This window comes from Epinephelus fuscoguttatus, linkage group LG3 (assembly GCF_011397635.1).
Source record: "Epinephelus fuscoguttatus linkage group LG3, E.fuscoguttatus.final_Chr_v1".
In the NCBI taxonomy this organism is placed as follows: Eukaryota; Metazoa; Chordata; class Actinopteri; order Perciformes; family Serranidae; genus Epinephelus; species Epinephelus fuscoguttatus.
This window is the reverse complement of record NC_064754.1, coordinates 19,134,616-19,250,509: the sequence shown is the minus strand read 5'-3', so window position 1 is coordinate 19,250,509 and position 115,894 is coordinate 19,134,616. Positions and strand designations below refer to the sequence as shown.

Here is a 115,894-nt window from a genome sequence, read left to right as displayed (position 1 = left end):
CGAGTGTCATTCATAGAAATAGAATAGATATGGAACAATCTTCAAAAAGATAAAAAATTAGAAACATTTATTATCCATCGATGAATTTAAGGGCATCATAAAGGATGTGGTGACATAGACATGTGCTTATTTTTCTTAGGAGGCCACTATGTTTAAATAGCTGTTGTTTTGTTGTGTATTTTTGTGTTATATGTTGTATTTGTTGCATTTTAAATGTGTTTAGATTTGCTGCTACCTTGGCCAGGTCTCACTTGTAAAAGAGATTTTCAATTTCAGTAGGACTTCCTGGTTAAATAAAGGTTTAATAAATAAATAAATAAATAAATAAATAAATAAATAAATAAAAAATAAAATGTATGACAGTCCAGTGACCCCGTAGGTCATAAGATAAATACCTTCAAAGTGAAATTACAAAATTAGAAGAAAATACTGGGAACATTTATATGTTGCTTGTAGTTCTTTTTTATGTCCACCAGAGGGCGCCATTACACCAGAACTCAGCACCTGAGAGCTAAAACTCACTCTGTGAACTGTAAACGTTGTTTTTATTCTATTAATTATTAAAACATTTTGGTCTTTACCACATCTCAGGCGGAAATATTATACTTTGATCTCATCTATTATGCCTGGAATCAATTGATTTAAAGAGTCTAATGTCATAGAAAAAGTATAGTAGCCCCTCTGAGATGTGGTGAAGAACAAAATGTTGATCAGATTTGATTGATTAGATAATAAATAGAGAATTAAAAAAACGTGCACCTCCACCACAGACTGAGGGTGCCTGAACCCCCCTTACCACTGCTTACTGTTTTGAATTTGGCAATTTAACTACTTCTTTCTGTTGGCTTTTTGCGGCTATATTTATGTATTTATTTTTTAATTTACCTCATTAAAGAGCTTTAATGATCAAGGTCTGATACACAGACTATATGGCAGGGGTGTCAAACATATGGCTCATGGGCCAGAACCAGCCTGCCAAAGGGTCCAACTGGCCCACTGGATGGCTGGACTAAGAGGTGCCAGGTTTCAGGAGCAAACTAAACAATAGGTTGCCTACTTCATGTAAAATTCTGCCTCAGAGGCTTGTCCACCCTGACCACAATACAGTTTTCTGATGAACAGTGAATATTTACTGTGACCGGATGAACATCTACAGAACGTACTTGTAATTCTTTACACAAAAAAATGAACATTTTGGAGCTGATGGTACTCATAGATTATTGTGTGATGGTTTTATTGACCTGGCCCATCTGAGATCAAATTGGGCTGGATGTGGCCCATGGAATAAAATTAGTTTGACACCCCTTGTCTATGGTTTTGACTTGTACACGCTGCACCAGGTGGCAGCAGTGTGCATAACGCACTAGTTTTCCAACCAGTAAAAATTAAAAGAAGAAGAAGAAAACTTCATAGCGTAGAAGAAGAACACGGAGGCCAACTGGAAATTTAACGAGCAAAAGAAATAACGCCAATATTTGGAAGTATTATCCAACTATGAGGTAAAAGAAAGAGACAAGAATGAAACATTTATCGTGTATTTGTCAGTTAAATATATTTATCCTGATGTGGCCAACTGTTGCCAACGTTAATTACTAATTAGCGTTAGCTAGCTAGCAAGATGCTAACTGTCGCACAGATGCGGAAGCTAACGTTACATTTGTTATTATTATATTAGCTGTGTGAAACAAGTAAATGTAAAAGTCCAAGCAAGCTAACAACACATTGCTGTTGTCAATTGCTTACTAGCGAAGTTAAGCGACAAGACAAACAGGGTGCAATACACAAATAGCTCGACATTAATCTGTGAGTATGTTTCCTTCTTCGGCAGGTTGTGAACTCATCCGTGTTTGGGACAATATGCAGTACAGTAGCAATATCATTAAGTAGAGTATCATGGTGAGATACTCTGATACTGTCATACTACCTGACAGATGCTAACAGACATGCCGTGGTGCCTAAACACAAAGTGGACATATCATTTGTAACCATCACACAGTGGAAGCCAAACTGCATTTTTATATCAAAGAGTAGTTTCTTGTTAAACAGGCTCTAAACGAGCTATTGGTCATCATGGTAGATAACCGCTATGCCACAGCTCTTGTCATTGGCTCAGTGCTTAGTCTGCTGGCCACAGTCTACCTCTCTGTGGCTGTGGGAACTCAGCACTGGTACCAGTACAGCTGCCCACCAGTTAAAAATGAGGGGAGCAACGCCACTGAGCTCAGAGACGACTTCATCAATGGAGAGTTCAATGAGAAGACCTTCAGCCAGACCATGTTCCGTCTGAACGGCACCCTGGGACTGTGGTGGAGGTGCATACAGGTGCCCAGCGAGAGCCGGTCATACTGGTTCAAAGAGCCAGGTATGACCTCCCGTTCAAAATATGACCTCTCCACACAGCTGTCACAGTGTTCCTATTTTGATTTCACATCTTTAATTTCACACTGTTAGGTAGATCTCTCTTTATACACGTTATGAAAGCAAGATTGTGCTTGCCATGATTTATTAGAGTTATACAACTATATTAATTGTAGTCAAGGTGACACATTTCCAAGACACCAAATATTCTTGGCTGCATTACAGGAAAATGTGATCAAAAATGATTGAGAATATGTGGTGGTGAAAAGGCCTAGAAATACTTGACCCTTAAGGTCAAGACTTCAAATACTTCTCCCCAGAGTGACATCATTCAGGGTTGCTCAATTTCAGTAAACATGTTTTGCTTCTAACTTGACCTTAAGGGTCAAGTATTTCTCATTTTCGGAACCCATCGGCTGTATTCGGCGTCTGACATCCGGCAGATGGAGATACAGCCTCTGGGGGCAGACCCCCGATTTTTTTTTCGTTCCGGTTTGATTTGGGCGGAGGAGGCAAATTTCCGTTTCTGACTTCTGTTTATATATAAGTAAATATGCTGAACCATTGCGATGGATTCAGAGTTTGCAGTGACGCCAATTATGTTCCGCCTCGTTAGTTCACCGCACGGACCGTTGAACCTGGCAACAACTGCAGCCGGCTCAAACGTGATTGGTCAATATCACGCGGACTACACACAGCCTAGCACCGGAAACCAGGGCTCTTCCGCTCTTCCTCTGGAGGCAAGATCTCCGGGGTTTGCCTGCAGACTCTATATTCACTGAATGTAGAGTCTGTATATAGAGACTAAGTATTTCTAGGCCTTTTCGCCACCACAAAAACATCCAGAAGTTTTCATTAAAAAAAAAAATGTGGATGCAATAAAAAAAAATGGTGTCTTGAATTTTAGTAAAACACTACATCAAGCTGATGTTTTAATACAGAAAAGAAAAAAAATGTTTTGTCAAACTTTAAAAGTTACTTGATGGTTAAAGTTAAAAAGAAGCATTAGCCTAAATCGCAGCATCCCTACCTGTGAGTCCAGTGTTGGTATATATCATTAAAGCACATAGACAACCACTGACAGTAAGAGGTATAGCTACCTCAGTATTAAAGAGGAGAAATTAGACATTCCTGTTGTTTAATGGTGTACTGTATATCCTCATGATGCCCATCCCTACATCACACTCTGTGTCTCGGTAAGGGTTGACTGCTGTGTTGAATTTTTCGCTCTCTGATTGTGACTTTAGATCCAAAGATGGAGACGCAGTGTGTGAGCTTCACTCTTCCTCAGCAGTTTAGTCCAAAGTACAAATATTCTGGAAACATCAATGGCGAAGAAGATATGCTCAGAACATGTGAGTCTACCCTGTCTGTTTCCCTTGTGTCTGTCGATTTACATGAGGTTGTGTTTAAGGTTTTTGGTTTTCCTGCTTCCATTTGAACCCAGTTTCACCACACATGAAGGCCACTGCCAACGATTGTGAACGTTTTGTAACAATATCATTTACAGATAATTATTTGATAATGCCAAATGGGCTATTTTATGTATGAAATATTTGAAATCAGGAAATACGTAGCAGTAAAAATTACATGGCATTAACATATCCAATGTCACGGTAATTCCCCAGACAATTTAGAAAATAGAGCCTCTCTTGTGAAGTGATGTTTAGCTGAACTATATTGTTTTTCTGCTATAGATACTAGCTTTGGCTATCGGCTCATGCTGATCTGCATCAGAAAAATTTGTCAAAGAAATTTTTTTAATTTACTGTCCAACAAATGCCTTTATGCCTCAAATTGTCTGTCAAATTGTGATAATCTTACTGTTTCCATCCCTTTATTGTCTAGAATTTTTTTTTTTAGTAAACCCTTTTTATTACCCTTTATGCAGACTTGTGGAGGTGCCAGTTTCTCCTGCCCTTGGTGTCTCTGGCTTTGGTGTTCCTTGGTGGCCTTGTTGGGGTCTGTGCCTGCCTGTGCCGCAGCTTCACCCCCACCTTGGGCGTGGGAGTGCTCCATCTACTTGCAGGTGAGTTAAGAGCATGCATATTCCCCCTTTCCTGCCATAAACCCCAGAAAAAATGGACATGACATAAAATCTGTGATGTTAATACCCACAGACTTCAGAAGGGGGGATATGGGTTTAAGTTTCTCTTCCTCTTACTATGCCATTATGTAAACAAGAAAACACAAATGGAGGGCAAGGGGTGGTGGCAAGTACTGTAGCAGCCACCATGATTGATTGTGATAGGCAGACACTCGTCGGTGAAACAAAAATCCTTTCAGATGAACAGTATATGGAGGAGCAGAGAGGCAGAGCTGCTGCCATGCTCTTCTTTAACATAAATAGTAATTGAAAAAGATCAACTGATATTAAAGTACATGTCTGGCTTGTACTAACTTCAACTCAGTGCAGAGTTTGAGCACACCAGTAAGTTAAGGTGTTGTAGTTTGTATGTGCCAGTGAATATAAGGTTTATCTGTTTTGTTTTGTTTTGTTTTGTTTTGTTTTGTTTTGTTTTGTTTATTAAATCAAAACTTTAACAGATAATCAATCAGTAAGAGAGATGACCTTTATACTGAAAAAGAAAACAGTAAAGGCTGTATTAAGGACTCACCTTACAGTCTGTGTGTGTCTTGTTCTGCTAATAGACACATCCGAGTGATGCTGTCTGAAGTGAAGTGTTAGCAGCCATCCTGAGAGTTCCACCTGGTAACATTATGACAGCTCAACAGGCTGCACTTGTAGCAGTCGTGGTGGCAGATATTTTTAGAAATAAAGTCACCAGAGAGTCTGAAAAGTTGCCAGCGAGAAAGTTGGCAACACTGAGCACACTATTGTTATTGAAAGTGGTGTGCTGAATTTATAACACAAGACAAAACGAGAGCATCCCTTTAAAACAGACTGCAGCACAATATTCGTTTTATCTAGATTATCTTGTTCCATAATCGCTGGAAGCCAAATTGTATTTGAAAATACAATATGATTAATCGCCCAGCCCATCTTGTGACCGTCTTCTTGTAAGGTGAGTTCTTCCTCATACATTCCCACCAGTCTGCTTTTACTTTCCTGAACGTAGAAACCTCAAAGTTTTCTTTTGCTTTGATTCATTACCATGTAGCAAACATATAATGTGATAAATCACGTCACTTATCCTGTGTTGTTTTCACTATTGTCACCCTTTAAATACTTAGGCGTTGCTACATTGTGTGATATACGCAGTTACCCTTAAAGGTTAATGTTATATTTCAGAAAGATTTAGTAAATTCTTCTGATGTTAGCAGGGTTGGTTTTTATTTCTGTATTTATTCCTCTGATATTATGCGCTGTATTAACAAAATCCTGATTGTGGTAAATTCATACATTTGTATTTTTATTGAAGATGTGTGTGACTGCAGTTCATGCCCAGTTCAGACCAAAGATTCACAACAAGGCGAGTTGAAACAGACAACGACTTGCAATGCACTGTTCGGCAACATTCTAAAAACCAGCTGGTTCACACCAATGCAACTAGATGAGACGGTGTATCATCTCTATGCAACAACTCTCTGTACTTTCGCTCTGATTTCCAGCTTGTCAGGCTTATTTTGTGGCTGAATACAATTTGTAGCTTCTTAAAATATGAATGAGGATAGTGATAGTGAGATACTGGCTACAGCTGCATTTGTAGTAGTGATGAAACTGTGAAAAACAGAAACAAAACAAGCTTCAGAAGGACTGTATTCATGATAAATACGCCACAATAATGTAAATAACTAGTGCCAATTAATCAGCCAACAAGAATATGTGTGTGGGCGGGTGGCATAAGTACATACAGCCAGCAGCAGCAGCGACCCACTGTCCAACACTGGGACACAGTGAGGACAGAAACAGAGGTCTCGGTGAGGATGAAGTACGTGATGCAGCAAGCGAACACGCTGTCTGTGGTCATTTGTAGTTGATCAGCAGACTTCACTGCAAGCTGATTGGCTGTTGAAACAGGTGCTTTACATGCTAAAACCAGCCACCTGCGATTTGACCAGCTGAGTTGCAGGTGACATCATCAGCCTTCACACCACTGCAGCTTTCCTCTGTAAAGTTCTAAAGCGGTTTTGTCTGGTTGCAAATCTTTTGTCTGAGCTGGGCTTTAGATTTTATTGGCTTCAGTATTGACCTTCGGTTGTCGTTGTTTAGTTTGGGCTAACGTGACATTTAAATTCCCACTGTTTCTTTTATCTTACTGTGCAGTGCTTCAAATTTCACTTTAAACCATCTTTCTCCTCTGACTTACCAGGTCTTTGCACTCTGGGTACCGTCTGCTGTTTCCTGGCTGGGGTGGATTTGCTTAAACAGTACTCCCCACCACCAGAAGGGTTGGAGGGCTCGCTGGGCTGGTCCCTCTACCTCGCCCTCATCTCCTTCCCTCTGCAGATGATGGCAGCTGCTTTGTTCCTGTGGGCGGCCAGGAGTCACCGCAAAAACTACACCCGTATGACTGCTTACAGGGTAGCTTAAAGAGAGACTACCACAACAACAACTTACCTTAAAACAGCCTACTTGTCTCTGCATTTTCTAAAAAAAAAAATGGTTTCTAGTTAGAAAAGGACTGTACTAAAACAACAACACTATCACAAACCTTGGCAGGAATACACCGATTTGCAGCTAATCATCGTAAGTGCTCATAAAAAAGAGTGTTATACCTCTGAGTTGTTACATCACCTTTGTTGTCAAGCATCTTTAACTTGTATCTTATCGAAAGCATGTTCTTTGATGTTTTTTTTTAACACCCAGATGTTGTGGATCAGTTGTTATTTCTGGTGTTAACTGTTGGTGTGCCGTACTTTAATGCCTTTTTTTTCAGTTGCCATTGTTTCTAAAGCTGCTTCACCACATTGCCCTTAAATCATTTAGTTTATAGATTACAAACTTGCACACAAATTTCAGACTTGCAGTTATCAAAGACAGGGTAACCTTATCTATTAGTGCATGGATAATACTATGAAAGCCTTTATTTGTCTTTGTTTTTAATGTTTATTTGTGCTATTTTGTTTGCCTAATACTAAATATCAAGCATTTTCTGTGCATGCCTTTTAAGATGACATTTCTGTCATCTGTGTTAATTGTTGATTTGAGTCTGTGGTATATGTTGACTCGGTGTCAATCACTAAAACTGAAACCACTCATCTCCCATTATCACCTGTGTTTATAGATGTAATACGTTTTGACGCGGTTCATTTGAATGTTAAAAAACTGAATTGATTCGATGCCACTTGAGCACACCTGTGACCTCTATGTAACATTTATATTCTAATGTTTCATCCCCACATTATACATTGCCATTTTAAATTTGTTGTAGCGAAGTTTCACTATTTTAAGTTGCTTTACAGCTCAGTTTCATCAGTTGTTAACTGACTGGTTTGCCAGCAAAATATCAGTTCTTACATTAGTTGTAGCTTTTCAAATGTTTGTTGGTGATACTCTAAAATGAAAGGGATTGGTATACTGAATAACAATTGAATTTGCAAACTCGTATTTTGCAAGTGAAAACCTCATGAATCTGTTATGTCTTTACACTCAACATTTGTGTGGAAAGGTAATGAATTTGTTTATTTTTTGTGTGTCAAATTCCAAAATAACTAATTTCTTAGCACCAGAATACAAATTGTGATGTTTTTGTGTCACAATGTTTTGTTACCTGTCTGACGTGTTCACACTCTGGCTTTTTGTAAATGTTTTTATGTATTCTGAAGCACACTGTCCTCATTTCTGTATTGATAAATTTGGCATTTGCTCACTTCTGACTACTTGCTTTTGTGTGATCCAATGTCATCATCAATCCTCACTGGCGTTATCGTATAAAGATTACAGAAATGTTTGGCTATTGCTATTTATAGCCACGTTAGCAACATGGTTCTGATAGCTGTGCAGTACTTTGGTCTATGATCAAACACCTGCAAAACAAATGACCTTCCCATCAGCCTCAGGTGGACTTGTGTTAAAGCATCTCTTACCTTTCTTGCATTTCACACAGCACATAAAATTCGAACATCCACAACTCCCGCCTCCCTCCATAGTCCCATCCCCCTCCTCCTGCAACTCCATCTCCCTCCAAAGGCCTACTCCCCCCTCCTCCATTACGTCTTCATTACGTAGACATAGGCGTTGGCAAGGTAACTTTAGATACACTGAAGAGGAGAGCGAGTGTAACGTTACAACCAAGACAGTCAAACGCAACCCCGGAGTTTTAAAACTCAACCGGAGTCAGTGATGACTGATGAGTTTTAGAATAAGGTTACAGTGCTAACGTTAGATACTAATGTTAACGTTACTAGTAAGTGGAAACACACAAGGAAGATAACAATGTTTCAGAGGCTACGCTACAGTACGCTAACGTTAGGGATGTTAGGCGAGCGGTTACGTCTGTCGGAGGCCTCCACATGGGGAAGACAGACAGGACGCTCGGCCAATCATTGCATTTGGTCCGAATGCAACAGTTGGTCAGAGTTTTCTTAGAACCATATGAGGATGATATAATTATGAGTTTTTATCTCTGGTGGAATTCACTTACATTTTAGTGTGCCATCAGCTTATTAATAGCATTTTAACCTAAACAAAGAAAAGCGTAAAATTTCCAGAAAGGTAAGTGTCGCTTTAAGTGCTAAATACCGAATGTTAGCATGCTAACATGCTAAACTACATTAAATATTAACACACACTAGTTGTTTAAAGTGATCCATGTTTTAATTTATTCAAATACAGTGTTTTGCATCATTGCTACAGCGTAAAAAAGATCCAAGTCTAGTTAATATACAATAGTTGGAGGATTATAAATTCAGCACCTGTGCAGTGATTGATTTAAACATGATTGCACACAAAGGTTACACATTATTTTTTTCTTTGATTATAACAAAGTGTCTGTGTATATGTTGGTCTCATTCTGTCTCTGTACTCTTAGTCCTTCTTCACACTTATAGACGGTATGGTCACAGTGACCTTCGTAGCTAAATGGAAAGCGATCTTCTTCTCATAGTAGGCACACTCATTGACAAAGAAAGGGTAGAGTTCCTCTCCCTCGTGCTTCACCGTCTCCCCAGAAAATGACAGGAACGTAGGGTCGCCTGGTCGGAGGAGCTTGAAGTCATTATCCTGGAGAAAAACAGAGAACACTCACACATTAGTCATCATGCACCAGGGCAGCTTTTAAATGCAAATATGGCATTTACTGTTCCTGTCATAGCTTCCTAAAACAGGGCTTTATTGATTCATGAATGTAAATATAACTGCAAATGGGACTGACGTATGCAGCATTGTTGAGGACTAGTTCAATGTTTTGGGAAATAGGCTTGGTCACTTTCTTGCCAAGAGCTTCACCTGCAATAACCAACCCATTCGCCACAGAAAATGTTTGTATTGTACCACGGATAAGTTAAATTTGCACATTATTTGGTAGTGGATATTCTGAAGCATAACATTTCTCAACAGTGTGGTGAAGGTACAGTTAGGTTTAGGCACAAAAATCACTTGGTTATAGTTACGGAGAGATTATATTTTGGGACAAAACACCCACATTTGGTGGCACAGAAGCTGCAGGAAAAGTCGGGATGGCTCAGTCCTAACCATTACTGGGAAACGCCACAATGTGCTGCTAAAACACTGCTACTGGTCACCAAAAAAGGACTGGTGTTGTTGGTTTTGGTCAGTGGTCTGTGCCTTGGTGGCCATTTCACATACAGCTGGAGACTCACCATCTAGGGGGCTGGAGCCTATCCCAGCTGACATTGGGCAAGAGGCAGGGTACACCCTGGACAGGTCACCAGACTGTCACAGGCCTGACACATATGGTGCGTTCGTTTTGTACTCAGAGGTCGGAAGTCGGAATGACATCACCTCCGAGTTGACAACAGTTTTTGCATTCTAGTTGACAACGGTGGACAAGTCGGAAAAAAACACGGATGCCCGCAAGACAGCCTTTGATGCCCTTGCACTTTGGAGTATAGACAGCTTCAAAACCATCATGCACTCCAACTGATGAACGCCGCAGATGAGGCTGACCTAATGTAAAACAAATAAGATAAAATTGCTATAAACAGTACTTTAGCAGAGTGTTTACTCACTACGTATGTGACCGGCAGCCATCTTGAATTTGTAAGTCGGGGTCGATGCAGTTGCTCCGAGTTGGAAATCCGATCTCAGGGTGCGTTCGAGTTTAAACTTCTGACTGGGAACTGGGAATTTCCGACCTCCGAGTACAAAATGAACACACCAATAGAGACAGACAACCATTCTCGCTCATATTGAATATAGAGTCACCAATTAACCCAGCCAGCATGTCTTTGGATTGTGGGAGGAAGCCGGAGCACCCGGAGAAAACCCACACTAACACGGGGAGAACATCCAAAGTCCACACAGAAGGGCTTCACCATCCTGGTTTCGAACCCCTCACACTGGGCTCATACCAGGAATCCTCTTGCAGTGAGGTGACAGTGTTAACCACTGTGCCGCCATATTTGTTTGTTAAAAAGTACAATACCAAAATTTTCCTCTGGTGACTGGGGTGCAGTGACTGATTTTGTGGCCATCTGGGGGCAAAGGAAACTGTTTTACCACTTAGATCACTGACATATTACCACCTTTTTAAGGCGATACAGAAAATGAACTTGTTGGCAAACAGTTGATTATGTACGCATGTAGTCGATACAGAGAAACATTGGTGTTAATTTGGGGGCTTTAGCCACTAAATGCTCCACCATGTTCACCAGCTAACTGTGTCCTCAGGTAGTGTAAAGTGGATTTTTAGCGCTTTGTTGCAGGAGGTAGTTGCGTGCTGCATCCGAAAATGACAATATGACAGCTTAACAATGAGCCGAAGCTTGCTTTAAAGCTCCAAAGTTGAGAGGAGCTGCACATTCTGGGGGTAACTCTCTGTAGAGTCCTCACTCAGGGTAACCCTGTGCATGTCTCCAAGATCTCTTCTTGTCTGTTACCTGCAGATCAGGATGAATGGCAGCAGTAATCTCATTGGTTGTAGGATCCCTTGGGTAGTCTACACTCTTCACGTAGCAGTATGCCTCCACGTCACCCCCTTCAAAAGTACTTCCTGTTGGCAAAGGACAGTAATAAGTAGTAATGAGCATTTTTTTACTTGCAAAAAAGACGGTAACAATCAGTTGATTAAATATCTGAATTAAAGAAAAGAGAAAATATTAAAGTGGGCCATCACAAGTTTTGAACATTAAGTCAGAAAACCTGTTTAAATAATCTGACCAGAGGTTGTTTCTTACCAGAATTGAATTTCTGGAGCCAGTCAATCATGAGATCCACTCCCTCTTTCACTATGTTAAAGATATCAGCTCTGAGCACGCCGTGTGGTTGAGGACCGACCTCTATCGCTGCAGAGAACAAGAGAAACATCAGCATCTTACCTTTTTATTAATCCAATTATTCAAATGCAGGCAGAAAAATTCACACACTTACAAAAGCCATGTTTGCCCACTGAATCCAGGGAATATGTTTCAGGATGTGATAGAGCCAACTGGATTGCTCTCACAGGCACAGAGATCATCTTACTCTGAAAACCAGACAGGTCAAATATTTACAGCCCTGCATGCTTCAGTTCAGTCTTTAGAGCTTTACCATACAATACAAATACAGATATATCCTGGAAGATGACCACACCTTCAGCTTCGTATTGACTTGACACCATGATTACTATAGGTTGCAAACTATATATACTGTGCAATAATACTGGTGCAGGGCAGGAATTTTTAAAACCTAAACAAAGATTACTTGAACGGGGGCAAAAACAAAAACAGCTGGTCAGAAGTGAAATATCTGAACAACTACTGGGTGGCCTTTTTGTACAGACATTTGTGGTCCACAAAGTACTTAGGCAGCTGTGGCTCAGGACGGAGAGCCGGTTATCCACTATCTTGCCCAAGGATACTTGGACATGCGGACTGGAGGACTTATGTGTGATTGCGTTTGATGGTTTAACTAAGTAGCAGGTTGCACTTTGTGTCAAATCCTCGGCCACCAGTGTATGAAGGTGTGTGTGAATGCAGTGTTAAAATGCTTTGAGAGGTTAAGAGGCAGAAAGGCTCTATGCACTCGCAAGTGCACTTACCGTTTATTGCTCCTCTTGTGCCACCATTTCTATTTTCACAATACTTTAATTTATAACTAAACACCTACAACGCTAACCTCAAATCTACTTTATTTGTGCTAATTAGAAAATGTTAGCTTGCTAATACAAGATGGCGAGCATGGTAAGCATTATACCTGCTTAACACCGGCATGTATTTTGTGTATTGTATGTCAATAAAATGCAGTATTTGCAGTCAAATTAAAGTTCATTGGGTTCAACATTTGGGCGGCACAGTGGTGCAGTGGTTAGCATTGTCACCTCACAGCAAGAGGGTGTGGCGCAGCCCCTCTGCGCGGAGTTTGCATGTTCTCCCTGTGTCAGTGTGGGTTTTCTTTCCAGCTTCCTCCCACAGTCTAAAGCAGTGGTTCTCAACTGGTGGGTCGTGACACCCAAAAGTGGGTCGCGGGGTCATTTTGAGTGGGTCGCGGATTCGCATATCTTTTGTGAAATATTGTAACTTTTTTCCTCAAATTTTATGATCTTTTTCTCAAACTCTTTTTTTTTTTCTAAAAAATTTTATGACCTTTTCTTAAAGTTTTACAATTTTTGTCTCAAAATTTAATGATTTCTTTCTCAAAATTTTACGACTTTTTTTCAAACAATTCTTGACTTTTTTTGTAAAATTTTACAACTTTTTTGCAAAAAATTGCAACTTTTTTTCTAGAAATGTTTTCTAGAAATTCTCAAAATGTTAGTCTGTATATTACATACAATAGTCAATGCAAAGATGATTAACAGGCATGAATACATGCCAAAAGACTATTGTATTTCATGAAGGAAGTGTCTATGAAATAGATTTGAGAGGAGAGTAAAAAATTTGGGTCACAACTTAATGACTGAGGAAAAATGTGGGTCCTGAGGATAGACCAGTTGAGAACCACTGGTCAAAAGACAGGTTAATAGATAGATAGGTTAATTGCCCGTAGGTGTGAATGTAAGAGTGAATGGTTTTCTGTCACTATGTGTCAGCCCTGTGATGGTCTGGCAGCCTGTCCAGGGTGTACCCCACCTCCCACCAAGTGTCAGAAAGGATAGGACAGGAAGGAACAAGATAAGCAGTTATGGAAAATAATGAATGAATGACTCCAACATTATGAGATCTGCAGTTTTAGTGCTCTGTGCTCTAATTTGTTGAAGTCAAATTATATGCCTTAAAATATTTGTCTGGATGACTCCTTGAAGCTCTTACCTGTATGTATTTGTAAATGTGCAGTAGGATCGGGTCTGAGGAGTCCATGAGCATGCACATGCCCATGTTGGCAGTGGTGTTATGGAGGTCGCAAAGCAGATCCACAGCCTCTTGGCTTCCTTTGGGCCCAAGCTGAGCATTCAGCTCTTGGGCTCGCCTCAGGTCATAGGGTGTAGAGTCTGTTATGGGAGAGCTGGAAGCCAGAACATGGCTAATGAGTTTCCAATACATGGATCCTCTTGTCTGGCTGTTTTTAGTTTTGTACTACAAGGCAGTTTGCAACTTTTTCTTTTTCAAACTTACCTCAGCAGGGCAGCTGTGAAACAGCGATTGAGATCTTTTTCTACATATCTCCTGCAAGCATCCACAGCCCGTGGATTCGATAGGACGGTAGTTAGAGAAACAGATCCAGTCTGATCTACCTTCTGTTTCTGCATTTCTCTCACCAAATACACCCCTGTCATCTCATTTCCATGGGTGCCACCGCAAATGGCAACGCGGGACAGCGGCGAGAAAGAGACGTGCTCCATCTGTTGGCAGGAAAAAAAGAGGTTGTTTTAAGTTTTCTCATGTCTTTAGTTCATCCTGATTCTTTATGACCTGAGTCTAACCTGGGACCAGATGGTGAAATCAGGTTCAGTCTCTGGTCAGAAACTGCAATTGCAAGAGTATTCCTTAAAGGGTCACTCAGTCATTTAATTTAATAAGTGACTAATCTAGTTGTAGACACATTAGAGAAGACACCAAGTCTGTTAAAGTCTAGATAAACATTTGGTAAAGATTAGAATACAACATGAGAGGCTGTTAAAACAGTATTTCAGTCTGTTGCTTGAATGTTCTATGAATGATTGCAGACGTCTTCCTTTACACAACAAACTGTGGTTGTCCATTTACTTTGTGTATTTGTTTTAGCTTCAGGTCCACTAGCCCTGACTTACTGTAGGGTTAGGTTTAGTGGAAGTTGAAAACCTAAAAGTGTTAACTCATGGTTCCGTCACAAGATACTCACTGAGGGGTGAATGTCTGTAGTTTGTTGCTCTTAGGTCACTGCAGCCTAATGTGTGACTGAGAGTCAAACAGCTGGATCTGCATTTTACAACATCAGCAGCACATACATCATTTTAGTATTCAGTTATTCTTGTCAGGGCTGTTCTGAGGGATAGTTAGGTTTTATTAATTTCAAATACTGTGTTTGCATTTACTTAATGATTCATTTGCGAAATTCTCAGTATTAGTTCTCAAGTTGAATTCGCTTTTGAATTGAAGCAATAAATAGAAAACTGCAGAGCCCCTAAAGTCCTTAAAAGTGATTTTTTTTTATCTTATGTGCACAGGAGAAATCTATTACAAGGTAGGCTAATTATCTTAGTTAGCTTTGTGCATATGGCCCCAGGGGTCACACATCTGCTGCCAGAGGCCCCACCTCATGGAGGGAAAACTTGTTCACTCACCTCGTTTAAAACTCCCTTTATCCAACTTAAATGATATTTAATATATACATATTTTCTTTTCAATAATAAATGATAAACATGATTATCTGACTTTAAGCACATCAGTTATTAATCCAACAACAAGCTATGCAGGGATGCTGCTTCAGTGACCGCCAGTACACTCCAGTCTTGTCCCTGTTTACTCTGACATGATGCCAAGCAAACAGCTGGATCTGCATTTTACAACATCAGCAGCAAGCAAAAGAAAAAAGAAGAAGCTGCATAACTTAATTTTAACTCTCCCATTTAACATTTAAAAACTTTTGATACATACATACGCACACACACTATAATGTAGCTATAAGCAGATATAAGTGTTTAGTCATGTAGCTGGCAACAACTGTAACGCCTCTGGTCCACATAAGTGGAGGCAGATAATGATTCACAATGTGGAAACGCAGCTGTAAATATCTAAAATATGTCATATAGGAGAAGTGATAATTGTGGAGAGATATTGTACATTAAAGGTCCAGTGTGTAGGATTTAGGGGGGATATACTGGCAGAAATGGAATATAATATAATAAGTATGTTTTCTTTAGTGTATTATTTTACGCCTGAAAATATGACTTATGTTTTTGTTACCTTAGAATGAGCTGTTTATATCTACATAGGGAGCAGGTCCTCGTCTACGGAGATTGCCACGGTGCTCTGTTATGTTTCTACCCTCATCCAGAATGGATAAGCAAACATTGGCATTAGGAAGAGCCATTCAGGTATTCGCAATTTTGCATTGGCCACTGTGGAGCTGTGTCAGAGAAACATACTTTTTAATGTTTAAGGTCTAAGAATCTGTGAATAACTTTTATCTTTACAAGAACCTAGTCTTAACTTTAAGGGGAAATTCTGAGAAAGCATCGCAATTCTAAGAATTTTCTTTGAATTTCATCTCTAGGAGCAACACTTAGCACTCGGAAGCTTTATAAGTAAGGCCCCGATTTTTCCTGGGTTTAAACAGCTAGTTCATTTCTTTTTGGAGAGGAGGAGACCTCTGTGGATAATTGGGCTCATTGTAAACACCTCCTCAGTGAACACTGAAGGAATTCTTACCCAGAGAAGTGTCAGCTGGTTGCAACTCAGCAAATAAATCCTCCTTAATCTTTCACACTGGACCTTAAATAAATTCTTTAAAGTGCGCTGACACAACATTTCTGACATGTGAAATACTTTCTGTTGCATGACACACCCCTCATCTGGATGTTTTTTAGACAAGACTTTAGAATTCAAAGTGTGGAGCGCTTGAGTGTATCCTCATCAAGAAGTCATGCAAAACAGGCACATTTGGGGAAATGAAACATCCAAAAATTGGCTGACTCAGATACAGCAGTGGCCTTATTAGATTTGATAATATCCAGTAAATACACAAGCGTTGATGAACAAAGTACAACTGACTGACTGTTTATATCTTAGGGGCAAAGTGCTGTTTTGCAGGGTTCAGGTTACATGATCAGCCCAGAGAGAAAAACATGAACATATAAATCAATCCCTCCAACAAAATGTGCATGAAATATAGTATGCCAGGAAGCTGTGCGTCTTACCTTTCTTTTAAAGTTCAGCACCCACTGGACTTCAGCAACCTTCGAACTCAGAGGGACTTTGTATCAGGATATTATTGCAGTATTTCATAATCTGCCGGCAAAGCTATACAGGCACTCTGCAAGCTACATTCCAGTCAGAGCGGTTCACCGTTGACATACACAGACAGCAATAAAGGCAGAGTCAAACACAAACCAGTCCACATCATTATATACAGACTTTCAAAACCGGCTCTCCTTCTGCCTTGCGTGTGTTCCTTCTGCGGCCCTCCTCTTTATGTTCTTCAGCTCATATTTCAAGCAGTTGGACATTGTGTGCTGTAGCAGGAAGTTGCTCTGTTATTTTCTACCAAACCAGCAGGAGCCGCTCTGAGTGCCCTGTGGGCTGGGTGTAACTTTAAGGTGCCATAACAGCAACAGCAACAAGACTACAGTACATGCCATGTTTAAGCATCTTCACTAGTGCTAAGCAGGAGCCACAGAGGTTCACAGCAGCTGAGGAGTGTTTCATAAGGGAACTTGATTTATTGAGAAGACCCTGTTTCGAATTAACCCTAACAGGCTGACAGTGGTGGAGGAAGCCCTCAAATTCTTTTCTTAAACACTAGGCTTTTAAAAAACAGCTGAAAAAAAAATGGATGCTGATAGTGAAACATTCTTTCTAGGACACGCCTATGTTTCTGGTCTGGTTTCTGGGTTTGGCTGTTTTTTGTTGTTTTTTATGCCTGTATAAGATTAATGTTTTATATCGTTTTTTAGGAAGTGTAAAAGTGGGATATTAGTAGCATACAGCCTAGACCTCAGGACCACAATGGAAATAAATCATGTGACTTTGTTGCAATATCTTGATTAATTTTAGTGCTGTATGCACATTTGTGTAATGTATTTTAATTTATCAAATAAAATCAACCAATCAATCAATTAAATAGAAATACTAATACCCAACACAGTTGCCAAATGAAATTGTTAATTTCGTACATTTTTACAGATATGTTGCATTTGTGCAGTATTTCTTTAGCTGATCCACTGAAACTTCAAATTGCTCAACAATGCTGTGATGAACCTGTGGTTAGGTTTAGGCACAGAAATCACACGGATATGTTTGGCAAAAGATCATGTCTTCAGAAAGATCTAAAATTAGAAACACCTATATCCATTGTTGAATTTAAGAACATCATAGAGGATGTGGTGACAGAGACATGTGCTTGTTTTTCTCGAGAGGCCACTATGTTTGACTAGTTGTTGTTTTATTGTGGATTTTTGTATTATATTTTGTATTTGTTGCATTTGAAATGTGTTTTGATTGGCTGTTGCCTTGGCCAAGTGTCTCTTGTAAAAGATATTTTGGTAACACTTTACTTGAAGGTATCTCCATAAGAGTGACATGACACTGTCATAACCATGACATTACACTGTCATGAACTTGTCATAACCATTATGTACATGTCATAAATGTTTATGACTGCTTGTTAAGTGTCATTCGGTTTTTGTAATGACAAGTTCACATTGTTTGGGTTGTCTTGATTATGACAACTTGACATTAATCAAAGAGACATTACCAGAAGTTGTCTTTGTCATGACAAGTTGACATTGAATTTGTTTGGGATGTCCTTATAATGACAACTTGACATTAATTAAAGTGACATTGCCAGAAGTTTTCTTTGTCATGACAAGTTGACATTAAATTTGTTTGGGATGTCCTTATAATGACAACTTGACATTAATTAAAGTGACATTACCAGAAGTTGTCTTTGTCATGACAAGTTGACATTGAATTTGTTTGGGATGTCCTTATAATGACAACTTGACATTAATCAAAGTGACATTACCAGAAGTTGTCTTTGTCATGACAAGTTGACATTGAATTTGTTTGGGATGTCCTTATAATGACAACTTGACATTAATCAAAGAGACATTACCAGAAGTTGTCTTTGTCATGACAAGTTGACATTGAATTTGTTTGGGATGTCCTTATAATGACAACTTGACATTAATCAAAGAGACATTACCAGAAGTTGTCTTTGTCATGACAAGTTGACATTGAATTTGTTTGGGATGTCCTTATTATGACAACTTGACATTAATTAAAGTGACATTGCCAGAAGTTTTCTTTGTCATGACAAGTTGACATTAAATTTGTTCGGGATGTCCTTATTATGACAACTTGACATTAATTAAAGTGACATTACCAGAAGTTGTCTTTGTCATGACAAGTTGACATTAAATTTGTTTGGGATGTCCTTATAATGACAACTTGACATTAACCAGGATGACATTACCAGAAGTTGTCTTTGTCATGACAAGTTGACATTAAATTTGTTTGGGATGTCCTTATAATGACAACTACTAAATCTACTATCTACTAAATGTTAAAATGTTGATTACCTCACATATTTCATGTCTCTCCCCTCCACATAACCCTTCCAGTCTCTTCCATTTCTCTCACTCTCTCCCTCTGAAGGGAAGTCCTAAGCTCCATTTAGACATGTAATCCTGTCGGATCAGTCACTTGATCATAAGCTGCTTCCTCTCACTCATTCACTCTCTCTCTATCAGTCTCTCATTCTCCTGTTCTTTCTGCCCGTTCAGTTAAATCCAGTGCATTTAATATCACTTCAATTTCAATTTTAGTTCAACCTAACAAGCTCTGACTGAATGAAAATCATGAAAAATATACTGCTAAATTTAACAATGAATTCCTGCTGGCAGAGCAGATTTCTGTCTTTGTTGAGCTCTTTTGACCTTTAACCTGTTGACATCTGACCTTTGACTCAGTATCATAATATCATATCTATGACAAAGCCGTACTGTTACAATTTAATTCAAAACACAGGCTACAATTTGTTAAAAAAATTTTTGGAGGACCAATTAACAGCATGTTTTAAAGTTTTGTGTTCACATACATGTATTTGTGATAGTCACAGTATACATAAAGCATGCACTCACATTTTGCTCTCATGTTTGCCACCTGAAAATGTCAAAAAAGCTCTCAAGCCCAACATTAAGGCCTAGTCCACACGAGCACGGGTATTTTTAAAACCGAACTTTTTTGGCCTCCAGTTTTGAAAAGCTCTGCGTCCATACGAGCAGTGTAATAAAAATACCTCCGTCCACATGACACCGCAAATTCCACTATCAAGCAATGTAATACACATGCCAAAGCAGTAGGTGGCAATATAACTGTAAGGCCATTGTAGCCAATCAGAAGGCAGTAAAAGGTCATTACCAGAAAAACAACAAGCGCGAAAAATCAATATGCTGCTAAATAGCAGCAGTATTTTGTTTAGGTCCATCCTCAAATTGTCTCTCGCACACACTGGATCAGGTAATAACACAGCTGTTTTCTGTTTACGTCGCACACTGTGACGTCATACAATGGAGACAAGACAAAATAACTGTGGTTTTCCTGTCCACACATGACTGCTGACACCAGACTTTTCCAAAAAGTTCACCCTGGACTGGTTACAAATAACTCTGGTTACAGGGGCCCAAAACTGCGGTTACGTGTGGATGAAAGGCCAAACCGTGAGCAAAGAGTCATGGTTTTATAAATACCCGCGTTGATGTGGACAGCCCCTAAGTGTGTAAGTGTTTTCCCCAGTGGATGAATGACAATTACTGCTCCCCAGTGGACAACATAACTAACTACATTTACTCAAGCACAAAGGTATTTGTCCTGTACTTGAGTATTTCCATTTTCTGCTACTTTATACTTCTACTTCACCACATTTCAGATGGTAATGTTGTACTTTTTTCTTCAATACGTTCATCTGACATGAATAATTACAAGTTACAGTTCAGATTAAGAGATAACATGCAAAAGCATATGGCTTATAAAGTACAATGCATAGTGAAAGATGAAACCATTAAACCTTTTAGCCTGTTACACCTCATAAATAGATTGCGTGTTACACTTTTTTGTATATTTTTATATTTGAATGCATGGGCGGATTATGAGACAATGGGCCCCTGGGTACAGACATGCAAAAGGGTCGTTTTGCATCTCTTTGTGGTAATTTTGTCTCTTTGTGGTCATGCTGTGTGTCTTTAGAGTTGTTTTGTGTCTCTTTGAGATAATTCTGTGTCTTTTTGGTTCGTATTCTGTCTCGTACTTGTTTTAATCCTTTTTGTAGTTATTTTGTTGGTCCTTGTGGTTGTTTTGTGTCTCTTTGTGGTCATTTTGTCTCTTTGTGGTCATATTGTGTCTCTTTTCGGGTCATTTTGTGTCATTTTTTTTATGTCCCTTTGTGGTTGTTTTGATCCTTTTTGTAGTTTTCTGCATCTCTCTGTAGTTGTTCTGTGTCTCTTTGAAGTCATTCTGTGTCTTTTGGGTTGTTTTCTGTCTCTTTGTAGTTGTTTTGATACTTTTTATCACTATTTTATGTCTCTTTGAGGTTGTTGTATTCTTGTAGATATTTTGTTGGTCCTTGTGGTTGTTTTCTGTCTCTCTGTGGTCATGTTGTGACTCTGTAGTTTTTTTGTACCTCTATTAGGTCATTTTAGTTATTTTGTGTCTCTTCATGGCTATCGTGATCCTTTTTGTAGTTATTTCGTGTGTCCTTTTGGTTGTTGTGTGTTTCTTTATGGTCACATTGTCTCTTTGTGGTCGTGTTGCATCTCCTTGTAATTGTTTTGTGTCTCTTTTTGGGTCATTTTATGTCTTTGAGTCATTTGATGTCTCTGTGATTGTTTGATCCTACTTACTTATTTTGTTGGTCCTTGTGGTTGTTTTCTGTCTCTTTGTGGTCATGTTGTGTCTCTTCGTAGTTTTTTTGTGTGTCTCTTATAGGTCATTTTCTGTCTCTTTGTAGTTGTTTTGATCCTTTTTTTAGTTATTTTGTGTCTCTTTGTGGCTATTGTGATCCCCTTTGTAGACAATCCGTGTGTCCTTGCGGTTGCTTTGTGTCTCTTCATGGTCACTTTGTCTCTTTATGGTCATGTTGTGTTTCTTTGAGGTTGTTTTGTGTCTCTTTGAAGTCCTTTGGGGTCATTTTCTGTCTCTTTGTAGTTGTTTTAATCCTTTGTGTTTTTTGGGGTTTTTTGTTTTCTTTTTGTAGTTATTTTGTTGGTCCTTGTGGTTGTTTTGTGTCTCTTTATTGTCACGTTGTTTGTCTTCGTGGTCATGTCGCATCTCTTTGTAATTGTTTTGTGTCTCTTTTAGGTCACTTTGTCTCTTTGTGGTCATGTTGTGTTTCTTTGAAGTTGTTTTATGTCTTTTTGAAGTCCTTTGGGGTCATTTTATGTCTTTATGTAGTTGTTTTGATCGGTTTTCTAGTCATTTTGTGTCTCTTTGCAGTTCCTTTGCATCTCTACGTGGTCTCTCTGTGTGTCTTCCTGGTTGCTACGTGCTAATTTGAGTGACATTTTGCAGGTGAAGGTCACGGGGTTCCCTGGGCTTGTGCCTGAAAGGCCCATTCATAATTCTATCCATGCTTGTATGCCTCACAGTACTCCATTCAGTACTTAATGAACTACAATTCCCAAGAGGTGGGTGGTTGTGCACAAGTGTGTTGCATACTGCCTGATTAGAATTATGCGAATTGTTGCTGATTCATGTATGCACTGATGGCAGTCTGATAGACTGAAAACTCAAAGTAAAGTGAAATGCTGCAAGGATATTAGTGTGCAGGAATCATGCCTATCACATGTCAATAAATTGTTAGCAGTTCCACAGTTTTGTTGCACTTCTACTTTTATAAATTATCTGAGTACGACTTCCACCACTCTCACAAGCTGTCTATGAGTTGGACATTTTAGGATTTTCTACTTTACACAGCAGCGTGCCATAAGTAGTTGCATGCCAGTTTGTGCTGTATCTCACAGGGAAAAAAGGTTTTGACATGCAACAATAGACTGCATGCCTGTAGTGTTCTCAGTTAAACAGCATGGGGGCCCTAGGGAGTGTTTTTTTTTCCTAGTTCATTCACAACTACTGTACATTTCCCTGAACAAATATAATGCTGCTGGGTCACAGGACAGAATCTGAATAGTCACATCTCGTGTCTCATCTAAGGAACAGTATAGCCTCTCCTCCGACATGCAAGCAGCCAACCTTGACGACTGCCAGAGGTGTATGTGTTGCTATAGAAGCACTGAAAGGACTGATTGAATGTCGTCCACATTTATACACAGCTGGTGATGTCTTTAAATACATGAAACATCTTTCCAAGTTTGCTTTTCTCCACAGGATTGTGTTGACTGTATCTAACTCTTCACGTCAGTCAGTTTCACTGTAATTTGCTTTACACGAATCAGACTTCATCCCGTTACGTACAGATCAGACACCAGACAAAGAGCTGCTCTCATCCTCCCTGCTGGTCCCTCCCTAGTGATTAAATGATGCTTGAATTATTCATATGAAACAGAGGAAAAAGAATTTTTGATGCAGCTAATGATATTATCAAGCGTTACCTAATAGCTTGCGACCTTTTTAGTATGGGGGAACAGGGCGTGTGTGGGAGAGGTTTGAACAGTGACATTTGAGACAGGGAGTGGCCCAAAAGAGGTGGCCTCTGGGTAATGAGGTCTTGCTGAGAGGAAACAGACTGTCTGACCTTCTTGTGGTCTGTTTTTTTTTTTTTTCAAGTGTGCAAATCTTTGTATGTGTTTGTGTGCACTGAAGAGACTGAGCCATGAACTCAGAATCAATCAGTCTATTTCCATGTCCTATTTTTTGTGGGGGATGCCGAACTATTAAAGCCAGACCAGACAATGTAGACATGAAACAGCACATTACACAGTACAACTCATAAAAACAGGCACAGCAGGTGAACTTTAATCCAATTGGCAGTTGAACCCAGCAGCAGAAACAGATGCTAACTGGATATTTTCTCTGAGAGGAAGGAGATACCTTCACTGCCCTTTAGTTTAGTTTACAACACAGTGTAACCACTATTTTGACAAATTAATTTTAATTTTGGTCCTCTTTAATTTGCAGTCAAAAACAATCTGGATGTTCTGGATAAAATATGTGGATGATTTTGGAGATGAAACAAAGAGATGTCTTTGAATTGAATGTTCTTTGCCTAAACCAGGAGAGTCATATCATTACAAGCCATTTCCTTATGTCTGTCACTTAATGGCCTTTACACTGATCTGTTTTGAGCTTATGGTTACATAATAGAGACCAACCTACATAAAATTCTGGAGCTTTTTTTTTTCTGATGGCACGGCTATGAAGGATTAACCATATACTCACAGTCATCCAAGGCTTCACACAGCTCTAATGCATGACCCTTTGGAATGAAACGGTTTGGACATTTACCAGAGTTTTGAACTCGGGCTGTAAGAAATGACTACAGCATGAACCTGTTGATCAGATTTGTATCAGCGTCAGAGGAGGTTGAATGCACTTAATGTAACTTGTTTGGATAAAAATGGCAATTTCTGCTGGGAAGCCTTGGGTCCTGGCCAGTGGCGTGCATAGACTTTTTGAAGGGCAGGGGCAAAAAGAAAAAAAAAGGGCACTTTAGCGCACGTTTTGGCTCCCAGGATGGCACTTTAGCGCACGTTTTTCAACAACTGGGCCACGCAGGGGGGGGCGACGTGCTCCACCTACCCGAACACCGCTGCAGACAACGGCACTTATCGATGGCAGTGGCCCCCCAGCAGGACAGCTCACCTTGTCACATCACAAAAACTGCTCAGACATGACCCGTAGAGTGGGACAAAGAGCTCAAGGCATCGACCTGGCCTCCAAATACCCCAGATCCCAACCTGATCGAAAATTTCAGGGACGTGCTGGTACCCCAGAGGCACCCTCGATCCACATTGGGTGCTCCTTGGACCGGACTTGGCTCTGACATGTCCAGACATGGACACAGGACCTCTGGAGGGTGTCTGGCACCAGGATGTTAGCTTCAGATCTTTTGAGTCCTGTATGATGTGAGGTGCTGCACCAGCATGTCCCACAGATGTTTGAGCAGATTGGGATCTGGGGAATTTGCAGGCCAGGTTAATGCCTTGAGCTCTTTGTCACGTTTTGTGGTGTGGCATGGTGCATTGTCCTGCTGGGGGGCCACTGCTACTGAGGGGTGCCGTTGCCATAATGGTGGGTACCCGGTCTGCACTGGTGTTTCAGTGGGTGGAGCGTGTCAGGTGGCAACCACAGGAATGTCAATGTCAATGTTGTTCACTTCAACTGTCAGTGGTTTTGATGTCTTGGCTGATCTGTGTATAGTCTCACAAAGAAACAAACAAGCAAATACAGACCAAAGTGAATAAAAGAAAAGACGTATAAAAATTGGTAGGATAAAATCAATAATTCAGATGATTAAGCTGATAGTGCCAGTACTAAAAAACAACCACTGAAGCAATTTTTTCCCAATTTCATGTTATGTAGTGCTACTTTATGATTATTTGTAGCAACAAATTTTTCCATAAGATACTGACATTTACCAGAGTTTTGAAGTTGAAGTCCTGACTTGAAGACTAGCAGTAGAGTCTCATGAGCTGTAAGAAATGACTACAGCACAATCCTGCTGATAAGATTTGTATCAGCATCAGGGTGGAGGAGGTTGAATTAACTTGTTATGACTTGTTTGGATAAAATTGGTCATGTGAATTGGTGAAATGTAGTTAATTACATTTACTTAAGCACTGTATTCAAATACAAATGTGAGGTACTTGCACTTTTCTTGGGTACTGTCTTCACATGGCACCTTGTACTTTTTACTTTACTACAATTTTTTTGACAGATTCTGTTATTTTACAAATTATTTTTTATATATAGTTCAACTATGTTGTTTTATAATAGCCTGCATGTCATGCTCATATCAGTTTGACATCCTTTGATAGATTTATCTGATTAGGGATTGTGCCAGGCTATAAGACTCAATCTACCCACCACAGCATCTCTGAGTGATAACAGACTGTCTGCATCAGCACCACTCTCTCTCTGTCTCCGTCTCTCTGGTCACATGTTAACCAGGCGCGTATGTTGCGCATCAGAGGTGCCACAGTGACTTATGTCGCCTGCCAGCAGCCCGGCTAAAGCAGATCGGACTGAGGACACTTGAGGAATGGCCTCTGGACGGGATGAATCCAACATAACCAGGAATCTGACCAACCAGTTCGTGCAGCCGGCGTGGCGCGTGGCGCTGTGGTCGGTGGCGTACAGCACGGTGCTGGCGGTGGCGGTGTTCGGAAACTTGATTGTGATGTGGATTATTCTGGCGCACAAGCGGATGAGAACCGTCACCAACTATTTCCTGCTGAACTTGGCTTTTGCTGATGTGTCGATGGCTGCGTTCAACACGCTCGTCAACTTCATCTACGCGACGCACGGAGAGTGGTACTTTGGAGAGGTGTACTGCAGGTTTCACAACTTCTTCCCGGTCACCGCTGTGTTCGCCAGCATCTACTCCATGACCGCGATAGCCCTCGACAGGTATGAGGAAGATGATACCATACATTAAGTGTCATCATTGAACATTTGAGTTATGCAGTGATATATGTAATGATCAGAAAAGTAAACGAAATGTCTTTTCAACACAAGGAAACCATGCCATCGTCGTTTTCATGGACTCAATGCTGCACAGACGCCATGAAAATTAAATTATTTGTCTTTTTTCCAACAATTTTTTTTTCGGTTCTTATTTATAATAGAGATTTAAAAATATGGAGAAGCAATAATATGATATTATTTATTCAGTATGTTACACTTCAGGCCCTGGCTACAATCTTTTGGCAATCACTTTTTCAACAGTTGGATTTTAAAAGTATTTGTTTACATAATGAACATCCAGTTATCTGTACTCAGAAGTCAAACATGATCTGAAAAATCTACTGAGAAGTCTGGAAGTAGTACAGAAAGTATGGAAATTTGAAATGGAAAATGTGTAGAAACCCTATCTAAGGTATTTTACAATTTACGTTTCACAGTAATTTGGTTAATGAATGCATTAACTTGAGTCAGTTTACCTATGTAAGAGTTGCCTACATTAAAAGTCTTGATTATTTAAAGGTCCAGTGTGTAAAATGTAGGGGGATATATCGGCAGAAATTAAATATAATATAAGACTTATGTTTTCTTTAGTGTATAACCACCTGAAAATAAGAACTGTGTTTTTGTTACCTTGTCATGTTGCACCACCATGTTTCTACAGTAGCCCAGAATGGACAAACTAAACACTGCCTCCAGATTCAGCCATTCACACTTTCGCCAACCTGGTCTCACTCTGAAGTTGTCAAAATCCGGTGCTTGGTCAGTGACTTGCCGCGTCAGACACTGGCGAAAAATCCATCCGTTAACGTTGGCATGATACATGGCTGGTCACTGTTATAGTTTAACAGAGCGGGACGGTGTTTCCTGGGGGACACGCTGCAGGACAAGAGTGAAAGTTAAAGCAGCAAATGTGGGGTGTGTAGGAGGGAAGAAATTCTACATGGGAGAAGTTTTAGCTGGTTGCAAAATGCATTCCTCACCACTAGGTGCCACTAAATTCCCCTATATCTTACACACTGAAGCTTTCAGCTATCTTTAAAATTAAGAGTGCTACAGTGCTGCATATACAGTACATGTGATGACCCTAATTATTTCAGAAAGTTTTAGTTTTTTCTGTGTTTTAATGTTCAGTTGTAACAATAGAAAACCAAATGCAAATGCATAGCTTTAGAATACAATCATTTGTGATTGTAAGAAGGTTGACTTTAACTACAACTTTCATGTATTTCAGAGCATATATGTCTGAGATGGTTGAATTTGTGATGACCAATAGTATCATTCATCACTAATACCTTACCTGATTGCATGTTCATTTACACTCTATATAGTTACACCTTTTCTCTTAAGTTGTGTCAACAGGTGTATTTGCAGATTATATATGGATATACATTATGTTTCACTGCAAATGTAAAAGATTATTTTTAACAGTTTTCATGAAAGGAGAGCAAAATGGCGGATTACTGGCAGCTATGATTATACCTTTACACTCACCTGGTTTCCACCAAGACACTTTTGACTTGTCTGGTAAGGACAGCTCATACACTACTGTGAGTGAGTATTTCAGTGTTATAAAACATGCAGGGAGGTGAAGGACTTTGTTGGAAAGAATATCAACATTATAAGCCTTTATTTGACAAGGAAAAGTTTGCAAAAATGTTACAGAAAAGACAAACTTCAGCAGACTGGATGTAACAAATTTATACTAAATAAAATGTTTGATGATCTTGTCTTCAGACAAATATTCATCAGAGCAGCATAGTGAATAAATCAACCTTTTTTGCATAATGCTAGCTGTGTTCAGGTTTGCATGATGTGCTGAAACTGTTATGTTTTGCATGTTTGAAATCTTAAATAAAGTTATAGCCCAGGCTAATGTTGTGACCTCTGACCTGTAGGTACATGGCCATCATCCACCCCCTGAAGCCTCGTCTGTCGGCGAAGGCCACTATGGGAGTTATCGTCTGTATATGGAGTCTAGCTGTAGTTCTGGCTTTCCCTCTCTGCTACTACTCCACCACCCGCGCTCTGCCCCGGAGGACCCTGTGCTACGTGGCCTGGCCCCGAATGGCTGGTGACCCCCTCATGTGAGAACACTGATGAACCCCTTTCCTTTAGCTTATGTCAGGCTTCATCATCATGGCAAAGCTTGGCTGTAATCTAGTCTCTTATATGTGTATTTCTCAGTGTGTCATCTGGTTGTGTCTGTCTTTAACTCCAGATAGGTCATTGTTCATCATTGTCCCACCAATTAAAATATATGCTGGTGATGAGTTTCTCCACTTTCACAGGTATCATATCATAGTTACAGTTCTGGTCTACGTGCTGCCCCTAGTGGTGATGGGCATCACTTACACCATCGTGGGCATCACTCTGTGGGGAGGAGAGATCCCAGGAGACTCATCTGATAACTATCATGGACAGCTCAGGGCTAAAAGGAAGGTAAACTCACATTTATTTAATGCATTAACATTTTTTTATTTGCACTATGTTTGTGTGTCTTTGGAGGGGAAGCAAACAGGTGTGTTTATGTACATTAGGTTTTGCCTCATTAAGCCCAGGTCAGACTAATGATTTGCGACAAGACGAAATGTTGCAGAACAGCGCATCACCAGTAGCTGCCTGTTTCAACTCGTCTTGATGAGAATCATTGGTCTAAACTGGGGTTTAAATGTAAAGTTAAGAGCGTTCTTTAACGGTTTTCATGAGTGGACAACAAAATGATGTGTAACTGGCAGCTATGATTATACATTTCTACTCAACTAGTAGTCTACCAAGACAGTTTTAACTTGTCTAAGGACAGCTGATAGGCTGCTGTGAGAACATGTTACAGAAAAGAGACAGGCTAAATGTTATAAGGGCTTAATGACAAAAAAATGTTTTAAAGATTGGCTCCCTTATTGTAGAAAATAAAGACAACAAAGAAATGACAACCTTAACCCTAACCAAAAAACAAAAAGAAAGACTTTTATGTGTTTTTGTTTTTTATTATTGCATTACAGTCCCCCAGGAGGAAGGACACAGGTTTCCAACAGCATTAACAATCCACATGTTTAAAAGTCCTCTGCTGATTGGGTAGGAAGTGAAACAGAGGCACCAAAACAAATGTAATCAGGTCTGCAGTGAGACAGAACACTGTGAACCAGTTACAGCTTTGATCAGTTATATGTAACATGTAAAGCTGTTGTGACTGCAATGCAGGTATTAAAGGCATTCACTTAATCATCTTTTTCATCTTCTTTTTTTTGCACATTTATTATCTAATTCAATCAAAAGTATCATATAACCATGGACGAACAAACATAATGCGTTGCATAACAAATGTAGCTTCACATCAGCCTGTTATGTTTAACCAGACACTGACATGCTAGTTGGAAAACTCTAGAAGGTAAAGACAGGACAGTCAGGGAAATCTCAAGTAGTTTTTCACCGTACCACCACTGCACATGCGGCCAAACAAAAATCATTTGTATATGAATTACTCGCCCCATGTCACATTGAATGGATGAGGAAAACTTTAATTTTCTTGCATGCCACGTTGGTGAACGAAGAATCCAAAAACTGAGAAAGCTGGCGAGGAGCGTTACAGTTATGGGAAAATCAAGACACATATTGGACCATAAATCACTATATAGTCTACTGCTCACTCGTTTTGCCATAGCTTAATCACGGTGTGGAGGTCTGGGGTAACACCTGTAAAAACAATTTATATAGCTACATTACATTTATTACAAAAAAAGCCATTAGGACTGTACCTAATGTTGGATATAGGGAGCACAGGAACTAGGGTTGGGACTCGTTAGGATTTTAACGATTCCGATTCCTTACCGATTCCTCTTACCGATTCCTACATTATATTCATTATACTTGCTATACTTAAACAAGTATTTAATAAACGCAAATGCAATCATACAAATACAAAAACTTTATTCTAACTGTTGCACAGTACAATTAGATGAAAATACACATTTGTGTGTGGTGTGTATTTCAGATTTAGAGCTTGTATTATCTCCCTGAGAATATATAACAACAAAAAGTGATTCTCTGATTTCTACAGTAACACTATTACCTCAAATTAACCACAGCAATGTAACAAAAAAATACTTATATGCATTCATGCTTGGGCACTGTTATTTACGTGACAACACCTGAACAGAACACACACACACACACGCACACACTGGCTGTTTGTTTCTACCGCTCCCCTCAGCTGAGCACCGACGGCACACGCCCGGGTTGTTAAATAGCCTGTAACCATGACAACTGTGTGACACAAACACAGTGCTTTAGTGATTAGATAATGTCAGGCTCGGTCGGGTTTGGACAGAAATATGCGGCCCATGCCGCGCTCTAATGGAAATGCATGTGACGTGGGTTTTTTTTGTTTTGTCTTGGTTTTTTTTTTAACAATCTAGGAACCATTTGCAGGAACCGTTACGCCAAATGTGATGGAACCGGTTCCGGAACCAGAACTTTGGACTCGGTTCCAAAAAGGAACTGGATCTGGATCCCAACCCTAACAGGAACACATCGTTTTTAAAGTCACATACATTGAAATTTATGGAACGTAAAACAGTACAAATAATGTACAAAGCAAGAAATAATCTACTTCAAAAAAATGTTTTGTGACAGGGAGGGGGATATTATTCAAGAGGATGTCGAGCATGGCTGTTGATGTTTTGTTTTTATTCTTCTACAAATTGCAGTAAAAGGCCGACTACATGTAACAACAGCAAAACTATATCAAAATATATCAATCCATTTGCAAACTCTCACACAACTGTAGTATGCAGTATAATCCAACTCTCATTTATCTATTCGTACGCTCAGTACTTTCCAAACACATTCATTCCTGCTAAAACCTCACTATTTATAACACTCCCACATGTGAAATTCTTTGCGATTGAACTCTGATCGTGCATTCCATTGAGTAGAGCTCAAACACACATGCTTGCAGGCTACTCCTCCGGATGAGAGACTTTTTATGCAGAAGTAGTAAGATTTTAGTGAAAATTCATGTTTGGTAAATACTGAGCATACAACTGTTTAAATGAGACTTGGATTATACTGCACAAGTTCTATAAAAGTTTGCAAATGGATGTTTCAATAGTTTTGTTGTTCTTAAACATGGCCTCCTTTTACTCCAAGTCAGTAAGAGTTTTCTCAGTTTCTTAGTTTTCTCAGTCTTCACATTTGTGCGTTAAGTATAAAGACCTCTGCAAACATGAGTTGCAGAGGCACTTGTTCCACTGTAGTTAGACATCATCAGCCAGACTGTGCAGTGTGATTTGCCGCAGCGACTGTGAGGGTTGGTTTAAAGAGGGATTAAGGTCATCACAACTGTCATGACGTGCATCTATCAAGACAGCCCCCGGGATTAACACTAAAGAGTACAATTTATTGATAAACGGTTAACATGACAGATTATTCAAAGAGACGGACAAAGGTTAAGCTGCGGAAGTATCCGGTGATTAAGGGTGATTGGGATTTTTTTAAATGTTTTTTTTTTTTGTTTAGCATATATTGCAACTTTTTTTTTTTTTTGAAAATGGCCAAATTGCACTCATTAATTTCATTTTAATTAAACTCAATTTATTCTGCAAAACTAGTTTAATGAAGTGAGCATCAATGTAAACTAAAAAACAAAAGCTTGAAAATAGGCGTAGCTACACCACAAACGCACACGCATTCAGTATACAGAAATAGAGGCAGCAACAGGTGCAGCTTTGCCATTGACAGGCCTTCCTTTATAGGAAAAGAAATCATCAGAGGCTCTGATTGCTGGCAAAATTGAACCTTGAGAGATGAAAGAGATTTATAAATGTCAGGACAATGTCACACTTGATTCAAAGGCCCACATTGACAAGATGCCATTTGGGCCGGAGATTTGACAAAGGCGCTTTCATCTCCATCCAGCAGATGAGCCTTCGCTGATGATATAATAGCCTCCTACTCCTTTTAATGCCCCACAGCTCTGCATTGTGCTGCAATGCACTGATGAGTTCTATGCTGCTCTCTCATCCGTCTTACCTGGAACCTGCTGGTTCTGATGTGTCATTCCTGTCCTTTCCGTCTCTTCGTATGGCAGCCATCTTTGGCTCTTTGAATGGAAACTTCATTTTGATCAGAATGAAGGAAAACAATATACGCCCTACTTCAGAGATAATATGCCGCCATGGCTTCAAACACGGTTTGCCTTCTTAATTTGATGTTTCTATAGTTGAAGAGCATGGACATGTTGGTTTTCTGTCAATGTGGAAAAAAGCTGAATTATTCGAAGTTCCACTAAACCAAATGTTTATGTTAGCAATGTATCAAATTAATATGTATGTGAAAAGCATGTATCCCTTGTAGTGACAAACCCGTAGAGAATTACCTCAGCTCTGCAGTTCTTCCCAGCCCTAAGTAGTCTTACTATCTTTCATTGTTGTGGTTCTACAGCCTGCAAATTTGATGTTCAGATTATGTCCACACTAAGCCTCTTTTCCTCTCTGTTACAACCCCCTTTTTAGATAACAAAAGCCTTTTTCCTTACAAAAATTGAGCTTTCCCAGAACGGCCTGTAGAATATATAAATCTTAAAATGCTTGCTTCCTGTTATAGTGTATATGGGGTATGCCATGTTTTCATGTTGTGATCTCCTACTACTAGGGATGAGCAGATTGATCCTGTGGGAGGGATGTCTTGATATTGACAAACTTCTCATTTGGTATTGATTCCTTTAAAAAAGTATCGATAATATAATTGTACAAATACAACTCATCAGTATGATCAGTATCGGTATTGTTAAAATTGTGACAAAAGATATTGGCATCATATTAGGTTTAAAAAGTCTAATAACGCCTATTCCTACTACATTCTTTGTTTTTATTATTGTTATCTTAGGTATGACATCCGTATTGGTTACAGTGTTGCACTTTGTTATGGTCAACAGTACACCTGTGCTTGATAGCAGCACTGTTGCAGTTTGTATGCTGAGGAAAGGTTTCTAATACAATGGCTGTCGTGCTAATATTATTAGTATTGTTCCTCTTGCAGGTGGTGAAGATGATGATCATCGTGGTGGTGACCTTTGCCCTCTGCTGGCTCCCCTATCATGTCTACTTCATTGTGACAGGTCTAAATAAGCGTCTGAGCAGATGGAAGTACATCCAGCAGGTCTACCTGTCAGTGCTGTGGCTGGCAATGAGCTCCACCATGTACAACCCCATCATCTACTGCTGCCTCAACAGCAGGTGGGTACAAATAAGTTTTCCCTACATCCCTAAAACACACATGTACTGTATGTGTACACAGCAGCATGATTACATGTCAGGGGTTTATTTGGGCGCAGGTTCCGGGCCGGCTTTAAGCGGGCTTTCCGCTGGTGTCCCTTTGTCCAGGTGTCAAGCTACGATGAGATGGAGCTCCGAAACACAAGACATAGACCGGGTCACCAGAGCAGCATGTGCACTCTCTCTCGGGTCGACACCAGCATCCTCAGCAAGGACAAGAGCATTTGTTCTCGTGGACGTAGGTCAAGACTTAACTCTGAGCTCAATAATAAAGACAGTTAGTTGTCTTGACTGGACGCAGTCCAGCTCTAGGATTATTTTAACAGATTATATTGAGCTGAGAAATGCTGATTGGACTGTTGATAGTGTTAATTAACTCTGATGGGTGTGGTAAATGTTTTGAAGTCTGGGCATAGTGTCTCTGATGATGTGACACAGCTTACGGAGGCAGTTCAGGTACTTTAAACCAACAAACAGACATGACACACATAGTTTTAGATACAGTGTGACTTACACTTTCCAAGGACATTATTATCTCACATGTTCATCACGAATAATGTTCATAAACCCTTGTTAACCCTTAAATATCATAGAAATAAGATGTTATTTATAACTGCAGAACTTGCCTGGGAATCATCAAGTTTTTGAGTTTTATTCAATACTAGTCCATACCCGGGGATGTGTTATGTATAGAGGAATAAGAAATCAAAAACAGTGTATTAGAGGAAATGAAAAATCAGAGCACTGTAAATGCACTGTGTAATAAATGTTACTGTAAGACAAACAATGCACACTGTATTTAGAAACATGCTTTATGGCAAAATACATGGAGCACAGTTTTGGCTGACGGCATGGAGGCACGCGCCTGCGCGGGGCCGTGCACGGGCACACAGGTACACACATACACATGCAACACCGAGAAAGAATGAAAGAAATAGTGCAAAGTGCACAGCGCAATGTTTAGTTTGTAATATTTGTAGGCTAATGCCAGTAAAGTGAATATACGTAATGGCTGGCTCGCGCACACAGACACAGACGCGCGTTCGTTCAGTAAAATAATTACCTTAGTCTTCAGCAAGTGTTGGTGCTTGAAATTGCATGTCCCAGCCATAAACTGTGGTCCGAGTGCAGGTGTTTTCCAAGTGGTTTCGATCCATAAGTGTTGGAGATAAAGGCTTCCCAGCCAAACTGTGGTCCCAGTGCAGGTGTTTTCCAAGTGATCTCCGTGCATGCGTAGCTTGCGCTGCTAATGGTGCTCACAGTATGAATGGGTAGTGGGAAAAAATCGTGAATATAAACAGTAGAAATGTGGGAAAAATGCAAAAATGGCATCGTGGCTGTCTGCACATGACCGAGATGAAAGCTTATGTGCAAGTTCAGAGAAATAGGTCAAAGCAGTGAGGAGGAAAACGGATGATGACAGACGGACGGACGGAGGGACAGAGGTTTCTCCATTTAATAGTAGGAGGACAAAAGTACTCCAGTTATAGTTGTCTTTACATCCATGGGTACACTGCAAACTGTAACTGTTTATCTCTATATCAGCATAATTTCAATGGTGCCAATTTGCCAAAATGTTAAAACAAATCTATTGGTAAAATATCCCACTGAGCTCAAATTCATCCAGCTGTCATACATCTTTTTATACTTATTATTATTTTTTAGATATCGCCAAATACTTTGTCAGCATCACAAACAACTTTGAGCTGCTTTGAAAATTTTATTATCACATTGGTTTAATGTTACACTAAGTGTGATGTGATCATAGACTGTATAAAATAAGGATGTGATGTAATATGGTGGTATACACATTTGATTAAATGCTCTATTCATGGTGTATTTAATGCCATCAGACCACCACTCAGTGGATTTCAGCAGCTGCAGCATCAGTATTAATGCTGCTCTTCCAACATTAAATCTATTATAGTGACTCTCCGAAATTAAGCAACCCTTGATTCACAAGTGCTTGCTGCTGTCATTTTTGTTAGTTGGAGAAAGCATGTGCCATTTTAAAATGAACTTGTTTGGGACTGTTGTTAGTTACTATTATTTAATTTTGTTTTATGTTTGTTTGTTTGCATATAAGTGTTGTATGTGTTATAATATTATGATGTTTTGATGCAGACACAAACACATAAACTCAAATTATATAGCCATTACAGTGAATTTGTGTTTTATTGTTTTGTTATGATGTAGATTAAGTTTGAAAATGTAAAGCCAGTTCAGTTAAGTTCACTGAACTTGAGATAACAAGTTTAGTAGAGTTAAGATTTTACGTTCAATCGATACTTGTATGGTTACACTTATATATACCATTTACAGAGTTAGGAGTCCGTTCTTCAGTCTACACTAGAATCTTTACGTCTCTGTAGCTGCGGCTGCTCTTATTGAAGCCACTTTGCCCAGAGTATCAGCATGACACCTGCTCCACCTGCTCCATCTGTCAATGTCTATCTTGGGCACTAGAGTAAGGACTGAATTTAATACCCACCTTCATCATGGTTTTCATTGTTTGCGTAAACAACCATGACTTCATTTAACATGTATTAAAGACAAACATGTTTTCATCATGTCTCTTTCCTTCAAACCTTTAAAAAGAGGCATCTCCTAAGAGTTTTAACTCTGAAACAATGTATGTTGGGATGTCTGCTAAAAACTTATGTATTTGCTACTGTTGAAACAATAGGTGATAGCATTAAATCTCCGTATCAGGTTTTACAGTCTATTAGGTGTATTAGTGACTATGGAAAAGTGGCATTAATCTCATGTACCTTAACTCAGCAACTCAACCAAATTGCATGTGCAGTTTCAGTGTAGTGTCGGTCTATTGATGTGCTGAAAAGCATGTCTTATAAATTATAAATTACCACTGTAATATAGAATGTGTCAACAGCATTTTACAACCATTGTTTAAAGATCTGCTGAGCAGGGTTTATCTAAATCTTTGGACTTGTGTCCTCCTCAGGTAGTTGTCTGGACTGCAGACATATTTATCTCTAAAGAAATTAACTTGCAGTGAAAGTTAAGAAAAAAGCTGTTATATATTTATGGTGGGATCCAGCCTGTATTTGATGACTTTGTAAAGTGCTTCAATTGTCATGAAAATTTGCTCACAGCTCAGTCCTGGAACACAAATGAGGTAAGACAAGGCATGATCAACCAGTTTATTTGTTTATGTAAAGCTCAACTCCCATATTTAAAAGCTGACTAAAAAGCTGAAGCTGCATGCCACCTTTGTTGCACTTCCCCTTATCTTACTGATATAAGTATAATTCTGCTGATAGGCAGGAAGCAATTGTTGTTGCAGTAATTACAAAAAAAAAGCAATATGATGATGATGATGATTTTTGCAGCGGACCTACAAAAGCCTGTCACACCTTAATTGCAGACATCACAGCAAATCAATTTGTACATGACCATAAATTTGTACAAACAAAGCAGAGTTTTTTGTTGCAACAACTCTCAGTGCAGTTGGAGCTGCTCATTATTTCTCACATGTTCTCAGCAGTCAAAGAAAAAAAAGAGATGAAGCCACAAGCACCAACACCAGCCACTGGGTGGAGACATAAGCCCGGGACCTAAAGAAGAGAGAGCGAGACAAAAAGAGAGATAAATATCTTACAGTTAGAGAAATTATACTATGGTCTATGGTCAGGTTTGTCTCTTTCAATGAGATATACAATTTCCATCCATTTGAGTCAAGTAGTTTTTAAATCAAATAAAACTAAGATCAATAGAGTATGGCGACATTTCTAACCATAGCTCACAGAATTGACTTTAATGAAGCAAACCGCCCGCAGCAAACCGACCCACAGCAGAAGGGCGAGGCGCGCCACTAGGGTGCACGGACGACAAGCCCCACCCACGAGGACGAGGAGACCCCGCCCCCCCCCAGGCACACAGGGCGAGCAGTCCAGACGCATCCGCTCCCAGGGGAAACCGCCCGGCCCCGCGATGCCCCACAGAGCTAGGGAGCAGGCCCAGATTCAAAGGGAAGAAGGTGCACCTGACACATGCTTAAGACCTTGAATTCTGATGAACCGCTGTGGTATATTGTGGTGAGAGAGATAGAGGGATTAGGGGTTACATCATTAACAGAAACCCGTTACATACTACACAACAGTCTTTCTTGAGTTGTAATATTTATATGTACAGGTGGCATATGCTCACAGGCTGAGTGGCACTATACAGACACGTTTAGTGAGTGAATAAATGGTGACCATTTTTCTGTAAAGTATGTTAATTGGTTTCTGTGGCCAGCAGATATTTTCTCCAGTGAAATATGTTCTGCAAGGAGATTCAGCCAGTGGTTGATGTTGAGGGTCTGTTTATCTTTCCAATTGACTAGGATTGTTTTCTTGGCGATGGCGAGAGCTACAAGAAGAGAGTTGCAGAGGCTGTTTGGGAGGTAGATTGTCATCAGGTCACCAATTAAGCACAGGTTGGGAGATAATGGGATCCTGCAGTCCAAAATGGAGGAGAGTTTTTGAGTGACTGTTGACCAGAAGTGCTGGACAGGTGAACATAACCAGAGTGCATGAAAGTAGGTGTCTGCAGTGTTCTGAGTACACTGAGTGCATGTGTCAGATTGACTAAAGCCCATTCTATTCATCTTTTGTTGGGTGATGTGTGTTCTGTGGAGTACTTTAAATTGGATAAGTTGCATATTAGTGTGTCTTGTCATCTTAAATGTATTTTTGCATATCTGAGTCCAGAAGTCAGGGTCCGGTGATACACCCAGCTCCTTTTCCCATTTTAAAATTGGTAAATGTATAGAACTGGACTCTGACAGTAATTTATAAATCTTAGAAGGGTTCTTCTTATTTCTCGGAGAAAGCTTTGTAATATGTTTGGCAAATTCTGGTGGCTGCAAAGTGTCCTGAGGCGCTAACCCTAACCCGTAATGGCAGTTCTTAAACTCTGTGTATTTCAGATATACAGAATTATGGATTTACTTATATTACATTTCTGATTTTTGATTGAATCAACAGTAATTACACAAACTTTATTAAAGTAAGCTGAATGGAAATTTTATATGTAAATTAAATGAATAAACCTGACAGAATAGACCTAATAACCTGCTAACTATGGCAGCCATCTCAAAAATGTAAATGGCCATATCTAGAGCCAGCGTTGTGTTTGTCCTTTCTGGGCTAATGTAGAAACATGGAGGCGCAACATGGTGATCTCCATATGTGAGGACCCACTTCCTATGTAGATTTAAATGGCTCATTCTAAGGTCACGAAAACACAACAATTCGTATTTATGGGTGATTATACGCTCAAAAAACATACTGATTATATTAAATTCCATTTCCTACACACTGGACCTTTAAGAAACTTTTACATTAAGTCAGGTAAAACCGTGTGATCTTTGTATCTATTTAAAATATCTGATGCCAAACAATTCTTCACTAGTTATTAATGATTATAAAACATTCAAAGATCACACTCACTTTTTAGATAGAGGAATCACAAGTTAATATATCATTTAATAATCATAGAGTTAAGTAGTTTGTTTTGATCAAGAAAATGTCTTACCGTGAAGAAATGTAACAGTTGTGCGTGCTGTTCTGTGCTGAGTTGTTCAGAACGATCACAGTGTATTGAGAGTCATTAATGTTGTCATACAGTTTAGCTACTTTCTGCACAGTGAACACCTCAGCTGGAGATATGAGTGCCATGTCCTGGTCTTCACTGCAAATGTCCGCTCCCAGGTGGACAAAGAAGCAAGTAGTGATATTAAAGATGACTTGCCCGTCCCAATCTTCCAGTTCCTTTAGCGTAGTATAGCTTGAATGGACTTTAATGAATCTTCCAAATCTCACCTTTGAGCCCTCTTGTGCTGTGTAACCTTCGTGAATAAAATACAGAGTCTCGCATTTCTTTGGCTTCAGCAGCGACATTGAGTCCATGAGCAGGAAGTGAAGGGACTTGAAATGGAAATGGTTTTCATAGGTGCTTGCATTTCCGCCCATTGTCTCTACGGCAGCATCAAAGATCTTTATCAAACCCGCATCTGCATTGGCATATGTCAGAAGTGCTGCAGTATGGTCTTTTGTTCCTCCAGGGATCAGCTTTGGACAGTGGTTATTTGCACTCCATGCTTGATGGAATCCCGCACTGGCGTTCAGCTCTTGTCCTAACAGGCCTGAATTGATAAACTTCTCCATGGCCTCTTGACGGCATCCATTGTACAGGTCATCCACAGCATCTGGGGCCATGTCCAGCAGTTTTAAATTTGTCACCTTTAATTAGATTGAAGTTTCAAGACAAGAGAATATCACTTTTTTTTTTTCCAAAAATAACAACACAACACGTTTTAAGCAGCCATCTGTAAGAGAAATACTCACCTTGTGGAAAAGACCAGTGACAACGATTGCAGCAATGAGCAGTTTTCCTCCGTCCCACATTTTAATAGGCTCTTCTTATCTTCTATCTGCACAGTCTGCTGAAACAAAAAATCCAAGAGAAGAACTGCAAGACCAAACGTGAATAAAAAGTTGTACACAGGCCAGCAATGGGATGATGTAGTGTGTTGCTCCAAGACTTTGTTTAGACAAGCCCTTAGTTGTCTTATATGAGAGCACAGCACCCACACTCCCATCCGTTAAACATAAATGATTAAACACTGAAATGAAAAGCAAATGTCGAAAGGCACATACCAGCAGGGAAAAGTAAGTTTCTTGGGAGCAAAAATCAAGTCTGTGTACATCAAATGGCAGGACAGTGATAATTTTCTGCAGAACACTGTCAGCGGGAAGTAAGAGCTTATCACACCAAGCAACGCCCTTTTCTTTCCTGTGGAAGGAAACAGTGTGCCATTGGGAGCCTTGAGGTCGAGGTATTTGTTCCACTAGAGCTACTGAGTTACTGTAGTAAGCTCTTGCTGATGCGTCAGAGATGTTTTTTGTAGCCTACACGGTCCAGCCCAGTGATAAATTGTCTTTATAACCCAGTTTATCCTAAATACTTTCTTCTTTATCCTTTCTTCCTTTCTGTTTCTTTCTTCCTCTCCATATTCTGGATGATTTTCTTAGCTCTTAGATAGATTTGCGTTTATTCATTAAACACTCACATGCTCATATTGAAACATGCTTACTATAATAATGCATACTTCCCATTAAAAGAACCCTGTCTAATATTTTTGCAGTGTAAGTGATGGAGGACAAAGTCCATGTTTCTCACTTTGTCCGACGACGTGCATCTGAAGTTAATATGAGGCTTCAGCAGTCTGGCTTCAACAAATCAAGTGTCTTCCAAAGTTACATGAAATTAAATGCACCAAAATCTACAGAGGTCTCACCCAGTGCACACTTACTGTTGAGGAATGAGGAAACTGAAGAGAAACTTTTATGAAACACATTGAATTTTTTTGCTTTGTGAGAAATGTGATAATCCACCACAGCTTAACTTTTATTTCTTTTAGTTTAATAGTCACTTTGTTGCTGCTTGCTTCTATAATAATACTTTCATATCAGACCTATTGCATTTGGATTGAAAGGAATGCACCAAATACTCTTTAGTGTAAAAGTGGTGCAGAACATTTTAATCAATCTGTAAAAAGCAGTAAAACAAGTCCTTAAGAATCCTCTGATGCCCACTCCATATTCCTCTGTTGAGTGATATACCACATCCTACAGCATAAATACTTACCTGATGACTAAATACTGTTAATGTTGTTTTTGTTGGTGCTCCATAGGGATTACGCTAGTGAACAGCAACTTCCTCGTCTTCCTCCTCTCACTTCCTTTCTTTCTTGCTGGTAAAACAGACTGCTGAATTTAAGCTTCGCAAAGCACCTACTCAACCACAACGCTTTTTTTTTAAATTCTAACCGTTGAGTTTTAGTATGAGGAGCAGAAGGGGAAGTGATAGTTTGGCCACAGCCCATCCTCTTGACCAGGGTCAGTGCAGGATGAACATTTTTAGTTGTTAATTACTTGTCAGAGCTCTGGCAGAAGGGGTGTGATGCCCTGTGAGAACTTGCCATGGGAGGCCGTTATTGCTGACATGCAGAGACAAACCACAAACTCCAGCTGTAATTGTGCAATAAAACTTATCTTGAACTTGCATTTCATTTGTGTGTCATAAAATTGCTTAATATGGTGATGAAGCAGCACAAAAATCAGATAATGGAGTGCAAGTATGGGTGTTGTCTCTGTACAACATCTCAACAGCGTAGCTAAACAGTAGGCCTATATGCACAACATTTAACACACGCAACAGCATTATGCAAAACTTCAACAATTCATCCAACCCACAGAACTGCGCACAACTTTCAAAAAGTGCCAACAACAATTTTTACCATTATAATTATCACCTTCACATGAAGCCAAACAAAGTAACAATTTTTAGGAAGTTGTTTTCTGACAGTCTGTTGGCACATTTAATGTGGTAACACTAAGAAATATTCCATCTTTAAATCAAAAACCCTACAGTGTGCCTTGGATTGTTTTTGATGGAGACTTGCATTTTAGATTTCTTAACTGAGAGTATACTTTACTCATGCAGTGAGTCCCTCACAAGATGGAATAAACACAGTAAACCCGATGTATCCAAAGAGCGCACATGTGACTACACTCTAAAAACGTTTTACTTTATTTATTTTTTTGCATTAAAAGATTATATTTGTTGTATGAGTGTGTTTTAGTCAGTTGACAACTTACTTTAAGATGGTCAAAATCAAAAACATTTTTGACTAGCATGAAATTCTAATAAATAAGTTAGAATATCTTAAATAAAATAATTTGTCTACAAAATATCACAACTTTTGCATAAATATTAAGTTGATTCAACTTAATTAAGTTTTCTTTTTACGGTTAAAGCAAATCATGTTGGTTGTACTAAACTAATGAAGTTTGTTGGATTATATAAAACTCAAAGGACTGACTCATTAATGGCAGAGTTGGAACTACTTATAAAGATGCATGCAAACTGTTACCCTAATTTTTTAAAGTTGAACCATTATTTTTTTTAGAGTGTGCTTCTAAGAGCCAGTAGCTCATCTATTCCGGGTGCCAGCCAATAACAGTCAAGGTAATTTAACCCCTCTTTAACCTCCAAAGTTTATTCTTTAGGACTTTAGTAACTCATTTGTCAGTGATCGTCAGTATTTGTAATCCTCACACAACCATCTGAATCAGTCTGAATCAGAGACCAATAAACAGTCTAGAGGATGAAAACTTTTAAATCTAATTCAAAATATGACATTAAAAAAACCCAAAACTCTGATATGAAATTTGTGAGGAGTTTCTGTCAGAGTCCAAACATCACATGACACTCAGCTGACCCATATTGCACTAGTTTATTTGACAGCAGAAGCAGACGACACACAGTGGATTCAGATTCTGCAGTGGCTGTTTGCAGTAACAGGAAGTTTCATCACGTCTGCATCAGGAGGAACATGGAAGTTGCTGACCTTTGACCCTTTCAGGTTGGCTTTACATCGAAAACAGACAAACAAACAAAGTGAGATAGTTCATCAGTGTAGAGAAGAAAAATAATCTCTTTGAGTCTCTTCAAGGTGCAGATGGCTTCGTCTGTTTGTCTTTGTTTTCCCCCAGAAGGCCTCAGTGGTTGAGGATCTGCAGGTTTCCTGAAATGATCTTGTTCTCCAGCATTGCTCCGGCAGGGATGTCGATCCTGTCGCCATGATTGGCTATGATAATGACAGTTCCCTGGTGAGGGTAGAAAGGTTTTATTAATAAACACAGTGATGTCATTTTACTGGTTTATTGTTTGTGTGGAGTGGAGGAAGTGCTCAGATCCTTTACTTCAGTAGAAGTACTGACACCACACTGTGGCCCAAATCACTCACCACTCACTCTGTAGTCCACTATATAGTTTTTATTTCATTTCATTTATTTCCTTTTGACCTCTCCCCAGGGTATAAGGGACAGACAAAAATAACATTAACAAATCAGAGCAGGCGGCAACCAATGCACAACAAAATAAATAGAGCAGAATTAGTGTACATACATACAAGTCAAAGCAAATCAAGAGAAACTATTCAGGATTTTCTTTAAAAGTTTCAACAAATTTGACAAGACCTTTACTTTTCGAGATGACATTAACTTTTGAAACTTATAAATATTTGGATTTACTCTATAGAACTGTCCACCCAACTCTCTTCTCTCTTTGTTAAAAAAGGAGCACACAAGTACATAATGATATTCGTCTCCTTGATTGCCAGTCAAATAAAGAGTACATTGCCGAGGGACATTTTCACAATCATACCTGCACTCAGAGATAGGTAACTTATAATTTCCACACTGAAACTTAGACAAACAAATCCTTTTGGCAGGTCTTAACATAATCAAATAAGGTTCAAAAGTGAAATCCGTTTTGAACAATTTATTACTATCACAAAAAGGGTTGCTTTGTAATTTCTCATGCCGTCTCTGTAGTTCCATGTCAGATAATCTACGTTCAATCATTAATTTTAAATACTTAGGGTTCATCCGTCCAGTGTCATGCCATAAGTACGATAAACCACAATCATCAAGAATATTTTTAACGTTGAAAATCCATTTACACTTAAAAATATTGTCATCATACAAAATCTTGAAAACAATAAACACAGTCAAAGAGATTTTTGCATTATTATGACTAATTAAATGTACCCAAAAGTTAATCATTCTCATGTTTACCTTTAAATCTAGACTATTTCGACCAAACTCTCCATAAATAATACAATTTGCTGTGCGTTTATTAACATTAAGTAAACGTTTCAAAAAAGATCTGTGAAGCATTTCAATTTGGTCAAGTTTATGAAATCCCCAGACTTCACTTCCATATAAAAGAATAGGCACTATAAGCTGGTCAAATAACTCACACTGTATATCAACAGGTAACTGTAATCTAGTAACTCTGTTTTCCAAGGAGAATAAAGCTGTTTTAGCTAGTTTAACTTGCTTAGCAATTGTCCATTAAAATTAAATAACGTTCCAAGATAGTCATACTCAAAAGTAACTTCTAATTTATTTGAACCAAACTTAAATTCTGGGAGTATCCGTAATTTCCCCGTAGAGAAAATAACAACCTTTGTTTTGTCTGTGTTAACAGTTAAATACCAGTTTTTACAATAGGAAGCAACTGCATTTAATGCGGTCTGTAATTCTGAAGGAGTCTCTGCCAGTACAATCGTATCATCCGTGTAAAGTAGGACATATAATTTCAGATATATCCCTATTTCACCATTCATCACATTGCGTCATTCAGTTGAGAAAAGTTGAAGTCCTTTGTACCATTGACCCACGTATTTTTCAAAGTCATTTAAATATAGTGCAAACAATAGTGGTGATAAATTATCCCCCTGACGCACTCCTACATTACATACAAATTGTTCAGACAAATCATAACCAGCTCTAACACAAGATTTAGCATCCTCATAAATATTATGTATCACATTTAATACCCTTCCATTTATACCAAGTGCAACTAATTTAAACCATAGTGATGACCTATCTACCAAATCAAATGCTTTTTTATAATCAACAAAAGCACAATATAGTCTTTTTTTCTTATGCAGGTACCATTCAACCAGTGAGTGAAGAACAAAAATATGGTCAAGGGTTGAAAAGCCTTTCCTAAACCCTGCCTGCTCTTCTCCAAGAATTCTTTCAGACTCTATACAAGCAGTTAGTCTGTAATTTATAACAGCCGTAAAAAGCTTACCAATACAACTAAGTAAAGTAATACCTCTGTAATTTTCAGGATCATCTACTGGTCCCTTATTTTTGTATAGTGGTTTTATTACTCCTAACACCAGTCAGTGGGGACTATACCTATTATCAGTACCAAATTAAAGATTTTTACTATAATGTTCAACACTTCCAAAGGGGAGTTCTTTATATATTCATTTATAACACCGTTTGGTTTTTTATTTTTTAATTTTTTTTTACCATTCGCTATATTTCTTCCAAAGTAAACAAATCATTTATGTATTCATTTGTAGGAGAGGTGACTTGTCTGAGGTCAAGAGTTTTTTAAAATATTGAGCAAAAGTTTCTATAGATACATTTCCTAATGTTCCAGATGGTTTACCTGCATTTAAAATAGACCAATATTCATTACTATTAGATTTTTTAAGTGTACGAAGTTTCCTATGTAAAGAATCATAGTACTGCCTTGAACATTTCCTTATGATGGATTTATACTTTCTAGCTATACATTTTATTTCAACTTTAGATTGGACAGAGCGGTTAAATTTGAATATGTTCATGGATTTAAAATATTTTCTACGAGTCTCAATACATTCAGCATTAAACCAGGGTTTTCTCTTCTGTAGTTTTTTTGACATTCTACCAAATTTGTACAGATCCTGACCATATGCCTTACATAAACCCAAACCTTTAGCTTGATCTACCATAATGTCACATATACCTTTACTAATGTTATTTATTTCAACCAGATTTGTATTGGAAATATTAATCGCATCAATCATTGAATCATACATTTTTTATAACCTCTAAATTAAAGGTTTCTTGGTATGTGGCTTTTAGCTCAGATTTCCATCGGTGTTTAAATATTAAATGGGTCATGTGTCTATAATCTTTTTCAGGATCATAATAAGCAGTATCTGTACGAGTTTCACACTTATGAGAACCAAGGTTATTGGCTCTTATAGTTACACTAATAGGGCAGTGGACATCTGACAAGCATTTATCCAAAGGTTCAACACAAAAATAAATAATCTGTGCTAACAAACAAGCTGACACTATGGCATAGTCAATAACGCTGTTTCCATTATAATTAAAACAGGTGTAGCGTCCAATGCCTTTATCAGACCCAAATCTTCCATTTACAATCTTCAACTCTGAACTTTGACATAATTCAATTAGACTGTGACCATTATTATTAGTCGTTAGATCTTCACTGACCCTCTGTAGATCCATCAAAGAAAAATCATTTATTTCACTATTTAAAAACATTTCGCCATCAAAAGACAGCCCATTTCTAATATTCGTTCCTACGTCACCAACATTTAAAGAGTCACTCAGAATACCAGTTCTTGAATTGAAATCACCCAACATCACTATTGGTAAACTGTATTTACTGTTCATAAATGAAATATCTTGGGAGACATTTCCAAAATAGTCCTTGTTGAAAAAAACAGATCCTTCATGTGGCACATAAACTGTTCCCAAGATGAATTCAAACCCAAAAGCTGCTTTGGCCACTTTAGTCCACAGGATGGCGTCAGAAGTAGTGTCTTTTATCTCATGAACATAATTTGCAAACTCATTTTTAACTAATAGACAAACCCCATGTATACCACCATGTTTATAACTTGATTTCTTCTTCTCTAGCACGAAAGGAGTAAATTCATCACAGTCTGATTTACAGATATTATCTGTTTTGGTTTCTGTTAAACAAACAAAGTCAGTCTTTAATGTATTCTGTAATCCCAAATTGAAATTTAGCACGTAATCCCCACACATTTAGTCCGAGGAATTTAATATCTGTCTCCTGTTTAGTCTTAAATCAACCGGTAGAATTTTTACAAGTTACATCCTTGATACAAGTTGCATGTAGTGAGGGGTCAGCGCTGGCCTAGGGGAGGTCTACATAGATCCCGACGCTTTGAGCTTTTTCTGCAGGCCATCCCAGTTTGGACATCAGCTCATCACTGGAGTAGATGATTTTCTTCACTTCCCGATAGTTGTCCTTAATGATGCAACTGATGTTACCGTCCATTGTCCAGGCTCTTTTTATCTCTGGATCCATCCTCACTTGTCTCAGGATCCTTCCTCTCAAAGGTGTAAGCTCTTCCTCAATAAAGACTCTGTTTTTCCCATCAATGCTCCTTAGATGTTTTTTTTTTCTCATAATTTCAAGTTTGGTTTCATACCTGACAAACTTGACAAAAATGTTTCTGCTGCGGTGTTGATCAGCCTCGTGCACTCTTCCATCCTTCCCTGGCAGACGGTAGCTTACGCTGATGTCCTACTCTTTCATCTCTACTCCCATCTCGGCTGCCAGATCAACTACTACTTTCTTTGTGTTCTCACCGTTTGTTGACGGGATTCCTCTAATGATGATGTTTGTTTTGCGAGTAGTTTGCTCAACTTTGTCACACTCAAACTTCAGTTTATTCATCTCCATAGCAGCTTTTGTCGCTGCTTTCACAGCTGACTCTTGACCTCTTTTGATCATGTCCATGTGTTTTCCCCATTCTTGGAGCAAGAGTTTAGTGGATTCAATTACAGCCGCCGTCACTACGGAACTTATTAACGGAGTCAGCGCATCTATAACTTTTGGGACCATTTCTTTAATTAAGTCGCCCACGCTCAGGTCCTTACCAGCACCCTCCTTTGACACTGACTGCCTCGTGTTGTGAGCGCCGCATGTAGTCGGCTTCTTCTTGCTCAATCCGTCAGCCAAAGCACTCGTTCCGTCGGCAACTGCCTTGGTAACTGCACCAGCTATCGATTCTTGAATACTTTCGTTGATATCATCTGTGTTTTCTTCAGTTTCTCCAGACTCTCTCAGAGCAGCAAACCTGTTGTCACTCGGTGCCACCACCTTGCCAGGTGCAAAGCAGCCTGTGAGGTCGCCATTTTGTAGTGCTGGCGATTAATACACCCAATATAGTGGACTCAAAATATCCCACAATGCACCATGAAAAGTAGTGTACAACCAATGGTCACTAACCAAGCAATATATCCCATCATGCATTGCGCCAAAGGAACGGACGGACACGGAGATTGACGAGAGGAGAGAATGCAACTCGATTAAAACCTGCTGTACATGTTTAACTTATAACAACATGTTGAAGTTCTTTAATGTGAGCAGAGCAGCATCACAACACAAAGAGCCGCAAAGAATTTTGTAACCTTATAAATCAACTTGGGGAAAATACGCACGTCAGAATTTGTTATGGATGGTTCTCCAGGTGACTTTGATACAACATGTTTTAATTGTGCGACAGCAATGACGTAATAAACGGTGCAGACAGTATTGTCAGAAAGTGTTCTTTCATGTTTTTATAGTCCTCTACGTAGAGCTCCCTGTATAGTGAGTATGGAAGAGTGAATGAGTGAATGATTTCAGACACAGCCTGTGATAATACTCCACTACAAGTAAAAGTCCTGTACTGAAAGTGCTACTTAAGTTAAAGTATGTAAATATAATCAGAAAATGTACGTAAAGTATCAAACATGTAAATATTCTTTTGTGATTTAATTTTTTTATTGTGTTTTCTTTTTATAGGGTATACATTTTACATTTATTGCAGTAATGCATAGATTTCAGTTATGTTGCTACCCACTGAAATAATATTATGAAAACCAAGAATTAAATTAAAAAAAAAAAAACATTACAAAACACAGGTGGGAAAAAAAGAGGGTGAAAAAAGAGCAGATAACAAAAATGTACTACAACCAATAAGAACAAAAATAAATAAATTAATTAAAAAACAAACAAAAAAAACAGGTTAGTGCTGAGTTGTGCAGAGTACATAGTAAATTATTTCGCAGCAGTATCATACATGTATACATTTTAAAAGTTTACACCATAGAATATACAATTAATTATTTATGAGCTGGACACACTCTCAGACCCCAACGTATAGGTGTGGTACTTTCCCCATTTCAAATCATATTTCCCCACCTTATCCAACAATCTGTATGATAGGCGCTCAAAAGCAGCCAACTGCCCAAGAGATGTATACCACAAGGATGGCGCAGGTGCAGCAGATGCTTTCCAGTCTTTAACCAGCAGTCTCGTTCCTAAGGTCAACTGGAAATGGTTTGTTGTGTGTTCCAAGAACAAGAACCAAGCACGGTGAGGCAGCATTCAGTTATTATGCTCCTCACCTGTGGAACAAACTTCCTGTAGATCTGAGGTCTGCTCAAACTGTCAGCTCCTTTAAATCAGGGCCAATAACACTATTGTTTACTGAAGCGTACTCTTAGATTAAATACTTACCTGCTGTATTCTACTGCCCGTACTTTTTAACTACACACTGCTGATTTATGCCTTTTATTATTCTACTTCTTACTGCTCTTAGATGCAATGTATTAAGCCTGTTTTTATTTTATGTTCCTGTATTTTATTATCACTATCATTCTCAATTTCTATTTCCCTTTTTAATTGACTGTTTTAATTGTTTTAAATTGTGTCTTGTTGCTTTTAATGTCTCTGTAAAACACTTTGAATTACCTTGTGTTGAACTGTGCTATACAAATAAACTTGCCTTACTTTGCCTTGCCTAACATAAAGGCAGTTTGGATCCACTCCACTAAGGGAGGATTCAAATCTTTTAGTAAGGAAGGATCTCCCAAAATAAATAACTTGGGAGAAAATGGAATATTGACGCCAGTAATGTTTTCCACTGTAGTGTGTATTACAGACCAATATTTCTGAACTTTTTAACAGTTCCAGAGCATGTGCACTAAACTGCCATCCTTGTCATGACACCTCCAACACTCAGGACTATCAGCCAAACCCGCACTATGGAGCTTGGCTGGTGTCCAATAAGTTCTATTTAAAATTTTGAATTGAATCAATCTTGTTCGTAACTCCCTTGATAATTTCTTCCCGTTGCTGAGAATTTTCAACCATTCCTCCTCTGTATAAGATACCTTTAAATCAGTTTCCCAACATAATTTTAATGCAACTATTTTAGAATCAGAAGCCTTGAGAATCATTGCATAATAAGAGGAGGCTTCATGACCCAGACCAGAGATGTTCAAAATCCTCTCTAGAGTTGCGACACTATGTGGTGCTGATGAGGGGGAGCCAAAGACTTTCCCTAGCAGGTGTCTTAACTGTAGATAATGCCAGTATTGATTCTGTGGTAGGTTGAATTCTTTTTGAAGTGTTTCAAAGGATTTTAGTGTGTCCTCCTGGTATAAGTCCCCTAGAGAAAAGGTTTTTTGTCTATAAAGCTTGGGATTTAGCCAGATCCCAGCAGACCTGTGAAGATAGTGGTCAAATTTAAATATCTTTGCTATTTTATTCCACACTCATTGGATATGAGAAATAATGGGATGTAAACAACTTTGCGGGGCCAGCCCAGCTAAGATAGTTTATAGATTCAAGAGGTGCACAGATGGTGCTCTCAAGATGAAACCATGGTGGGGCTCTTTCTGGGGGCAAAGCCCATTGTGCCATATGTTTAATAGTAAATGCATAATGGTAAAGTAATAGATTAGGCACACCAAGGCCACCTCTTTCTACTGGTCTCTGTAGTTTTTTCATGCTCAACCTGGGGCGTTTATTATTCCATATAAATTTATTACAGATTTGATCAAATTGTTTAAAATAATGAAGTGGGATTCTGACTGGAAGAGCCTGCAGCAGATAGTTAAATCTTGGAGCACAGGTCATTTTAATGATATTTGCTTTCCCCCACATAGGTGGAGTCCACCTCTGAACATCAGACCACATTCTGTCCAAGAGTGGTTCAAAATTGATTTTGATTAAATCAGACAGTTGTGGGGTAAATGTTATACCTAAGTATTCGGTACCTCTCTTAGGCCAGTCAAAGTTACCAGATTGGAAGAGGAATCTGGGACAGTATGAGGTAAGGGGGAGGGCCTCAGACTTTGTCCAATTCAATTTGTAGCCTGAAATAGAGGAGAATGTACCAATAATTTTAAATAGGGAAGGAAGTGAGTGTTCAGGGTCGGAGACCAGCAAAAGAATGTCGTCCGCATATAACATCAATTTATGACATTTTTCACCAACTTGAATGCCTGAAAATGTTTGCTCCCTACGGATGGCAGCCACCAGAGGTTCAAGTGCAATGGCGAAGAGTAATGGTGATATCGGATCGCCCTGTCTTGTCCCTCTACCCAAGCCAAATGATGATGATATAATTAGGGATGTCGTATCGGCCGCCGTTATTAACAAAAAACGTGCATCGGCATCAGATCGGACTGCATGGAAAAATGCCGATCCAAGAACTCCGATCCAGTTTTTCAAGTAGTCCAATCCAGGTTTTCTGGCCAGCCCAGCGCTCCGCGATTCAAACAGTCCATTCCAGTGATCTGCTCCAGCACTTACTATCAATCCACCAGGCCAGCATGCAGACGGCAGACACACACGGAGGGAAGGGTAGGAAGAGTAGCGGTCAACTTAGTTAACTGACTATTTGTTTTCTGCTCTGGTTTTTTTGAGAGTGATATTTTTATTTGGTTTACACTCTTACTGTTTAAGTAAAGAGCACTGATGGCATTGTTTTGAGCAAAATTAGTGAAACTGGAGCCATGGATGGACTATTGCTGGTTTAAACAGTTGTACAATATTGTGTGCCTGTGCACCAGGCTGGCACTGACACTTGTTAAATGTCAACAATGTCTTGTGGTGTTAATCTTTTTTTTATTTATTAGGGGGCCAAAGCACAAGTGTGTGGAGTCTTGCTGCTACTTTAAAGATTTCTTGTGTTGATTTATTTTCTATTTATTAAGGGGCCAAAGCAGCCAAAGTAAACCAGCTATATTTTTTATTTAATGTTAATGTTCAAGTTTAAAGTTTGTTTATTTAACCCTGTTCACAATAAATGGGTCAGTTTCTCATACCAACTGTTGTGGATCATTCTAACTAACCCGATTAAGTAGTTGTTCTTGTTAGAGTAATATTGCTTGATCAAACCTTTTCTAACATGACTGACAACAAAATAAGTGAATATGTATAATACACGCTTGGATCGGATCGGTATCGGCCAAAACTCAAGGCTGTAATATCGGTATCGGATCGGAAGTGAAAAAGCTGGATCGGGACATCCCTAGATATAATGCTATTAGTTAACACAGATGCTGTAGGATGTGCATAAGGCTAATCCATTGCATAAATTTCTTACTAAAACCAAAGCTTTGCAAAGTGGAGAGCAGATACTGCCATTCCACCCTGTCAAACGCCTTTTCAGCGTCTAGTTAGATTGCAGCCATAGGAGAAGTTTCATTCTGAGCTGCCCACATAATATTTATGAATCTTCTAATGTTATCTACATATGAACGAGACCTTATAAAACCAACCTGATCTGGATGGATCAGAGAGGTTATAACCTTGTTCAGGCGGTTAGCTAAAATTTTAGATAAAATCTTACTATCGCATGAGGTTAAACTAATAGGTCTGTAATTTTTGCAGTCCAATAGGTCCTTTCCTTCTTTTGGAATGAGAGTAATAACGGCCTCAGTTAGAGAGGGAGGGAGCTTTTTCTCCACAAACGTCTCATTATAGGTATCTAGAAGCAATGGTGCCAACTCCGGAGCAAAGGCCTTAAAAAATTCTGCCGTAAACCCATCTAAGCCAGAGGCCTCATTCAAGGGAAGTTGTTTAATGGTCTCAGCTATCTCCCATATAGTAATGGGTGAATCCAGGCATTCAAATTGGTCTACAACTTAGGAAAATTAAGATCAGACAAAAAAGCAGAAATGTCACTCCTGTCCACCTTTCATTCAGAAGTATAAAGATTAACGTAGTAGTTTCTAAAGGCTAGATTTATCTCCCGGGTCCATGTCATTGGTTCGACAGCCCATTGGTTCGACATCCCATTAGTTCGACTGTCCGCGGTGCTGAACGGCTCGCGGCGGGCATTTGGTGTGCCGCGACCGGCTTGAGGCGGAGCAGGCTCACGGCTTATGTTTGTCACTTTCTTTTTCATTTTAACCCACACCATCATCTTTTCCTGACCCTAACCAAGTGGTTTTTGTGCCTAAACCTAACCAGACCTTAACCACAGGGCATCATGATGATTTCAGAACGCACTTCAGAACAATGAGTTTAATATGGTTGGAACAATGGGATGTCAAACCAATGGGCAGTTCCCTATCTCCCTGGGGTCAGTCAAGAGATGTCCATCATCTCTTCTAATTACAGAGATAGCACTCATAGCTTCTTTTTGCCTGATGTAATTAGCAAGTAATCTCCCCGCCTTCTCACCTTCCTCAAAATATTTTGTCTTGCACGGAAGAGAGAAAACTCCACCTTCCGAGTCATAATTAAATTATACTCATATTTCAACCTTGTCAGCCTAGTGAGAATTTCAGAGGACGTGCTCTTTCTAAGATTTGATTCTGCAATTTCGATCTGCTTCTCAAGCTCCTGCATTTTAGCATGATTTTCTCTTTTTTTATATGAAGAGTACTGTATTATGTGGCCTCTTAAAAAGGCTTTCAAAGCCTCCCAGGCCACCCCTGCTGAGGGAGCTGTAGCCCAGTTAGTTTCAATATATAGATTGATTTGTGTTTTAATAAATTCCTCGAAGGCCACGTTTAGCAAGAGGCTAGAATTAAGTCTCCATCTAGTGGACTTTTCTGGCTTACTAGATAACCCCATTTGGAGAAATACAGGACTATGATCTAAGAGAATTCTATTACCAATGCCACTAGTATGAATAGCAGGTATGAGGGAGTGAGAAACTAAAAAAAAGTCTATCCTGGAAAATGAACTATGGGGTGAAAAAAAAAGTATAGTCCTTTAATGTTGGATTTTGTATACGCCATATATCCACTAGTCCGACTGCTTTGGACATGTCTTTTAGCACCATTTGTGCTCTTGAAGTGCGGGCTGAGGCAGAGCTACGTGTCTAGTACACTGTCCATGACCTCATTAAAATCCCCCCCAAAATAACAGGATGATTCCCCATCTCATTTAATTTCTTTTCAAGTAAACCAAAAAAGGTAGGGTCATCTATATTTGGGGCATATATATTGGCTAGAATAATGCTGCTACCCTGAATCTCACATAACATGATTAAAATTCTCCCCTCTTCATCAGTACTCTTCCTTAGACATTTAAATTGCAGGTGTTTATTGATTAGATTAAAATAAAATTGAATTAGAGTTGCTACTCCTCTGCTTTTGTTACTGCCACATGAAGCCTCCACAAACCCGACCCAATCTCTGCGTAGTTTATAGGAATCTGAAATAGTATAAACTGAGTACTATGTAAGTCTTGGTGCACCCTGCATATTGACCCAATATTGCACAACAACCACCCATAAGAAACATAATCACAAACATAAACAAACAAGAGACTCCAAAAAAATAAAATAAAAACTACAAACATGCGTCCAATAAACCAGACGACTAAACAAGCCTCAACTTGGTTCATGACTCTCTAACTTGAAGCTGCGGAGAACAGAGTTCCACCATCCGCTCACCCACCCCTCTAGCTAATGCCTAACGCACGGGAGTGCATGTGGTGTCACAGCTGGCTCCCGGCATAGGCATAGAAAATGCAATTAGCCTACAGAGAAACCCCCATTTTTAAGAATATAACATGTTGGCATTTAAGTGAATAAACTATACCAGATTGTGAGCAAATTTGTTAGTCCACAATTTATGTGGCGAGAGAAAAAAAAAGGAAGATGAGGAGAAAACAAACAAACACCCTTAATATCATCCAAACAAAAAACATTAGGTTCCCCAGAATATATACCGTAAGTTTGTATAGGTTTACTCCTTAGTCTATAATATATGCGAGGAGAAAACTGAGTTAACAGTAGCTTATTAAAACAAGACTTAAAAATAATCATCTCATACAATAAGCAGGTTTGTCCGTTAGATAATCAACTATCCTGAGCAAGATTAAAAGAAAAAAAAGGGAAAAAAGAAGAATTGGAATGTTTTACGACTTTCCAAAAATAGCTACTTATAAGGTGGGGATGCCAAAAATTAAAAAGCAGCTTGCCCCTCCTCATCCAAAACACCAACATCAAAATAAAGTAGTGCCTTATAGCCTTACACCGAATGAAAAGTCAAATAATGTAGGCTAAGTCAGTGTCTCTTCACAGTCATCAAAGAGGTGGGGACCTTGCGACGATCTTATGGTGAGCACTGCTGGATAGTCCAAGGAGAATTTAATGCGCTTTTTGTGGAGCATCTTTTTGCATGCATTGAACTCAGTGCGTTTATCAGTCACCAGTTTGGAGTAATCTGCAAAAACCATGATGCGGTGATCCTTCCAGGTGACTTTGTCCATTTTGCGTGCCGCTCCTGCGATGCGGTTCCGATCCTGGAATCTCAGGAATCTAGCGATGATTGGTCTCGTTGATGGAGAGTCAGGACCTGAACTTTTACGCGCTGCTCCAATCCTATGCGCCCTTTCCAGTTCCAGACCCATTGAGAAGTCTAGGTTCAGAATCTCCAGCAGAATTGTGCTCAGAAACGCCAGGGTGTCGCCGCCTTCACAGGACTCTGGAAACCCAATGAAGCAGAGGTTGTTCTGTCTGTTTCGGTTCTCCAGATCATCCAGCTTCTGTCGGAGGGCCTCCACTTCAGAAGCTGTGGCTGCGGTATTCGCTTGTTGCAGCTCGTTGGCGTCCTCCAGAAATTCCAGGCGACTCTCAACTTGTGTTATACGGTAAGCAATATCAGCTAATTTGCTGTCTGTGGCCCTTGTTGTCACCCCTATAGCCTCTAATTTCTTATCGTGGGCCTCTGACTTCTCTAGAATCAGTGCCGTGAGTTTTGCAAATTCTTTAGCCACTTCACCAGAGATACTGCCATTAGCGGGTTCACCGAGAGCAGGCACTTCAGATGGCAGTGAGTCGCACTGATTTGTTTGGCTCGTGGTCGCCGGTTCATTAGTCCTCAGTCCACTTGGTCCCGTCACGTGACTCACCCAAAAATATAAATATTTTATACAAAAAAAAGAAAGAAAATTGTGTGTATATGATTTTTTCACAGATCATCTGTCTCATGTACTGCTGCGTGAATATTGTGACACTTTCAGCAAATATAAAAAATGTTATTTTTTGTAAAAGTTACCAACTACAGCTTTAATGCTCATTAATCAAGACTAAACATGTTTTAAAAACAGACTGTTAGTATGTATTTTTACATCTCCACTGACCAGAAGTGCTAGGCTTACTGATGAATGGACAAGTCGGACTAATTTTAGTTGGCCCAAGGTCAAGTTAAATGTGTCAGAGCACCATTTTAGGTAATAGTATGCGTGCCACCGTCCTATATAAGCTTTGTCTCTCTCTGTTCACAATCATCACATAGCTTCTGCATGTAGCCATGTTGATCTGAGCTCGTAATTAAACGTGCATTAACAAAGAACTCCGTGATCAGCCTCATCCTTGAATTCTCCAGATCACCACAGAAGCACCTACTCTCACAGACTTAACAAATTGTGAGCTTATCCTTTTGTTTGAATCGCTCCTCTAAGAAAACTCAACTTTCTATGACATGTAGAATTATTATAGTTTTTAGTTTATAGTTTTTTATAGTCAGCAGTGCAGCATCAATGAAAAGTGTAAAAGGCCACCGAAACGTTTACCTTCAGAGAGATGTTCTTTCCGAAGGTGACATCTCCAGACACAGTGAGGCAGTCGAGCTCCAACATGTCCGGGATGCTCTCAAACCTGGTCAGGAAATCCTGAACCTGCACAACAAACTACATCAGAATCATCACTGGATATTCTTCCTCTTACTGATTTCTGATCTACGACAAAAACAGTGTCGGCCCTTTGACAGTGACGATACTTCGAGCGTTAAAGTATATGTGAAACGTTTGTGGTTAATTTAATAAAGGCTGAAGGAACTGACATTTTATTTTTCCAGATAACGAGAAAATGATTGTGATCTCACAAAAAATGACTTCATCAAATTCATTATGTTGAGCTCAGTTTATCTCTTTATCCCAAGATGACAAAGAAAACTTTTTTGTTACCTGCAAAAAAAAAAAAATGTTTATTTCTTTAGATAAATATCCTGTTATCTTACAGAATAATTAGGGTCCTACACTATTGTAAACCTACATTCTTCTTCTTCTTCTTCCGAGGAAATCATACTTCCCATGGGTGAAAACTCACCAAACTTTGCACAAAGGTCCAGTCTCATACCAGATATCCTGAGCTGTAAACTCAAGCCAATAGTCCTGATGGTGGCGCTACGGCAAGCGTCTAAAGTTCAAACTTTGAAAATTCATAACAAATCAACCATACGTGCTACAACTTCACAACTTTCATCAAACTGTAGCCCCAATACTGAAGAAACTTTTGTACATTTAAACCTATTAAAAATTATGAAGTGCATCACTCTTTTTTCAAAAACTGTAAAACTTCTTAAACCTATCTCCTCCCACAATTTTTGCTCAATTGACACCAAACTTGCTACAGAGCATCTTCAGACTGTCCTACAAAAGCTACATTTCTCAGATTTTTGATTTATGAAAAATTGAGCCTACAGTGCATCAAAATGTTTGACTGTAAACAATACTGTAAACATATACATGCAAGTTCTTGCTAAATAAATCTTCAGTTTTCATGTGGCAAATTTCAGAATTTTATCTCAAAAACTGAATTTTTGACAGCATTTTGAATTTTGCTCTAATGTGAACAATTGGAGTCAGTGTAAAAATGGCAATTTTAAACATCAGTTTTTCACTTATGGAGCAAATTAATCATTGTTACAAACAAATTACCAACATTTCCATGCTGTCTAGATGCAATATGTATATTTTCAGATTTTTGTTTCGATAACTGAATTATTTTACAGTGGTTTGAAATCTGCTTTTCCATGCATGGACAGCTGCTAAACCTGCATGTCTGGCTTAGTCAGTTTGTGAAGCTACACATGAATTGTCACTGACTAATTAGCTCAGTGAGATAGAAATTGATTCTTAGTCTCAGAGGTTGTGAGGTCAAGCCTCAGCTGATGCAAAAGGCAGATTGTGTTGCTAAATTCCTAAATGTCTTCCAATTCTTCTGCTTGTTGCTCAGAATTGCCTAAATATGCCCGGACCTGACCCATTGCTGCACAGCAGCTATAATAATTATGTTGTTATTTCGACATTAAACTATGGTTTTAATGTTGTTGTTTTTTTTCTCAAAATATCACTAAAAAATAACTTTGCTTCCCTAAAATAATGAGACAATTATCATTCACCATTATCACAAGAAAACAAACATTTCTACGTCAAGATGACGATGATAATTATCAAGTATGAGATATTTATCTCAAAGAAATATTTTTAACTACTTTTAGATGATAAGATTTATTATGTTATCATTAAAAGATGACTGTTATCTTATTATCCAGAATTCAGATAATTAAATAACACAATAATTTTCTCCTGGAAAAAAACCCCAACTATATATATATATATATATATAGTTGTTTTGTTTTTTTTTTCCAGGAGAAAAAAATTATTAATATATATACACACACACACACACACACACACATATATATATATATACAGTACAGGCCAAAAGTTTGGACACACCTTCTCATTCAATGCGTTTTCTTTATTTTCATGACTATTTACATTGTAGATTCTCACTGAAGGCATCAAAACTATGAATGAACACATGTGGAGTTATGTACTTAACAAAAAAAGGTGAAATAACTGAAAACACGTTTTATATTCTAGTTTCTTCAAAATAGCCACCCTTTGTTAAACTGTTAAACTGTTAAAATTCATATTATGGCAAGAACCAATCAGCTAACTAAAGAAAAACGAGTGGCCATCATTACTTTAAGAAATGAAGGTCAGTCAGTCCGGAAAATTGCAAAAACTTTGAATGTGTCCCCAAGTGGAGTCGCAAAAACCATCAAGCGCTACAACGAAACTGGCACACATGAGGACCGACCCAGGAAAGGAAGACCAAGAGTCACCTCTGCTTCTGAGGATAAGTTCATCCAAGTCACCAGCCTCAGAAATCGCAAGTTAACAGCAGCTCAGATCAGAGACCAGATGAATGCCACACAGAGTTCTAGCAGCAGACCCATCTCTAGAACAACTGTTAAGAGGAGACTGCGCGAATCAGGCCTTCATGGTCAAATAGCTGCTAGGAAACCACTGCTAAGGAGAGGCAACAAGCAGAAGAGATTTGTTTGGGCCAAGAAACACAAGGAATGGACATTAGACCAGTGGAAATCTGTGCTTTGGTCTGATGAGTCCAAATTTGAGATCTTTGGTTCCAACCGCGTGTCTTTGTGAGACGCAGAAAAGGTGAGCGGATGGATTCCACATGCCTGGTTCCCACTGTGAAGCATGGAGGAGGAGGTGTGATGGTGTGGGGGTGTTTTGCTGGTGACACTGTTGGGGATTTATTCAAAATTGAAGGCACACTGAACCAGCATGGCTACCACAGCATCCTGCAGCGACATGCCATCCCATCCGCTTTGCGTTTAGTTGGATGATCATTTATTTTTCAACAGGACAATGACCCCAAACACACCTCCAGGCTGTGTAAAGGCTATTTGACCAAGAAGGAGAGTGATGGAGTGCTGCGGCAGATGACCTGGCCTCCACAGTCACCGGACCTGAACCCAATCGAGATGGTTTGGGGTGAGCTGGACCGCAGAGTGAAGGCAAAGGGGCCAACAAGTGCTAAACACTAAGACTGTTGGAAAACCATTTCAGGTGACTACCTCTTGAAGCTCATGTGTGCTCACGTGTGTTCATTCATAGTTTTGATGCCGTCAGTGAGAATCTACAATGTAAATAGTCATGAAAATAAAGAAAACGCATTGAATGAGAAGGTGTGTCCAAACTTTTGGCCTGTACTGTATATATATATATATATATATATATAGACACACACACACACACACACACACAATTTTTATAATGCATCATCATTTTTAAAGTTCATAAGTTGTGTTTGTAAAATAATTACCAAAGCTGGCAAATAATTAGCGGAATTAAATGTACAGTGACCCTCTTTCAAATATTATGTAGAAATATGAAGCGTCTACTAATACTCAAGTGAAGTACAGATATCTCAAATATGACGTGTATTCAGAAAATGTTTTCCAGTCTTTACCAATACTTTATATCATCATACGTTTATTTGTTCATCAGTGTCTGGAGCCGGACAAAGCTTTATCAAAGCACAGTCAAAAACTGTTTGTCTCCTTCCATCAGCAGCACCTGTGTTACTGGCATGAACTTAACTCTACGCTGGCTGGCCTCAGCCAGTACCATAACCCCCCCTTGTGGCCTGGTGGGATATTACATTTAAACATGACTAATTTATGGCTCTTAAGCCTGATTCATGGTCCTGCGTTAAATCAATGACGTACCTACGTCATAGGGTACGTGGCTACGCAGGAGGCTCGCTGTAGCCCCCGGCGTAGCCTGATGTGCACCTCCCAAAAAATGTAATTACACGTCGAGGCGACGCAGACCCAGCGCAGACTGAGAGGGCTGTGATTGGTTTGCTTGGTAGCAACGCATTTCCGGTTCCGTATTTCCAGATCACGCCATCCCCGCCATCTCTAAACATCTTCTGCTGCGATGTAGATGTTGCAGTATTAACATACTTTCTTCGACATCCAACAACTCCAGCTCCAGCAAGATTCTCTCTCTCTTGGTCGCCATTGTTCACTGTGACCGGAAAAGCTGGAAGCTAAACAAAGGATCAACTAGAGACGACGATAACCATTCAGGAAAGGAACACAGCCCCCTACCGCTCTGGCGGTGAATTGCACCGCGACGAAACGGAGTGACGGACAAGTTCAAAGGGTTCACAACGGCGTCACGGCAACGACATAGGTACTTCGTTGATTTAACGCAGGACCATAAATCGGGCTTTACAGCTCCTTCCTACTGTTTTTTCTCTCAACCAAAGAAACTTAAAACAGAGAATTAAAATTAGCCATGTTAAAAAAAAATTAGATTTCAAGAATGAAGTCCAAATATTACCAGAATAAAGTTGGAACTTCAAGACAAAAAAGTTGTATTATTACCTGATTAAAGCATAAATTGAAAACAACACACCGTTGAGCGCCCTTTCATAAATCATGCTTCATTTTGTGTTAACTGACCGTACTAGAACTATTTGCTGATGTCACTGTCATGCTGTACACGCATGATTGACAAGATGTTCACTGATGAGTGAAATGTTGTCTTGTCAAGGCTACATCACCTCTGCAATTATTAATTTAATAATAATTAATACTTATTTAATTATTAATCACAGTTCAGAGTTCCGGGGCGGCACGGTGGTGTGGTGGTTAGCACTCTCGCCTCACAGCAAGAGGGTTGCCGGTTCGATCCCGGGCATGGGAGCCCTTCTGTGCGGAGTTTGCATGTTCTCTCCGTGTCAGCGTGGGTTCTCTCTGGGTACTCCGGCTTCCTCCCACAGTCCAAAGACATGCAGATTGGGGACTAGGTTAATTGATAACTCTAAATTGTCCGTAGGTGTGAATGTGAGCATGAATGGTTGTTTGTCTCTATGTGTCAGCCCTGCGATAGTCTGGCGACCTGTCCAGGGTGTACCCTGCCTCTCGCCCGATGTCAGCTGGGATAGACTCCAGCCCCCCCGCGACCCTCAAGAGGATGAAGCGGTTAGAAGATGAATGAATGAATGAGTTCAGAGTTCCAGATTGACAGTTGAGTGACTTCATTAACTGACAATCATTTTCCCTTTTTCAGGAACGCAGCCCCACGAGGTGATTCAATGTAAATTAAGTCAAACTAACATAATTAACAATTATTATTAATAATTATACATTATTTCTGAACCACGAGTTCCCAACAAATGGTGACCTGTTGTGAGGCAGAGTCCAAATACATTGATTAATGTAACGGTTTCCAGTTTTACATGTCAGTGTTTGTTGGGGATTAAGTGTTTGAATGCATTAAGGCCTTTATCAGAGGTGTCACACTCAGTTTAGTTCATGGGCAACATACAGCCCAGTGTGCTCTCAAGTGGGCAGCACCTGGAAAACCACTGCAGATTTAACCTATAAATAATAACTCTGCTTTAGTGTGAAGAAGTAAAAGTACATTTTTAAAACCTTCACCCTGTTATAAAAAAGAGACAATGAACAGTCTAAGATATCTTCAGAAAAATAAGTGCCAAATTAGGTGTGCAAAGTCATCCAGTGGGCCAGACTGGACCCTCTGGTGGACCAGATCTGACCCCGTGGGCCATATGTTTGACACCCCTGACTTAAGGTTTAAATATCTCACTAAAATACACTTACTCTGTGATGGTGGTTAATTTAACCAGCTGACATGATGTAAATATTTTGAGGGTTTGTGAAAAATTAGAGCATTAACAGAAGTATCTGAGACAGTGTCGAACAATCCTAAAATTGCATTTGACAACAAACACAAAATGGTAAAAATAGGAAGTCTTACTTATAGCACAACAGATGGCAGAGAAAGAACAGAGACAAAATGAATAGAATATATTTATGTACATATATAATTTATATAAATATATATAATTTATGTATGTATATATATTTATATAATTTATTTATCTATTTAATTATATATTTACATGTTTGGGAAAAACCGGAGCACCCGGAGTAAACCCAATAAGTTGACATTGCTGCTCGAGCCTCAGTGAAAACAGATGAATTTTGTTCCTCTGCTAAGAGGCCCTGGTGACTGCGGGTCAGGTGTTTCAATATTTCCTCAGGGTCTCTTATCTACTTTTCTTGGTGTGTTTTCTCTTTTCTTTCTTCTTGAGGGTCTCGCTGCCCAAAATACAACTACGCTCAGAGTCTGTTTGGGCTCCTGATGGCACAAACTCTTCTGGGGTCAATACATTCAGCTCAGGTTCTGCTGCATTAACCAGGGGTGAAATGGAGCGATAACGTCTCCCACCACAACTGAAAAGTCTACCCAGACGCAGCAACCTGAGTTTACTTTTCTTTCTGATCCCCAGGTCTGTTTGAGCTGCTGGTATCAGTGCAGATTCAACGTCAAATTAATCATTTTGCTCAGGTTCTGCTGTGTTTACCAGGGGTGAATTGGAGAGATTACATCTCCCACCACACCTACAGAGTCTACCCGGATGCAGCAACCTGAGATTACTTTTCTGTCTGATCCCCAGGTCTGTTTGAGCTGCTGGGATCAGTGCAGATTCATCTAAGGATAATTCACTGAGCTCAGGTTCTTCTTGGGAAACAGCAATGTCTTCTTTACCAGATACAAGATCTGGTGACCCTGGGTCAAGTGTTTCAGTGTTTTCCCAGGGTCTCTCATTGGCACAGCAGGGATGGCATGGGGATCCAGTGACTGGTGGTTGGGTAGATTCATCTAAAGATGATTCATTGGACTCAGGTTTGGCTGCATTAACCAAGAGTGAACTGGGGCAAATACGTTCCACATTATACCTGATGAGTCCATCCAGATACAGAAACCTGAGATTACTGTGGTTTCTGAACTCCAGGTGTGTTTGAGCTGCTAGTGGTTCAGATTCATCTGAACGGGATTCACTGAGCTCTGGTCCGTATTGGATAACAGCTTCTTCGCTGCAAGGAAAAAGATCAGGTGACTCTGGCTCAAGAGACTGAGTCTTTTAAAAAAAAAACAAACAAAACAAAAAAAACAAAAAAAGAAAAGAAAAATAAAACAAAAAAAAGTATTCCTGATTCTGAATTTCCCAGAGTCCCTGACTGGTTGTACAAGGACGGCATGAAGATCCAGTCACTCGTGATGGTGCCGTCTTGACTAAGGCTGACTCATCAAGCTCAGGTCCTTCTTGTGTAGCAGTTTCTTCCTTGCAAGGAAAAAGATCAGGTGACTCTGGGTCAAGAGACTCAGTCTTTTCCCAGGGTCCCTTAATGGCTGTACAAAGACGACATGAATATCTAGTCACTGGTGATAGTGCTATCTTGACTAAGGCTGACTCATAGAGCTCAGGTCCTTCTTGTGCAACAGCTTCTTCGCTGCAAGGAAAAAGATCAGGAGACTCTGGGTCAAGAGACTCAGTCTTTTCCTGTGTAGCAGTTTCTTCCTTGCAAGGAAAATGATCAGGTGACTCTGGGTCAAGTGACTCAGTCTTTTCCCAGGGTCCCTCATTGGCTGGACGATGGCATGGGGATCCAGTCACTGGTGATGGTGCAGATTCGTCTGAGGATGATTCATCAAGCTCAGGTTCTGCTGCATTCTCCAGGGGTGACATGGGGCGAATAATGTCTACATTATTCCTGTTGTGTCCACCACACACGGAACGCAGAAGCCTAAAATTATTGTTGTTTCTGGCTATATCCCAGCTGTGAATCTCAGCGCTGGTCCATATAGAGATGCTGTCCAGCTCTCGTGTCCTGTGCTGAGTGTCATCACCCAGACAGTCCAGATCAAAGCTACTGACGGCACGCTGATGCAGCAACCTCACATTATCAAAGCTTCTGAACTCTGAGTCTGTTTGAGCTGCTGCCTCCACTACAGGTTCATCTGAGGACAATTCACCGCGCTCAGGTTCCCCTGTGTTAACAGGGAGTGGACTGGGGTGGAAAAGTCCCGCACCAAACCTGATGAGTCCTCCCTGACGCTGTAACCTGAGGTTACTGTAGGTTCTGGCTAAATTCCAGCTGTGAATGATCGGCATGTCGGCGGTTGAAGTGAACTGAAAAGTAGAATTTCAGTATCTTCTGATATCTAATAAGTGTCATCAAGTTTCACAAGAGTCTACACGAATGTGAGATAATGTAACTCAGTAGGTAACTCAGTAGGTTGGACAGGGTGTACTTACGAACTTTTTCATCAAAGCCGTGACGTCACGCGTGACATCACGTTACAATTTACCTTTCGCTCCGACCCCTTAGTTACTGTTGCCACGTCCGTCAAGCTTTCGCTCCTAGCATAAGAAATATGGAGTTTTCAGCGATGTCAGAGAGTAACAGCGTCAACTAACGTCGGCGCGTTAACGTTAAACCGTCGTGTTAAACATGCCTCGAGTTGTTTAACACGACGGAGAAGTTGCTGTGACAACAACGTAAAAAACGGCGTTTCACCGGACCACCGGATAGAAATACTAGCTAGCGTTAGCTAACGTTAGCTAGTACCATTAGCCCGACAGCGAGTTCAAATGTAAAAGACAGTTATTGTCAGACATATTTACTCACCTGGGGAAAAACAAGATGGCGCAGAGAGTCCACTGGATCCTTGTAGGCTTTTATTGGCTGGCTGTGTAACAACAGGAGGTCATTTGTAACGACGACCGTGTTCGCTGTGGGCACATCACACGGCACTGAAGTTCGCTTCCGATGGGAACTGCCCATTGGTTCGACAGCCCATTGTTCCGACCATATTAAACTCATTGATCCGAAGTTCGTTCCGAAATCATCATGATGTCTTGTGGTTAAGGTCTGGTTAGGTTTAGGCACAAAAACCACTTGGTTAGGGTCAGGAAAAGATGATGGTGTGGGTTAAAATGAAAAAGAAAGTGACAAACACATAAGCCGTGAGCCTGCTCCGCCTCAAGTCGGTCGCGGCGCACCATACGCCCGCCGCGAGCCGTTCAGCACCGCGGACAGTCGGACTAATGGGATGTCGAACCAATGACATGGACCCATTCCGATTCGGTATTTACTGCTAATGACGTCGCGGGGCTCCTCGGCTTGTCGCACCTCTTAGTGTTGTAAAAATATGTTTGACAGTTTAGGAAAAGTCTCAACTCTGTCTGAGACACACCTTTACATGTGTGACATCTTTTCTGTCTGTACAGATGCAAACGAAGGGGACATTTCACAGCGCTTTTCATATGGAGACCACATCAGAGCAGGTCCAGGTCAAAAACCACTATATTTCAAGAAGCCAATAAACATGGCTGCCTGTGGTTTCTACCATGTCTATGGTCTACTCCTATGTTCTACGCATTTGTCTTCTCTATGAGAGATATGTCATGTACGGTTTTATATTTAGATGTATGTATTCTTGTGTTTATTGTACTTTTACATCAACATACACGTCAGTGAAAGGCTTTTATTTTGAATGAAAAATGTCGCCGGAAGTCGTCATGATGTGTTTTTGATACTGACAGCTACACTTACGACACATTACAAAAAGCTACGCTTACGATACATACACTATAAACGTCCACTGTCTTTTATTATTATTGTACACATAATAATAACTGACAGTAAAAACAAATACTGTTGTCTGTTTTTTTGTCTGTTACGAACGTGTCTTTCTGGTTACCGGAAATGGCGCTGTTTCCGGTTCCAGGCGCGCCAAAAAGAAAACACGACGCCTAGTGAAGCTTGTGTGTTTATATTTCTGCTATATTCAGATACGTGAGTGAGGTGAGTGTTGACATAAAACAACGGTAAAGTAACTGAGTTATGGTCGTTTTACTTACTTACTTCTTTAAGACACTGTATGCTATCTTAAGTCAGTGTTACGGGTAACGTTGCTGCCTAAATTAGCTTCAGCTGTCTTCACCCCTCCCTAGCTACATCCATGTTCAGTAGCTGTCAAGTCATAACTTCCTGCTGTATGTTAGTCTACAGTCTACAGCGGTGGAGGAAATATTCATGTCAGTCACTGTTGAAAATACAATATAATGAAAACTAACTAAGTTTGGGTGCAATATGAAGGTACTTGTACTTCAGTAGCTCCATTTTATACTTCTGTGTCTACGTCACTGCATTTCTATGGGAAATATTGTCATTTTACTCCGCTTTTATTTTATATTTATAGGTACTTTGCATAGTAAAATTTAAATAACCTATAATAAAAATACAAAGCACGTAAATGCACCATGTACCTCACAGTACCTCATAATGTTTAATAAAAACTCTGACAGAGCCCTTTTCTTATGACAGCTTTTTAATTTGATACACACAATACTACTGTAATTTTACTAGCAGGATTTTACTTGTAATTAGTATTTTTACATTCCAGTATTTGATACATTTACTTCATTAAGTGATCTGATTATTTCTTTAAGCACAGAAACAATCAGAAATAGCAGTACTGCCTTACACATATGAAAGGAAAAGTCCTGCATTTAAAGTTTTTACTTAGATAAAAGTATATGCAATGTTAACAGCAACATATACTGAATTATCAAAAGTAAAAATACTATTCAATTTGGCCTCTTCCAGAGTGTTTTTTATTTTTTATTTTATTGTATCATCACTTCTTATATAAACAGCATTTTGATGTAGCTGGTCGAGGTGGAACATCCCAACAGTATTAAAATATACTGGATATTTTATATACTGTTAAGATGTGTAAGAATATATCTGTAGGAATTTATTTATTATTTTATTTTATTATTATTATTTTACATTATATTTTAGGTAGAAAACATATATGGGGGGCACCAAGCTAAAACTTATTCGGTCTAACACAGTTGTCTTGAATGGAGGTTGTAGTGTTAATTTTTTGTTTATGCAACTGTATAGTCATTTTGGAGACTGTAAAATGTAGTGCGTTAAACTCAAAGGTTCTCCTTTTTCCCATCATTCTTATATTAAGGATTCGACTAAATAAAAGAAACACTTCTACATATAATGCAGTTTTTCCTCAGGTTGACGATGAAAGGACGATCGAGAGTCCCGCTCTGCTGAAGTTTCCTTGAGCAAGTCACTGAGGTGGGGCACTGCACTGTAGCTGACCTCGCTTTGGATGATCAAATGGTGAACAAGCTGCCCCGTGGGTGCAATAAAGTGTCTCGTGTAAGTGGCTGATAAGCACTTGAAGATGAGTAAGTGGGGAGACAGAGTGAAGAAGGTGGAGCAGCTTGCTCAGTCGTTCCATCTGAATCCTCTGGCCACTCCCTACAAGCCTCGACTATGGCCATGCCAGCCTTCCTCCATCTGGAAGCTCTTCCCTCGTCAGAGTATGGCTATCAGCTTCACTCAGAGCTGCAAAGAGGTAACACTAGACTTCAGGTACTGTCACATCAGTCTGCACCTTACATCTTACATCCCAGATAAATAGCTGAAATTTGCACCTTGCATCCCTTAGGCTGTGCATGTTTTTGCACTTGAAAAAGAAAAGGCATCCCTGGGTCAAAGGATCTTCCTGGTTACCAGTTACAGTGAGCTGTGGCACTACTACAGGTAAACATCACTTCTACATGCAAACTTAGATGCATCTACTTTTGTTTGTTTGGAAAAAATGTGACAATGCGCATAGATGGTGATTGTCTCTTGATGTTTTCAGGACTTACACACAGTCCTTGATGCACTGCTACGAGGTGATACCAGAGGGCGCTGTTTGCAAGCTTTACTTTGACTTGGAGTTTCACAAGCCCTCTAATAAAGGAGCTGATGGCAAAGCTATGGTGTCTTCGCTTATCCAGGTAGCACAATGTATCTTGCTGTTTTTTTTTTGTTGTTGTTTTTTAAATCGAGCAGCTTGCTTCACATATAGATAACAATGATTCAGACAGTTACAAAGCCAAAGAAAAGTATCCACTTGACATTCAATCTGCAACTAAAAATATAGGAGCAGTGATTACAATAGTACAAAAAAGCCCACCCAGTTCCTGTTTATCTTTCACTCAAATTCCTCCAATTTCAAGCTGCAAGATACTGCCACAATTAGGGGCTGCCAAATTCTATCAAATCAAGAGGGCTTGTTTGTTAAGGCATAGAGAATCTTCCCTAAATGTGGGGTATTAATTAAGCGTTCCAGCCAAATGTTAGTGTTGTTAAAGTTTCTTCTGAAGACTGGAATCTGTCACATATGGGAGAAACATTTGGATAGATGTTGTGCAGTTTATCTTTTTTCTTCCTTACCTTAAAGGGATGAGAACTAGAGCGGTGTAAGTGACATTTGACCACCTTTACAGGACTACCAAACCAAAAAAGTGACCATACTTCATCCTGACTTTGTTTACTGAATTTAAACTTTGATATTAAAACTTCATAAACCTGTGGTTGACAATATACTCAACGAACAGTAAGTGAGCAAGTGCACATATGCCATTTTTGGCCCCAAATAGTTCAGTGTGTTCAGTGTTTTGGTTTTTGATTAATAACTCTGGATTGGTTATGAGTTCACAATTAGCCTTTTGGCAATAGATAGAGCTCAATAAATGCTTGTATTTGATATATATATAACTCATTTTCGCCAAAAATGTCGCTTGCGTCCCTCTGGTTCTTTCCCTTTTGATACACAGTATATTTACCTGTATGTGTTTTGTGTGTTGACAGTATGTCTGTGACAAGCTGATGGAAGTTTATGGGATTAAATGCTCCGCAAAAAATGTCCTCAACCTCGACTCCAGCACAGAAGAGAAGTTCAGCCGACATCTCATCTTCAATCTCCCAAATGCAGCTTTCAAAGACAACATACACGTGGGTATGTTCAGTGTCGTATGGAGGCAACTATTTTAAATCATATGTTACTTTAGTTAATATATTATGTCTTTTTTTTAGGCAGGTTTATTCATACAATTCTTCAGCCAGTCCTGAGCACCCTAAAAAGTTGCCAGAATGTTGGGATGAATTCAGCGGCAGAAAGCATTGAAACAAGGTTTGTTTGTCAGGTCTGTCAAAATAAGTATTTAAATTTCTTTGCGTCATGACTTTGTGTAATGTTTTCTCAATAATATACTTACAACAGAACACATGCTGATTCAGCAAAGGCAGGTGTGACACTTGAGAGTCCACAGGCCAAGAGGCGCAAGCAGGAAGAGAAAGACCTCAGTTTCCTCCAGGTGAAAAACAAGGATGGCCAAGACTGTCTATTTGTTGATCTTGGTAAGAGAAATTTTTTTGTTTGTCCTTTTTAACCTTATGTCAGTCATGGTTAAAGTCTTATCTTGATATATTCAGCATCTCTCTTGCACATCAATATTTGTATGTACATATGAATATATACTTATGGTTATATTTCACAAAAACAGGTGTTTACACTAAGAACAGAAATTTCCGGCTTTACAAGTCATCAAAAGTGGGAAAGAACGCTGCGTTCACGGTGGCAGACGACAACAAGTTTATTGACAAACCTCAGAAGGGAATATCTGCGGAGGAAAGCATGTTCTTGGCTTCTTTAGTCTGTAACGTGAGGTACAACACCTTTAACTGCCTTTACCTTTTAGTATTCTGTGGGCTGAAAGTGTTACCTTCATCAAGCCACAGCATCAGAGCTTATTTCTGTGTATGTTTAGTTTCACAGGTCAGAAAATTCTGACATCCGATGCCCCAGAGACGAAGGAATCCAAAACCTCAAAGCCTCACTGTCAGCAGGGATCAGCCACAAATCAAGGTAACACTGAGCTAACAACAGAGGCTGCTCTGTGTGCACACACACACACATAGTGTATTATATAATCAGTAGGTGTATCAGTGTTTTAACTTTATATTTCAGTTTTACATTTTTCTCATCCATCACTGGCAGATACACTTTCTGGCTGCCTGTCGTCCCCTCATCAGGAAGTGGACAACTTTGTACTGACTCTGGTTAAAAAGGATGGCGTACATGGAAGTAAGTGTTGGGCTGATTAAAAATGCTTTGGTGAACGAGGATTCACTTTCAAAACATTTGCATTTCTAGTTTGGGACCTAGGACTTATTTTTATTGCCATTATCGATTATGCTGCTGATTATTTTCTTGATTAATCGATTTATTGTTTGGTCTATAAAACATACTTGCCGACCTGGGAGACTCCCGTTTTTATCACCCTTGTCCGGTTTCCTCCCAGTGCCACAATTTTCATGTATTTCCACGATTTATGACAAATATTCACATCTTTTTAGCTTTTCGTTATCACACTTTGTGTCTGGCAATGCACAGCATTAAAGCCTGATGATTAAAAGCCTACTGTTTCCTCCCCGTCGGCGCTTCTGTCTCCCTCCTGTTTGTTGCCCTGTGCCAACTTTTTTGGCACATGTTGCAGGCATCAAATTCAGAATTGTGAATATTTTATATTTTACCAAAAAAAAAAAAGTTTAGCAGTTTGAGCATTACATATCTTGTCTTTGTACTCATTTGAATATAGGTCAGTAAAGATTTGCAAGTTATTGTATTCTGTTTTTAATTACATTTCACACAGTGTCCCAGTTTTTTGGGATTGGGGTTGCCTATTTAAAAAGAACATGAAATACAGGCAAAAGTATTGTGCTTTTTAATTTTTTGGTTTCATATCACCTATTAATAGCATACAGTATGTTAACGTGTCTGTGTTTAAACCATCCTTTGTCAGAGTGAACTATGCAAAGACTGATCACAGCTGTTTGTATCATTAATGTCAGGACTGTACCTTGTGTTCACTTCACAGGCATCAGACGGTGGAACTACTTTGTCTCCGAACAACTTCTCGTCTACGACATTGCAAAATACCGCTGGTGTGAAAATGTGGAGAGGTTTCATAAAAGCAACAACATCATGTACGTATGTTTGATATCTTGTTAACCGTCTGTAAGTGCACTCCACTTCCCCTCTGACTTGGTCTTATCCTCCTCTGCAGGATTGTTGTGGACCTCAAAGAGGAAGCATGGTACCAGAAGTGTCACGATCCTGAATGCAAGAACTTTAGGTCCTCAAGTAAGTTATGACCCTAAACGCTGCCATTTAGACTTTCCTATATAAAAAAAAGTTAGGTCACATGATTCGTCTGTAGGGTCATAAAGTAAATGACAATAGAAACACAGCTAATGTGAGATAAACATTTCTAATATTACAGGTTACCCGCTGCCACAGGAGATCTGCGTCAGCTACATCATGGCACTGGTTAGTTTGCTTTCCTTCAACTAGCATCCTGACTGACTGAGCTAAATATGCCAGATAATCCAGTTTGTCCTCTTTTTAGGCTCAAAGATGATGGTGCATGATCATGTCATGTGTTCATTAACAGGATGAGGAAGACCAGGCTTACTTAATGGATGATGCTGGTAACATTGAACTCAGCCAGGCATCAAACCAGGCCCCACAGAGCACAGGGGAGGAATCAGCTGAGGTGTGGGGAGACAAACAGGATGACCAAGACCTTTTAGAGAGCCTAGATGACTTTGAACAAAACAACGAAGATATCTCTGATCAGCTTCTTCTCAAATGTATGGCGGATTTTGACTCCAAGTAGAAGGTGAGTTTATTTTGTACAAGAGCTGCAATTATTTTTATTATCAGTTAATTGGTATGTCAATACAATGTCAGAAAATAGCGACAAATAGCCCTATTTAATTTCCCAGAGCACAAGGCGATGTCTTTTATCTGACCAATAATTTATTATTTTAAAAAAGCATCAAATTCTCACATTTAATAAGCATGAAACCAAAAAAAAAGTTTGAGAAAAGAAAATGACAGAAATCAGAAAATTATTATTCGATCATTAAAACAGTTGCCAATTAATTTTCAGTCAGCTTATCAATTAATTGACCGATTGTTCCATCTCTATTTTGCACCAGCTGGGCATGATCAAAGATACTTTTAACACTTTATGTCCTGTTATTTAGCAATTATAAGCAGTATAACATGTAATGAATGGGTTAAAACAGTGGTTCCCAACTGGTGGGTCACAGGTCCAATCTGAAATGACCACAAGTGAGTCATGAATGTGTCAAGTTTGTAAAAACACTTTTTAATTTTTAAGTACAGCGAATTTAAAATAAAAGCATGTGCTGGGCTTTTATTCTGAAGTGTCATTTCTTGCAGTAGAGTGAGTGAATAACAGACAGTTACTTAAGACAGCAAACTAGCTCGATGACACGGCCAAATGCAAGTATGACCCTGAATATATTAAACTTTGTGGAAATCTGGACCAGTTGGGAACCACTGGTTTATAACACTATAATGTAGTTGTAATTATTTGTCAACACTTTTAACTCCTCTTGTATGTGGAGGCTGGGTGTTAAACAGATAATGAATAACAATTTAGTAAAATACAAATACTTTAATAAACACTTAAAATATCCTCATGGCTGCGTAGAAGTACAATATAGTGGGTTATAAAAGGTGCATATAAATGAGGAACACGGTGACCTCAAGCTGCAGTTGGTAACTTTTAAGAAAATATCTGTCACATTTACCGAAACTGTCACGCCTCCTCTTCCTTCTGCTTCTATTAAGGTCATTAGAAGTGCCACAAGGAAGTAGAGGCCAAGGAGTGTGATTTTTTTTTTTTTTTTTTTTTTTCCCACACATTATCTGTCTCTTTTAATGCTTTGTGAATAGTATCAGCTTCAGCAAATAAAGGTACCAACTGTACACAACTAAAACAGGTTCCTAGCTACCAAAACATTTAGAAATCATGGATCTATCAATGTTATTTTTCCCATTAAGAAAGCCAAAAACTAAACACAAAAGTTTTTGAATAAAATCTTTATTTTGTACAGTTGACAATCAATATACTATACTTAAAACTTCAGCACAAAACTGCACCTTTGCCCTTTTCATACCATAAGATTCTTTGAAAAAAATAAAATAAAGAAAAGTATGGCTTGAACTGCCAAGGAGGCCTCGACGTGATTTAAATGTGTGTGAAGATCATAATTTACTCAAAACATCTGAATTCACAACAAAATCTTTTGTCAAACAACTGAAATGTTGCTCCGTTTTACACCCGAAAATAAGTGTAATGTGAAATGCTGACAATGATGTGGAAATAATTTTGAAAAACGTGTTTCTTTAAATGAACCGTGATATCAGTGTTCCAAATATTTACACCGATCAGTGAAGTGCATTACACGAATGGCAGTGTGCAGCGTTATCCTGCAACCTGTGGCACTGAAATGAGAAAATCTAAAAGGAAGGAACTGCATGTAGAATATAATAACATTCAGTTTTTCCCCATGCAGAGTTAAAAGAAAACAAAAAAAAACAACAACCATAAAAGGCACAGAAAGTCTATCAAGCAACATGATTCCCAAAAGGCCATTAACTCTTAATTGTGCACGCAGGAAGGTTCATCAGTCCTTCAGCATCGAGAGACATGGGAATGCAGGGAATTACAACCACAGAGCATCAGGCACAATACTCTGCATACAAATAGACTTTTCAGCAGATACACTATTTACAGATTTAATGATTACATTAAATACCAACTTAAATAGATGGAGCTTTAAAATTAAATAGTCTGGTATAAATAGTCACTTTAAAAGCAGGTTTGTAGGAATTTTTCTGCAGCTCCAAAGATTATAAAAACTGGCAGAAATGTTTTCAGATCTTTGCAACTGTGAAGTAGTTGGACTTAATGGCAGTTTAAGGCATGAGCGAGTCACATTTCCCCTTGGTGTTTTTCAATTACATGCTCTTAGATTGTACAGTAACACGGTGACATACTCTGAACTCAATAGCCAGTGGCTGCAGGGAAAATTTAGTGGTACGATTACGAGATGAAGCGGGGACAATACAGACTTCTGAGAGTCATTATCTCAGATTGTCACTGGCAGACAAATCGAGTTTAATCCCCGACAACTATTTGGTTCCGACTGTGAGCTCTAAATGGATGTCACCTTGCCAACAGTACTCCTCAATCCCAATTTACATCTTAATTTTGGCATAGAGTTCATCAATTTCCCCTCTGAAGCGGCTCCGGAGCTCAGCTCTCTTGGCCTTCAGAGTGGGTGTCAGCAGGCCGTTCTGGACAGAAAACAGCTCAGGATGTAACGCAATGTCTCTCACCTGCAGAGACAAAAGAGCAGAAGCAAAGTAAGTGACAGAAAGTGAAAATTAATATTTAAAATAGAGTTGCAATTTACAACTATTTTTCATTTTAATATCCATTTATTTGCAGATTATTTTCTTCCAAAAAATATTTTTTTTAAGTATCTAAAAACAGTAAAAAAAAAAATGTTGCACAATTTTTTTTTAAGCCCAACATGTTGTCTTTAAATTGCCTATTTGTCCAATCAACAGTTCAGACCCCCCAAAAATTCAGTTCTCTATCCAATTCTGAAAAAGAAAAGCCGCACATTCTTAAACTTTAAGATTCGTGAAGATGTAAAAATTACATTTTTGCTTGACAAATGCCTTTAAAACAACTACTTGGTTATAAACAGCTGCAGTCAATCAATTAAATTGATCATCTAATTATTTCAGCCCTAGTTTCAATGCGAGAGATAATAATGAATCAAAGGCAGCAGAACAGAAAATACTGAACTTGAAGGTATTTTGATAAAAGTCAATCACCTGCTCAAAGGACTTGAGTCCTGCTTCCTTGCCCAGCCTCAAGATGTCCTCCAGAATGGCATTTTTCACATCCTTAAAACGGTCAGAAAAAATGTTAGGATCATAGACTGTACATGAGAAATGCAGGTAGCTTCCGGCCGGGTCTGAATAGCAAAGCCACTGTCAGGCCCTGATCACACAGAAAACGTTTTACAGGCGCACAGTCCTACTGTTAATCAAATGCTGCTAGTAAAAAATGCTTGCTGTGCCATTTTATCGCTGCCAGGCAATCACGTCCCAACACTAACCTTCCACTAATCTACCATTTATTTTTATTTCTTTTATTTCACAGTAATTAGTAACTAGTTCCTAAAATGGACATCAGAGGGTGCTTGCTGTAGCTCTGGTTGAGGGTAAGAGGCTGTCAGGAACTAGTTTGTTGGTAGGGTTGGGACTCGTTAGGATTTTAACGATTCCAATTTCTTACCGATTCCTTCTTAACAGTCTGATTCCTTACCGATTCCTCTTACCAATTCCTACATTATATTCATTATACTTGCTATACTTAAACAAGTATTTAATAAACACAAATGCAATCATACAAATACAAAAACTTTATTCTAACTGTTGCACAGTACAATTAGATGAAAATACACATTTGTGTGTGGTGTGTATTTCAGATTTAGAGCTTGTATCATCTCCCTGAGAATATATAACAACAAAAAGTGATTCTCTGATTTCTACAGTAATACTGTTACCTCAAATTAACCACAGCAATGTAATAAAAAACTTATATGCATTCATGCTTAGGCAATGTTATTTACGTGACAACACCTGAACATCTCGTCGCAAGGCTCGCCGCAACGTAAAAACCGCGAGCAATTACAAATAGCCGCCTCCAGCTGCTAAATCACTTTCTGTGTGATCAGGGCCTAATAGTGCCTTAAACCATCCGTTTTTAGAGAGAGACCGAAAGAGAAGGTGTTGGAGGACTGTTGTACGCTGTGTTTTTTTAAGTTATTAATAAATTAACATGACTTGGAACATCACTAATATTTGGGCTGCTGTAATAACATACCTTGTTTTTGCACAGGTCAGTGTAGGAGCCTTCAATCCCTTTTTTCTTGATCCAAATAGGTAAAAAGTCTGGATCAGGAACCACTATCCCCACCAGGCATGCCTGAAAAATCCAAGACGGACAACAAGAAGATCAGTGCCAGTGAAATTGTACCAAACTGGGAACTCTGCATTGTGATAAGAATCTCTGATATTCACACCAGTTCCAAATTAATGACTCACCTGTAAACTGTCACCATGAACAAATATCTGGGCCACTGGATCACTGAGTGTATACACACACTCTATTTTCTCAGGAGCGATGTATTCTCCTTGGGCCAGCTTGAAAATGTGCTTCTTCCTGTCAGTGATCTTCAGAGTGCCGTTCTGTAACAAACCACAAGAGAGAAACAGATTGCAACTGATGCTATGCCACTGGAGTTGTTACGTGCAGTATGTCCACAACAAAAATCAAAGATGAATGGTGCCCTTCAGTCTGCTGTGCTTACAGGAAGCCATTTCCCAATATCTCCCGTGTGCAGCCATCCCTCCTCGTCAATCGCCTCTGCTGTTTTCTCAGGATCCTTCAGGTATCCCAGGAATACATTTGGTCCTTTGACGCACACCTGGAGGGAGAGATTACATTTTAACTTTACTTTCTGGCGCACATGCGATGTGTTCATCTGCACTAGTTGCACAGCTGTAAGCACAGACTGAAGACTAGACTGAAATATCTCAACGACTATCGGATGGATAGCCATGACATTTTCTACAGACATTCTTGATGTCCATCTGAACACACAAAAGTTTGTACAGACATTCGAAGTCCCCACACGATGTATCTTGATTAATATCTAACAGCTGTTAGACCTGAAATTTGTCCCTTTCGGGATAAATTGTGACTTTTTATGTGGTGCCACCATCGATGTGTCCAACACTTTGGTTGATACCTGCAAAACTAATGACATTCGTATCAGCTTGAGGAGGAAACTAAACTAACATGGCGTACATGGTAGTGGTACGTTAAACCTGATTAACATAATGTTATTGTCATTGTGCGCGTGTTAGCATTTAGCTCAAAGCACCGCTGTGCCTTACTACAGCTGCTAGCATGGACGTAGAGTCATTACTCACTGTGTCACTTTGTTTAACATGATTTGCTTTGCCTTCTTTATTTTTCCCTGCAGTCAAGTGTGTTTTCTGATCCTCACTACTCTGTAATAAGATTTATCGTACAGTTTTATGCTCTTTTTTTGTTCTGCTAATTAATTCTGCCATATGTGCAGCTATTCTTTGGTCACTGGGCTGATTAAGAAGAAATTTGTAATGAAGAAACACTGTTTGTCAATCTAATTGTAACAGCATCATTCTTTTCATGCACTTTTATTCGTTCTTTGTATGCGTTTTATCAAGCTGTGGATTTACAGGCAGCACTTTTTTAAAAGGAGTTCACTGTTGATTCTGGTCTCTCTGTTTATAATAATCATAATTGTAATAATGTGTTTAAATAATGTTGGTGTTATCCTGTAATTATTTGTTAAGTAATTCTAATGCTACTTTTGTTTAATACAAACCACATAAATACATTTTACCACCCACGACTGTATGTGTTTGATTGTTAGTGAAAACACACACACCTCTCCCTCTCCATTGGCTGCCAGGTAGTTCATTTCTGCCACATCCACCAGTTTGATATAGTTGCAGGGCAGAGGAGGCCCGACATGACCTGCAGATGCAAAACAGTCACAGTGGTTCAAATCTATATCTATGTATATATTTCTATATATCTATATTACATGAGAATGGACAAGAGATTTACCTGCAGTCCAGTCTCCAGGCATTGACATAGAGCACCCAGCTGTACATTCAGTCTGACCGTAGCCTTCATAGAACTGGAGTGCAGAGCATAAGAGTTGTCAGTGACATTCGCAGTTATTCATACAGACTGGTCAAACAGTCAGCAAGATGAGTGAGTGAAAGTGACTCACCTGACAGCCCAGTGCGGCTCGCAGGAACGTCAAGATGGTTGGAGACACCGGTGCTGCTCCTGTAATCATGAGTCTGACACGACCGCCCAGGCTTGCCTGCAAAGTGCGAAACAAACAGGAAGGGCATTGTTAATGGCTGTTATTACTGCTTTTTGGCACCTCTGGTTAGGCGCCAAGCTGCATTTCGTTGTCTTAGTACCTACGCAGGGACAATAAAGTCGAATCTAATATTACTAAACATCAAACCTTCTGATTTAAATATTAAAATGAATGCAAGGAACTTATTACATGTAAGTATGTGTGATATCAGCAGTAAAAGTAATACGTTTAAGAAGTGAACAAAAACACAAGATGCCATGTTTACCTGCACTTTTCTGAAGATGATTTTGTCCCACATACTGTCCTTTCTGACCACGCCACTTTTAAGCTCTGCCTCCTTTCTCCTGAAAGCAAAATCGAGCAGCCATCTCTTTATCGGCGTGTTGGCTTGACTAAAGACCTGTGGAGAAATCACCATTATTTTATCACCACATTTTATATCAAACATTAAACAAGGCAACGGACTAGAGAAATGGGACTTGTGTTAATAAGTAAGTAAATTAATTGAGTAAAAAAACAGCACATTATAATCACAGAAAGAAATTCCCAATATTTCAAAAACAAAATGAGAGACTGACTTCTGTAGACTTTAACACGAGGAGCATTAGATAAACTGACCTTATCAAACATGCGGTTGAGGAGACGCGGGACCACAGGGAAGACTGTTGGCCGCAGTGTTTTCAAGTCATCCATCAAAAGTCGAATGTCCCCTTGGAAATAGCCGATTCGAGCCCCGTGGACCAGGATGACACCCTGATGAAGAGAAAGCTTCTTATTTCTACTTGTTGCACATTAAATCAGTGTGACAATTTAACCACACGGGGGCAGTGTTGTGAACATTCGGTTAGGGTTAGTCTAATTTTCAAAATCCACTCCATTTTCCAAATGCAGAAGCTGCTTTTGGCAGGGCTGCTAAAAAACTTTGAGGTTTTGGGAATGATTGGATTGATTATGGATCACAAATTCATTACAACAGCTGAGAAGGACAAAGTTAAGAAACACGAGCCCCGTTTTTGCATCACTATGTTGCACCACACAGTTTCCCACTTTCTTGATGCGTTACTTCAGGGATAATAAACGTGTCTTTTTCCTATAAAACCTCTCTTTTAATTTAACAAAAATAAATAAAAATTCTGAAAAAAATGTGTTTAATTTTGTCTTAACCAAAAGCAAATGCACAAGATCACATCTATTAAAAGTACAGTCACAAAGGAACAAAATAAAGGAATAAATATGGAAATATCTGCTTAAAGAATAAATAAACAATATTAAGAATCTGGCCAAACATTTAATGCCAACACTTTATTTAGACACTCAGTGTTGCAGGCATATTTCTGTCAGTACTCAAAATCTATTAAATGCCCTGCCTTAAAGCTTAAGAAGTTAAAGGTATACTACGCAGGATTTGCCTAGAAAGAACAATCTGTAATCCATCTAAATCATCACCGATGAAGAGTAGTAGAAGAGCGTGGCAGTGTTTTGTTCTGCAGAGACTCTGCCCTCTGCCTGTATTTAACTTATTTTCTTCTTATGTTTGGTGTTTGGTTCGTTTACGGGTGTGTGCTCCCACAGCACTCCAGTGAGGTCAGGGCTTTAAATAAAGGTAGCGACCAGGTGCTGGACCGTGAGCAGCAGGCATTCAAGAGATGTAAAAAATGCAAACATAGCCAGGTGTAATGCCAAATGAGAGTGAATCTGGGGTTGGCTTGGACTTTTGCTGGCGAGTGTGTTCCCATACAGTAACTGATAATCCTGCATAGCATAGCTTTAAACAAAACCTACTAACTATACAGTTGTTTCCAAAAATTGATTTCACATGTTAATAAATCTCAAAAATCTAATACATCTGAAGGTGAACAAGTGCAGCACATACCTGTACAACCCTCTCAAACATGTGAGCTAGAGGGAGATAGGATACATGAATATCATGGACGTTCAGCATGCAGTGTACCTGCAGAGGACACACAAAGCAAAACATGCGCATATGCGGGTCAAGCATGGCGTACTATACCTCTACCACCCTCTCAAACATGTGGGCCAAGGGGAGGAAGGAGATGAGCACATCTTTACGGCAGGGCTTCAGTGTGCCCTGGATGACAACAAACACGGGGGAGGAGGAGGAGGAAAAAGGAGGAGGGAGGAGGAATGGACAAAAGAGGACGACAGAGGCGAGATGGATAGGAAAACATAAAAGGTGTCAAAGAGGGTCAACCTGAGTTAGCTGAGGAGTTAAGATTTGAAGAAAGGTTTATCGAACAGCTCAACTCGTATGTTTTATTGGATTCAAATATTATGAATGAAAGGAAGCAGGTTTAGTTTCATAAGTCTGGGCAGCACAGTTCAGTTAAAGGATGCCATTTCCTGCCTGTTTATACATGTGTCTAAAAATAATTAATTGTGTTGCCATTGTTTCTTGCTTTTCTTGTTAATGGTAGTGTAACGAACATGATGTGTGAACTGCTGTGCTTAGGCAACCCAACTCACATTAAGTTTTATTAACAGAGAAGGCAGTATTTGCTTCCTTACTAAAAATACGACTGTCTTTTTATTGCCTTATCTTACTACACTTGTAGTTTTTTTTTCTATGGGAATAACTGTAATATTTAATATTAATATTTAACTGTAAATAAAAAAAGCTAACATGAATAAGAACTAAATTACTGTCATGCATGCAGAGGAGGTGTAGGTACTTTTCTCAGCTCTGAGTAGAGTCTGCAGTTTCACTTTCAGGCTGAGATTCAAAAACAGTGATTGTAGAGAGTGAGGGGAACACCAGGGAGAAATACACCGTGCATAAATGAAAAAAAAAAAAAGGTTAAAGAAAATTTCTGAATTAGGAAAGGCAGATGCATCCACTTAAAAACAAGAGAAGTAATGTCAAACACACATTATTAGACGGTATCATTTTCATTCAATGCTTAAAATATTTATCCACCAAGTAGGGTTGGAATGGTGTGAGATTTTCATGTTATGATGACCATCTCAAGAAAGTATGACAGTATACAGTACTACAATTATTATTATCATTACTTCTATTAGTAGTAGTAGTAGTTACAAAGAGGGCCATCAAAGGAAATGGAAAAAGAAGGATTTTTTGTTGTCAATTTTTATCATTGAAACTTTTTTCTTAAAAATAAATGGAAGTATGTATAAAAAAGTCTGACAGTCAGATGAGGAAAGAAGATGCACATGTGCAGGTGAGCTTCCCCAATTGGATGCATTTTCTTTTTCCCACACCTTACAACCATGATTCCACAAAAAGGTTTGGATGCTGTGTAAAAAGTAAAATAAAATAAAATCAGAATGCAATGACTTGCCAATCCTTTCTGACATACAGTGGGGAAATGAGTATTTAAAATGGTGATTATACATTTTTCTAATGCAGCTATTTACATGAAATTTAGACTAGACACTGGTATTAATTCAATAAAGCTACACAGAAAGAAATCCTAACATTTTAATACTTAAAAATTGTGCAATAGGGTGGAATGACATAGGTACTGGGCACGTTAGCTGAAATTTATTTAACACTTGACAAGCCTTTGTTTGCAATGCCAGCTTTAAGATGTAAAATGTAAAAAGACACTAATCTCTCAGTGTTCAGATGGGATTTCGGCCTACTCTTCCTCACAGACAGTCTTTAAATCTTGAAGATTTTGGGGGGCTCACTTGTGAATTTTGAGACAGTAATTTCACTTTCAAAACTTCAACTAGTGTCCTCAGTTCCCAAACGCTTACTGGGTGTTGCTTAAAGAAATGTTGATATAACACAGAGGTAAACATGCCCCTATCCCAACTTTTTTGTAACGTGTTGCAGGCATCAAATTCAGACTTACAGAACATAATCAAGTTTATCAGTTTGAATATCAAATATCTTGTATCTGCAATGTATTCAGCTGAATGTATGTTGAAGAGGATTAGCAAATATTGCATTCTTTTTTCATTTACGGACACAGCATCCCAACTTTTTGGAATCAGGGTTGTAGATAAGCAAATGAAAACGGTATTATAACTATCTTTTTTTAATACCAAGGTGCATGTTTACCGCTGCAACTCTACTTCTCAGTCCAGCCGGTGTGTTTGCTCGTTACCTGTGTTATTCTAATGAAAGCTGCAGTGTTGGAGATTACGTTCCCATGAGTAAGCATTGCACCTTTGGGGTTTCCTGAAAGGAAAATGATGATCATGGTTATACATGAGTTAAAAAAATCCAAAGGTTATGTTGTAAATAAGATGTATAATTACCTGTGGTTCCAGATGTAAAACAGATAACTGCAAGGTCCTCGGATTTAGGGGGCTGTAATCAGACCACAGATCTACACTAATGCATACGAAGCTTGAATTGTTATCGCACTAAAAATGTGGTAAGTTTAATAATACGTTTTTTCATAAGAATTAAGGGCATTTTCTTTCGTGCAATCAAAAGGTCAAATGAAGTGTGCTGCTCTTACTCACCACTGGTTTCTGGAGGTTGGCTTTACCCAAGGCCTGGAGTAAACACAAAATGTACAGTGAGATATACTGTGTCTGCAGGAAGTGCTGATAACGATCAAGCGTTAAACACACATCGCCTCAGGGTCTAATTTCCATTTAGTCCTAACCGGAGCACAACTGAATGACAGTGTGACTCAAACAGCAGCAACAACAGCAGGGCACAGCTAATTTCCATGAACATCTGCTGATGGTTGACGCTCAGTAAATAGATGTTGTATATTCATAGTGGACATAAAGAAGACTACTTTATTATTCTTACCTCAAGCTCCTTTAAACTCAGAATCTCAACGCCACATTCCTTTGCACGCGTCACCAGCTCGCTGTCAAACGCCCCCATGAGCACAATCGTCTTCACCGTTCGCCCCTTACCGCTGATGCAGTCCAAAATCATCCGAGCCTTTTCGGGCACGTCACAGATCACTGTTGAGATGGCAGCTGAAAAACAGATGGCACCAAGTTAAGCACTTAGTTTGTATCAGTATCACTGCCCTTGATCTAGAGCGCTGTGATAACGCTGCAGGCTGGTGCTTGAAGGTGAACCTTTGTCAATAATGTAGCCGATGGCCTCAGTGCCGAGTGTGTCATACAGTGGAACTGCCACCAAGGAGTATGTGTAACAGGCCAGCTCTGAAATGGTCCACTGGGAGACAAGAAAAAAACACAGGAAACAGATCAACACAGGGCTCCCACACATTTTTAACATTCATTTTCACAAGCTTTCCATTACTTTTCTATATTTTACTTCATTTCCTTGACTTCATGCAAGTAGTTTAAACTAGGTGGGCAGATCATTTGATGCAATAATGGTTTGGTTGAGCTTCGGCTGAAGCTGTCTCACAGATATATCAATGCCTGCCATGCGTGTAGAAGCAGTTAAGTTATCTGGCCTGGCTACAGCAGGTGTGAAATATGTGCAGCTGCTGGCAGTCTGTTGAACAGACTTTTGGTTGTCTTGATGCTTTTTCCCCTTAACATGGCTGACCAAACACTTCCCCCATGTTGCCAACATCTGACACATTGGTGCAGAGCCTACAACCAGTGTGATTAGGGTCTGCCTCTCTCTTAAGCTATGTATTACATTCCATAACTTCAAAAGCCATACTATACTATGATGTTTTTTCATGATTTTTGGCGACATACTATACTATAACGTTTTTTTTTCATGATTTTTGACAACATACTATACTATGATGTTTTTTCATGATTTTGGACGACATACTATACTATGACGTTTTTTCATGATTTTTGGCAACATACTATACTATGATGTTTTTCATGATTTTGGACGACATACTATACTATGATGTTTTTCATGATTTTGGACGACATACTACTCTATGACATTTTTTCATGATTTTTGACAACATACTAAACTATAACGTTCTTTTCATGATTTTTGCCGACATACCATATTATGGCATTTTTATGTACTTCCCAGGCATTTGCGGATAAGAGACTGCTAGTCCTTGCTAACTTAACTCGCTCATTAGACATTCTCACTTACAACTGGCTGCATATGCATGTGTATCACATGATACTAGTGACATTTCAACAGTCATGCAGCCCAGCATTAGATTTAAAATTGGTGATACAGGGAATGTGTTTTGCATAATGTTGGACTTTTTGGGGGATTTTCATGAACATATTTTGAACAATAACCAAAGCAATGTATATTAAAAACTTTTCCATAACTTCCTCTCAATTCCAAACCATCCCCAGGCCTGGAAAACTGATTTTCTAATTTCATAACTTTTTCAAGAATTTCATAACCATGAAAATTCCGTCAACATCACTAATGAAAAACATGAATGTGAAGGAAATGATTTCCTAACACCAATAAAAAGTGCTGGAACATCTTTGGAATAGAAGCTGATCTTTTTGGTTCTTACGTCATACTGTAATTGGGCAAAACCACGGACAATCTCATGACCCAGGACAAATACCTCTACAAAGTAATTTTGGCTGTGAGCAAGAAAGCCATCACACAGAAGACTATTTCACCCACTGTCAACATGTGCAATAATTTAATCTCACTTGTGCAATAACCCCATTTCACCTTGACTGTATATATTCTGTGTATTAGCTATTTAGGTTGATAGATAGATAGATAGATAGATAGATAGATAGATAGATAGAGTAACCTAAACAAGATTGTTTACACATTTGTTGTACCTCTGGCCTGTTCTGGGAAAAGATGCCGATGTGTTTGTCTCCTGTATGAGAGTGTCCTCTGTGAAGGAGAGCAGAGCCCAAGTGCTCCGCTCTGTCTGCCACCTGTGCAAAACAACAACAAAGAGAGTCTGATTTTTAAAACCTATTGTGACTTGGCAAGCTGTCTATTGTGGACAATGTTAGATTTCCATGTCTGTGTTCAACATCTCACCTCACTGTACGACTGCCACTCATATGGCTGGTTTGGTTTCCTTGATCCTAAACAAGGTCCGTCATCTGTGAAAGAAAATAAAGCTCTTTTTTTTTATCTACATTCACTAGAAGAATTATAGCACATCATGTCACTGATACAAACACTTACTTGATACTCTGAGCCCACGTCGGAACACCTCGTACATTGTGCGTGCATCACTGTAGTAGTGTGTCATGTGCTCATCATTGTCGTTCAGTACTGACCTCCTTGCACGTTCTCCACCCTATGAGGAAAAAAAAATCTAAGTTAGGACAAGCACTTAAACTTCTGACACCTCACCTCACATTTCTCTAATTGTGAGCACCGCCGAGAAATGGAGAGTATAGATGCACTCAGGAGGATGTGGTCCTCAGATAGTGCACTATGCAGCAGTTGCAGTTTGAGCTGAAATGTGTAATGACAGGAAACAGTGGGACAAAGGAAGCAATAGCTGGAGCAAGCCATTTACACTCAGCAGAGAGAACCATATGTTAGTAATTTTGTTTCTTTATGAGACTCAACTAGTTCCAAGTGAAAGTAAGCTGAACATGATGTAGCAGAAAACTGAAACCAAGATTTTTAAAATTTCTCTTTCTACCACTGAAAAACCTGTTAGCACTGTCGCCTCACAGCAAGAGGGTCTCCAGTTGGAGCCCTTCTGTGTGGAGTTTGCATGTTCTCCCCGTGTCAGCGTGGGTTTTCTCCCGGTACTCCGGCTTCCTCCCACAGTCCAAAGACATGCAGGTGAAGTCAGTTGATGACTCTAATTGACCGTAGGTGTGAATGTGTGCACGACTGGTTGTCTGTCTCTATGTGTCAGCCCTGTGATAGTCTTTGGATAACACATGATTTGCTAATGCGTTAAAAACCTCTTAAAAGATATACTATGCAGAATTGTTGGTTACTGCTTGTAAACACACTCACAAGCAAAAGTGAAAGTAAAAGCCAAGCCCAGATTCACTTTCATTTGGCATTTTGCCTCGCTGTATTTCCATTTTTAACACTGTTTCTCTTGGATGCCTGCTGTTTACAGTCTGGCACCTGGTCACTACCTTTTATAAAGCCCCGACCGCACCTGACTGCTGTGGGACACACACCCATAAACGTCCTGAACACAGAAAACAAGACAATGCAAGCAGAGGGCAGAGTATCTGCAGATTTATACACCATCACACACTTCTTCTGGGTTATATGCGATGACTGAGAGGGATTACTTTTGTATAAGTCTACACATTGTTTTGTTAGGAAAAGCCTGCAGAGTATATCTTTAGCTCTCTCTTTGGTTCAGTTTCTAGTAACAAATTAACTGTGGAATTAATGTTAACAAGTCATTAGTAAAAGGTTTTTTAATCCATCAGGTCTGGAGTTGTAAATGAGGTCAACAGTCCATGAAGTAAAGAGCTAAAGCTGAAAAGACAAAGCAAGTGTCCTGCTGAGGGAGGATAAACACCAAGTAGAGCTTTTTCACAACCTGGCAACCCGAAATTTGTATCCTTATTAATGGCTTAAATTAAGCTTAGATAACTTAATTAATTACAGCTAATAAGTTATTTAAAGCATGCCTTATTAGAAAGTGGTGCTGGAATGATACAAAGCAAGTATTAATAAAGTGCACTTTACCAACACAGCCAGCTTTAGCTCATCTGAGATGAACAGACGTATCTGAACGAAAATTTTAGTAACATGTTTTATTTATGACATGTTAGCTTGTAGGCAAACTGGCAGTGTCTGACACCACTTTAGTGATTGTGAAACATACAAAAAAAATCTGTTTGGATGGGGTTTTTGCTCCGTTGTCCGGGTTACAAAAACTGCACTCTACCATGTTTCCTGTCAAAACTTTCCCAATGCTAATGCAAACTCAGGCTCTCTGACAAGTCGGCTCTGCACTGGAGGTGTGTGGCAGTCTGTTCCCCTGGTGATATGCCTTTCCCATATTAAACAGCAATTGGCTTTTGTATTAGTGACGTGCCTAATCTAGCTTGCTCAGCATACATTTGAATCTCATATTTTAGGGAAGTGCCGATCCCAGTCCATCTCGCGCTTCAGTAGAAGAATGTGAAAACACCTCTCTGGTGACAAACTTGGCACAGATACAAGTCAGAATAGCCAAGCTCACACATTTTAGGGGTCATAAACAAAAGAAAAACACATTCTGGAGCAAAGGAGGGCTTTAAAGTTTCTGGAAAGGATCTTATTAACATTCCTGCTGAATGAGGTTTGCCGAGTTTCCCTCCAGTGGTTGGATCATGCTTCAATTATTCCTCTGACACACAGCATTACAATGCAGTGGGTGGACAGACACATCATTGTTTTCTCTACTGTAGCATCCACATTCCATGAATTAATTTAGGATATCTGATATTATCAAAAGGAAAAAAAGAAGAGAGCACCTACTGGAATTTCTACTGACTGCAGGCCGAGGTCACAGGGTGGTTTGAGGGCTTTCGGCCGGGTGGCGAACCAGTATGTGGTGAAGGCAGCGAAGGCGCCCATGCCCATGAGAGCATTGGTGGGCAAGCCGCGCATGTACTGCCGAACATCATCCAGCTCGGGAATCCGCAGCTGTCTCAGGACATCCTGAGCCTGCATGACTGTTGTGCACTGACCCTGTGGGGAAACAGACACAGGAACGTTATTACATTAGGAAACTTTTAGTCTGCACTTCTTCTGCGTATGTGTGTCTCTGTTCCAGTTAAGCTCAGAAATATGTTTGGGAAATTTCAGTTTTACTTCATCATAAAGTAACCAATTTACCATCCATGATGAGTGTAATCACAGACTTCTTTCTTTTACTATAATTTATGTATACAACTGTTTAAAATGTTTCTAATTTGCTGTTCCTGTAGAGTTCCCTCAGGATGTGATGATACACTAGGACGTACTATCTCTTTATCAGTGGGGCTCTTGTTTTAGACCATTACACAGCAACATGAGAGCTCGCTCTCACTGAAGAAGAATAGTGCTCCCATTCAGAGTTAAAGGTAGTTCACTGCCATCTGTGAAAACACCCTCTTTATTTATTACATGATCTCATTTTGCACTGCTCTTTACTTTTAAAAGATTATTTTTGTCTTTAATGCACAGTTTAAAAGGTACAGTACACTGACAGAAAATTAATCAGCAACTATTCTGATAATCGATTAATCATTTAAGTCATTTAAAAGAATTTAACCCCTCTCTTGTTTAAGATTCTCAAATGTGACAATTTCTGTTTTTCCTTGTCTTAACATTACATTAAAATGAATATTTTAAGGTTATGAACTGCTGGTTGGACAAAACAGGACATTAAATTTCAGTTTTTAGATTGTGATGGATATTTTTAACATTTTACTGCATTTCTGAAAATTCTGAATTCTGAAAATAATCATTAGTTGCAGCCCTTACAGTTAATAAAAGTCCCTGACTGGAATCAGACAGGACACTGAAGCTACACTGTATGTATCTTCACCTATAGGCCACCCTTTTTCTGAACTGTTACCATCCTGGTGTCCAACATGTTTCAAGTCAACAGCTGCCCCAGCTAAAGAAAATGTCCTGAATTAGAACCACACATTGGTCGCACTGTTCTGACTTCGTAGTATTACTTCTTATCTTAGACTTTCATTTCTTCCTGTTACTGTCAAGCAACTGACAGCAGGCAAAATATGAAAGCTTATTCCTGACACAAGACGTAATAATAACAGAGAAACATAATGGATGAAACCGAAACACAGCATTAAGGACAGATCCACAATGAATCATACAGCATTTAGCACTGTGATTCAGTGATGATCCAACACTTAAGCATCACACTACTCAAATATGTTGGGCATATAAACACATAAGACATCTGTGGAAACAAATGAAAGCCATATGTATTGGAATTTTAACAGCCACTGAAGAATTCAATGTTCATAAATTCAGATCCAAAGATTGAAGTTAGAGATTTAAAAAAAAAATAGATTGAGGCTCAAATATTTTTGGTCAAAATTCAAGTGGAAAATTTTCAAACAGCAACATCACAGCTACTCAGGACAATAAATAACACAAGGAGCACAAACTGGTCAACTTACTGAAGCTCCATCAGTGTCTCTGGCAGTCATTTTTGGTTTTCAACTTTAGAGCAGCTTTTTTGGATCACATGACTGGCAGACCGTACTCTGATTGGCCAGATTTCGGTTTTAACTGCACTCAGGCTTGATTGCCTATCCTGTCCTGGGTAGCCCATACAATGCTAGTGGAAACTCTTCATCTTGATTTTTTGGATCTGAATTTGACCGAGAATTTGAGCAAACTAAATTCAGCTCTAAACTTTTTAAAGCCTTTCTAATCTTCAGTTTTTGAAATAAAGAAATTTCATGTTTTCAAAAAGATAAATTCAGAATGAACAAAGTCAGATAACCTATATGGTTTGCAAAGTAAAATATTTCTATGCAATGAATTCAGTTGAGTTTACATTTCAATATTAAGTATTCAATGGCTGTTAAAGTCAAATACTTACATCTCTTATTTGCTTCCACAAAAAGAAATCACCACTTTGAGTTGTTTCGAATTAGGTTTGATCTTGCACTTTTAAATGTGAAGTTTAATACGTCATAATTCATCATTTATTTATGTTTTATGCCCTCTTCTGAATTTAGCTTATAAACTGTAGGGCATCAGATGAGTGATGTTTATAAAGACGATCATTAAAGTGAATCACTCAGAGTACAAAATCAAATGCTAGTAGTCATGTGTTGTTTACAAGAACAAGAACTTCAGATCCTTGAACGAAGAGAGAGCCTTTTTCTTTGAGCTGTCTTTATGTTAAAACCATAAAACTAAAAGCTGAAGATTCTTTTCAAAGACAAACTTCCAATGTCAGTAAGCTACTGAAAGTGTGCATGTTCACCATTGTTCTTGTTCCTCACTTCCACACACAATGTATACAAAAGGAAGATGTGCTCTCCCATTCAGCAGCTGTGCATTTGGAAACAAAGACACAGGAAGGAAATATGACTCCGCACACATTTGCAGATCACAAGCCCTCATGGAGGAACAAGGACACCACCACAGACACTCAATGCTATGCTACCTGTGTCTGGTGGGAAGAGGGGCTTTGTAGTCCGGATGTTTAAGAAATGAACTCACGGGTCTGAAACCTCACACTTCAAAGTCGTGGATAAATGGCTCTGTTCCTCTGAAATTTTAATAAAACAGTCAAATGACTTCTAATTACATGTTAATGTGAAATGCAAATTAGACGAGCCTGTGGCAAGATGGCCAATTTAAACTCACCAGCTAATTCATCTCACCAGCAGTTATATTTCATGTGAATATGGAAATACGACAATTAATAACGCACTCTTTAACATTTAATGTTTCTTCAATTTGTTATCAGACTGGGCAGCTTTATGCACATCATGTTCAACTCATTTGACCTCTAGATTAGACTGTAACAGCCCTGTAGGTAAACCAATAACTACACAAGCACCACACTCTAGGTAACAATTGACTTCTCACCTACTTCTATTATTACCACAGGGCCCATGGCAACTGGGACCAGTGCCAACTGGGACAAAGTACTGAGGTAAAGCTGCTTTAATTGACTTTTAATGACAAGTTAAGTGCTTTAAGTTGTTAATGTGCTGAACGACATTTATGATAATCTCCTTAATTTATATACAAAACAAAAAGCACTGCAACAACTCATTAAAGCTGTTCAGTTCTATTTGTGCTCTGTAACAAGAAGAAATAATAAGAAAATACAACAATCAAATTGCCACATTAAACCTCACAAATGCTCCACTACAATAAGTCACACAGATGTTCCTCAAAGCTACCATGGAGGACAAGATGATCATCCATCTCAGCACCAGGACAAACTTAAATGGCGTTAACTCGATTGTCAAAAACTTGACTGCTGACAAATCAAGCTCTAATAAATATCTATACTCACAGTCCCACAGTGTGTATATGAAGAAAGGGTGCAGACTGTGTCCAAAGGCGGAGAGGCACAGTTATCTGACGGGCCCTTTGCCGTGGCAGTTGCTATTAGAAGGACTCACTCTGACCTCTAATAGACCTCCGAGGTTCTCACAACTATGAATAGCAAAGACACGCCCCTCTCAAACAGAAACACAGACGCGTGAGGCAAAGCTGCCCGCTCACTGGAGAGACACTCAAGTAGCAGGTTGATTTGAACTCACAGAAGTTTGAGCTTTCTGTCCTTGTGGCAACACAACAAGTAGACATGTGCACACCACTTGTATCCACTCGCATAAGTGTGAAACTAGATTAAAGGTGACGGTGGCCACAAATTCAATCAGAGTCCAGAAGTAACGCGCCGGGCACCAATCTGAGTGATTCAGCAATGTTTATCCAAGACTGAATGACCAATATCTTATCATACGTTATCTGAACACAGCGTGTGTGATTCTTGTGTTGCTGAGCGTCCAAACTGGTGGAAGTAGTCGGACAAATAATCACACACTAATTACAGGAAGGTCTTTGTATTCCACATGATAGATATGTTGACAGACTCCCTTATTTTCATAGTGATATCCTGAGTATGTGAGCGCTGACACTGATTAAACCCAACCTGAGCATATGTGCAGATTCCTTGGAGTCTAAGAAGATTAATAAATTATAACTTCCAGTTTATCAACAACAGTTAAAAGATGATATGTAACTTGTTTTCTTGCCAGTCAAATAAATACTGTAGGGCAATGTTAATGTGGATTTATACATTTCATACTGGAGTCTTCTGCTATGTAAAAGGAAAAGACAGTAAGCCTGAGAGCAAGCGAAGTGTATCAGCTTTGACTCGAACAAGCACACATGGATCTTTGTGGAGTGTCACAGAAATGATGCTGAATTGTAGTGACAGGGTGGTGTGGGTAAAGTCCGATTCGAAATCCTATCATGGTATATGTAATTTAATGTCATTATAACAATATATTTAGCAATACAGACAGTTATTTGGATTTTATGGATACAAAAAAACCCAGAATAAATACCTGACAAATCAAGGTCACATTGATACTAAATCATCATCACTGAAATCAACAGAAATAGGTGATCAATATGAAAAATACACAAGTTATACATGATTAATCAAATTACAAACTAACTACAAACAAACTGGTCACTTGCAACTTTAGAAAGATCGGAATTTGCCTGCGTATCTCCGACGTGAACAAAATTTATAACCTGCAACCAACAACTACTTTCATCTATTAATCCACAGACATCTTTTATTAGTTCTGTCAATGGAATTATTTATATTTATATTTATATATATATACACATACATACACACACACACACACACACACACACACACATATATATATATACATATATACCAATGCCAATCACAACTTTGCAGACGCCAAGGTGGTGTCTTACTCGTCTAATCGTCAGTCCAAAACACAAAGGTGTTCAGTTTTTTGGTTGTCGTGTGAAACATTTAAAATTTTTGCTTGAAAATGACTGAAACGATTAATCAATTGAATGTTTCTGCACTATCCTGATTTCTCCTTACGTTTTACAGACTAAAACAATTAAGGGTAATTAATGGATTACGCAATAATTTAAATAACATTAAGTTTCACTCGTATGTACATGTGTTGTTCTGTCACATAGCCAACAAGAGGCAAATGTCATTGGTTGCATGCATGGCTTGGAGTGGTTGAAGGGAAAAGGTAATGCAACAACTCCCCCCCGGCCACCACCGCCACCTCTGCTCTCCATACTTGGACTGGGAAGATGACAAGCCAATGGCAGAGCCAGCTTGCCAGTCACCCCACACCCGAGCACAGACAAGACATTGGAAAAAAAAGAGGGGGAGAGGGCAGCTGGTTCATTTGACACACAACAGCACATCAAGACTGCAGCCTGAGAGCAGACTACAGCTGTAATTTTGAAACCGCGGCCAGGAAGTCGAAGGAAAAAACACATGGCCAGTCAGTCACAGTTGGTTTCCGCAAAAATGTTTAAGTTCCTCTTTGTGGAATGGTGTACAGAGAAAGAAAAGCTTAAAACTAAAAGCGTTGTTACACTTAACAGCTCAATGGCCTGGGTGCTGAGTGTCAGGTCAAATGATTTAAGCTCATTATTACAACCTTACCACTGGAGGATTATCACACACAGCCTTTAAACAAACTTTACTTAATCTCATCATGACGAGACAGTCGCTTCCAAGCAGCTTTCTCTCAGCTGTTACATGACTCTGCACAAATTGGCTGAGCCAGCTACAACTATAACATCTGCCAGACATGTGTCATTTTATCTGGTAAAATAAACAGTCGCCACAGGGGTGCTAATCTCTGGGCAACTCACATAATTATTGAAACATCTTGATGCATTGTTGCATCAGATTTTTTTGATGTTGATACACAGTGGAGGGTATAAGGAGGTATACCCACCTCTTTTTCTGGCTGTTTGCACCAATGAGACAAAAATCCATTGGAATATCCTCCTGAGACCTGAACTTTTGTTTGGCATGCATTTTTAATTTCTCCTAGCTGTTTGGGATCAGTAGGACCTGATAAGTATAAAAAACTAAACATTGTAAATGATAATTAAGTCCCAATGTCCTCAAATGAAACGTCAATTAAGTCCCAATGTCCAGATAAGTACTTACTAATTAACGGTATCTTAGCTTGTTACTGTTGCTAAAATTGGTCAAATGTGTTGCCATATCAAACTACAACCATTACTAATAATAAATAAATAAAGTTGCATTCAGCTGCAGACTGACTTGGCAGAGATGGCTGCCATCTTGTTTTTACATGGATTGGTCTTACTACCACTAGATGGCATAAAAAGTGTCTAACAAGGACAAAAGGTCTAAGTAAAGTAGTATGAAGCATAAGGTCAAGTAAGCCCAAAAAGTGATGTCCTCATATGACCACACAGGGTCTCAGGAGGATATATAGGAGAGTATACCCACTTCCTCCTTGGTAACTTCCCCATATCCAACTCATCAACAACCACTACACCACAGTCTATACATGATCTCTTTTCTCATTTTTCCCTCACATCGCTATGATACCTCACACACATGAGATTTACACAGCTACAACTTCTGTCTTGTGTCAACTATCAGGATGCCACATTACGCTCAAAGTAGTAGTTTAACAGCTAAACTGTCCGAACTAGCAACAGTAACTAAGGGGCAGCAGGTCTTTGGATTGGTCAAATTACAGCCATATAATTAACGCAGAGCCCAGTCTTCCAATCATGTTGTTGAGAACTGAATCAGATCTTTCAAGAGAGACTCTCAAAGTATCAAGGATATTTTCCCCCACCTAAAGTCGGCGGACAGAAATAGGAAAATGCTTTTGTCCAACCCTCATTGAAAACAAGAACCCATTTTATTGAAAATTATGAGGTAAATCTCGTAGACTACAAGATGTGCCGGGCGAAGGAAAAGCTTGACAGGTGTAGCAACTTTTTTTTGTCTTATGTGAACGTAAACAGTACCTTTGGTTTTTGGAATTTAACCTGCAGATATATACAATTGATGAATGATACTTTGCATGAATTAACACTTAATCAAACAAAGTTATTTCGTAGATATAAGTTTTTCAAGTTCGTGTAGGCTATGGAGTTTTCAGTTTAGGTAAAGACTACATTTTTCTAATATTAAGATTTGGAAGTTCATTGTTGAAACAACATACCAACTTATGTGAGTAATGAGTCTTGTTTTTACAGAGATGCCATTATTCATTGTATATGTATATATTGAGAAAGATTTATGATATAACAAAATAAAATGATGTGTTCATATAGCAAAAAAGTTTCTTGTAAAAACATACATTACATTAGTGAAAAGGATCTTTTTAATGAAAAAGATTAGGGTGGCGATACGCTGCCATGGCAGATTAATAGTTGACAAAAACAATCGTTAGTTGCAGCCCTGACTGCTCCACATCCTTGTTGTACGTCAATGATTGTCCGTTACAGATTTTCTGCCTCGTTCTATAAATAGGATGGGCAAGACCATTTTACTAACCTGAAACCAAATGTCTTCAGGCAATGACCTCATGCGGCAGTTCACTATTGATCCTGTTCTAAAATTGAAAAATGCGGAAATTTATGTGTTATTGGATCTTGTTGTTGAACTGTTTCAGTGCAGCTGCTGATACCTCATTGATAATTCAACAGTTTTACAAATAGTACATCATGTCATGGGGGAAGTAATCTGAATAGAAGGATGAGTCAACATATTCCTATCTAGGTTTAAAGGCATAAAGCGTGATAGACCACATTGCCTTGATTGGTATGGTGTGAGCAATTCTCTGAAAGGCAAGCTGTGAAAGCGTGAACAGGAAGAGACAGCCTCAACCCTCTGAGTGTATACGTCTGTCATTGCACAGCTGCTAGATGCTTGATGAAGCCCATGCGGCTTCATCTGCATCAACCCACTGCCTGCCTCATGTCCATCCTCCTCCAGTCAAATTCAACATCGATTTGAGGACACAAAGCCTGACCTTGCACGAGACGGCCGCACTCAAGACTGCAGGTCACTGGTGAAATCACACACCAGTCACAGTCACATGGTCTCACAGTGGAGAAATGTAGGCGAGAGGGAGGGTGAAGGACGGGATTTGTAAAGTGGAACAAAGGTCACGCACCCGTCACCAGCTACCAACACAGCATCAGGGCGCATGACCTCCACACTGTAGGTCAAAGAAAGCATGCTGTCGTTTTGAAATGACAGTGTACGAGTCTGAGTGAAATCTGGGCAACAGATCAAACTGAAAGGTCGGACGTTTCTTGTTGAGAAACAAAATTTATCTTAAGATTTTCTGTTGCTACTTTGAGTGTATCCTCCAGGTCTTACAAAAGTCTTGGATGCAGATCCTTCCTGATAAAACATTTGTGAGGCTGATTTTTTTTTTAAAATATTTTAAATGGTAGACTGTTCACATCGTCTTCTATTTAACTGTGTCTGTGAGCTGCATTGCTACACCTCTTGTGTCACCACCACCAACTGTCAGTCAGCAAAATAGCAAGAAACCATCAGGGTGCAAATGACAGATGAGAACATATATCAACACCTATAATGATGTGACAAATAGCCACTTTGTTAGCGTGCAGGTCGCACATTAGCCATAATACTTTTCAAGATGGCTGGGCTGTTACTTTAAGTTTTCAGGTGTTTTGCAAGGCTCGTTGTGGATTTGTGACATACCAGTTTCCTCTGGCATATCTGGCCTTCTACTTTTGTGGGTTATCTTTGCAAATTTTGAAACAATTCCGGACGCTTAACATTTTCGACATCCTTCTAGATATCTGTGGGCCTGTCACACATGGTCAAACTGTCCCAGTTTCAGTAGTGCTGGACTGCTAGTGACTGATATTAGCTCAAGCAAGTCAGAGTCACTAAACTATCTCTAAGTTTAAATGTCTGAGACCAACTACAGATAATTAATACTGATGCATAATGAATAATGTTGGATAACTATTTCTTAAGTCATGGGGTTTTGGGGTGATGCATGTATACCCAAAACAAAATAGAGCATTTAAAAACTGATTTGGACATCGATCACCATGGCAACTGTCAAAGCTTCGAGGCATTCGTGTGAGCCCTAATTCATATGCAGATGTCTGTTCATGGAGATTAGCCGAAAGGAAGAAAGTCACGGCCCGGAAATCTACTTGCTGCACTGGATCTCCCGAAATACTGCCCACTGCCTCCAGATGCTTTATCATGGTCAGAGATTGAAATATTGACGACCGACTCCTAAATCCATCAAACAAAATTCCAACAGACTGTAGTTATGCTGCCATAAAACTACGCTGCAGCAGTTATTCTCATCACAGATATATTTGACGATCATTTCTTCAGTCATTAAGTCTATAAAATATCAGACATGTCAGCATGACATAATCTAATCTGGTGTACACTGTGACTGCACACAAACTTGTCGACTCTTCTGCTACTAATCACACCACTATCTCCTTACGTCATTTTGTCTCAGATGCTCCTGTGTAGTCAATTTTAAAATATTCTTACTTTATTTTAGGTACCTCTTATTATTTATTTCTGTTACTTTCTATACTCATCTGTATTTGTTTCATCGACTGAATTTCCCCACTGAGGATCAATAAAGGTTTATCTTATCTTATGACGGATTGTAATTAGTTTTGTCCGACCAATGACCTCCAAATATACAGTTTACAATCACATAATACAAAGAAAACCAGTAAATCCTCTCAACTGAGGCATTATTGCTTGAAAAATGACTTAAATGATTAACAAATTATAACAGTTGCTGAGTATTATTCTGTTGATCTGCTAATCAGTGAAAACTTTTAGTAGCTGTGATGAAAACAAAGGATGCTTTTGGTTTTACCACAGTAAACTTACAGCACCACAACAGACATTACACTCAATAAAAGCAGTATGAAGTGGGATGACATTGTCGACTGGATGAGTGACTGTATATAAAATGGTTCGGGATATGAATCGTCATACTCTGGGGGGTGAATTATGTTTTAACTGCATCTTATTTCCCCAAAATGGGATGATTTCTGTTAACTAGCTGACATTTGCCATCAGAAAATCCTCTGAGAGAAACAGCATCCACAGTGGTTCATTCTTCTCTTAACGCTCCATGCAGAGGCATGATAATTTGAGGCCGGCTTCTTAAGCCGGATCCTAAACCTGCTGCTCTCACAGGATTCTTTTAAATTCGCTTTAGTCAGTTAGTGACATCAGGGAAAGCAGACTGGGATGACGTTCATAAATCCTGCCGTGAACTCAAATTCTGCTTTGGAAGTATCACGTCAGCACCGCCGTCGCTTGTTGTATAAACAAACATCAAGTTCTTTGAATTTTATCAAACCCAAAACAGGCAGACAAGCCGACGCTGGTACTCTCAAATGACCAAAGCGGAGTGACGACAGAGTGGGAGTCAGCCCGAATCACAGAACCACACTGTCCCTCTTGAAAGCTGCTCCTGTATTCAAGGGCAAAAACACATGATTGAGTGTGCATGGTCACTTTACAATCACCCCGTGTCTGTGGTGCTCATCTGCTCATGTGACTGTACGGCATAGCCAAAGGAGCATTACCTAATGCTTTAAAAATGCTGTTTAAAAAAGATGGAACATGACAAACGCTCACTTGGGCTGCATTCCACAGACTCCTGTTAGAGGATGTTTGCCTTAAAGACGCCTCCTCATTGAGGTGTTCAGTTACGATCTGCTGCAACATCCTCTCCTTCATTGTACAGTAACAGAAGACGTGTCTGACCTCCGTCTGAGAGTTTCTGACGAGTGGTGCTTTCTTTGAGAGGAAGTAACAGAAACAGTCCAACCTCTGATCTCAATGACTTCTGTTTTTCTGATGTACACAGAGAAGTTAAAAAGGGCCTCACGAGTGTGTTTGCAAATTAACTTCAAATTACATATGCTTTACGTTTTTGTTGAATGAATGCAAATGGATTTGAGTTTTCCTACTATTGAGGCAGCCATATGTTTCCATAATTCCTTGTATGTGTGCACATACCATACGTGCCAATGAAGCTGATTCTCATATCTCACTGTATATCTGGGTCACAAATCCTTAAAAAGAAATTTAAGGAATCCTCACCAAGTATGTTTGCTTTGTGTGTCCAGGTGTTTTTTTCCCAAATATTCATATCGGTATCAAGTTTGAAAATCCAGAGGGTTCCCTCGGTCATGAAATTCCTGGAAAAGTTATGAAATTAGTAAAACTGTTTTCCAGGCCTGGAAATGGTTTGGATTTCGCAGAATGTCTTTGAAACGTTTGAAATCTGTTTTGGCTGTTGTTGAAAATATATTCATAAAAATCCCAAAACATGTCTAATGTTATGCGAAATACGTTCTTGTGTCACTTATATAAAATCTAGTGTTGCTGACCATTGAAACATCACTACTATCACGTGATTTACATAGACCAGACCAGCACTGCATCATCGCCAATGCCGTGCATGCTTTTGGGGAAGAGTATCACATTGTCACATCAGGAGAGAAACAGGAAAATGTCGAAAAGCTGTTGTGTAGCGGGGTATCCAGGGCTTTCAGACTGAGATTTGAGGCACAAAGATATTCAGTATTTACTGTCACTGTGGTAAATCGCTAAATGAAATTAATCCAAACACAAACACATCTACATGACCTTCTATTTTATACCCCCCCAAAAGGGGTGCTGCCTATTTTAAGAAATGTTAAAACTCCAAAATTTACAAGTGGGCTATATATACACAGATATTCTAGGCCGTAGAACAAAACACTAGGATCTATTAGGTTTGTTTTAACCACAGACTTTATTTCAAGCATCTAAACAAAAACCTATTAGAAAAGCCCACTAACTTCGAGACGAGGGAACCAGAGTGTAGAAATGCTAACTTTTTGCCACGTTTTAGGACTCGTTCCTGCAGCACTCCTTATGACGTACAGTGCAGCTAGGTGGTGGCGGGAATGTCTAATGAGCGAGTGAAGTAAGCAAATGCTAGCAGTCTGCTCATTTGCAAATGCCTGTAAAGTGTGTGCTTTATAATGTACGGCCGTATCGTTATGCATACGCACTGCAGACTACTTAAAGAAACATTGTGTAAGATTTAGAGGGATTTAGTGGCATCTTGCAGTGAGGACTGCAGACTGCAACCAGCTGAAACTTCTCCTGGTTATAATTTCGTCAGTGTTCATTGTTCAGGAGATTTTTACTGGGAGCTGAATTATCCACAAGGTCTCTTCCTCTTAAAAAAAAAACAAAAAAAAAACACGTACAAATCAGTTTTTCTCTGACCCTGTTCAGCATATTGGAGACAGGCCACTGGCCCAGCACCTGCTAATGTGCCTTTACCTTTTTTCTCTAACTTAAGATCCAGACGTTCAGGAGGTTTGCACCAGGCGCAGATCGGTGACTTTAACCATTAAAATCAATAAAGCAGTTTTGCTTTAAAAAAAAATCTGTGCTTTTCCGATGCTCTCGTCATGGAGGAGCTGTGAATTACGGTGGCTGACGGTAATACACAAAAACATCAATGGCCCTATCTGGAACTAGTGTTTCGTTTGTCCATTCTGGGCTAATGTAGAAATATGGTGGTGCAACAAGGGCATCTCCATGGACAAGATCCCACTCCCTGTCTAGATGTAAACGGCTCAAAGTAACCAAAACAGGATTCTTATTTTCTGGGTATCTAAAGCAGTGGTTCCCAACTGGTGGGTCACGGTCCAAAAGTGGGTCGCAGGTCCATTCTGAATGGACCGCAAGTGACTTGCGAACGTGTCAAGTTTGAAAAAAACAAACTTTTTTTTTGAAGTACAGTGAATTTCTAGCACAGAACTTTTATTTTGAGATATTCTTAGAGAGTGACAATGGGCATCTACTTAACAGAGATGGCAAACTAGCTATGACACAACCAAACACAAGTATGACACTGAATATATTAAACTGTGTGGACCTTGAACTAATGATAATGGAGAAATTTGGAACTTGAGCTAATGATTAAGGAGATATTTGGACCCTGGGGCTGGACCAGTGGGAACCACTGCACTATAAAACACATACTTCATGGAAATTATTATAAAACATATTCAATTTCTTCCAATATATCCCCTTTATCCTGCGCACTGAACCTTTAAATAAAGTCATTGCAAGGTAGTAAAATAATGTGGAAAAGTTATAAAAATTAACTGGTAAAAAATGTGTGGGAAACATGAATCCAGTAGCTGATTAATTTAATACATTACAGCCTTCTTCAATTCCTCATATTGATAATGAAACAAATCCAAACTTCATACGCACTGTGGTAGATTAAAGTTTGAAAATAATTTGAATGCAAGACTGGGAGTGTCTAAAACCTGAAAACCCTTCTCTATAGTCTCCTCATCATGCATGAGTGCTAATGAGGGCTGGCTTGAGGTTATCAGGTCGCAGTGAAGTAAACAGATATGGCGGGGGATGCCTCTACATGCGTCTAATAATGGTGACATTGTAACCCTCTTCCTCTTGTTGTAATCTTATTTGATTAACTAACAATGGCGTCATTGTGCAGGGCAGTTGCACACAAAGTAGGTGAGGCTGCGATTAAACCCCAAAAAATAAAAAAAAAAGTTTCCAGACAGTATCGTTGGTCACACGGCGTCTGATGAGATGCTACGTGTCCATATCTCTGATTTCAGGGGCTCAGCTGCAGACATACACGGAGCTTCACAGTGATACCGACAGATACACACATGATGAACACATTATTCTGAATCGGGACACAGCCTATCGTTGAGTGAACACCACGTCGATGTGAGCGTTATGAGATAAACGGAAAACAAGATATGATGTGGTGAAAAGACGCCAAACGCTGCTGCTCTATTTTAAGGCAACAATAAGCGAGGAGCTGCTTTTTGCAGAGGGCTCGTAAAAGCATCACGCTTTTAACAAACCACTGCAAACGGCCTCACACATAAGATGGTGGATGTGCGCGTGATATTTGAAGCAGAGGGTGTTAAAAATGTTTGCACACTGACCTGTGAGCAGCAGCAGGTCCGCAGACTTGATCGCGATCTTGAAGAAGCAACAGCGGCAGCAGCGGGTCTACATTTAACTCAGCGGCTGCAGCTCTCAGCCAATCAGGAGCGGGCACACGTGTTGCTTCGCCGAAAACTTGAGAGGCGCGCTGTCATTGGTCAATATGTTGTGACAATAGGCTAACTGTACATCTCACATACATTTACATACAATGTGTAGAATAACCGGAAAAAGCGGCCATCCTGTGCAGCAGGGGAGAAGTTACTGTGCACATACAGTGGGAGAAAGTTATGAGCAGTTTTAAGACACTATTTTTTTACTTGAATATCCCCATTATGCTACTTCATACAACTCCAAAACATTTCAGGTGGAAATAATGCAGGTCTACATTTAACTCTACTACATTTACTCTAGTGTTTTTGGTACCAGTACAAGTACAAACCTGGAATAACCTCCCACATGATGTTAGATAAGCCCCAGCTCTGACCATTTTTAAATCAAAGTTAAAAACATCCCCTTTTTACACGTCCTACTCCACCCTGTAATGACTGCACTCAATTTTAAACTCAATTTTAAATAATTTTAAATAATCTTTTTATCTGTGCACCTCTTGTCTGCACATTTGCTATTTTTAATGGTGTTTTTTTAAAATTGTAAATCATTTGGTAATTAATTTCACCTTTTGTATCTTGTTTCTTTTTGCTATTTCTGTGTCCTTTATTATGTTTTACATTTTATTGCTCTGTAAAGCACTTTGACTTTGACTACTACTACTTCAACCAAAAAATAATAATCACCCAGTGCAGTGAGAATATTCCAAGTATTTTCTAAAATTTTTCATAAATGTAATGCAGCCACATGTCTTAGTTGTTTAATTAAAGGGACAGTTCACCCCAAAATTAAAAATGCATGCTTCCCCTCTCACCTGTTGGGTTGTTTATCTGTCTAGGTTGTTTTGTTGTGAGTTACAGACTGTTGGAGATATCAGCCACAGAACTGTCTGCCTTCTCTCTAATATAATGGAACTAGATGGCACTCGTGTTTCCAGAAATCATGACCCCATTACTCAAGATAATCCATAGATTCTCTGTGTGTTCCAATACCCATACTACCACACTATAGAGCATGCCAAAAAACATTAATATGTCCTAATACATAGTGGGTGAAATGCAGTCTGCCAAAATACCAGGATGTACTACTACAACTGGTCCGATTTTGAAGCATGCTTCTCTGGCTATTCTGACCCACAATCCTCTACACAGCGGACGATATGTCACATCGACTGAGCCGCAAACTAATGACAGCTTGAGCTGAGCTGTCAATGAGGTAGAAGTAACAGGAATATTGATTGTTTCAGTGAACAAAATAATCATAACTATTACAAACAATAAAAGGACACAACTATGAAAATAACATATGAGAGAACTGCAGATTAATTCCACTGTTGGAAATATAATACCCTCAAATCTACAATCTGTGCAGTTATGACTTTAAAATTAAACGACACACATTGCAACGTAAAAACAGCAGAACTCTACAGGTTGAGGTAACAGAAAAAAAAGCAAGAGGGTCAAAGTTCAGGGTGTCATTTTGAGAGAGTAGTATGTCCTGATTGTGTGCATACTGCATGAAACAGTACATGCTTTTTAAGGGCAGCTGCAGTACATACTAAAAGTAAAAAGAAAAAGTATGTGATTCAGAACGCACCCCTTGTTGTGAGCAGTTTCATGTAGAAACTATTTTCTGAACTACACCCATTAACTGTATCACTGCGCAGCCTGAGTAACCAGGTCACGATTTCTGGTAAGAGACATTGCTGTTTAGTTTTTCAAACGTATTTACTGGCGTTTTGAGCACCACAAGCCGAGTGCTGTCTAGTTCCATTATATTCAAGAAAAGGCAAACATCTCTGTGGCCGATATCTGCAACACTCTGCAAGTCACACCAAAACTATCTAGAGTGATAAACAGCACTACAGGTAAGAGAAAAATAAATATTTTTGCATTTAGGTGAACTGTCTCTTTAAAAACAAGCAGTGGTACCCCTGACACAATTGTTAGCCTCCCTGGTAAAAATAACTGGAGGCCAACATTGCTGTCTTTAAGAGGCTGTGGTGAACTTTTTAGAGCTAGTGCGAAGGTAGTGGTGTCTTATGAAACTAGACAACCTAAGGCACCCATTGGTAACAACCATGTCAGCATAGCTTGTCGGGATGGAGGCTAAATAACACTCCCAAGTTAGGCTAAATTTTGGCGAGGGAACAACTGGTATGGCTATTTTTAAAGGGGTCCCTTAAACTTTCACCTCAAGACATCTGGACAAAAATGGGTTCTGTGGGTACCCATGACTTTCCCCTAAACCTGATGAGGCTTTTCCCCAGTAAATGTTTTGTCCCTTACAATCAACACACTCCTTCAAAATAAAGCTGTATATCATCAAATTCCTGAAAAATCAGTTGTGGCTTTTCATTTTGGTGTGCAATCCCAAGACTTTCAGTGCACCCGTTTGGCCACCACTACAAAAGAAACCTGAGAGCTCCAGTGAAAACATTGAACTAACTGCCCAACAGATGTTTCACTTGTTTGACGAAAATAAGGTTTTTAAGTCTCAGTTATAGCTGGAATTATCTTAACACTGTTAGAGCTTGAACTGCTCAACAGTATAATAAAAAATGTCAGAATTAAGCTACTACCATCAGTAACAATTATCCCATAATCTATATGACATACTATTAAATGGGCCAGTTTAGAGTAATTTCACTTTGCATTCTTCAAATAAATGTTCCTGAAAAGACCTATGTAGTTTTACTACAAGATTTTTAATGTAGGGCTTTTATTTTGATCAAAGTATTTTTATACTGCATTATTACTTTTACTGAAGTAATGGATCTGAACGCCTCTTCCCCCACTGGCCCCATTGTCACATTTCAAATGTCTAAGCATCTCAGATGATTTCATAGACATGACTGACTGAGGCCCAAATTTGTACAGTTATTTAGGTCTAGTATATGTTGGTGAAGATTCTCAGTCATCCAGGTCATGGTAATCTTAAGTGCTATATCGTAGGCAGCTGGACTTGCTTGAGTTTCTTGAAGATGTCTCACCTTTCATCCAAGAGGCTTCTTCAGCTCTAGTTAATTGGTGCATTTAATGCGTAGTAGAACTTTGTATTATCATCTTTCATACCCCACTGATCATCCCACGACCACTCAGATTTACCTTGTGACCATTTGAAGGGGCCCAACCTTTAGGTTGGGAACCACTGGACTAAACTATCATACAGTGGTGGGAAAAGTATTCAGATCTTTTACTTCAGCAAAAGTAGCCCAACACCACAGTGTAGAAATACACTGTAACAAGTAAAAGTAATGCAGTCAAATTTTTACTGAAGTAAAAATACATAAGTAATAATGGTAAATTGTAATTTAAGTACCAAAGTAAAAGTACTCATTATGCAGAATGGGCCATTTTCAGAATTGGATGTGTTCATCACTTTAATGTTGCAGCTAATCCCCGCCCTCCTCACATCAGAGCCTCTATTGACTGTGTGTCAGCATCAAGTCATCTGATTGTTATCAACCTCAAAACAGGCAGACGGGCTGATGCTGCATGATGAAATGTCACATGCAACCACATCCTGCAGTGAAGTCGTGGCAAACAAACTGAAAGATACTTGATACACATTCTCATCCAGGCGATCAATAGCATACAGTCGAATGAATGCAGGACAAAGGTTAAATTTAACATCATGAGTAGTGATATATGAATCTGCAGTGTCTACAGAGAATCATATGGGGATTCCACACAAGTACGTACAGATGCTTGAATGAGCATAATCCCAAAATAGAGAGCATTAATGATAATTAAAAGGTATTAAAGGGGCGACACAGACAGGTCCTATAGGTGTTTATGTTGGTTAAGTCGAATGATACAGAGCCCAGGTCAATGTTTCCCTCTGTCTTCACTTAGAACAAAGTACATTTAAGTACTGTATAAGTATACCAACAGTTTTGAAATACATATATATTTTATGCTGCATTAATCCACTTCATTTCAGGGGAAGAGATTTCAACTCCACATGGCAGATATAGTAACTTCAAAATTAAACTACCCAGCAACTGAAGTCACTATATAAATACGTGTTTTAGAATTTCACATAAAGGATTTCATATTTCTCCATTAGAGTTTTATTCCTGAAAGCCTGGATAAGTTTTTTTTTTCTTAATTTCCTAGAAAGAACTTTGTGATCTGATACTTATTATATGTGAAATGGAAACAAATACTGAGACTGTCATTTCAGTTAGTGTTTTCTAAAGGAATTTCCCTTAAAATGAAAGCTCAGTTTAAATAAAACTTGCCAAAAAAATAATAATTGAACAGCAAATATAACAAATAAAATAAACTACATTTTAGAGACTTGTAATCCAACTATATAAGAGCCTATTGAAACACTCTAAAGGGTGCCATTGTAAATAATGGCAACTTCACTTTGATACATTAATAGGCCTACACTAGCTGTGAACATTTACTGTATTTTATTGTATTTTATTTTATTTCAATTTAGGACCTTTAACAGTATTTATCCACTGAAATATTCCTACTTTTAGTCAAGGGATGTGATCTACCACCACTTAAGTAAATGTGCAGAAACATGATGTTCACAAAACAGAATTTAGGGTTGTTTTCTTTCTTTCTTTCTTTCTTTCTTTCTTTCTTTCTTTTTAAGTGTTACAGTTGACAGCCCAAAAATCATATTTTCAGAAAATATCTTAATATGTGGGTCAGGATGAGTATTATTTAATCTCTTGTAATAATAAAAACAGTAATAAAACTCTTAATTAATGGATGATTTCTGATATAACTAAATAATTTTTTCCCTTATAAGAGATACTTTTGGTTGCCTGACACCTCAGATTCATGCTCTAACATCTGGATTAACTATCATTTATAGTTTTTAAAGGAGTCTGTTTGTATAAAACTGTAACAAGTGTAAGTGTTGCTCTTTACCTTTAAAATATCTTCCAGTGAACAGGTCCCTGAACTTTCCAAAGTGCACCACAGGAGGGAGCTGTTAGGCACTATAAAAAGACAGAGAGTGTATTTATAAACGCACCTTTAAAGACTTTAAATCTTTTCAGACACATTTAAATGCTCTAAATGTCCTTACTAAACATTAGTTTATCACCAGTCAGTGGTTAAAAAGTGAGTCTTTTCATATTGTAAATAATAATTCTGACTGGGTGATAAAACGTGGGTTCATATTGTTCACTTTGTTTATCTCCCAAGATGCAAAAATCACTGTTATTTTTCTTTGAGGAGTTTAAAGTATTTTTTCCTCTGGATGATCTCTGCTGTAACACACATTGGGTGGGAGGGATATTAAACTTTTGTCCCAGTGTTTACAGGCTTTAATGCCGATCTTGCTGCTGTGTTTGTTTTTCAAAGCTGCTGAACCATGTAGTCTGAACTCAGCTTAGATCATTTCCACGGGCTCAATGGGGACCGTGTGAACTGCTGCAGTTCAGGCGGAGGGTGGCGCACCAAGCCAAAGGATTGTGTCCGGGACCCTGAGAGGTCACCACGGGTCACAGCGCAGCGCCTGACAACACACCCACACACACACACACACACACACACACACACACACACACACACACACACACTAAGAGTCCTCACTGAGCTGCTGTCACAAATTAGGCTTGGCTGGAGGCTTGTTGATATTTTCCTGTAACGATGTGGAGTACAGACGTGATACCACCGGAGATTAAGAACAGACGTACAAACAAGTAATGAAGATATAAGTAGCCTATATATTTACTAAGCAGACACGAGATTTAGTTGGGGACCTCCAACAGGCTATCATAACAAATTATGTTTGTGTTTGATGCAGAACCAGCAAAATAAATATGCACAAGATGTACTTAAAACACAGTATTAGCACTGCGAATATTAAAGAAATATCACACAAGAGGGGATAATCTAGCTCTGTGCTGTGTGTGCAGTGTTGTTTCATGTTGAAGCAGATCTCACTGCTCTCATTTGAAGGAATATGTTTAACGTGATTATTTTCTCGCTATGGGCTGCAGGGAAAAGAGCAAAACTGGCCGCTATGTTTTGGTTTGCACATTTTCCATAAACTAACCAACTACAGTATGTGACGTCACACACTAATAACAGGGTCAGTCTAACTGAATGTGCAGCAGTGTGTAACAGAGAGTGAATGGTGCGCCACAAATGACAAAATTCAGAGTAAAAGGGATTCATATCTCGGTTTTATTTGCACAGGAGCAGATCTATCTGCAGGAACTACAGAAAAATGAACCCACAACGGTTTTGCACACAGTGTTTTTATATGTCTCACATCAGTAAAGCACATTTCTTGTACTTCCTGTTGCATCATATTGTTACCAAAATCATTTTTGTTGTTCTGTGCATCCTTTAATGACCCATAACTTAGTGTAATTCTTTCAATAGACCTCTTTACTAATAGGCTGAGCAGTGATTCATTACATTGATAAATATTCTACTGTACCACACTGCACATTGGTGCATTAAGAGCCAAATCAAGCATTCAACACATAAATTAAACATCTACAAAGAAAGCAATTGTTAACTTTTTCCTACACATGCGCAGAGATTGCAGCCATTCTGGATAACAAAGTCAAATTCAGGCAATGTAATATATTTGTATATATTTATATTAAGAATAATAACGCTCATAAAACGACGACTCCCCAAAAGAATAAACAGTTATTAAAAGAAAGCAATAATGGCATGCATTGCACATATTGGCCACACTGTGAACTTTTGCACATCCCCAGAGTAATATTTTTACACATCTTGCACAAAACTGTACAGCTTTTTAATTCTAAAACAGCTTTATTGTACATATTTGTGATGTTTTAGTATTTTTATAGTATCGTTTTCCATATGTTTATTGTAATTCTTATATTCTAAATTTCTGTGAGTGTTGCAGTAGTTTGCCTTTTTTTAAATTTGCTCTTAATATGTTTACTGTATACACCAAACACCGAGGCTAATTTCTCGGTAATAAACCCTATTCTAATTCTGGGTGCATCCTGGTGCCAAAAATAAAAGCAGAATGTGAAATATGTAGTGCCTTGCCAAACATTTTACGTAGAAGAGCGCATAAATATGAATATTTAAAACGTTTATTTATAGAATCAGACAGTCGTCAGATCATTTAACAACATATTTGACTCGGAAATACAATTTTCACATCACAGTTGTACAATAAATCCTGACGCATGCTTTGGCCTCGCACTGACGCAACTTGGCGTTACAAAGTCGGCCGGCAAAAACTTCCAGTATTTAATTCAGTCTTTAAAAAAAGCAACGGCACACAAGTCCCTCCATATTTCAAAGGACAAACACATAAAAAGTGTTAAAAACTGCACAGTGAAGTAATTGGATTTTATGCCCCCGTCCCGCTCGCTCGCGCTTTTCTCTCCATGGTGCTCTGAAAACTCTCCAAACGCTTCAGATGTCTTGTGAGCTTTTCTTTCTCAACCTCCGCTGCTTTTTATTCTTCGACATCGCTCACAGGATCAAATATATCCAAAGCACGGTGAAAGTTTCGAGATTAAAACGTTCTCAGTGACAAAAAAAAGAATCGGAGCAAACTGTGTTGGCGCATGAGAGCAGTTTGAGTCTGTGAGGAGCGCACACAATAAACCTGTTGTTAACCTTGCTGTGAAAATATGTTTGAAGAAAACAGCCAATTGTTGTATGAAATGTATTCAAGTATAAAATAATGCCCTTTGTTTGGGGGTAAAAACTTGAGCAATGTGAGGGTACAAAAGTCCCCTGTGGCATTTACTAGCACCCTTTGTGCAGTTTGCGCTTTGGCGTCTCCACTTGGCGCATTACCCAGGCCCCTTTAAACGCGATTGTTTCTTTCTTTCTAATGACATTTACCGGATCAAAACATGCTGTTAATTCGATCAGAAAGCTTCACCCTTCATAACAATGGCAGTATAATTTCTCCCAAAGTTTGTTAAGTTGACCGAAATTAGGCAAATGAATAGGGGTCTCCAGGCTACCCATCTTGCAGGTGACGGGGAATAATGCGCGTTCACACCAGCTGCATTCTTCTTTATTTCTCCCTTTCTTTCACAGCATTATTAAAATTTAGGCCAATGAAACTATTCATTCGACTGAATAGACATTTTCTTATAGGATAATAGGATACAAATTGAGCCTCTCCAAAGAGTCTCCAGTGGTGGGTAACCCTCGTGTGCCAGAGGCTGCTGGAGACGCTGGCCCTGACGCAGACGACGCTCGTGTGCCAGGGCTAATCACACACCTGCCGAGGAGTCCAACAAAATAAAGAATGTAAACAAAAAGCTTGCCATCTCTCATAAAAGATGGACGTGTCACCAAGTCGTGTGAGAAACGCCGAGAACAAACGGGGGGACTCCGTCTCCAAAAGATCTCCCCTGAACTTGGCGGAACAGCCTATTAAAGGCTTACTTAATTACTCTAATGACACTGGACAGGCCTTAAAACTCGGACCGGGCTTGGATGAGAGTTAAGATCGCTTGCTGGGATTTGTAAACAGGCGATCGTGTGAGAAACGCGAGTTGGAAGAAAGAGGGTTTCTTGTTTTCGCTGGCTTTGTTTTCAGTGCGCACAGTGCGCCCCGCCGGATCAGGCGATCCCAACGCTCACTTCTTATTTCCCGCCTGGGTTGTTACTATGCAAATAATATTCCGAAAGTAATCACGTGTCTTTTGAACAGCCACGTGGATTAACAAAGCAGGTTTGCCCCCCTGCTAGCCCATGGCTTTAGATTTTTACTATTTCTTTAACTGATCCTAAATGCACACATTTACCCAGTGCATGGCTCTAATCCCATGGAATAATTTACACCATGAATGCCACAGTCCCTCGGATGATCCCTTTATAAGGACCAGCTTTCCCCTCAAACCTCAGTCTGCCTCATCTCCTGCCACAGCGACACATCTCTCCAACTTCCATCTCATCTGATTTTTAAGAAGTTTGACAGACATCCGTCGATGGCATCAAAAATGAAAGACAGGAAGGTACGCGCTTCTTGTGCGCACTGCACTATGAGGACTGAACTATTTTGCCAGCGCTGCACTTTTAACAATTTTGAGCCACTTCATGGAATTTTGTATTTCAGTATTTGCATCGATTATTGTTCAACTACAACTTGGAGTTATTTTTATGTTAGTGGAGGGGGAAAGTATTGTCCACTTACTCTGTGGCACGCGTTACAGGATAACTGCGGCGCGCTACTGGTGTAGAACAGCCTCTCTGACATTTACGGAATATTTGGCAATTATAATGTAATTTACTGGTTTACAAACACTTATAAGATGCTAAATCTACTAAAGGAGATTTCAAACATGTCCATTAAGGCGGCAGAGTTATAGAAACTGCCCGGAGCGCAGATGTATCCCGCGCGCTCTGGAGCAGCAAAGCGCGCGGCGCGCAAAACTCTCCGGGAGTTACAGATCTCGTCATACATTTTCCATCGCTCTGTTTCTTCCTATAAATATCTCCCTGGCTGTTTTATGTTCGTATTTCTGCTTGACAAAATAGCTGTTAATGAGGTGAAGTATAATATATTTGTGTGCTCATATTGTGTCTCTCCCTGTTTCCACAGAGAACTCCCATCTCCCACAAAGTCATAGAGAAGCGAAGACGGGACCGCATTAATCGCTGCCTTAACGAATTAGGAAAAACTGTTCCAATGGCACTAGCAAAACAGGTATTGTAAAATTTTAACGTTTTTTTTCTGTTTGAGAGATCTTATATATTCTAAAATATTGATAATTTAGCAAGAAAATGTTTATCCCCCCAATGTTTATCAAATAATCTAGTCATTTAATATTTGCAGTCAAACAGTTTATAATGTTTGGATTTTCTTGATATTTTTGTAGAACTCTGGAAAGCTGGAGAAGGCTGAAATCTTGGAAATGACAGTGCAGTACCTGCGAGCTCTCCACTCAGCGGATTTCCCCCGCGGGAGAGAAAAAGGTGAGTCAGCTTTACATGGAGCTCCGACACTTTACGCACCACAATCCCACATTTCTGTTAATAGACTGTGTGAAAACTTGTACAGGGCTGATTTGTTATAAATCTGAGTTATTTCTATAGTAATGTAGTTTTAAGTTTGACCAAACTAATATCGATACATTTGCTTCTAAGTTCAGGTTTACGCAGAAACACTACGCTGCGTCACACTTGTTGATCACTTAATATCTGCTGGGTTGTAACCGCTGTTTTTTATGATTCATTCCAGGTGAACTGCTGGCTGAGTTTGCAAACTACTTCCACTACGGATACCACGAGTGTATGAAGAACCTGGTGCACTACCTGACCACAGAGGACAGGGCTGAAACCAAAGACATCAAGTACGCACGGATCCTCGCCTTCCTACAGTCTAAATCCCGTGTGGTCACCGAGCCTGTGTTCGGCTCCGTCGGCTCCATGCCCGAAACGTCTGACTACCTCAGCCAGCTGCACTCCTCCCCGGAGCACCAAAGCCACAGCCCGTCTGACTCCGTGTACCAGCAGAGTCCACCGGGACACTTCTCCTGGCACAGCTCGACCCGCAGCCCGGGCCTCTCATACCCAGCAGTGCCGCTCTCTGCGCACACGCAGCAGCACGGTGGATACTTGTCACCGGTGCAGGGACTCGATCACCACTATTTCAACTTCATCGGTCACACGCACGCCAACACGTTCAGTTTGCACAGCGCGCAACACGCCATGTAAATAGCTCCGCTTTGTTTTGATATTGTTTTTATTTATATATTTGTGAATGATGGAAATAGATCATGTACATATTGTGAATAAATATTTCTGAGAAAACTCAGCTTGTTTTGTGATCATTCGTACTCAAGTTTGGGTGTACAGGTGACGCTCTACGTGCGTAAAGGTCTCCAAAATTATAAGAAGTTACAATCCTGTTTCCTAAGTGCTACGGAAAGCAACACAACGGAGGGTGAAGAGAAAATATTTGCAAGTTCAACGCTGTAAATTCTCACTTTCTTCAGTCTTCAGTGAATTATTAATGCTTTTGTGATTTTGCCTTACACTCAAGAACGTAGGTTTTGTTACAGAGACACATATGAAAAAGGGTTGGGGTTCTCATCCAGGAAATTTTGAGCACCCAACACTTAATTTGCTGCATTCTGGTTTACTTATGCACCAATCTGGGCCTTTTCCGCGTCAGTTTAGGGTGGAAATGTCTTAAATTTTGTCAAAATAATAGTCCTCTACTACTTTTAGGTTTTTAATGGGGAGGACAAATGCACGTTTTGACTATTTAGGAAGACATGCCCCCTGTGTCCTCCCTAAAATCTTCACCTATGCATCCAAAAAACAATCTAGCTTCTAAAAAAAGAGCTTACATGTCTTTTTAGGAAACCAAAGTAAATGATAAAGTCAGGACTGTTGGGAGTCATTTTGATAGTAATGAGAACCATTAGAAAATGACAGCCTGGGCTCAAATTTACCAAAAGCTCACAAAAGCTCATAGTATTCTTCAGTCTTTTCCACAGGCTTGTCTTTGGGTGGGTCTGTGTGTTTAATGGGTGTCACAGCAGGTTTCCAGGGGGCATACATGAGCCTGATTCCCACTGGGCCACCCGCTCCTGACTTAAACAAACCTGCAGTTAACAAAACCATTATTTCACCCAACACTCCCCACTCTTATTCAAATCTGTGATTGAATACAAAAAACATTTTTGGACCTAATAAGGGAAAATATGTCAATAAAGATTTTCATACAAAGCACAGTTTCACATTGAAGGACAAAAAAGCAGTTGGGAATGAAAAGTTGCATTTCTAAGATCTTAAAGAAGAAAGTGTCAAAACAAGGTAAAAGCTTTCCTCCTTCTGAACTTGAGCCAAGTATTTCCATCTGTTTAGGGAAATGAGGCTGACTATTCATCAGGAGTAAAGAGGGATGTTATGCAGCGAGGACAGAGCCACCCTGGTTAAAAGTTGGTGCTTATTTACATGTAAAATGTGTTGTTTTTTTAGACAGTAGCATTACATTGACATGAACAATTTCATCAACAGGAAGGGAAATTTGCAAAGCCTTTTAAACTTTTCTTTCACCCTCTAAAGGAAAGCCACATTGGGAATAGTTACTGTCCAAAGGGGCTCTTTGCCTCCCACAGAATAGGGAATTACTCTGATCAAAAGGGAACTGTTTTTGCCAAGCTTGTGTCTGCTATATGTGACCACGGAGTCTCAATGAATGCATTAAACTGCTTCAAGGCTCCTTCTGTCTTTCTTTAAGTAAGTTGTTGGATTGTAAAGAGGAGAAGTTAAAAAAAGGAGCAGGGGGAAACTCCTTGTTGTGATTTTTTTTTAAAACCAAGGAGCCCCATTGTGGTGCCTCTGAAAGGGGAACAATCTCTGCGTCTCTTGTGCTTTATCCTTGAGTGATTGTGAAGAAAAATAATCAACACCATGAAATCAAAGTTTCTATTTGGGAGGAGCTCAAGAAAACACTTTTACTCCCAGTTTCCTTCATAAGAAAGAAGAAGAAATCATAACACATACATCTCTCCTGTGTCAATAACACCTTACCTTAACAGGAGACAAGTACCAAGGTATGCTGTAGGTGTCCTCGTATGTTGACACATATGATAGATGGAAGATTTGTTTCCGGCTGGATGAGTACAGATGCAGGGATAAGCCCACATTAATCGCCTGGATGGTTGGATAAACCCACATTAACCAGCTCCTGACCAAAAAAAAAAGACAAGCAACAACAGAGCAAATGAATGAAATGAAAGACAAGTGTCCACGCAGATGGAAAAGTGACAATACGATAAAAGAGAAAAGGCTTTTGAGGGAATACTTGGATCCCTACAGCTCCAATATTGGTTTAAATCCTGACTCTAAACAGGAGGAAAAAAGACTCATGTTCAGCCAGATGAGAAAGATTTAGCTGCAGCACATCACATGAATAATAATAAATTGAGCACGGATAAAAAAAAAAGGACTCAAAAACATTTATTGTCATGTAAACTGAGCTGCGGTGGCAAAGCTTCACTTTGAGAATGTTTGTCTTTCGCATTAATATCACATGCTGAGCATTAACAATCTGCTCTAAAGTAAAATATTCATCACTGGAATGTCAAAGGAAAACACAATCCATACTTTGAGCCTTTAACTGTGGGAACAAGTCCACGACAGTATTATTCTCTTGTGTGTTTGTATCTTATGAATGTAAAAGAATTTTTATCAATAAACCAAAACAAATAAAAAAGTTATGTTAAATAAATTATACTATTTTTAGAAATCTTGTGCATCCATTAAGAAAAAAACCTAATTATTTATTTAGCAATAAACAGCATTTTTATGTTTATTTATTTTTTATTGTTATTGAGCCATTACTGTAGTTAAAGCTGCTCTTCCATCTGCAGACACAAGACACTTTGTACCACCATTAAATGTACCAGCCAGGGGCCAGTTAATAAACAAACATTTGAGGACATTTGGGGCTTAACCTCAACCTCTTTTGGGCGGTATTTACATTCAGGAAACAAACTTTCCCAGTGTGAAACAGTTTATTTTAATTACAAATTAGAAAATGGTTGGCAGGCCACCCAGCACCATACTGCGGGCCACATTTGGCTGTAACTTCACTTCTTTATACCACCAAGTTTTGTTAGAGAATTCTATGTATTTAATTCTGTTTTGCAACTTGCACTTCTTATTTGTAACTATCATTATCTTAATACACTTCATATCCATGTATAAAATATTCAGAATGTGTTATTCACTTGCACTCATAATGTATTTAGTGTTCTAGTTTTGAAAACTTCAAAAACGTACTTATCTATGCTTCTGTTGTCCTGTTCAGTTCTGCCTATACCTCTGCTGCTGTAACACTTGAATTACCCTGTTCGGGCTCAATAAAGCTCATCTGATCTCACATGTCCTAAAGGGGCTTTTCAAGAAAAGGAAAGGAGACTACATTTAATGCAAAATTAATTTTGCCTCCATAAAAAGTTGCTTTCAAATGTTTCGAGCAGGTGTAACATCAGCTTTTCTTTTCTCCAGGACTTAATTGTTAATCTAGTTTCATATGTAGTGAGAAACAATGGTGCAGAGTAACTAATTTACTCAAGTAGAATTTTGAGGTACTTGCTGAAGTGTTCTCATTTTATGCACTACATTTCAGAGGCAAAGTATTGTACTTTTTACTCCAGTACATTTAGCTGACAGTTATAATTAGTACT

At 39.2% G+C, this 115,894-nt stretch overlaps 8 protein-coding genes across 15 annotated transcripts; 4 read left to right on the top strand and 4 right to left on the bottom strand.

Moving 5' to 3' along the window:
• Window positions 1-1,366: 1,366 nt before the first annotated feature.
• LOC125886078 (claudin domain-containing protein 1-like) lies at window positions 1,367-8,132 on the top strand. Its single transcript, XM_049572021.1, has 5 exons — window positions 1,367-1,499; window positions 1,829-2,362; window positions 3,606-3,713; window positions 4,250-4,387; window positions 6,633-8,132. Exons 2-5 carry the CDS (start codon window positions 2,071-2,073, stop codon window positions 6,851-6,853), a joined length of 759 nt encoding a protein of 252 aa, XP_049427978.1. The 5' UTR covers window positions 1,367-1,499; window positions 1,829-2,070; the 3' UTR covers window positions 6,854-8,132.
• Window positions 8,133-9,070: 938 nt separating this feature from the next.
• Window positions 9,071-17,052, bottom strand: LOC125886233 (N-acyl-aromatic-L-amino acid amidohydrolase (carboxylate-forming) B-like). Its single transcript, XM_049572265.1, has 7 exons — window positions 16,698-17,052; window positions 13,975-14,201; window positions 13,672-13,864; window positions 11,813-11,906; window positions 11,620-11,727; window positions 11,323-11,435; window positions 9,071-9,484 (listed from the first exon to the last, which is right to left on the bottom strand). The coding sequence occupies exons 2-7, from the start codon at window positions 14,199-14,201 to the stop codon at window positions 9,290-9,292; spliced, it is 930 nt and encodes a 309-aa protein (XP_049428222.1). The 5' UTR covers window positions 16,698-17,052; the 3' UTR covers window positions 9,071-9,289.
• An 8,523-nt stretch (window positions 17,053-25,575) lies between these two features.
• Window positions 25,576-36,420, top strand: tacr3l (tachykinin receptor 3-like). 2 transcript variants are annotated; one of them, XM_049571864.1, is made up of 5 exons: window positions 25,576-26,082; window positions 28,035-28,223; window positions 28,428-28,578; window positions 33,175-33,371; window positions 33,519-36,420. In XM_049571864.1, the coding sequence occupies exons 1-5, from the start codon at window positions 25,715-25,717 to the stop codon at window positions 33,784-33,786; spliced, it is 1,173 nt and encodes a 390-aa protein (XP_049427821.1). In that variant the 5' UTR covers window positions 25,576-25,714; the 3' UTR covers window positions 33,787-36,420. The 2 variants fall into 2 exon arrangements, with proteins under 2 accessions (XP_049427821.1, XP_049427822.1); XM_049571865.1 differs by having other exon boundaries at window positions 33,470-36,420.
• Window positions 36,421-36,560: 140 nt separating this feature from the next.
• On the bottom strand, window positions 36,561-41,218 carry si:ch211-145b13.6 (ecto-ADP-ribosyltransferase 5). Of its 4 annotated transcripts, none has more exons than XM_049571869.1 (4): window positions 41,067-41,218; window positions 39,764-39,858; window positions 38,952-39,658; window positions 36,561-36,988 (listed from the first exon to the last, which is right to left on the bottom strand). In XM_049571869.1, the coding sequence occupies exons 2-4, from the start codon at window positions 39,821-39,823 to the stop codon at window positions 36,919-36,921; spliced, it is 837 nt and encodes a 278-aa protein (XP_049427826.1). In that variant the 5' UTR covers window positions 39,824-39,858; window positions 41,067-41,218; the 3' UTR covers window positions 36,561-36,918. The 4 variants fall into 4 exon arrangements, with proteins under 4 accessions (XP_049427826.1, XP_049427825.1, XP_049427824.1 ...); XM_049571868.1 differs by lacking the exon at window positions 41,067-41,218 and adding an exon at window positions 40,076-40,251 and having other exon boundaries at window positions 39,764-39,887; XM_049571867.1 differs by lacking the exon at window positions 41,067-41,218 and adding an exon at window positions 40,076-40,251 and having other exon boundaries at window positions 39,764-39,861.
• Window positions 41,219-42,718: 1,500 nt separating this feature from the next.
• On the bottom strand, window positions 42,719-65,606 carry LOC125885831 (UTP--glucose-1-phosphate uridylyltransferase-like). Its single transcript, XM_049571629.1, has 3 exons — window positions 65,192-65,606; window positions 56,652-56,756; window positions 42,719-43,090 (listed from the first exon to the last, which is right to left on the bottom strand). The coding sequence occupies exons 1-3, from the start codon at window positions 65,384-65,386 to the stop codon at window positions 42,983-42,985; spliced, it is 408 nt and encodes a 135-aa protein (XP_049427586.1). The 5' UTR covers window positions 65,387-65,606; the 3' UTR covers window positions 42,719-42,982.
• Window positions 65,607-65,838: 232 nt separating this feature from the next.
• primpol (primase and polymerase (DNA-directed)) lies at window positions 65,839-76,406 on the top strand. 2 transcript variants are annotated; one of them, XM_049570899.1, is made up of 16 exons: window positions 65,839-65,856; window positions 66,294-66,370; window positions 67,603-67,949; window positions 68,043-68,137; window positions 68,241-68,379; window positions 69,236-69,383; window positions 69,461-69,557; window positions 69,648-69,784; window positions 69,931-70,093; window positions 70,195-70,292; window positions 70,425-70,511; window positions 71,305-71,413; window positions 71,494-71,570; window positions 71,710-71,756; window positions 71,881-72,108; window positions 76,269-76,406. In XM_049570899.1, the coding sequence occupies exons 3-15, from the start codon at window positions 67,776-67,778 to the stop codon at window positions 72,103-72,105; spliced, it is 1,596 nt and encodes a 531-aa protein (XP_049426856.1). In that variant the 5' UTR covers window positions 65,839-65,856; window positions 66,294-66,370; window positions 67,603-67,775; the 3' UTR covers window positions 72,106-72,108; window positions 76,269-76,406. The 2 variants fall into 2 exon arrangements, with proteins under 2 accessions (XP_049426856.1, XP_049426857.1); XM_049570900.1 differs by lacking the exon at window positions 65,839-65,856 and having other exon boundaries at window positions 67,592-67,949.
• On the bottom strand, window positions 73,335-101,724 carry acsl1a (acyl-CoA synthetase long chain family member 1a). Of its 3 annotated transcripts, none has more exons than XM_049570898.1 (21): window positions 101,640-101,724; window positions 87,570-87,782; window positions 85,302-85,416; window positions 85,152-85,216; window positions 84,941-85,042; window positions 83,309-83,408; window positions 83,028-83,203; window positions 82,730-82,762; window positions 82,520-82,571; window positions 82,366-82,439; window positions 80,148-80,225; window positions 78,893-79,027; window positions 78,540-78,674; window positions 78,176-78,271; window positions 78,007-78,079; window positions 77,825-77,913; window positions 76,697-76,813; window positions 76,431-76,574; window positions 76,210-76,311; window positions 75,153-75,224; window positions 73,335-74,645 (listed from the first exon to the last, which is right to left on the bottom strand). In XM_049570898.1, exons 2-21 carry the CDS (start codon window positions 87,762-87,764, stop codon window positions 74,505-74,507), a joined length of 2,094 nt encoding a protein of 697 aa, XP_049426855.1. In that variant the 5' UTR covers window positions 87,765-87,782; window positions 101,640-101,724; the 3' UTR covers window positions 73,335-74,504. The 3 variants fall into 3 exon arrangements, with proteins under 3 accessions (XP_049426855.1, XP_049426854.1, XP_049426853.1); XM_049570897.1 differs by lacking the exons at window positions 80,148-80,225; window positions 101,640-101,724 and adding exons at window positions 80,286-80,363; window positions 91,093-91,248; XM_049570896.1 differs by lacking the exon at window positions 101,640-101,724 and adding an exon at window positions 91,093-91,248.
• Window positions 101,725-110,576: 8,852 nt separating this feature from the next.
• On the top strand, window positions 110,577-112,407 carry helt (helt bHLH transcription factor). Its single transcript, XM_049571677.1, has 4 exons — window positions 110,577-110,704; window positions 111,292-111,396; window positions 111,569-111,665; window positions 111,931-112,407. The coding sequence occupies exons 1-4, from the start codon at window positions 110,678-110,680 to the stop codon at window positions 112,404-112,406; spliced, it is 705 nt and encodes a 234-aa protein (XP_049427634.1). The 5' UTR covers window positions 110,577-110,677; the 3' UTR covers window position 112,407.
• The last annotated feature ends 3,487 nt before the right edge of the window (window positions 112,408-115,894 follow it).

Bases quoted from the DNA above. Each gene is read 5' to 3' on its own strand.
- LOC125885831 (XM_049571629.1), bottom strand. From the start codon at position 65,386: ATGAGTTTAATATGGTCGGAACAATGGGCTGTCGAACCAATGGGCAGT. The intron at 56,757-65,191 runs GTGAGTAAATAT...TTTGTTGTGCAG, and splicing joins GCCATCTTGTTTTTCCCCAG to GTTCAGGATTTCCTGACCAG. The intron at 43,091-56,651 runs GTAAACGTTTCG...TACCCTCACCAG, and splicing joins GAAAGAACATCTCTCTGAAG to GGAACTGTCATTATCATAGC.
- LOC125886078 (XM_049572021.1), top strand. From the start codon at position 2,071: ATGGTAGATAACCGCTATGCCACAGCTCTTGTCATTGGCTCAGTGCTT. The intron at 2,363-3,605 runs GTATGACCTCCC...TTGTGACTTTAG, and splicing joins ATACTGGTTCAAAGAGCCAG to ATCCAAAGATGGAGACGCAG. The intron at 3,714-4,249 runs GTGAGTCTACCC...CCCTTTATGCAG, and splicing joins AGAAGATATGCTCAGAACAT to ACTTGTGGAGGTGCCAGTTT.
- LOC125886233 (XM_049572265.1), bottom strand. From the start codon at position 14,201: ATGGAGCACGTCTCTTTCTCGCCGCTGTCCCGCGTTGCCATTTGCGGT. The intron at 11,907-13,671 runs GTAAGAGCTTCA...TCTGGTTTTCAG, and splicing joins ACATTTACAAATACATACAG to AGTAAGATGATCTCTGTGCC. The intron at 11,436-11,619 runs GTAAGAAACAAC...CTTTGCCAACAG, and splicing joins GCTCCAGAAATTCAATTCTG to GAAGTACTTTTGAAGGGGGT.
- helt (XM_049571677.1), top strand. From the start codon at position 110,678: ATGGCATCAAAAATGAAAGACAGGAAG. The intron at 111,397-111,568 runs GTATTGTAAAAT...ATATTTTTGTAG, and splicing joins CAATGGCACTAGCAAAACAG to AACTCTGGAAAGCTGGAGAA. The intron at 111,666-111,930 runs GTGAGTCAGCTT...GATTCATTCCAG, and splicing joins CCCCCGCGGGAGAGAAAAAG to GTGAACTGCTGGCTGAGTTT.
- acsl1a (XM_049570898.1), bottom strand. From the start codon at position 87,764: ATGCAGGCTCAGGATGTCCTGAGACAGCTGCGGATTCCCGAGCTGGAT. The intron at 85,217-85,301 runs GTAAGTGTTTGT...TTTCTTTCACAG, and splicing joins ACGTGGGCTCAGAGTATCAA to ATGACGGACCTTGTTTAGGA. The intron at 75,225-76,209 runs GTATGTTATTAC...GACCGTTTTAAG, and splicing joins CTGACCTGTGCAAAAACAAG to GATGTGAAAAATGCCATTCT.
- si:ch211-145b13.6 (XM_049571869.1), bottom strand. From the start codon at position 39,823: ATGTGGGACGGAGGAAAACTGCTCATTGCTGCAATCGTTGTCACTGGT. The intron at 39,659-39,763 runs GTGAGTATTTCT...ATCTAATTAAAG, and splicing joins TCACTGGTCTTTTCCACAAG to GTGACAAATTTAAAACTGCT. The intron at 36,989-38,951 runs GTAAGACATTTT...TCTCTTCTTTAG, and splicing joins AACTGTTACATTTCTTCACG to GTCCCGGGCTTATGTCTCCA.
- primpol (XM_049570899.1), top strand. From the start codon at position 67,776: ATGAGTAAGTGGGGAGACAGAGTGAAGAAGGTGGAGCAGCTTGCTCAG. The intron at 69,384-69,460 runs GTATGTTCAGTG...TCTTTTTTTTAG, and splicing joins CAAAGACAACATACACGTGG to GCAGGTTTATTCATACAATT. The intron at 70,293-70,424 runs GTAACACTGAGC...CATCACTGGCAG, and splicing joins GGGATCAGCCACAAATCAAG to ATACACTTTCTGGCTGCCTG.
- tacr3l (XM_049571864.1), top strand. From the start codon at position 25,715: ATGGCCTCTGGACGGGATGAATCCAACATAACCAGGAATCTGACCAAC. The intron at 28,224-28,427 runs GTGAGAACACTG...CCACTTTCACAG, and splicing joins ATGGCTGGTGACCCCCTCAT to GTATCATATCATAGTTACAG. The intron at 28,579-33,174 runs GTAAACTCACAT...TTCCTCTTGCAG, and splicing joins AGCTCAGGGCTAAAAGGAAG to GTGGTGAAGATGATGATCAT.